The sequence below is a fragment of the Tachypleus tridentatus genome, chromosome 10, assembly GCF_004210375.1.
Source record: "Tachypleus tridentatus isolate NWPU-2018 chromosome 10, ASM421037v1, whole genome shotgun sequence".
NCBI classification, from domain to species: Eukaryota; Metazoa; Arthropoda; class Merostomata; order Xiphosura; family Limulidae; genus Tachypleus; species Tachypleus tridentatus.
This window is the reverse complement of record NC_134834.1, coordinates 7,238,373-7,382,551: the sequence shown is the minus strand read 5'-3', so window position 1 is coordinate 7,382,551 and position 144,179 is coordinate 7,238,373. Positions and strand designations below refer to the sequence as shown.

Here is a 144,179-nt window from a genome sequence, read left to right as displayed (position 1 = left end):
TAAACACACCCCGTCCCTGAACACTTTGGTCAACAGCATAAAACTCGTGCTTCGTGCTCAACACCCCTATAGCGGTAAGGGATCCAAGAATGGTGAAAAATATCACACCCAAACCTATTCGTCGCCACCTGATGGAGAAGTTAAAAATTATACCGTATAAAGACAGAAGTTAAAAATTGTACCATATAAAGACAGAAGTTAAAAATTATACCGTATACAGACAGAAGTTAAAATTATACCGTATAAAGACAGAAGTTAAAAATTGTACCATATAAAGACAGAAGTTAAAAATTATACCGTATACAGACAGAAGTTAAAATTATACCGTATAAAGACAGAAGTTAAAAATTATACCATATAAACGTAGAAGTTAAAAATTATACCATATAAAGACAGAAGGTAAAAATTATACTTCAAGGAAACAGAAGATCAGAAGTGTACTAAACGAAGACAGAAGGTAAACATTATACGACCCTGAAACATAATTTTAGAAATACAAAACGTTAGCTGGTCAAAACTTCGTGACGATTATAGGGTTGAAATGTTTTTTTTTCTTTTCTTGAAACTGTTTCACGGATGTAAATATTTCTTCTCTGTAGTTTTTTAGTGTTTCACAGTTGTTAAAAGTACGTTCTCTGTAATTCATGGAATTCTTAGGGTTTATAGCGTTAAAAACAGGTTTGCGATACCTCCAACGGACACACTTCAATTACTCTTCTGCGTTCTATATAAACCAAACATAAAATCATTTAAGAAAGTTTGAGCATTACGACTCAGCTTACTTTAACAAAGGCAGTAAGAAAAGTGGACTGATGACGTAAAACTGCATGTCATTCGCTAGGTACCAGCTCCAGCTAAGGCACTGTGAAAAACAAATAACACATAAGATATCAGAACTGTTCAATAGGCTTATCACAGAACGAGTAATTGGTTTGATAAACAAAGTCCTTGAAACTGAGCCCTACATATAAGTTCTCTCTAGAAATATATTGTGCAAAATATGGTAAAGAACACAAATTAGGCTTAGATTCAAGTTAGTTTTAGGTAAAGAACACAAATTAGGCTTAGATTCAAGTTAGATTTAGTTTCACAACTCAACAATAACTGCTAATTATCTGTCACCAAGTGCAGGAAAAATATTCATTATTCCCTTCATTAATAAACATTACTCGCCATTTCTTTCTCCCTTTTAAAGTTGTTAATGTATAGAATATTAAACCACCACGAATCTCTGCAATTCTTCCCAGTAACACCATTTTCGTAAGGCCAGAATGGTCCTGACCCTAGGTGGCGCCACAGACTTGCTTCGTAACCTATAATTATCATGTAAACAGGAGTTAACCTGAAATAATGAAATAAAACAAATTATTCGATTACAGAAAACAACTGGTCTCTTTAAGTTTAGTTGATCAGGTGAAGTTAAAGTTATTCTATGTGTCCATTTACAAAAACTTTAGAAAATAAATGAAGTCATTCTGACTATTTTAATGGCGTTTATATAACATATATAAGAGATTTATTGAGACATTACATTAGTGTGTAATAAGGCCACTTTTCTCGTTATTTAAAGTAAATGTATTGCGGTCTTACATCAGTGTGTAAACTTTATCTGATTAGCTTCAACATAGATATGGTCATATTATCGCTAGATAAAGATTTTACTAATTTAATATCAGAATACCATCCGTTATCAATTTCAAATACTCTCGTGAACAGTTTTCATTGGCTGATTGTTTCAGTTACACAACTGAGTGATTTTAGTTTTCGAGAAACAGACGAATAAATGTAATTTACTAATGCAAGCTATTTTCCTAAAATACGTGGAATATTTATTTACATATCTGAAAAAAAACAAAACACGCCAAGTCCCTTACCTCCAAAACCGGTGGACATAGAAATAGATCCATCCGTAAACGCCTCTAGGTCGTGGAGACTGCTTGAAGAAGAGATAACTCAGAAGAAGCCCACTAGGTAGAAACACGTGTGACGTAATCATTACTTTTTGCACAAAACACAAATAATCACCAAATCGAGTAAATGATTATGATAAACCTGTTAAAACAAGTGTAGTGTAATAATACCTGTTAAAACACGTGCAGTGTAATAATAACTGTTAAAACAGGTTTAGTGTAATAATAACTGTTAAAACAGGTGTAGTGTAATAATACCTGTTAAAACAAGTGTAGTGTAATAATAACTGTTAAAATGTAGTGTAGTGTAATAATAACTGTTAAAACGGGTGTAGTGTAATAATAACTTAAAACAAGTGTAGTGTAATAATTGTTAAAATAGGTGTACTGCAATAATAACTTAAAACAGGTGTAGTGTAATAATAAATGTTAAAACAGGTGTAGTGTAATAATAACTGTTAAAACAGGTGTAGTGTAATAATAACTTAAAATAGGTGTAGTGTAATAATAACTGTTAAAATGTAGTGTAATAATAACTGTTAGAACAAGTGTAGTGTAATAATAACTGTTAGAACAAGTGTAGTGTAATAATAACTGTTAAAACAAGTGTAGTGTAATAATAACTGTTAGAACAAGTGTAGTGTAATAATAACTGTTAAAACAAGTGTAGTGTAATAATAACTGTTAAAACAGGTGTAGTGTAATAATAACTGTTAAAACAGGTGTAGTGTAATAATAACTTAAAACAAATGTAGTGTAATAATAACTGTTAAAACAGGTGTAGTGTAATAATAACTGTTAGAACAAGTGTAGTGTAATAATAACTTAAAACAAATGTAGTGTAATAATAACTGTTAAAACAGGTGTAGTGTAATAATAACTGTTAAAACAGTTGTAGTGTAATAATAACTTAAAACAAATGTAGTGTAATAATAACTGTTAAAACAGGTTTAGTGTAATAATAACTGTTAAAACAGGTGTAGTGTAATAATAACTGTTAAAACAGGTGTAGTGTAATAATAACTGTTAAAACAGGTGTAGTGTAATAATAACTGTTAAAACAAGTGTAGTGTAATAATAACTGTTAAAACAAGTGTAGTGTAATAATAACTATTAGAACAAGTGTAGTGTAATAATAACTGTTAAAACAGGTGTAGTGTAATAATAACTGTTAAAACAGTTGTAGTGTAATAATAACTTAAAACAAATGTAGTGTAATAATAACTGTTAAAACAGGTGTAGTGTAATAATAACTGTTAAAACAGTTGTAGTGTAATAATAACTGTAGTGTAATAAAACAAAGTGTAATAACTGTTAAAACAGGTGTAATAACTGTTAAAACAGGTTTAGTGTAATAATAACTGTTAAAACAGGTGTAGTGTAATAATAACTTAAAAAAATGTGTAATAATAACTGTTAAAACAGGTGTAGTGTAATAATAACTGTTAAAACAGGTGTAGTGTAATAATAACTGTTAAAACAGGTGTAGTGTAATAATAACTGTTAAAACAGTTGTAGTGTAATAATAACTTAAAATAGATGTAATGTAATAATAACTGTTAAAACAGGTGTAGTGTAATAATAACTGTAAAACAGGTGCAGTGTAATAATAACTTAAAACAGGTTAAAATAGGTGTAGTGTAATAATTACTGTTAAAACAGGCTAAAATAGCTGTAGTGTAATAATTACTGCTAAACAGGCTAAAACAGGTTTAGTGAAATAATAACTGTTAAAACAGATGTAGTGTAATAATAACTGTTAAAACAAGTGTAATATAATAATAACTGTTGAAATAGGTGTAGTGTAATAATAACTTAAAATAGATGTAATGTAATAATAACTGTTGAAATAGGTGTAGTGTAATAATAACTGTAAAACAGGTGCAGTGTAATAATAACTGTTGAAATAGGTGTAGTGTAATAATAACTGTTAAAACAGTTGTAGTGTAATAATAACTTAAAATAGATGTAATGTAATAATAACTGTTGAAATAGGTGTAGTGTAATAATAACTGTAAAACAGGTGCAGTGTAATAATAACTTAAAATAGATGTAATGTAATGTAATAATAACTGTTGAAATAGGTGTAGTGTAATAATAACTGTTAAAACAGTTGTAGTGTAATAATAACTTAAAATAGATGTAATGTAATAATAACTGTTGAAATAGGTGTAGTGTAATAATAACTGTTAAAACAGTTGTAGTGTAATAATAACTTAAAATAGATGTAGTGTAATAATAACTGTTAAAACAGGTTTAGTGTAATAATAACTTAAAACAGGTGTAGTGTAATAATAACTGTTAAAACAGTTGTAGTGTAATAATAACTTAAAATAGATGTAATGTAATAATAACTGTTGAAATAGGTGTAGTGTAATAATAACTGTAAAACAGGTGCAGTGTAATAATAACTTAAAATAGATGTAATGTAATGTAATAATAACTGTTGAAATAGGTGTAGTGTAATAATAACTGTTAAAACAGTTGTAGTGTAATAATAACTTAAAATAGATGTAATGTAATAATAACTGTTGAAATAGGTGTAGTGTAATAATAACTGTTAAAACAGTTGTAGTGTAATAATAACTTAAAATAGATGTAGTGTAATAATAACTGTTAAAACAGGTTTAGTGTAATAATAACTTAAAACAGGTGTAGTGTAATAATAACTTAAAATAGATGTAATGTAATAATAACTGTTGAAATAGGTGTAGTGTAATAATAACTGTAAAACAGGTGCAGTGTAATAATAACTTAAAATAGATGTAATGTAATGTAATAATAACTGTTGAAATAGGTGTAGTGTAATAATAACTGTTAAAACAGTTGTAGTGTAATAATAACTTAAAATAGATGTAATGTAATAATAACTGTTGAAATAGGTGTAGTGTAATAATAACTGTTAAAACAGTTGTAGTGTAATAATAACTTAAAATAGATGTAGTGTAATAATAACTGTTAAAACAGGTTTAGTGTAATAATAACTTAAAACAGGTGTAGTGTAATAATAACTGTTAAAACAGTTGTAGTGTAATAATAACTTAAAATAGATGTAATGTAATAATAACTGTTGAAATAGGTGTAGTGTAATAATAACTGTAAAACAGGTGCAGTGTAATAATAACTGTTAAAACAGGTGTAGTGTAATAATAACTGTTAAAACAGTTGTAGTGTAATAATAACTTAAAATAGATGTAATGTAATAATAACTGTTGAAATAGGTGTAGTGTAATAATAACTGTAAAACAGGTGTAGTGTAATAATAACTGTAAAACAGGTGCAGTGTAATAATAACTGTTAAAACAGGCTAAAATAGCTGTAGTGTAATAATTACTGCTAAACAGGCTAAAACAGGTTTAGTGAAATAATAACTGTTAAAACAGATGTAGTGTAATAATAACTGTTAAAATAGGTATAGTGTAATAATAATAGTTAAAACAGGTGTAGTGTAATAATAATTGTCAAAACTGGTGTATCATAATAATAACTGTCAAAACTGGTGTATTATAGTAATAACTGTTAAAACAGTTTTATTAAAGTAATAACTGTCAAAACTGGTGTATTATAGTAATAACTGTCAAAACTGGTGTATTATAGTAATAACTGTTAAAACAGTTTTATTAAAGTAATAATTGTCAAAACATGTGTATTATAATAATAACTGTCACAACAGGTGTATTATAGTAATAACCTTGAAAACTGGTGTATTAAAGTAATAACTGTTAAAGCAGTTGTATTATAATAATAACTGTTAAAGCAGGTGTATTATTATAATAACTGTTAAAGCAGGTGTATTATTATAATAATTGTGAAACCAACCGTGTAAGTTGAATGGTGTAAATGTTTATCAGAACGAAATATTATATTTACTCTCTGTTTTCGTAAGGAACCCGAATCCAGAGTTGTAAGTCTGTGAACTTAACAGACATCAACAGGTGAAACGCATAACGTTTCTTGGTCTACAAACAGATTTTTAAACTAGATATATCTTGGACGAACAAAGCGAAAAAACACAGGACTTAAATAAAGAGTGCCAGTAACATGTTAAACTGGATGTTCATATACCAAATACAATACAATGTGTGGAGTACATCACAGAAGGTTTTACCTCAGAAGGAAATACGTATCTACACCAAATGATCCTTTAGATATGGCCTGAAAGGCGAAGTTATCTGCGTCTTCTAACATATCGATAACGTTATCTGGAAACGAACAAAAAAGAATTTTAAACGTGAGTGAAGGTGATATAATTTATCTTAAACAACTATATGATATCCAAAGTAATTTCTTGACAGTTAAAACAACGTCATAATTTTCTGTTTAAAATGTCTGTTTAAGTATGAACGTGTTTTTCAATGTTTTTTATTGCTTTTCTGGAAAATATTTCTTTATTTTCCCTTATAATCTTGATAAATGTTAGGCTAAAGTTGATGTTACAGTTTAAATATTTAGCAGAGCAGGATGATATCAGAGAAAACAGGAAAGCTTTCCACAAAACAATGTATAGCGTTTCTCGTTTCAGACTCACCTACTACGGTAATTGCAAAGTAGTAAGTGTGTCCGAGGATGATCCATGACATTGTTATAAACCTGATGCCATGTACACATTCCAGTTGGCCTTTGGTAGATGTAGTGTCCAAAATCTTCTGACCATTAGTATAAAGTGAGAAACAGAGGAGAAACTTCCCGATGACACCTGTGATATAAAAACCGTTATATGTGATGTTAAGGTAGCACCTACGATATAAAAACCGTTATATGTGATGTTAAGACAGCACCTGTGATATAAAAACCGTTATATGTGATGTTAAGACAGCACCTGTGATATAAAAACCGTTATATGTGATGTTAAAATAGCACCTGTGGTATAAAATGCGTTATATGTAATGTTAAGATAGCACCTACGATATAAAAACCGTTATATGTGATGTTAAGATAGCACCTACGATATAAAAACCGTTATATGTGATGTTAAGATAGCACCTACGATATAAAAACCGTTGTATGTGATGTTAAGATGGCACCTGTGATATAAAATCCGTTATATGTGATGTTAAGACAGCACCTGTGATATAAAAACCGTTATATGTGATGTTAAGACAGCACCTGTGATATAAAAACCGTTATATGTGATGTTAAGACAGCAGCTACGATATAAAATCCGTTATATGTGATGTTAAGACAGCAGCTACGATATAAAATCCGTTATATGTGATGTTAAGATAGCACCTGTGATATAAAATCCGTTATATGTGATGTTAAGATAGCACCTGTGATATAAAAACCGTTATATGTTATGTTAAGATAGTTATTCTCTATGTAATCTTTTCTCAACACAAGACATTCTTTTAATGACGTTTCCTTTCCCTGCACCAGACGTTCCTTAATTATTATGTGATTAACAAACTTTTTCTCAGCGAGATATCCTCGTTAAGGATGTTCAGGTAATTGTTCCTCTGGCACATCATAGCCAGGTGGGTTGAGACGTTCAACTTGTGTTATGAGGGTCGCGAGTTCGAATCCCGATCGCACCAATCGTCCTCACCCTTTCAGGCTTTCGGTCGTTATAATGTGTGACGATCAATCCCACTATTCGTTGGTAAAAGAGTAGTCCAAGAGTTGGCGGTGGGTGGTGATGACTAGCTGCCTTCCCTCTGCTAAATTAGGGACTGCTAGCGCAGATATCCCTTGAGTAGCTTTGCGCGAAATCCAAAATAAACAAACAAGCAATTGTTTTTCTTGATGAAGTCTCCTCTTGGTAGGTAGCGCCACCTGGAGAGTGTACTGATCAAACAAAATCATAGAGAAACCTGAGTTGAACAAATATAGTAACAAATATCTTTATTCTTTTTACAACCGTACTTTTCGCCTCAAGAGAAAACTCTGTCTGTAGGAAAACGTTCTAACTGAGTGAAATTTAAACATAAAACAGTTTTTAAATATTTCATTTTCCCAAATACCGCTATAAACATACTCTAAATTATGGGACTTCTTAAGATTAGGGAAATACAAAAACGTTTAGTTTTCTCCTCCGTCATTTCATCCTAACAAAAGTAAAAACCCAAACATACTTTTTGGTAAATGTTATCCATACGGTAGTTAGCGACACCTTAAATATATTGTGTAATAGATAGTATGATTTTCCCAAAGACAAAAGGAAAATTCCCGAAGTCAAAATATTGTATTAAAGGCAAATCACTTGAGGTTGACACATTGTTTGTTTTTAAGTACAAAGTCACTCGACAGGGCGGTAAGTGCTGTGTGAAACGCGGATATCAAATCTTGCGTTATAATACCACTATTATTTGTAGAAGACGCTGGTGACACAGAACAATCAAGAAATAAAAAACTTTATTTGTTATTCTTACAGACATACTCCCACAACGCACTTCATCAGTCTTCTAAATTAGAACTCAGAGCTTGTGTTTTCTTGTAGCAAAGACGTATCGGGCTGTGACTACCGTAGTGAATCGAACCCGGCGACGCACCTTAGTAATAACAACTCTCTTCATTTAACTTCTTATTTCAACTAGCGAAGATTTATTCTTTTATCTAAGTGATTGGTTGAAATGTCCGTGAAACTTATAAACTTTATAAAATACATAAAACAGGAGGTCATAAAACTCTTTTAGTGTGACTTCAAGACCTCGCAAAATTTTCTGGCGGTCAAAGTTGAAATTTTTTGCAAGTTACACGCTAACAAACAGTCGCAGAATATTGTCAGTTTACTAGGTTGTGTATGGTGTTATTTTTATCAGTTTACTAGGTTGTGTGTTGTGTTATATTTGTCAATTTACAAGATTATGTACTGTGTTGATTTTATCAGTTTACTAGGTTGTGTACTGTGTTGATTTTATCAGTTTACTAGGTTGTGTACTGTGTTGATTTTATCAGTTTACTAGATTATGTACTGTGTTGATTTTATCAGTTTACTAGGTTGTGTATGGTGTTATTTTTATCACTTTACTAGATTATGTACTGTGTTGATTTTATCAGTTTACTAGGTTGTGTATGGTGTTATTTTTATCAGTTTACTAGGTTATGTACTGTGTTGATTTTATCAGTTTACTAGATTATGTACTGTGTTGATTTTATCAGTTTACTAGGTTATGTATTATGTTATTTTTGTTACTTTACTAGGTTGTGTATGGTTTTACTTTTGTCAGTTAACTAGGTTCTTTATGGTGTTACTTTTGTTAGTTTACTGTTATTGTTAATGGCAGTAAACTTTTAAAAAACTTCTGTTGTTAACGACAGTAAACTTCTGAAAATGTTTTGTTCTTAAGGACAGTAAACTTCTGAAAATGTTTTGTTCTTAAGGACAGTAAACTTCTCAAACGTTTTATTTTTAGGACAGTAAACGTGTAAAAACCTGTTGTTTTTTAAGGACAGTAAACATGTAAAAACCTGTTGTTTTTTATGGACAGTAAACGTGTAAAAAACTGTTGTTTTTTATGGACAGTAAACGTGTAAAAAACTGTTCTTTATTAAGGACAGTAAACTTACTATTTTAAAGTTTAAAATTCTTAACCGAACTTTTAACCAGATAATGGGATTGATTGTTTGAAAATTCAACCAGAATTATAGTCACTAGCATCGAACCTTGGACACTCACTACGCAGGTTAACCATTAAGTTAAATCAGGTCGTATATATTGAGAAAGAGAAACGTTTCTATTCATGATATTCTGGTAAGTTACACAAAATTAACATACATGATGAAATAGATTTAGTAAATGTTTGGAAACACGTGCAGAAGAACTAAAAATGACACATGTTGACATAATCAAAAGTCCAGATATTTTATAAGTGTATTTAAAACAATTCTTTGTTGGTTTCTGATAGTACTGTAAAGTTTCATAAGAACTGTTTTAACCAACTCTAAGTTTGAGTTTCGATACTATAATCAAATAGCGATATTTTACTGTTACATTTATAACTCACCCACGGCTCCGAAATGTAGAAAGTTATTTTGCAGCGAAAGAACGCGAACTATAGTCATCGAGATAACAGTCCCTCACACTACGCGAAGTTCGAAGTTGTGTTGTTTGATTGTTGTTAAGCACAAAGCTACACAACAGGTTATCTGTGCTGTGTGTCCACCACAGGTATCGAAAGTCAAGTTTTGTTCCACAGCGTGAGGTCTACATTAGCGTGTTAAAATGAAACAAACTAGACCGATTATCCGGCAGCTGTGGACTAAATAATTCGTTGTTTTAATGTTATCTCGCAGACATTTAAACTCACTGAAGCCTAGTGAATCTCGCGAATTGTCTATAACACGTAAAGAAACTCGCGAAATTTTTATAAGACAGAGTTTTTCAACTTTATCTGATCCACCCACTCACGATTTAAAAATACGGTTTCGAAAGCCTGACAAGTTATCATTAAGAATGTGGTTTTGAAATTCTTATTAATTTACAGCTAAAATACAGTTTTGGAAATTTCAACAATTTTCTTTTGCTAGAGCTGATGTCATGTGAGTACAGAAATGTCAAAGAAAGTAAAATAAACCTTTAACTGTTACCTGTTGAGCGTTTATCTACAACTAACCCTCCATTAACGACAGTCACGTCTCTTCCTGTTTCATTCACTTTCACAGACGCTTCCTCTCTTTCCTCGGAAGTGTTTCCGGTTACGGTAGGAAGGTCAACAGCGCCACCTTTCGTTTCAGTTGTTCCAGCTTTGGTATAAATTTTTCTTTTGATCACGTCGAAAAGAGTTCCCGCCAGCAACAAAACTCCGACACCCGAGTAGATACACCTACATTTGAACAAGTACATATAATAAATCTCTTCATCTTTCATTGGTTTACAATAGTCCTAAACAGGTGGTTTCAACACAATCATAAGTGTTTACGTCAAAATCAAGTAATCTACACTAATACACGATGTCTTGAACATATGTGTTAGGAGTTATTTCATTTAAGGAAGTATTTATGAAAATCTAGAAACTGAGAAGTGTTTTGTATGAGCGCCATCTATCCACAAAATATGGCGATACGTCTTTTCTCACGTGACAAGGATTCTGTTTGTTCAGATCAAAGACGCTAATAAATGAAGAATTTTTCTTAACCTCACACGTGACTTCAAGTGATGGAATTCTAGTCCTAATATTTTGTGTTTTAGTTTTATATTTTCAGATTTTTTTTCTTAATTCATTCTTGTTGGACAGCAATCACGTATGACGAAAAAGGGAGGGGCCTATAAAAACTGACCGTAATAGGCCCTCCCCCACCTTGTCCGTAGAGTCGTTTTAGTTCTATCTGTAAATGGGACAAAACACCTCGTGTAAGAAAAGACAAGAACCCCATCACAATGCTATTATTCCAATAAAGTCAAATAACGAAATTTATAATATGAAATTAGTAGTTTAAAATGAACATTGATAAGGTCAACATAAAACAGTACTTATATGTATCAGGTCATCCCATAAGTAATGTCCGAAAATTTAATACAGAAAGTGCATCATCATTTCTGTCCTTTTAGAAGGTGTTATTGGCTAAAATGTGTAGTAGAACGTGTATAAAAATGTTCAGATAAACTAACTCAACTCCACTTTTTCAGATCATTAATCAAATACACCCTTATGAAGATGGATGTGTCTGAGGAGCACATTAGACATATAATGTTTTATGAGTTTAAAAAAGGTAATAGTGCAGTAGAAACTACACGAAACATTCAAGGTGTTTATGGTTCGGAGTCTGTCTATGAAAGAAAATGTGGAAGGTGGTTTAAAAAGTTGGAAAATGGTTCCTTCATGATCTGACAGAAGCCAACCTTAGGGAAAGAGTGGACATTTGCACTTCTCTGCACTCTAGTGAACGCAACTCACCTTTTTCGGACATGTTAAAAGTGGATATATTATAACAATGTTAAGTTCCGCAGACAATAGCTCAGTGTGGGTAAACTGGCTAAAGCACAACCCAAAATGGACCTCCACCCTAGGAAAGTCTTGTTAAGCATTTGTTAGAATATTGTTGGTGTGATCCACTTTGAGTTGCTGTCACTCAATATAACTTTTACATCAGACTTCTATTGTCAACAGTTAGAGCGTTTGAATGTTGCGCTGAAAGAAAAAATGCCTGCTTTGATCAATCATAAAGGCGTTACGTTACACCAGGATGATACACGGTCCCATACAACAAGAATCACATTTGTAAAGATTGAAGATCTAGACTGGGAAAAACTTTCACATCTTCATTATTCTGCAGACTTTGTCCCATCTTATTATCATCTATTGTGAAGTTTACAGAACTATCCTGATGGTAAACAGCTTGTAACACATGAAGATGTCAAAACTACCCTCTCTACGTTCTTTTCCTCCAAACCACAAGAATGTTACAGAAGTGACATTCAGAAGCTTGTGAATCGTTGTCAGGAAGTAATTAATAATAATATAACATTATTGATTAAATAACATTAAAAGTGTTTGAAATCATTTCTCTATTTCTAAACCTAACTTCGAGCGTGACTTAAGATATGACCCGATACATGAAAGTCCTTGTTTATCGACTTTCCAGAAGGAAGTAGAGAAATATTACGGATGACAGATTTTACGTGTATTTTAATTCTTCGATGATGTTTAAAGTAGAGATATCCAGGTGGCGTGAGTGAACTTTGCAGATGTTTTGTAAAATAAAGTGAATCAAGACATGTTTGTTTCAACTTACGTAACCTTTAACCCCGTGTTATAAACCTAAATAATCATGTCTAATTGTGGGTTTGTGAAATACTGATTGACTTTCAAACTGTTCTTTCAGACAGTTACTCAAAAGCTACTTTTAAACTCTAATTACACAACAACAGCATGTCTCGTCTTACAACAGTATCTCTAGTCTCACACAGCTTACACAACAACAGTATCTCTAGTCTTACAGTACTTACACAACAACGGTTTCTCTCGTCTTACACTACATACACAACAACAATATCTCTATTCTTACACCACTCACACAACAACAGTATCTCTAGTCTTACAATACTTACACAACAACAGTATCTCTAGTCTTACACTACTTACACAACAACGGTTTCTCTCGTCTTACACTACATACACAACAACAATATCTCTATTCTTACACCACTCACACAACAACAGTATCTCTAGTCTTACAATACTTACACAACAACAGTATCTCTAGTCTTACACTACTTACACAACAACGGTATCTCTAGTCTTACACTACTCACACAACAACGGTATCTCTAATCTTACACTACTTACACAACAACAGTATCTCTAGAGTTACACTACTTACACAACAACATTATCTCTAGTCTTACGCTACTTACACAACAACGGTATCTCTAGCCTTACACTACTTACACAACAACAGTATCTCTAGTCTTACACTACTTACACAACAACAGTATCTCTAGTCTTACACTACTCACACAACAACGGTAACTCTAGTCTTACACTACTTACACAACAACGGTATCTCCACTCTTACACAAGAACGATGTCTCTAGTCTTACACTACTTACACAACAACAGAATCTCTAGTCTTACACTACTTACACAACAACGGTATTTCTAGTCTTACACTACTTACAAACAACATTATCTCCACTCTTACACAAGAACGATGTCTCTAGTCTTACACTACTTACACAACAACAGAATCTCTAGTCTTACACTACTTACACAACAACGGTATTTCTAGTCTTACACTACTTACAAAACAACATTATCTCTATTCTTACACTACTTACACAACAACAGTATCTCTAGTCTTACATTACTTACACAACAACGGTATTTCTAGTCTTACACTACTTACACAATAACATTATCTCTAGTCTTACACTACATACACAACAACAGTATCTGTCGTTTTACAAAATAACGGTATCTCTATTCTTACACTACTTACACAACAACAGTATCTCTAGTCTTACATTACTTACACAACAACATTATTTCTAGTCCTACACTACTCACACGACAACGGTATCTCTAGTCTTACACTACTTACACAACAAAAGTATCTCTAGTCTTACACTGCTTACACAACAACAGTATCTCTCGTCTTACACAACAACAGTATCTCTAGTCTTACACTACTTACACAACTGCAGTATCTCTAGTCTTACACCACTCACACAACAAGAGTATCTCTAGTCTTACACTACTCAAACAACAACGGTTTCTCTCGTCTTACACTACTTACACAACAATGGTATGTCTAGTCTTACACAGCTTACACAACAACAGTATCTCTATACTTACACTACTTACACAACAACACTATCTCTAGTCTTACAATACTCACACAACAACAGTATCTCTAGTCTTACACTACTCACACAACAACAGTATCTCTAGTCTTACACCACTCACACAACAACAGTATCTCTAGTCTTACAATACTTACACAACAACAGTATCTCTAGTCTTACACTACTTACACAACAACGGTTTCTCTCGTCTTACACTACTTACACAACAACAGTATCTCTAGTTTTACACTACTTACACAACAAAAGTATCTCTAGTTTTACACTACTTACACAAGAACGGTATCTCTAGTCTCACACTACTTACACAACAACAGTATCTCTAGTTTTACACTACATACACAACAACACTATCTCTAGTCTTACACTAGTTACACAACAACGGTATCTCTAGTATTACACTACTTACACAACAACATTATCTCTATTCTTATACTACTCACACAACAACAGTATCTCTAGTCACACACTACTTACACAACAAGAGTATCTCTAGTTTTACACTACTTAAACAACAACCGTATTTCTATTCTTACACTACTTACACAACAACGGTATCTCTAGTCTTACACTACTTACACAACAACATTATCTCTATTCTTATACCACTTACACAACAACAGTATCTCTAGTCTTACACTACTTTCACAACAACAGTATCTTTAGTTTTACACTACTTAAACAACAACAGTATTTCTACTCTTACACTACTTACACAACAACAGTATCTCTTGTCTAACACAAGAACAGTATCTCTAGTCTTACACTACTTACAGAACAACGTTGTCTCTCGTTTCACACTACTTACAGAACAACAGTATCTCTCGTCTTACAGAACAACTGTATCTCTCGTCTTACAGAACAACTGTATCTCTCGTCTTACAGAACAACGGTATCTCTCGTCTTACACTACTTACACAACAACGGTATCTCTCGTCTCCCATGTTGCCTTTAATGGTTTACGCTTCACATCATACGGGTAAATCCCTTTAATAACGTCTTTGAGCCCAGGAACTTGACCTGGAAAAGAACAATCAACACCGTATAAGTTGGACTGTTGTCATATCAATAAGAATTGTATTGTTGTATGTTGTGGTATATTGTTATATACAAAGTCATAAGTTGGATTGTTGTCATATCAATAAGAATTGTATTGTTGTATATTGTGGTATAGGGTTATATACAATGTCATAAGTTGGATTGTTGTCATGTCAATAAGAATTGTATTGTTGTATATTGTGGTATATTGTTATATACAATGTCATAAGTTGGATTGTTGTCATATCAATAAGAATTGTATTGTTGTATATTGTGGTATATTGTTATATACAATGTCATAAGTTGGATTGTTGTCATGTCAATAATAATTGTATTGTTGTATGTTGTGGTATATTGTTATATACAAAGTCATAAGTTGGATTGTTGTAATGTCAATAAGAATTGTATTGTTGTATGTTGTGGTATATTGTTATATACAATGTCATAAGTTGGATTGTTGTCATGTCAATAAGAATTGTATTGTTGTATGTTGTGGTTTATTGTTATATACAATGTCAAAAGTTGGATTGTTGTCATATCAATAATAATTGTATTGTTGTATGTTGTGGTTTATTGTTATATACAATGTCATAAGTTGGATTGTTGTCATATCAATAATAATTGTATTGTTGTATGTTGTGGTTTATTGTTATATACAAGGTCATAAGTTGGATTGTTGTCATATCAATAAGAATTGTATTGTTGTATGTTGTGGTATATTGTTATATACAAAGTCATAAGTTGGATTGTTGTAATGTCAATAAGAATTGTATTGTTGTATGTTGTGGTATATTGTTATATACAATGTCATAAGTTGGATTGTTGTCATATCAATAAGAATTGTATTGCTGTATGTTGTGGTATATTGTTGTATGCAATGTCATAAGTTGGACTGTTATCATATCAATAAGAATTGCATTGCTGTATGTTGTGGTATATTGTTATATGCAATGCCATAAGTTGGACTGTTGTCATATCAAAAAGAATTGTATTGTCGTATGTTGTGGTATATTGTTGTATACAATGTCATAAGAAACGTATTTCAGTATATTGCAATATACTGAATAGGTTTTACATTATTGTATATTGTGTTATAAGAACTATATCTATATATTATAAAAACTAAAAAAATTGTGTTGCTTCATATAATATCATAAGAACTGTTTATCAAAGGATCTGAACTGTATTATTGGATTCATTAACACCTGTATTGTTCTAACTTGTGATAAATTACGTATATTTAATGGTGTGTGAATCCCACTCCTGAGATAGCCACTACCTAAAAACAGTTTGTAGTTATCACCAAATATGATTCTTATAATAAAACATCCAACCAGCGTGCAGAACGCTTGCATTTCACGAAAGTGAGAAAGATTTCACATGAGTGGGAAACCGCACGCGCAGCCAAACGTGCTTGATGGAACAACTGTGAGGATTTTCTTTGTTGTTATTAGGTGCAAGGCTCTATGATCAGTCATTTACACCCTCCTCAGTATAGGTATCGACAACCGGGCTCTGGAAACGAGATTTGGACTTCCTATTGATTTTGAGGTTTTAATTTTCTCAAGGTTAATATTCAGACGTTATAATTATAAGGTAGAATAGCAAGCTCAAATCGCATTGGTTGATGGGAAAAAATGCCTAAAGAAGAAATATACTACATTGTAAACAACTACTCTTCATATCAACCAAAACTGAAACCTAAGGAGTGAAATAATGCGTGCGACGAATTCGTGTTCTAAATAAAGGAATAATAAACATAAATATACTCTTCAAAAAAAGAAACGCAAAATATGAGACAAATTGTTAACAAGTTTATTCCGGGTAGTTATGTATGACATGTGTGAAACTTTACACATTCACTGCTGAACATTCAAAGTCTGCAAAGGCGAAGTCCACGCTCACTCGTTGAAGTTTAACGTCATTCAACGTCAATAACGAGTATGCCCCCCGTGAGCATCAATAACTGCTTGGCATCTCCTGCCCATGGAAGCGATGAAATGACGAATCACACCCTGTGGAATGGCTGTCCACTCAGCCTGCAAATCTGCTGCAAGCTGAGGTAGAGTCTGCGGTTGAGGTTGTCGCCGTCGCAGACGTCGGTCCAATTCGTCTCAAAGATGTTCGATGGGGTTTAAACCTGTGATCTGGAGGGCCAGGGAAGAACATTGATGTTGTGGTGTCTCAAGAAGACAGTGGTGAGTCGGGCTGTGTGAGGACGGGCGTTGTCATGTTAAAAAACGTCGTTGACGTTCACCATGATGGGTTGCACATGGGGCCTAAGAATCTCGTAGACGGTTGCGTACGGTCTGATCGGAAATCCTACGCAGCCCTGGTATGGTTGAGGCAGTAGACGTCGCAGTGATGGTCCTATCTCGAAGGTGACGTAGCCGGATGTTGCGATCTTGTGCGGGCGTGGTCACACGAGGTCTGCCAGATCGTGGACGGTCACGAGTTGATCCATGTTGGTGGTTACGATTCCATAGCCTTGTGATGGTACTTGGGTGGACATTCACAGCTCTGGCAACATCTGATCGAGATTCGCCTACTTCCAAACGACCAATGGCGTTGTTGCGTTGTGCTTCAGTCAGTCTTGGCGTAACTGTATTGCGTGTCGCTGGCTTAACACTGAGCTATGGAAACCGAGAACCCGTCACTTTTATAGGGATTTTGCACATGTTGCACTTGCAGAACATGCAGATCTCTCAAACAAATTTATTGGACACGCATGCGTTTTGGCGAAAAATCCGACGTTTTCCTCCGTTTTCAATGTGTACAACTTTTATTGTCATTATGGTCTGACAATCAGTGCCTTAACACGTGTAACATCACATACTCTGAGCTTGTAACGTTATTACATATATTTCTCTTTAAAATAACAAAAATATCCCTTTTGCGTTTCTTTTTTTGAAGAGTATATTTGTTTTTATCAAATAGAAAGTCAGTGAACATCAAATCAAACGATATAATTAACAAGCTTCGACAGCTTCACGAAACAATAACTCATATTTTCTCTAATAACAGTCTAGCTTTGAATGGGACGTTTGTTTATTTAATGAAAGTATAATAAATAATTTAACATTTCTTTATTTACTGAGTGTAATAATAAATAATTTAATGTTTATGTATTCAGTGACAGGTCCCACGTTGGGACAACGGTAAGTCTTCGGATTTACAACGCTAAAATCAAGTGTTCGATTCCCCTCAGTGATACAGCAGATATCCCGATGTGGCTTAGGTATAAGAAAACACACATATTTACTGACAGTACCAGTAAATAACCTACCCTAACCAGTAAATAACCTTACGTCAGTGGATAGTTAAAGTTTAAGATGTCTCACCTATAATTAAGTTACTCGTTGACAGAATATGTTTCAGTTCCTCTGTGGTACACGAATCTGGAGTGCAGATACCCATACTCACATATAGATACCTCTGAAAAACAATAAACAACAGATATGTAACACGTTCTCATGGAGTTCCTCCAGCATATATCCTAAATTAATTGTACCCTATATCTCTGGGTAGGAAAGTAATTTCAGAAATAGTAATTGAATTATTTAATTGTACATATGTTTGTGTAGTGAATGGACAGTTTGTAAGTTCACAAAATAACATTCTAGCTCATATTCCAACTGATTTCCTGACACCACACGGAATCATTATATTTTAGTTAGAAGTATATAATCTAGCCAGAACGCTGTTACGTCACAAAATTACAATATTTGGAGTTTATTTCACTGTGTCACAACAAGGACTTATGCATGTCTCCTGTTTATTTGGTTTCATTTTTATAAAAAACATACTAAAGTTTATAATACGTTTTTCAACAGCTACACGAAATTAATAGAAACAACACCCACTGAAGTACTGAAGAGGGTATGTAAGTGGTATATAAGTGTCACATTTTAGGAGCTATGCATACTTGACTACAACCGTGCTCTATCTGGTTGAGATTTGGGTTTTACCTATCCTTAATTTTGATCTAATGGAGCAGATAGATAATAAACCTCTGCCAATTCTGGGGCTGCTCTTATCTAATAGTAGGATTTCAGCTTTACGTTCATGGTGACCAATGGCTCCAAAGTACGAAGCGTAATTAGTTTTTCTTTTCTTTCGACAACGAAAGTAAACCATGAATCCACAGTGCGACACACCCGATCCTCCGCACTTCGACAATTTTATTCGTTGCATGACACAAAATCGCATCGATTGACACATTAGGATTTAAAGATAAATCAATAAATATTATTAAACAAAGAGCTTGAGATTAACAGAACGAATGTCTGTCGCCATTATCTTCAGTTTTATTTATAATAAAAAGACAAATCACATTTTTACGTGAGATTGTTTCAACAATTTAAAAGATAAGTATCGACATGGATCCTTATCTTGATGTAAATCCCAGAGGATCTCTTGATCCAACGTTTAGCACACGCAGATAAAGATTGGACTTTCCTTACAAAGCTGCAGAATAGGTATCGTAAATTTAATTTTAATTTTCCGCAAGGCTGCACGAGAGCTATCAGCGCTAGCCGTCCATAATTTTTCAGTGTAAGACAAGAGGGAAACTAGTCATCACCACCCACAACCAACTCTTGGACTACTCTTTTACCAAAGAATAGTGGGATTTATCGCCACGGCTAAAAAGACGAACATGTTTGGTGTGACAGGGATTCAAATCCGCGACCTTAAGATTACAAGTCGAGCTCCCCCTAACCATGCCGGGCTCGTGCCATACATCTTTGTACTGGGAACAAATCACAACAATCCTCTCCACACTGTATCGAGTTTTAAACGGTTCCCATATCTAGCATACAAAATAAAACCTGAAGTCTTCCAGGAAGTCACAGTTAGAAGTTTTAACGCTTAAATAGACATTCATAAAACAACCTTGACATTTTAAAGTTTCTACAGATGTTAAACACATTCAGTCCCAAGACTGAACACCTGGGAAACACAAGTATGGTCGTGTGAACTCCACAGCAAAACGAAAAACACGTTTTATTATAATAAAAACATAAGGACACGTGACCTTTAAAATGTACAGATTCATTTGTATGTTTATCCTTGAGTCTCAGCGGTTGTGATCCTGAAAACAGCTGTATAACCAAACAGTAAGAAGGTTTTATAAGTCAAGCTAGAGTAGGTTCTTTGTAACCTCACGTGCAGAAAAACTGGATGCTGTGTTTTCACTTTAAAATGTATAAGATAACGTGTTCATCAGAATGGAGAGCTGATTGGACACACTAATGTTTTAAAGCATTTGACTGAGATAACATGTTCATCAGAATGGAGAGCCGATTGGACTAATGTTTTAAAGTATTTGACTGAGATAACATGTTCATCAGAATGGAGAGCTGATTGGACACACTAATGTTTTAAAGTATTTGACTGAGATAACATGTTCATCATAATGGAGAGCCGATTGGACACACTAATGTTTTAAAGTATTTTACTTTTTTGTTCCCTGCAAGATTAACTCAGTCACTTGGACCAAAGTGGTTTATCTATACGACAAAGCAAATAATTTCTGTTGTTACTATAACATCCATCATACAAGGAACATTTCACTCCACACAAACCTAGAGCTAGTGTTTACTTGTTGTCTTGATACTATAACATCCATCATACAAGGGAGATTTAACTCCACACAAACCTACAGCTAATGTTTACTTGTTGTCTTGTTACTATAACATTCATCATACAAGGGAGATTTAACTCCACACAAACCCACTGCTAGTGTTTACTTTTTGTCTGGTTACTATAACATCCATAATACAAGGGAGATTTAACTCCACACAAACCTACAGCTAATGTTTACTTGTTGTCTTGTTACTATAACATCCATCATACAAGGGAGATTTAACTCCATACAAATCCACAGCTAGTGTTTACTTGTTGTCTTGTTACTGTGTCATCCATCATACAAAGGAGATTTAACTCCATACAAATCCACAGCTAGTGTTTACTTGTTGTTTTGTTATTATAACATCCATGATACTAGGGAGATTTAACTCCACACAAATCCACAGCTAATGTTTACTTGTTGTCTTGTTACTATAACATCCATCATACTAGGGAGATTTAACTCCACACAAACCTACAGCTAGTGTTTACTTGTTGTCTTGTTACTACAACATCCATCATATATTTGTAAATTGTGACACTGAATCTTGGAGATCATTGCATTTTCAAAACTATATCTTAATGTTAACTATATCATTCAAATGTCATTTTCTTATCTTAACTAATCTTTAAAATATTTCTATATTTTAACATTCTTTGGTCATTTTGTTATTTTCAACACTTATTTATTATAGTTGTTACGTCTTCAAATCATTTAAACTGTTATGTCTGGAGTCGTTTTGTACACAGATGTTTGTTCATCAGGGTGTGCTTTATTCTAAAAGCCACAACTAGAAATAGTAAACTTAATCTAGTTTTGTTACATTACGTATTTCTAGTGTATAAAATGCATAAACCTGTGTACTCTTCCACTGTTTTATAATTAATTTTTGACGCATATTTCTAAATTATGGACCGACATAACTGGATGGCTTGGGCTTTCGACTTGTAATCTGAGAGTCACGGGTTCGAATCCCCATCACACCAAATATGATTGCATTTTCAGCCGTGGAAGCATTATAATGTACGGCCAATCTCACTATTCGTTGATAAAAGAGTAACCCAAGAGTTGGCGGTGGGTGGTGATGACTAGTTGGCTTTCCACTAGTCTTACACTGCTAAATTATGGAGAGCTAGTGCAGATATCCCTTGTGTAGCTTTGAGTGAAATTCAATAACAAACAAACAGATAATAAAAAATATGTTTGAAAGTGGCGTTTATTGAAGTATTTAAGTTAACCAATTATATGAACCAAGGACAGTTTGTAAAATGGAGTATACTTCATACATCTGGATTCCATGATAAAACAATTATTTAAATTAACTATTAGAATGTGACTGTGGTTGATAATGATATGCTAATGACGTCACAATATGTTGTTAAATTACGTCACTGATTTTACGTCATGTTTTGGTAACGTAATTCAATAGTCCTGACGGCCATTACTGTTTACTGAAAATGATTTGTCAGATGTTACTGGTATATAGGAAACACTTCAAGTTGGTTTAAAAAACAATAACACTTACTCCATCATGGAGTACAATCGCCATCGCCACCATATTATACTGGCTCTTGAAACTTATAGTAGTAACGTTATCGATTTGTTGGTCAGGTATCTTGACGTTAACACATTGTCGAAATTTTCCAGGCCACACGAGAGCTCCTCTGAAAATACCGCTTTGTGGCTTCCCGAACGAGTCTATCACTGATAAGAAAGATTGTGTAATCTTAGGAAGATAATAATTAGTTATAACAATAGAGTTAGATCATCAAAAACAACTCTTTCATTTCTTTACGTTACAAATATTTATTTTGTAACAGACAGATAAAACTTTAAAACCGAGATGTTTGAACACAGTAAGAAATGAGTAAAGACACTGTAGACTTTTACAGTTGCTTCATGTTCTTACTAGCGTTGGAGCAACTCAGTTGTACTTATTTTGATTGTCATGACTTAGTGTCATCAATTGTACTCATTTTGATAGTCATGACTACCTAGTGTCGTCAATTATACTCATTTTGATAGTCATGACTACTTAGTGTCGTCAATTAAACTCATTTTGATAGTCATGACTACTTAGTGTTGTCAATTGTACTCATTTTGATAGTCATGACTACTTAGTGTCGTCAATTGTACTCGTTTTGATAGTCATGACTACTTAGTGTCGTCAATTAAACTCATTTTGATAGTCATGACTACTTAGTGTCATCAATTGTACTCATTTTGATAGTCATGACTACTTAGTGTCGTCAATTGTACTCATTTTGATAGTCATGACTACCTAGTGTCGTCAATTAAACTCATTTTGATAGTCATGACTACTTAGTGTCGTCAATTGTACTCATTTTGATAGTCATAACTACTTAGTGTCGTCAATTGTACTCATTTTGATAGTCATAACTACTTAGTGTCGTCAATTAAACTCATTTTGATAGTCATGACTACTTGGTCTCATCAATTGTACTCATTTTGATAGTCATGACTACTTAGTGTCGTCAATTGTACTCATTTTAATAGTCATGACTACTTAGTGTCATCAATTGTACTCATTTTGATAATCATGACTACTTAGTGTCGTCAATTGTACTCGTTTTAATAGTCATGACTACCTAGTGTCCTAGATCGCACTCATTCTGATAACAATGCATGCACGTTGTATCTCAGGATGGTTGGTACGGGTGTTAATACTTTCACTGATAAGCAGAGAAAAACGTTTTGACCTTTCTAGGTCATCTTCAAGTGAAACTAGTAAGGTCGAAACTGCTTTATTAGTAAGTGTTAATACCTGTACCAGCCGTCCTGAGATCTATTTTTACTTGAAACGAGTTTCTCGTCCAAAGTAACGTATGTACGTTGATTTTACTGTTGTATGTTTAAAAAATCTCGAACCACATATCTGCACTGTCAAGTTTCGACACTTTACCATGAACCAAATACTTGACTGTCAGATTCACTCTACTTAAGTTCTTATTTCACTTTCCAGCTTGAATTGTCTTTCAATACCTCTAATCTTTGTCCCGATGGCTTAGTGACAAACTGGAGGACTTATAACATCGAGTGTTGACGCCCGCAGTAAAGAAAACAGAGACCGGCCATCGTGTATCCATATGATTAACAACAATAATAAAACTTTCCATATGATTAACAACAACAATAAAACTTTCCATGTGATTAACAACAACAATAAAACTTTCCATGTGCTTAACAACAATAAGAAAACTATCCACGTGTTTAACAACAATAATAAAACTTTTCATGTGCTTAACAACAATAATAAAACTTTCCATGTGATTAACAACAACAATAAAACTTTTGTTTCATTTATTTTTATTAATTATCGACACCCCCTCCACTCAGATGACTGAAAGATGTTGTACACATTATATATGTAAGTCTGAATCCACTCAGATGAGTGAAAGATGTTGTACACATTATATATGTAAGTCTGAGTTCACTCAGATGACTGAAAGATGTTGTACACATTATATATGTAAGTCTGAGTCCACTCAGATGACTGAAAGATGTTGTCACACATTATATATGTAAGTCTGAATCCACTCAGATGAGTGAAAGATGTTGTACACATTATATATGTAAGTCTGAGTCCACTCAGATGACTGAAAGATGTTGTACACATTATATATGTAAGTCTGAGTCCACTCAGATGACTGAAAGATGTTGTACACATTATATATGTAAGTCTGAGTCCACTCAGATGACTGAAAGATGTTGTACACATTATATATGTAAGTCTAAGTCCACTCAGATGACTTAAAGATGTTGTACACATTATATATGTAAGTCTGAAAGACCTACTACGGGTGGTAATGTGGTAATGTAAAACTCGCTCTTTCATTTTTACATTCTGATTCTACCGTTAAATAGTAAAAATTATAGAATCTTCCAATCTTCTATCTCTGTTACATATTTGCAGTTTAAATAAAAGTGTTCATTGCTACAACAACGCCATCTAAGTATCTGTAAGATAAGTAGCTGGGATAATTTTTAATGTCGTCTAGCAGTTGATGCTGTAGATTTCTCAAAAATCGTTTAATAAAGGATCCGTGACAGAGTTCCTGAGTACAGGAAGAGATAAAATCACGTGATGGTGAAAATCGGTTGACAGCCTGTTCATTATGTTAAACTACATCTGCATATAACCATCCTACAAGAAACTGACTTCCCAGTGTTTCACTTGCAAGTTACCCCACTGGCAGACATAACGTCTTTGACCCTGGTACAAGGCTGAACTCAAGTTAATAATAGGAAATAATCTGATTAACAAAACATTTTCATTATAATGTTATCAGACACTTCTAGTCAACTACAATGTTATCAGACATTTATAATTATGTCACAAGTAAACTCTGAGGATTCAAGATAAGAAAATAAACTTTTGATTATCCGTTATATCTGGACTGATTGCGAAGTTAAAAGTATTTTAACAAATAATAACTCTATCTAGTATGGTTACTACAGCCCTGTATTAATAAAAACATTAACTAATATAAAGTAATGTTGGAAAACATCTCGATTGAAAAAAATATTACGGTATTACGTACTATACACAGTTTTAATCGTATTTATTAAATTTTATGTTTCGTTTCTTAAAGTTCTGTAGAGTATATAATATATATGCAAGTTAAGGATAAAAAACAACAACAGACATTTAATCAGGTATTAGGTAAGTAAGAAACGTTTTATATTTGTCGAAGTTTTGCCACTTCGGTAAAATAACTGTGTACAAGTAGCCCTGATGAAACCGACAGATATTAGAAGCTTCTAACTTATCTGGAGATTAAAGATGGTTTTGGTTTTTCACTTTGTGATCAAAAGTCTAAATCAGAATTTTCACACTGAAAAACAAGTTGAAAGTTAATATCCACGTATTATGGTAACCTATACACTCGTTACTAGTTTAATATCCAGGTATTATGGTAATCTATACACTCGTTACTAGTTTAATATCCAGGTATTATGGTAACCTATACTACACTCGTTACTAGTTTAATATCCAGGTATTATGGTAACCTATACACTCGTTACTAGTTTAATATCCAGGTATTATGGTAACCTATACACTCGTTACTAGTTTAATATCCAGGTATTATGGTAACCTATACACTCGTTACTAGTTTAATATCCAGGTATTATGGTAACCTATACACTCGTTACTAGTTTAATATCCAGGTATTATGGTAACCTATACACTCGTTACTAGTTTAATATCCAGGTATTATGGTAACCTATACACTCGTTACTAGTTTAATATCCAGGTATTATGGTAACCTATACACTCGTTACCAGTTTAATATCCAGGTATTATGGTAACCTATACACTCGTTACTAGTTTAATATCCAGGTATTATGGTAACCTATACACTCGTTACCAGTTTAATATCCAGGTATTATGGTAACCTATACACTCGTTACTAGTTTAATATCCAGGTATTATGGTAACCTATACACTCGTTACTAGTTTAATATCTAGGTATTATGGTAACCTATACACTCGTTACTAGTTTAATATCCAGGTATTATGGTAACCTATACACTCGTTACCAGTTTAATATCCAGGTATTATGGTAACCTATACACTCGTTACTAGTTTAATATCCAGGTATTATGGTAACTTATACTACACTCGTTACTAGTTTAATATCCAGGTATTATGGTAACCTATACACTCGTTACTAGTTTAATATCCAGGTATTATGGTAACCTATACACTCGTTACCAGTTTAATATCCAGGTATTATGGTAACCTATACACTCGTTACCAGTTTAATATCCAGGTATTATGGTAACCTATACACTCGTTACTAGTTTAATATCCAGGTATTATGGTAACCTATACACTCGTTACCAGTTTAATATCCAGGTATTATGGTAACCTATACTACACTCGTTACTAGTTTAATATCCAGGTATTATGGTAACCTATACACTCGTTACTAGTTTAATATGCAGGTAATGCGGTCAGATATTTATGTTGCTAACAGTTGTAATTATCCGAGTAATATGGTAAACTGTCTATCTAGTTAAAAGGTTTAATACAGGAATCTGTATTTTTAGTTAAGAGTTTTAATATTCAGATAACACGGTCAACCCGTATATCTAACTAACAGTTTTAATACCCAGTTATTGTCCTGTACGTTACACAAACCATATGTATTTAAATAACTTACTCTGTGACGGCCAATCACCAAGCTTTACTCCGACACTTGAAAATACAAATGTGATGTCTCGCTGGCAGTTACTCACAGCAGATGAGTTTCTTACATCAGGAGACAAATTTTCTGAATTTCGCTTCAGCTTAGAGAGTTGTACGACATCTATCTTGTCTCCAGTTCCACTTTCCAATAGGTTTCTATACGCAGCATTATGAATGTTTTCTACAGCGAATATGGCCCCATGAATTTCAGGAATCGAATTCATAAGTTTCTTCCATTTTGCCTGGTTTTCAGTGAGGTCTTTCAGAAAGCCTTCAAATATTTCTTTCTCCTCATCATAATTGGCATCGACTGAGTGAACCGAAACGGTTAGGTAACATAAAACTGAAACTCTTAAAAAAGCAATCCAAGCCCGAAAACCAACCATGTCTGTCATGTTCCCTCACTGAGGTCAGTGGGTAAACATAAGGTATGTATACAACACTTATAAAACTCCTACGCATTCATGCGTCTTGTCCGTCATTTAGAATGAATTTCTAAACCTCTCCTCAGTACAAAAGTCTAAAAACTATTATCTTATTAGTAAACTTATTTTTGTGTCACAATCTAGGGACATAAAAAAATTAGCGCACCCTCGTGACACCGGTAACAAAGTATTATTTGCTCTGGCTTTATACGAAGTTTGCTTGGTTAAGCCTTGTTGATGTGATAATGAAAGATAAACAGTGGTTTTATCTCACACTAAGGACACAGGTTTTGATTATTTTCTTCTGTCAGCTTCACGCGCTTCCACACCTGTTCTCGTTATATTCACACTGTAAGCACGCCCTTCCGCCCCTCCTAGAAAAAAAAAAATGTACATGTCATTTATGTACTCTGTTCGTATCTAAATGATGAACAGTAAACATTAATTTTAACAAACCTTACGTTGAAAAACCGTATGTCACCTACTTTTTAAACCTTGCAACTTCTAACAAGCAAAAGTGAGCTTTCACATGTAGAACTAATGTTAATTACAAATAATATTGTACTCATTTGTCATTAATATCACTAAACCTACTTTCAGAACATATTGTAGTCATTCAACAATAGGTTCACTAAGCTCAGAACATACTGTAGTTATTCAACAGTAGGTTCACTAAGCTCAGAACATACTGTAGTTATTCAACAATATGTTTACTAGGCTTAGAACATACTGTAGTTATTCAACAGTAGGTTCACTAAGGTCAGAACATATTGTAATTATTCAACAATAGGTTCACTAAGCTCAGAACATACTGTAGTTATTCAACAGTAGGTTCACTAAGTTCAGAACATACTGTAATTATTCAACAATAGGTTTACTAGGCTTAGAACATACTGCAATTATTCAACAGTAGGTTCACTAAGCTCAGAACATACTGTAGTTATTCAACAATAGGTTCACTAGGCTCAGAACATATTGTAGTTATTCAACAGTAGCTTCACTCAGCTCAGAACATACTGTAGTTATTCAATAGTAGGTTAATTAAGCTCAGAACATACTGTAGTTATTCAACAGTAAGTTCACGAAGCTCAGAACATAATATAGTTATTCAACACTAGATTCACTACGCTCAGAACATACTGTAGTTATTCAACAATAGGTTTACTAAGCTCAGAGCATACTGTAGCTATTCAACAACAGGTTTACTAAGCTCAGAGCATACTGTAGTTATTCAATAGTAGATTCATTAAGCTCAGAACATACTGTAGTTATTCAACAGTAGATTCACTAAGCTGAGAACATACTGTAGTTATTCAACAGTAAGTTCACTAAGCTCAGAACATACTGTAGTTATTCAACAGTAAGTTCACGAAGCTCAGAACATAATATAGTTATTCAGCACTAGATTCACTACGCTCAGAACATACTGTAGTTATTCAACAATAGGTTTACTAAGCTCAGAGCATACTGTAGCTATTCAACAACAGGTTTACTAAGCTCAGAGCGTACTGTAGCTATTCAACAGTAAGTTCACTAAGTTCAGAACATACTGTAGTTATTCAACAGTAGGTTTACTAAGCTCAGAACATAATGCAGTTATTCAACAGTAAGTTCACTAAGCTCAGAACATACTGTAGCTATTCAACAGTAAGTTCACTAAGTTCAGAACATACTGTAGTTATTCAACAGTAGGTTTACTAAGCTCAGAACATAATGCAGTTATTCAACAGTAGGGTTACTAAGTTCAGAACATAATGCAGTTATTCAACAGTAGGTTCACAAAGCTCAGAACATTCTCTAGTTATTCAACAGTAAGTTCACTAAGCTCAGAACATACTGTAGTTATTCAACACTAGATTCCCTAAGCTCAGAACATACTGTAGTTGATCAACAGTAAGTTCACTAAGCTCAGAACATATTGTAGTTATTCAACAGTAGCTTCACTCAGCTCAGAACATACTGTAGTTATTCAACAGCAGATTCAATAAGCTCAGAACATACTGTAGATATTCAACAGTAAGTTCACTAAGCTCAGAACATACTGTAGTTATTCAATAGTAGGTTAATTAAGCTCAGAACATACTGTAGTTATTCAACAGTAAGTTCACAAAGCTCAGAACATAATATAGTTATTCAACACTAGATTCACTACGCTCAGAACATACTGTAGTTATTCAACAATAGGTTTACTAAGCTCAGAGCATACTGTAGCTATTCAACAACAGGTTTACTAAGTTCAGAGCATACTGTAGTTATTCAACAGTAGATTCACTAAGCTCAGAACATACTGTAATTATTCAACAATAGGTTTACTAGGCTTAGAACATACTGTAATTATTCAACAGTAGGTTCACTAAGCTCAGAACATACTGTAGTTATTCAACAATAGGTTCACTAGGCTCAGAACATACTGTAGTTATTCAACAGTAGCTTCACTCAGCTCAGAACATACTGTAGTTATTCAATAGTAGGTTAATTAAGCTCAGAACATACTGTAGTTATTCAACAGTAAGTTCACGAAGCTCAGAACATAATATAGTTATTCAACACTAGATTCACTACGCTCAGAACATACTGTAGTTATTCAACAATAGGTTTACTAAGCTCAGAGCATACTGTAGCTATTCAACAACAGGTTTACTAAGTTCAGAGCATACTGTAGTTATTCAACAGTAGATTCACTAAGCTCAGAACATACTGTAGTTATTCAACAGTAGATTCACTAAGCTGAGAACATACTGTAGTTATTCAACAGCAGATTCAATAAGCTCAGAACATACTGTAGATATTCAACAGTAAGTTCACTAAGCTCAGAACATACTGTAGATATTCAACAGTAAGTTCACTAAGCTCAGAACATACTGTAATTATTCAACAATAGGTTTACTAGGCTTAGAACATACTGTAATTATTCAACAGTAGGTTCACTAAGCTCAGAACATACTGTAATTATTCAACAATAGGTTTACTAGGCTTAGAACATACTGTAATTATTCAACAGTAGGTTCACTAAGCTCAGAACATACTGTAGTTATTCAACAATAGGTTCACTAGGCTCAGAACATACTGTAGTTATTCAACAGTAGATTCACTAAGCTGAGAACATACTGTAGTTATTCAACAGTAAGTTCACTAAGCTCAGAGCATACTGTAGCTATTCAACAGTAAGTTCACTAAGTTCAGAACATACTGTAGTTATTCAACAGTAGGTTTACTAAGCTCAGAACATAATGCAGTTATTCAACAGTAAGTTCACTAAGCTCAGAACATACTGTAGCTATTCAACAGTAAGTTCACTAAGTTCAGAACATACTGTAGTTATTCAACAGTAGGTTTACTAAGCTCAGAACATAATGCAGTTATTCAACAGTAGGGTTACTAAGTTCAGAACATAATGCAGTTATTCAACAGTAGGTTCACAAAGCTCAGAACATTCTCTAGTTATTCAACAGTAAGTTCACTAAGCTCAGAACATACTGTAGTTATTCAACACTAGATTCACTAAGCTCAGAACTTACTGTAGTTGATCAACAGTAAGTTCACTAAGCTCAGAACATATTGTAGTTATTCAACAGTAGCTTCACTCAGCTCAGAACATACTGTAGTTATTCAACAGCAGATTCAATAAGCTCAGAACATACTGTAGATATTCAACAGTAAGTTCACTAAGCTCAGAACATACTGTAATTATTCAACAATAGGTTTACTAGGCTTAGAACATACTGTAATTATTCAACAGTAGGTTCACTAAGCTCAGAACATACTGTAGTTATTCAACAATAGGTTCACTAGGCTCAGAACATACTGTAGTTATTCAACAGTAGATTCACTAAGCTGAGAACATACTGTAGTTATTCAACAGTAAGTTCACTAAGCTCAGAACATACTGTAGTTATTCAACAGTAAGTTCACGAAGCTCAGGACATAATATAGTTATTCAGCACTAGATTCACTACGCTCAGAACATACTGTAGTTATTCAACAATAGGTTTACTAAGCTCAGAGCATACTGTAGCTATTCAACAACAGGTTTACTAAGCTCAGAGCATACTGTAGCTATTCAACAGTAAGTTCACTAAGTTCAGAACATACTGTAGTTATCCAACAGTAGGTTTACTAAGCTCAGAACATAATGCAGTTATTCAACAGTAAGTTCACTAAGCTCAGAACATACTGTAGATATTCAACAGTAAGTTCACTAAGCTCAGAACATACTGTAGATATTCAACAGTAAGTTCACTAAGCTCAGAACATACTGTAGTTATTCAACAATAGGTTCACTAGGCTCAGAACATACTGTAGTTATTCAACAGTAGCTTCACTCAGCTCAGAACATACTGTAGTTATTCAACAGCAGATTCAATAAGCTCAGAACATACTGTAGATATTCAACAGTAAGTTCACTAAGCTCAGAACATACTGTAGATATTCAACAGTAAGTTCACTAAGCTCAGAACATATTGTAGTTATTCAACAGTAGCTTCACTCAGCTCAGAACATACTGTAGTTATTCAACAGCAGATTCAATAAGCTCAGAACATACTGTAGATATTCAACAGTAAGTTCACTAAGCTCAGAACATACTGTAGATATTCAACAGTAAGTTCACTAAGCTCAGAACATACTGTAGTTATTCAACAATAGGTTCACTAGGCTCAGAACATACTGTAGTTATTCAACAGAAGGTTCACTAAGCTCAGAACATAATGCAGTTATTCAACAGTAGGTTCACAAAGCGCAGAGCATACGGTAGTTATTCAACAATAGGTTTACTAGGCTTAGAACATACTGTAGTTATTCAACAGTAGGTTCACTTACTGTAGCTTCAGAGTATTGTAGTCATACAACAATAAGATCATTTGATGTAGTTTCAGAGTAGTGTAGTCCTTTAACAATAAGATCACTTACTGTAGCTTCAGAGTATTGTAGTCATACAACAATAAGATCATTTGATGTAGTTTCAGAGTAGTGTAGTCCTTTAACAATAAGATCACTTACTGTAGCTTCAGAGTATTGTAGTCATACAACAATACGATCACCTACTGTAGCTTCTGGTATTTCTGTGACTATTATTGGTGTGTAATATCTCCTGTTCTCTCATGCATCAAGTGGAACTCTCATGTAGTCACTGAATGTTTATGGATAAGTGCCCGAAACCATTAACCACAAAACCTGTCACAGAAAAATATATTCGACTTACGTAAAAAAGTGTATTCGACAATGACATGTAAATATACTAGTGTGTAATTTTGTTGATTAACCGGATATAGAAGGAGAGAAAACGTCATTATTAGCTCGTATCTATACATTTATTAACAGTTAACTTATTACAATATGAAGTAATTTTTTCCTGTTGTTCTAAAAATGTTTCTCCATTAAAAATCAATAGAAATTGTGTGTCAAATTTTTATCTGTTTATTATTGTTTATCTCATGACATGCACGAGGTGTTTTTTGTGTATGTATCGATGTTAGTATAATCGAATGTTTTATTTCATGGTACATTCTTGTATGACTTGAGCAGATAATAGGACTTGGTATTATTTATCTTTCACATAAGTTTATTTGTTTAGTTTGGTTTGTGTTGTTCAAACAAACGATGTGATTTTAACGTGTGATATATTATATGTGTTATGGCAGAAAGTATATGCGTTGTGTTACTGTTTTTAAACCTTATGGTTATGGTCTTTAAAGGTTGTGTTAACGTCTGTACACGTTGTGTTAATATTTATAAACGTTATGATAATGCCTGTATACGTTGTGTTAATGTCTGTACACGATTTAACAAAAATTGTTTATTTAACGGTATTACGTGCACAGTGTGGTTCGAATGTTACTTTTCTGTTTATCACAACTTCTGAGGGACTATATAAAAAATGTTGTTAATAGGTCTAACTGTAATGTCTCATGAAAATTATAATTAATTATAATCAGTTTGTAATACACATTCACATCTCTAACACAGTTAAAGTTCTGACACGGAGCAGGTGTCAGTATATCTGGTACTGACATTCACATCTCTAACACAGTTAAAGTTCTGACACGGAGCAGGTGTCAGTATATCTGGTACTGACATCCACATCTCTAACACAGTTAAAGTTCTGACACGGAGCAGGTGTCAGTATATCTGGTACTGACATCCACATCTCTAACACAGTTAAAGTTCTGACACGGAGCAGGTGTCAGTATATCTGGTACTGACATTCACATCTCTAACACAGTTAAAGTTCTGACACGGAGCAGGTGTCAGTATATCTGGTACTGACATCCACATCTCTAACACAGTTAAAGTTCTGACACGGAGCAGGTGTCAGTATATCTGGTACTGACATCCACATCTCTAACACAGTTAAAGTTCTGATACGGAGCAGGTGTCAGTATATCTGGTACTGACAATGTATCATCTCCTTAAACCATTGCTATAAAACATCTCTATCGTTTCTCGTGATTTCATGTGTTCCGTTAAAGAAAAAACTGTAATAAAATAAGTACCCTAATATGTCCGTTTAAAATATCATTTTAAAACTAGTTGGTTTATATGACAGTACTAAGGTGGAAGGTAAAGAAAAATGTATCTATTGATCCAATAAAGATTTCTCAAAATAAATTTTGTAAAAAACATATTGGAAATTAATTATCATAGTCATAGGAGATGACTATGTATGTGTATAATTTTATAGCAAAGCCATATCGAGCAACCTGCTGGGTCCATCGCGGGGAATCGAACGGCTGTTTTTTACATTGTAAATATGAGAAAACTTACCACTGTTCCACCAGGGGACGAAGTATATGTTGTTGTTTTGAATTAAGCACAAAGCTACACAATGAGCTATCGGTGCTCTGCCCATCACGGGTATCGAAACTCGGTTTTTAGCGTTGGAAATCCGCAGAGCCAAAGCCTATGTCTCATATTACTATTGTCAACTTGACTATAAATCAATATTTTCCTTTTAAGGATAAAAAATATTGAATACGATTCTAAAGTGTGATAAGCTGATAATATTTATTTTTCAGTTCATACCAGTGTCTTTAAATCCATACTTAGGAATATTCCAAATAGATTATAAGTACATTTAATCTATGTTTTAAATATATTCATATTTTTATGTTTGTTTTCAAGGAAGCAGACTATTAACCAAGACATTTTTGGTTTGATTCACACTGTAAATCAAATTTCTTTATTGTGTTTTCTGTACTGTTAAATTCTGTCTCATGTGTAATGTAATTATTTATACCTCCAGAATAAAAGAAATAAAGTAAGTCCATCGTGGTCTTTAATAATTGGCCTGGCATGGCCAAGCGCGTAAGGCGTGCGACTCGTAATCGGAGGGTCGCGGGTTCGCGCCCGCGTCGCGCTAAACATGCTCGCCCTCCCAGCCGTGGGGGTGCATAATGTGACGATCAATTCCACTATTCGTTGGTAAAAGAGTAGTCCAAGAGTTGACGGTGGGTGGTGATGACTAGCTGCCTTCCCTCTAGTCTTACACTGCTAAGGCTAGCACAGATAGCCCGCGAGTAGCTTTGTGCGAAATTCCAAAACAAACAAACAAACTTTAATAATTACAAAGAAAAATCTCTAAAGCGAATGAAAATAAAACCCAAACAATTTTACGTCCGGCATGGCCAGGTGGTTAGGGCGCTCCACCCGCTATTTGAGGGTCACGCGCTCATATACTTCTTTCACTAAACACTCTTGCCCTTTCAGCCGTAGGGAGTGTTATAATGTTACGGATAATCTTATTTTTCGTTGGTACAAAGAGGAGCCTACGAGTTGGCGGTGGATGGGAATGACTACCTGCCTTCAATCTAATATTACACTGTTAAATTAGGGACAGCTAGGGCAAATAGCCACCGTGTTACTTTGCGCAAAATTCAAAAACAAACAAACAAACTCATCAATTGGACATCATGTCGCACACCTCTTGACAAGATTTAGACAAGGCCAATAAACTATTATTTTTTACGTTGCGCCATCTGCTGTTAAAAATTCTCTCCAAAAATAATTTTTCTGAGTACTTTTCTTCAACAATTAAAGTTCAAGCAGTTCATGCTTTTTTAACATTTTTATTTGTAATAACAAAAGGTTCGTACTTCTGAACTGCAAGATATTTAATATCAGAATAACGTGTATATTATCACAGTTTCTATCAATCGGAAATAAAGTCTAGTTCTTGTCGTGAATCAGATATATATCACTTCTTTTTACTAACCCTAAAAAAACAGAATTGGTGTTAAACGTCGTTAAAATAAAAGTTATATTATAATTACCTGGAATATAAAGATCGTTTTTTATAACTTCATTATCGAAATGTGTAAATCGTTTTAATGTGCACCACAAGTTCAGAAAAAAACAGTCTTGTTCTGTTAGGTCTTTCTGAAGGTAACATGGAAATCGATATTTTGGATCCAAACGTTCTAATCATTAAAAATCAGCTACTGATATAAATGTTGTTGTTCTACATTCAAATTATCTAATGTCCTCACAATGATAAACCTCATTCATTCTGACCAACTCTATTGTTGTCAGGTTTTATTCAATGAAAATCTTGTTTTTTTTATTATACCTATTGTCTTCACATAATGAGACTACATTCCTTTTGAAAAACTCTGTTGTTGTCAGGTTTTTTTCAGCTGAGGATGTTGTGTTTTGTCCTCTTTATTAAATCTATTGTCCTCATATCAATGAGGCTACACTCCTTCTGACCGCCTCTATTGTTGTCAGGTTTTATCCATTGAAGATGTTGTGTTTTGTCCTCTTTATTATATCTATTGTCCTCACATCGATGAGACCCCACTCCTTCTGACCAGCTTTATTGTTGTAAGGTTTTATCAACTGATGATGTTGTGTTTTGTCCTTTTTATATAACCTATTATTCTCACATCTGTGAAACTACATTCCTTCTGACCAATTTTATTGTTGTCACGTTTTATCCACTGAAAATGTTGTATTTTGTCCATTTTATTATACCTATTGTCCTCACATCCATGAAACTACATTCCTTCTGACCAGCTCTATTGTTGTCACGTTTTATCCACTGAAGATGTTGTGTTTTGTCCTTTTTATTATATCTATTGTCCTCACATCCATGAGACTCCACTCCTTCTGACCAGCTCTATTGTTGTAAGGTTTTATTACCTGATGATGTTGTGTCTTGTCCTTTTTATATAACCTATTATTCTCACATCGATGAAACTACATTCCTTCTGAGCAGCTCTATTGTTGTCACGTTTTATCCACTGAAGATGTTGTGTTTTGTCCTCTTTATTATATCTATTGTCCTCACATCGATGAAACTACATTCATTCTGACTAACTCTATTGTTATCAGGTTTTATCCTCTGAAAATCTTGTGTTATGTATTCTTTGTTGTATCTATTGTCTCCACCTTAATCTGTCACAATTCTTACTGACGAACTCTGTTATTTTTCAGGTGTTGCCAACTGGATTTTTTGTATTATATTTTCGTTATTTAAATTAACTGTTTATTTTTCTTTATAGTATATTGAGTGGGTTCTAATATTTTTTATGCCCATAAGCCCTACAACCGAAACTAACATAGAAAATCTATCGTTATCATTCTGAGAAGATTTTCTGCCATCTTCCAGTTCAATGTACGTTTCTCATCTGGAACTTTTCACTGTTAAACTCTCAACACTAGACTGATGGTTCTCTACAAATCTATGACTTATTACAGACAGTTTGTTCCCACAAAGCCATGACTTATTACAGACGGTTTATTGACACATCTACATGACTTATTACAGAATGATTTGCCCCTACGTAGCCATGACTTATTACAGACAGTTTGTTGCTATATTTACATGACTTATTACAGAATGATTTGCCCCTACATAGCCATGGCTTATTACAGAATGATTTGCCCCTACATAGCTATGACTTATTACAGACAGTTTGTTGCTATACTTACATGACTTATTACACATGATTTGCCCCCACATAGCCATGACTTATTACAGACAGTTTGTTGCTATATTTACATGACTTATTACAGAATGATTTGCCCCTAAATAGCCTTGACTTATTACAGACAGTTTGTTGCTATATTTACATGACTTATTACAGAATGATTTGCCCCTACATAGCCATGACGTATTACAGACAGTTTGTTGCTATACTTACATGACTTATTACACATGATTTGCCCCTACAGAGCCATGACTTATTACAGACAGTTTGTTGCTATATTTACATGACTTATTACAGAATGATTTGCCCCTACATAGCCATGACGTATTACAGACAGTTTGTTGCTATACTTACATGACTTATTACACATGATTTGCCCCTACAGAGCCATGACTTATTACAGACAGTTTGTTGCTATATTTACATGACTTATTACAGAATGATTTGCCCCTACATAGCCATGACTTATTACAGGCAGTTTGTTGCTACATTTACATGACTTATTACACATGATTTTTTCCTACAAACCATAAACCGTCGTTAAAATGTACCTGAAGTACATTAACCAGTTTAAATCTTCGACAGGAAAGGTTATCCATTTGGTTTAATACTAGCGACACCTATGTTGTCTACGTTAAACTATTAAATAAATGGAAAAATAATTTTGCTCTTGAAGCAACGTAATGAAACAAAACACGTTTTGTATTAATCGTTGAGGTGTTAATAACAACTACCACCAGAACTTTTAAACTTTGTTAAAACCCCATAAAATATCACGTTTTTAAGACGTACTTCACGTGTTTTCCATGCTCGTACGTCACTTCCTGTCCGGATAGACAGAAAGCGAGATAAATTTATTCAAAAATGTAAAACTGCTTTTCAAAATCAGCTGCCGTCGATAAATTACCCGGGAAATCGATTTGTAAGCATGTTTAATTTCCATTTGAATTTTTAATAGTTAAAAGCCATAAGAAAGCGGTTAATTATTAATAATAAGAAAAAAAACCGTTCCGTGAAGTTGATAGCGTTTTAAATAAGAAATTCTGTCACCTTCCACCGTGCTGATGTCGGGTTTATTTGATGTCTGTTGTAGTACGAACAATAACTTACACCTGGGTAGAAAGCCGTGTTATGGACAGCAGTGTTGTTACACTGTTGGTTTCTTGGATCGATGGGTTACTTTCACTCCAGGATCTGTCTCACTTTCTATGGATCCAGAGACAATGAGTTTTAGATCCATTCCTCTTTTCCTTCTCTCAGATCCTTCACTTTCAAATTGACATGAACGTCGTGTGCTGACGTAAGCAGTGGAAAAGCTACTGGTGAGTTTAGATATTCTGAGAAAGCGAGAAAACAGCCAGTTGGTTGTAACACGCTAGAGCGTGCAAGGGCAGTAGACGAGATAAATCGACCGCTAGCTATCAGTGCCACGTGAAGAATACAGCTGTACAGAATGAGAAGAAACAGGTAAAGCAGAAAACCGACAGTCTCAGATCAGAATGGGGAAAAAACACAGTACCCTGAAGAGCGAAGTAGTCGGTAGACTAGTGAAAGAAACTTACTGTAAGTTGTTTATAACTTTAGTTATTCATGTCAGTGATGACGAGAAACCCACATGAAGTAAAAGTGTATTCTCAAAATGGCTCGTATGGGTATTAAAACATATTAAGGTAAAGAACAGCGTTTCGACTTTCTTAGATCATCTTCAGGTTAACAAAGAGAGAGAGTTTGTAACAGTTTTAATACCCATAACAGCCATCTTGAGAACACGGTGTTTCATACAACAAGGAAACAAACTGTTAGATTTGTATTATCCGTTTAGCCAGACATAACATTCAAAATACAATCTGTGACGTGAAAACCTGATGAATTCTTTGGTTGGCTGCACTCTCTGCTCTGAGCTACAGTTTAACATAACTCGGGCTCCTGAGCAAAACTAGGTCAGCGAACCAATGAAATAGAATTGGGACTTTTACATCATGGTAATGTGTTTACAACCGTTTAGTTTGATTACAATGTCCAATAGTCTGATGTCGTGTCTAAAGTGCAATAATTTGATGTCATGTCAAAAGTCCAATAGTTGGATGTCATGTCTAAAGTTCAATAGTTTGAATAGTGTCTAAAGTTCAATAGTTTGAATAATGTCTAAAGTTCAATAGTTTGAATAGTGTCTAAAGTTCAATAGTTTGAATAGTGTCTCAAGTCCAATAGTTGGATGTCATGTCTAAAGTTCAATAGTTTGAATAGTGTCTAAAGTTCGATAGTTTCAATAGTGTCTCAAGTGCAATAGTTTGAATAGTGTCTAAAGTTCAGTAGTTTGAATAATGTCTCAAGTCAAATAGTTGGATGTCATGTCTATAGTTCAATAGTTTGAATAGTGTCTAAAGTCCAATAGTTTCAATAGTGTCTAAAGTTCAATAGTTTCAATAGTGTCTAAAGTTCAATAGTTCCAATAGTGTCTAAAGTTCAATAGTTTCAATAGTGTCTAAAGTTCAATAGTTTCAATAGTGTCTCAAGTCAAATAGTTGGATGTCATGTCTATAGTTCAATAGTTTGAATAGTGTCTAAAATCCAATAGTTTCAATAGTGTCTAAAGTTCAATAGTTCCAATAGTGTCTAAAGTTCAATAGTTCCAATAGTGTCTAAAGTTCAATAGTTTGAATAGTGTCTAAAGTTCAATAGTTTCAATAGTGTCTAAAGTTCAATAGTTTGAATAGTGTTTAAAGTTCAATACTTTGAGTAGTGTCTAAAGCTCAATAGTTTGAATAGTGTCTAAAGTTCAATAGTTTCAATAGTGTCTAAAGTTCAATAGTTTGAATAGTGTCTAAAGTTCAATAGTTTGAATAGTGTCTAAAGTTCAATAGTTTGAATAGTGTCTAAAGTTCAATAGTTTGATGTCGTATCTAAAGTTCAATAGTTTGATGTCGTGTCTAAAGTTCAATAGTTTGAATAGTGTCTAAAGTTCAATAGTTTGAATAGTGTCAAAAGTTCAATTGTTTGAATAGTGTCTAAAGTTCAATAGTTTGAATAGTGTCTAAAGTCCAATAGTTTGAATAGTGTCTAAAGTCCAATAGTTTGAATAGTGTCTAAAGTTCAATAGTTTGAATAGTGTTTAAAGTTCAATACTTTGAATAGTGTCTAAAGTTTAATAGTTTCAATAGTGTCTAAAGTTCAATAGTTTGAATAGTGTCTAAAGTTCAATAGTTTGATGTCGTATCTAAAGTTCAATAGTTTGATGTCGTGTCTAAAGTTCAATAGTTTGAATAGTGTCTAAAGTTCAATAGTTTGAATAGTGTCAAAAGTTCAATAGTTTGAATAGTGTCTAAAGTTCAATAGTTTGAATAGTGTCTAAAGTTCAATAGTTTGAATAGTGTCTCAACTGCAATAGTTTGAATAGTGTTTAAAGTTCAATACTTTGAATAGTGTCTAAAGTTTAATAGTTTCAATAGTGTCTAAAGTTCAATAGTTTCAATAGTGTCTAAGGTTCAATAGTTTCAATAGTGTCTAAAGTTCAATAGTTTCAATAGTATCTAAAGTGCAATAATTTGATGTCGTGTCTAAAGTTCAATAGTTTCAAGAGTGTCTAAAGTTCAATAGTTTCAATAGTGTCTAAAGTTCAATAGTTCCAATAGTGTCTAAAGTTCAATAGTTTCAATAGTGTCTAAAGTGCAATAATTTGATGTCGTGTCTAAAGTTCAATAGTTTCAAGAGTGTCTAAAGTTCAATAGTTTGAATAGTGTCTAAAGTTCAATAGTTTCAAGAGTGTCTAAAGTTCAATAGTTTGAATAGTGTCTAAAGTTTAATAGTTTGAATAGTGTCAAAAGTTCAATAGTTTGAATAGTGTCTAAAGTTCAATAGTTTGAATAGTGTCTAAAGTCCAATAGTTTGAATAGTGTCTAAAGTTCAATAGTTTGAATAGTGTTTAAAGTTCAATACTTTGAATAGTGTCTAAAGTTTAATAGTTTCAATAGTGTCTAAAGTTCAATAGTTTCAATAGTGTCTAAGGTTCAATAGTTTCAATAATGTTTAAAGTTCAATAGTTTCAATAGTATCTAAAGTGCAATAATTTGATGTCGTGTCTAAAGTTCAATAGTTTCAAGAGTGTCTAAAGTTCAATAGTTTCAATAGTGTCTAAAGTTCAATAGTTCCAATAGTGTCTAAAGTTCAATAGTTTCAAGAGTGTCTAAAGTTCAATAGTTTGAATAGTGTCTAAAGTTCAATAGTTTCAAGAGTGTCTAAAGTTTAATAGTTTCAATAGTGTCTAAAGTTCAATAGTTTGAATAGTGTTTAAAGTTCAATACTTTGAATAGTGTCAAAAGTTCAATAGTTTGAATAGTGTCTAAAGTTTAATAATTTCAATAGTGTCTAAAGTTCAATAGTTTCAATAGTGTCTAAGGTTCAATAGTTTCAATAGTGTCTAAAGTTCAATAGTTTCAATAGTGTCTAAAGTGCAATAATTTGATGTCGTGTCTAAAGTTCAATAGTTTCAAGAGTGTCTAAAGTTCAATAGTTTGAATAGTGTCTAAAGTTCATTTATTGAAAATAGTGTCTAAAGTTCAGTAGTTTGATGTCATGTACTAACTGTTTCCCAATATTTTTATTGTATATGTTAACCAAGCAACCAACTGTTATCCAACATTTTCATTGTATATGTTAACCAAGCGACCAACTGTTATCCAACATTTTCTTTGTACATGTTAACCAAACGACCAACTGTTATCCAACATTTTCATTTATATGTTAACCAAGCGACCAAATGTTATCCAACATTTCGTTCTGCATATTAACAAAGTTACTAACTGTTAGCTAAAAATGTTATTGTAGATCTTAACAAAGTGACTAAGTGTCAGCCAACATCTTTTTTCTAGATGTTAACAAAGTGACTAAGTGTTAGCCAACATCTTTATTGTAGATGTTAACAAAGTGACTAAGTGTTAGCCAACATCTTTATTGTAGATGTTAACAAAGTGACTAAGTGTTAGCCAACATCTTTATTGTAGATGTTAACAAAGTGACTAAGTGTTAGCCAACACCTTCATTGTAGATCTTAACCAAGGGACTAAGTGTTAGCCAACACCTTCATTGTAGATGTTAACAAAGTGACTAAGTGTTAGCCAACACCTTCATTGTAGATGTTAACAAAGTGACTAAGTGTTAGCCAACATCTTTATTGTAGATGTTAACAAAGTGACTAAGTGTTAGCCAATACCTTCATTGTAGATGTTAACAAAGTGACTAAGTGTTAGCCAACACCTTCATTGTAGGTCTTAACAAAGTGACTACATTATTCTATGTTCTCAGCCGTGTCGGGCATGACGCAGTGGTTATCGTACTCGGACTGCGAATTCAAGGATTCGTGGTTAACCGTCCGTTGACGGAAGAAACGCACTCCACATTTCAGGGTCGTGAATACGTTATAAGAGTGACAGTCAATCTCTCTCTTCCTTTAGGAAAGCCTGAGAATTGGTTTGTGGTGCTTTTTGTTATCTGCTTTCCTGTCAGTGTACGAGTTGAAAATTAGGAACAGCTATGAACAGCTAACTCTAGTGTAGCTTCTAACGAAAATTTTAAAATAAATAAACAATTATTTCTAAACCGCTTTTCATTATTCTTTTTATTATTTGGTTTTATAAAAACAAGAGAAAGAGTGAGAAAAAACATGAGATTTTTCTTTAGTATTTTCCTTTTTCTGTGGACTGAAAAGTACAAAGCAGCATCTCGGTTGTTCTAGTCTTACCTTGTTCTGTTAACTCAGTGAAATGTCGACTCTAACATTTACGGTCTTTGCTTGATTAATACTGTCAATATTTCATAACAAAAATAAGAGGAAAAGTGTTATATGAAGACATCTCGTTCGAGAGTAGTGACTTAGCAGCTCGTGTAGAGCTCGTGCTCACTAGCGTTTTTTGTTTTTTTTCCAACGATTTGAGTCCTGGGTTTGAACTAGTTTGACGTATTCGCAGAAAATTAAAATACAAGTTTCCTTGGAGTATCGTGCTGAAACAAGGACCAAACCGGATACAATATAAACAATTGAACGTTAGAATAAGATACAAAGTAATTAAAAGATGTAAAAAAATTAATCACGTAATTGTAGAAATTTATGAGCCAAGAAAACCTCCATTTTGTATGCAGAAAAAAATTAAGATATATTAAACACAAACTTATTTATATGTATATATAAGATTAACCCTATTTTACCTGAACTCTTTGCGCATGCTTATCCAGTGTCTTGTCTCCACAGTCCCAAATCTGTATCACTTGTTAGATAGTTTGTGTAGTTGTGGTTTCATAATTTTGCATACAACCATACTGTGACTACCTGAGCATAGCTGCTTATAATTTTAAACTAATACACCACAGGACAGGTGGATAATCAGAAGCAACCACAACAAACTTTCAAGCTACACTTTTCTAAATCAGTAGTGGAATTTGACCGTCACTCCTTTAACGCGCTCATGGCGCCAATGTGAAAAGTTCTTTCTAGTGGCACGGACCATTTTTAGCAAGTGTATGGTTAATTCACGATGAGCATTGCTACTTCAGGTTAACTCATGGTTGTGAGAATAAATATTGCTACGATAAATGTTTATGGAGCAAAAGTTTAATGAACTACAATGGCTACAATGACGAAAGAGAATCTTCCGAACCAGCCATCAGTTGTAATGAAACTAGGCATATTACTTCATATTGTAAACGTTGTAATGAAACTAGGCATATTACTTCATATTGTAAACGTTGTAATGAAACTAGGCATATTACTTCATATTGTAAACGTTGTAATGAAACTAGGCATATTACTTCATATTGTAAACGTTGTAATGAAACTAGGCATATTACTTCATATTGTAAACGTTGTAATGAAACTAGGCATATTACTTCATATTGTAAACGTTATAATGAACGAGACTTTTAATCTTATAAATCTACGACTGTTTTCTTGAGAACAAAATTGAAATCCCATCTCACCACAGATGATAGGTCTAAATATTTCCCTGAAACTGGTCACAATAGAAACTGTGGTGTTGGACAAGAATGTGGAATAATGGTCAACAGTCTGTTTGTAAGTAAGCAAAAAGCTACACACTAGACTATTTCTGCTCTGTTAAACACGGGTATTACAACCCGGTTTCTAACATTGTAAGTCCGAGGGCATTCCGCTGTGTCACTGAGGGTGTGTGTGTGTGTGTTTTTTTATAGCAAAAGCACACCAGATTATTTGCTGAGTCCATCGAGGAGAATCGAACCACTGATTTTAGCACTAAGGGGAGGGGGAAACTAAAATCATCAGAATGAAAGTAGTAGTTACAGTTAAGTCACATTAATGACTCTCTCCACCACCAGTTGGAGGTTCACATATTACACCACATTCAGTATCTCTCCACCACCAGTTGGAGGTTCACATATTACACCACATTCAGTATCTCTCCACCACCAGTTGGAGGTTCACATATTACACCACATTCAGTATCTCTCCACCACCAGGTGGAGGTTCACATATTACACAACATTCAGTATCTCTCCACCACCAGTTGGAGGTTCACATATTACACAACATTCAGTATCTCTCCACCACCAGTTGGAGGTTCACATATTACACCACATTCAGTATCTCTCCACCACCAGTTGGAGGTTCACATATTACACAACATTCAGTATCTCTCCACCACCAGTTGGAGGTTCACATATTACACCACATTCAGTATCTCTCCACCACCAGGCGGAGGTCACATCACATTCAGTATCTCTCCACCACTAGGTGGAGGTTCACATATTACACCACATTCAGTATCTCTCCACCACCAGGTGGAGGTCACATCACATTCAGTACTTGTTATAATAATCTTCAGTCAGTCAAGAGTTCTGAATTTTGTTTTATCGATGAATATACTTTAGATTTTGTTGACGTAATCCAGTTTATTAAGTGCAACAAAATCAATAACTATATCAGATCCGATTTGTACGATGTTTTTGTCATTAAACTATTTATTTAAATCGGTAAATTATTCCGGTATATTTGTTTGTTTGTTTTGAATATCGAGCAAAGCTACTCGAGGGTTAACTGCGTTAGCCGTCCCTAATTTAGCAGTGTAAGATTAGAGGGAAAGCAGCTAGTCATCACCACTCGCCGCCAACACTTGGGCTACTCTTTTAACAACGAAAAGTGGGATTGACTGTCACATTATAGCGCTCCCACTGCTGAAAGGGCGGGCATATTTGGATTCGAACCCGCGACCCTCAGATTACGAGTCCAGTGCTTTAACCACATAGCTATGCTGGTCTCTTCCTTAGTAATAGTGTAAGAAAATGAAGGGGAGTTCTTGTTGTAGAAAGAAGACAAAACAGGATGTTTGAATCATAATGGTTACAAAGTTCCTCAGGGACCATTCCTGATAAAAACAGATTAAAATTTTAAAGTTTTATAAATACTCTCAAAATGGAACAGGTAATGAGTTGAGAAGGAGGTAAACAAATCTTCAGATCTTTAGCTCGTGCATTTTTATAGGGTTCATTCATTTTGTGTCGTTAGAACATTTAACTGTAGAAAACAAACAGAAACAGGGCGAAGACTTTCGTTTACTTGTTTATGATCTACACAGACGCCTCCAACAGTAACTACACGTATTGATCAAGGTATTTTTGTTTACATCAATATTAAGATTCTGTAACTAATAAGAAAGTCCCGGTGGGACAGCTGGTCGTTATTTTGATGGGCTTTAAAAATATAAATATTTCGAAAATAAAACAAAACATATTTAACACATAGAAAATCAGTAGTTTATGGGTTAAACCTTTAATTTGTTTACATTGTACATTAACTTGCGCGTGTTCATTCTGTTTCCCAAACGTTTTTAATGTTAATATTAATCTAAACCAAACCCACTTCAAGCAGTTCGGTATCTATGCATTATAAACATGGCTGGTATTGGATTTAAAATGATTATTAAAATAAATCACATAACAACGTCTCGAGCTTCTTAGGTCATCTTCAGGTTAACTAAAAGAGATTGCAAGTGACCGTTGCCAGGCACATGTCTTAGGAACAAGAGTATAAACCGGTACGGGATTGTAGGGGGCGCTGCAGTATATGTTAGGTAATTTATGAGTGTAAGTTTTAAGGTGTTTCTTTGTATTATTTTAATTTTGGTTTTAGTTGTTGTATAAGTAAGGCTTCTTTGATTTTGCGTTTGTTTATATTTGTTTCCCTACTTTGTATCTGGGTGTTTTATATGGTTATGTTGTGTTTATTTGATTTGCAGTGTTCAAATACGTGTGAAGGCGGTTTTGTGTTCTTTGACCATTTTTCTGCTTGTTTCTCCAATATAGAGGTCGTGGCAGTTGTTGCATTGTATTTTATAAATTGTGTTGGTGTTGTTTTCTTTTTTGAATTTCGCGCTAAGCCACACGAGGGCTATCTGCGCTAGCCATCCATAATTTAGCAGTGTAAGACTAGAGGGAAGGCAGCTAATCATCACTACCCACCGCCAGCTGTTGGGCTACTCTTTTATAAACGAATAGTAGGATTGACTGTCACATTATAACGCCCCCAAAGCTGAAAGGGAGAACATGTTTGATGTAACGTAGATAGGATGTACGGTATACAGTAGTGTAAGGTTTTACAGTTCTTGTTTCTTGGAATTTATTATTAACTGTTTGTTGTTGACTGTGTTATTGACCTAGGTGTGTAAGTTTGATTTTTCGAACGGTTTTTGAACCGTTCAACCAGACACGTATGGACTCACACAAAGCAGCATTGATCAAATACATGATAACAACTAATCCGATAAAGAAGATCCGCCACAAGTAGATAAACTAATCCGATAAAGAAGATCCACCACAACTAGATAAACAAATCCAATAAAGAAGTTCCGCCCCAACTAGATAAACTAATCCGATAAAGAAGATCCACCACAACTAGATAAACTAATCCGATAAAGAAGATCCACCACAACTAGATAAACTAATCCGATAAAGAAGATCCACCACAACTAGATAAACTAATCCAATAAAGAAGATCCACCACAACTAGATAAACTAATTCAATAAAGAAGATCCACCACAACTAGATAAACTAATCCGATAAAGAATCCCACCACAACTAGATAAACTAATCCGATAAAGAAGATCCACCACAACTAGATAAACTAATCCGATAAAGAAGATCCACCACAACTAGATAAACTAATCCGATAAAGAAGATCCACCACAACTAGATAAACTAATCCGATAAAGAAGATCCACCACAACTAGATAAACTAATCCGATAAAGAAGATCCACCACAACTAGATAAACTAATCTGATAAAGAATATCCACCACAACTAGATAAACTAATCTGATAAAGAATATCCACCACAACTAGATAAACTAATCCAATAAAGAAGATCCACCACAACTAGATAAACTAATCCGATAAAGAAGATCCACCACAACTAGATAAACTAATCCGATAAAGAAGATCCACCACAACTAGATAAACTAATCCGATAAAGAAGATCCACCACAACTAGATAAACTAATCCGATAAAGAAGATCCACCACAACTAGATAAACTAATCCGATAAAGAAGATCCACCACAACTAGATAAACTAATCCAATAAAGAAGATCCACCACAACTAGATAAACTAATCCGATAAAGAAGATCCACCACAACTAGATAAACTAATCCGATAAAGAAGACCCACCACAACTAGATAAACTAATCCGATAAAGATCCACCACAACTAGATAAACTAATCCGATAAAGAAGATCCACCACAACTAGATAAACTAATCCGATAAAGAAGATCCACCACAACTAGATAAACTAATCCGATAAAGAAGATCCACCACAACTAGATAAACTAATCCGATAAAGAAGATCCACCACAACTAGATAAACTAATCCGATAAAGAAGATCCACCACAACTAGATAAACTAATCCGATAAAGAAGATCCACCACAACTAGATAAACTAATCCGATAAAGAAGATCCACCACAACTAGATAAACTAATCCGATAAAGAAGATCCACCACAACTAGATAAACTAATCCGATAAAGAAGATCCACCACAACTAGATAAACTAATCCGATAAAGAAGATCCACCACAACTAGATAAACTAATCCGATAAAGAAGATCCACCACAACTAGATAAACTAATCCGATAAAGAAGATCCACCACAACTAGATAAACTAATCCAATAAAGAAGATCCACCACAACTAGATAAACTAATCCGATAAAGAAGATCCACCACAACTAGATAAACTAATCCGATAAAGAAGATCCACCACAACTAGATAAACTAATCCGATAAAGAAGATCCACCACAACTAGATAAACTAATCCGATAAAGAAGATCCACCACAACTAGATAAACTAATCCGATAAAGAAGATCCACCACAACTAGATAAACTAATCCGATAAAGAAGATCCACCACAACTAGATAAACTAATCCGATAAAGAAGATCCACCACAACTAGATAAACTAATCCGATAAAGAAGATCCACCACAACTAGATAAACTAATCCGATAAAGAAGATCCACCACAACTAGATAAACTAATCCGATAAAGAAGATCCACCACAACTAGATAAACTAATCCGATAAAGAAGATCCACCACAACTAGATAAACTAATCCGATAAAGAAGATCCACCACAACTAGATAAACTAATCCGATAAAGAAGATCCACCACAACTAGATAAACTAATCCGATAAAGAAGATCCACCACAACTAGATAAACTAATCCGATAAAGAAGATCCACCACAACTAGATAAACTAATCCGATAAAGAACCACAACTAGATAAACTAATCCGACCCACAACTAGATAAACTAATCCGATAAAGAAGATCCACCACAACTAGATAAACTAATCCGATAAAGAAGATCCACCACAACTAGATAAACTAATCCGATAAAGAAGATCCACCACAACTAGATAAACTAATCCGATAAAGAAGATCCACCACAACTAGATAAACTAATCCGATAAAGAAGATCCACCACAACTAGATAAACTAATCCGATAAAGAATATCCACCACAACTAGATAAACTAATCCGATAAAGAAGATCCACCACAACTAGATAAACTAATCCGATAAAGAAGATCCACCACAACTAGATAAACTAATCCGATAAAGAAGATCCACCACAACTAGATAAACTAATCCGATAAAGAAGATCCACCACAACTAGATAAACTAATCCGATAAAGAAGATCCACCACAACTAGATAAACTAATCCGATAAAGAAGATCCACCACAACTAGATAAACTAATCCGATAAAGAAGATCCACCACAACTAGATAAACTAATCCGATAAAGAAGATCCACCACAACTAGATAAACTAATCCGATAAAGAAGATCCACCACAACTAGATAAACTAATCCGATAAAGAAGATCCACCACAACTAGATAAACTAATCCGATAAAGAAGATCCACCACAACTAGATAAACTAATCCGATAAAGAAGATCCACCACAACTAGATAAACTAATCCGATAAAGAAGATCCACCACAACTAGATAAACTAATCCGATAAAGAAGATCCACCACAACTAGATAAACTAATCCGATAAAGAAGATCCACCACAACTAGATAAACTAATCCGATAAAGAAGACCCACCACAACTAGATAAACTAATCCGATAAAGAAGATCCACCACAACTAGATAAACTAATCCGATAAAGAAGATCCACCACAACTAGATAAACTAATCCGATAAAGAAGATCCACCACAACTAGATAAACTAATCCGATAAAGAAGATCCACCACAACTAGATAAACTAATCCGATAAAGAAGATCCACCACAACTAGATAAACTAATCCGATAAAGAAGATCCACCACAACTAGATAAACTAATCCGATAAAGAAGATCCACCACAACTAGATAAACTAATCCGATAAAGAAGATCCACCACAACTAGATAAACTAATCCGATAAAGAAGATCCACCACAACTAGATAAACTAATCCGATAAAGAAGATCCACCACAACTAGATAAACTAATAGATAAACTAATCCCGATAAAGAAGATCCACCACAACTAGATAAACTAATCCGATAAAGAAGATCCACCACAACTAGATAAACTAATCCGATAAAGAACCACAACTAGATAAACTAATCCGATAAAGAAGATCCACCACAAAGCACCACACTAGATAAACTAATCCGATAAAGAAGATCCACCACAACTAGATAAACTAATCCGATAAAGAAGATCCACCACAACTAGATAAACTAATCCGATAAAGAAGATCCACCACAACTAGATAAACTAATCCGATAAAGAAGATCCACCACAACTAGATAAACTAATCCGATAAAGAAGATCCACCACAACTAGATAAACTAATCCGATAAAGAAGATCCACCACAACTAGATAAACTAATCCGATAAAGAAGATCCACCACAACTAGATAAACTAATCCGATAAAGAAGATCCACCACAACTAGATAAACTAATCCGATAAAGAAGATCCACCACAACTAGATAAACTAATCCGATAAAGAAGATCCACCACAACTAGATAAACTAATCCGATAAAGAAGATCCACCACAACTAGATAAACTAATCCGATAAAGAAGATCCACCACAACTAGATAAACTAATCCGATAAAGAAGATCCACCACAACTAGATAAACTAATCCGATAAAGAAGATCCACCACAACTAGATAAACTAATCCGATAAAGAAGATCCACCACAACTAGATAAACTAATCCGATAAAGAAGATCCACCACAACTAGATAAACTAATCCGATAAAGAAGATCCACCACAACTAGATAAACTAATCCGATAAAGAAGATCCACCACAACTAGATAAACTAATCCGATAAAGAAGATCCACCACAACTAGATAAACTAATCCGATAAAGAAGATCCACCACAACTAGATAAACTAATCCGATAAAGAAGATCCACCACAACTAGATAAACTAATCCGATAAAGAAGATCCACCACAACTAGATAAACTAATCCGATAAAGAAGATCCACCACAACTAGATAAACTAATCCGATAAAGAAGATCCACCACAACTAGATAAACTAATCCGATAAAGAAGATCCACCACAACTAGATAAACTAATCCGATAAAGAAGATCCACCACAACTAAAGAAGATCCACCACAACTAGATAAACTAATCCGATAAAGAAGATCCACCACAACTAGATAAACTAATCCGATAAAGATCCACCACAACTAGATAAACTAATCCGATAAAGAAGATCCACCACAACTAGATAAACTAATCCGATAAAGAAGATCCACCACAACTAGATAAACTAATCCGATAAAGAAGATCCACCACAACTAGATAAACTAATCCGATAAAGAAGTTCCACCACAACTAGATAAACTAATCCGATAAAGAAGATCCACCACAACTAGATAAACTAATCCGATAAAGAAGATCCACCACAACTAGATAAACTAATCCGATAAAGAAGATCCACCACAACTAGATAAACTAATCCGATAAAGATCCACCACAACTAGATAAACTAATCCGATAAAGAAGATCCACCACAACTAGATAAACTAATCCGATAAAGAAGATCCACCACAACTAGATAAACTAATCCGATAAAGATCCACCACAACTAGATAAACTAATCCGATAAAGAAGCTCCACCACAACTAGATAAACTAATCCGATAAAGAAGATCCACCACAACTAGATAAACTAATCCGATAAAGAAGATCCACCACAACTAGATAAACTAATCCGATAAAGAAGATCCACCACAACTAGATAAACTAATCCGATAAAGATCCACCACAACTAGATAAACTAATTCGATAAAGAAGATCCACCACAACTAGATAAACTAATCCGATAAAGAAGCTCCACCACAACTAGATAGACTAATCCGAGAAAGAAGATCCACCACAACTAGATAAACTAATCCGATAAAGAAGATCCACCACAACTAGATAAACTAATCCGATAAAGAAGACCCACCACAACTAGATAAACTAATCCGATAAAGAAGATCCACCACAACTAGATAAACTAATCCGATAAAGAAGATCCACCACAACTAGATAAACTAATCCGATAAAGAAGCTCCACCACAACTAGATAAACTAATCCAATAAAGAAGATCCACCACAACTAGATAAACTAATCCGATAAAGAAGATCCACCACAACTAGATAAACTAATCCGATAAAGAAGCTCCACCACAACTAGATAAACTAATCCGATAAAGAAGATCCACCACAACTAGATAAACTAATCCGATAAAGAAGATCCACCACAACTAGATAAACTAATGTGCCAACAACAAGACAGACAACGAACCACCAACCATCCTCATAATCAACTGTTCCAACCGACACATAAACAATGAAGAGATACATCTGCTCAACACCTAGAAATATTCCGTCCGTCGAAATGAAAGCCTGTCTGGATGACCTAGCTAGACGACTAGTGACCCATTCTACACAAACAAATACAACAAAAAGAAGACAACACTTCCATCAACAACCAACAACACAACTTTCACGGAAGAACTGAAAAAAAATCTATTTCCGCGAAATATTTCAAAACTGTATCTCAAACAACTTTTTCAAAGAATTTTCACGCTAAACCATCACGTAGTTTCACAAAAAAATAAAACTAAAGAGACGACCTCACATGAAAAAATATTAATTATATAAACAACCTTAAACAAGACAACAGCATCAAAGTTCTAAAAGCAGATAAAGGCAATGCTATAATGAATACATTCAATAAATGAACGACATCTTATCAGATACAAACAAATTTAAACTTCTAAACACAAATTCAACAAAACACAAGAAAACCAATTAAAAGAAATACTATAACAAATGGAGAAAAAACAATCTCAGAAGACATTTATTTTTACCTACGCGGAACAGACTCAAGCGCACCACAACTATACGGCATCTTAAACCTCACAAACTAGATTGTCCACTGTGACCCATAATGTCGACCAATGAATTATTTAACTACAATCTCAGTAAATGTATAGTGTGGGCATTTTCTTAATATGTAACATTAGCCGGCTCCTTTCTCAAAGACTCTTTCAACTTTAAATATATTCAACTAAACCATAAAGCCTTAATGGCCAGTTTTGATGTAATCTCCCTCTTCACAGAAGTCCCAACAACTGAAGCCTGAAAGACAGCTTTAAAACTTTATATCCAAGACCCCAACCCATTGTTACACATCTCCAGCAACCATTTAGCAACCCTTATAGAATTCACTACCACCAAAACTAAATTTATGTTCAATAACCAAAACTACCTACAAATAAATGGCCTAAGTATGGGGAATCCCGTGTCACCAGTTCTTGCCAACATTTTTATGGCACAGATTGAATCACAAGCAATCAATTCAGCCTTACACCCACCACTATACTGGTACAGGTATGTTGATGATACAATTGTTGGATTTACATCTACAGAACACTTAGTTTTTCAATCATGTTAACGTGATACACCCCAACATTAAGTTCTCCTGTGAACAGGAAAAAAATAACCAAATATCATTTCTTAACCTCAAAATTACAAAAACCGACGCACAATTCAAAACAGAAATCTACAGAAATATCACCCATACTGGATTATACATTCCTTGTCACTCAGCACATGAAACAAAACAAAAACTGAACATATTAATAAACCAAATAAACACAACCACAAAACTATGTTCACCTGATAAAACTAATGATGAAATCAACAAAATAAAACAATACTCCATCAACATTAACAAATGTCCTCAAAAAACTGTGGAAAAAATTACACACACATCTTATGATTGTCGAAACAGGAAGATTTCTTGATGTGTAATTACCGGAAGTAATCATTCCCGAGCAACTTGTAAAGTGGACAATTCTTCCTGACCAGTGAACGTATTTAATCATTAGATATTTTTTTTATAGTTTTAATTTTGTTGTCACAGTTAATGATTTATGAATGATTCTTATTAACTCGGTGGATTGTTTACTGGACAAGAGTTACGTTTTCTTCAACAGTTCGTGTGTCACTGTTTACAGCTTTCTACATAGAAGTGTCTGTATATCAGAACCAATCAATTACTTTTGCACACGTTTCAACAAACCGAGTAACGCGAGCAACTTATCACATCTACCATATTGATTCGTCTGATGGCTTTATTTATCTATCATCTATTTCTGATTGGCTAGCTCTCCACATCTAACAACCAACCTGTGACGTAAATGTTTTTGTTCACATTTGCAACTTTTATACTGACATGTTTGTTAATCCAAACTATTTTGTTTCCTGTTTCCAGTTTCCGAAAAGGAAATTCGACAGTGGTAAGTAAACAATATATCATAATATTATAGATAATAAGACGTAATAATACAACAACTAAACAATATATCATAATACTTTAATTAAACAAAATATCATATTACAATAACTTAAACGATATATCGTAATATTATATTTAAGCAAGATATCATAATACAATAACTAACAATATATAAACAAAATATGTTAACCTAGATCACATAATTCAATACGATTTTTATAAAATCGACAACATACTGAATAAGACTATTATTATATTTTCAAATTAACAACATAGATTCTTTAATACAAAAAATATCACTATATATTCGTTGAAATGAACAACATATTAAAACACTATAGTTACCATATTCATTACAATAAACTAGGTTTTATTACAGCATTCACTATACTTTTCTTGAAGTAAACAATTCACTATACTTTATAGTAATATTGTAATATTCTAGTATATTATTCACTTTAATGAAAGTATAGTTACTATAATGTAAACAATATACTAGAACATTATAGTAACTATACTTTCATTAAAGTGAATAATATACTAGAACATTATAGTAACTATACTATATATATTAGAACATAACAGTAACTTTTCTTTTCTTGAAGTAAACTATATATATTAGAAATAATGTATATTTAATTTCATTCTGGTGAAAATAATTACAAGTTTGTCTGTTTTCATTAGTATTATGAAAAACTCTTCAATTTAAAATAAAGGACAAGAACTTTAACCTCGACTGCTGTTAAAATAAAAAACGACACCTATTGTTAAAAAAGAACATAAGATAAAATACTTAAATTATCACTATAAAGTGATGAAATAATTAATCAGTTTTATAGTTCTTTGTTATTACGGAGATAGTTATTTTATTTTTCGCGTCTAATTATTCTTCCCTTTAAATAACGCTCGAAGAACGTATATGTGGCTGTCTTACACCTTAAAGTTCTTATAACAGCTAAAATATTAGGGTAAACAAATGTAAAGTCAGTTAATATCTTCTAGGATGGGATACGGTTGTATTTAAGACTTGCTCCGAAATGTTTACTTTTTATTGAATAAACCGGTTGCTAAGGGTTACTCGTAAAACTGTTGTCTTTTAGTAATCCTTGTTTTCTATCCAGCTATGCCTAGTTTTCATAGTTACTACTTTAAAAATATTGGCTTTTTGACGGATTCGACGCGTTTTTATGGATATCAAAATTGTTCAGATAAGCCTAGTTGGTATGGTTACCATAGTAACTCTTTTTCTCGTTAAATAAGACCAGTTGCTTTGGATACCAGAGTAATTCTCGTTTTCCCGTTAGATAAGCCAAGTTGCTATGGATACGAGAGTAATTCTTGTTTTCCCGTTAGGTTATGTTTCCCGTTTTCCGAGTTATGTACAATGAAGATACCATTCAATCTTTATATGTTCCCATAGTAGTTAAAGAGCAACATGAAGTTAGGACTAACGTCTGTTATAAATCAGATTTTATATTACTTAGAAACAGCCCCAAACAGTAGAAGTCCTTTTACTATGTTAACGCTGTTATATACGTTAATATTTAATCAAGTGATAAAAAACCTCAGATCCTAGCAATTAAAACTGTTTATAAAACTTCATGATTCAATGAAGATTATTTATATAAATTTTAATTGGTTGAAAGTATCAATAGGAGATTGTTACCTTAAATATTATTAACCATTTATAACTTACCAAAATATTATTTCGATCTATATAGAATTGTTTCTAACTAACAAAGTTTGAATTTATACGTTATTAATTACTGTAACTTATTAAACCGATATTTTAATTTATACAATGGATAAATAACAATAAAGAATAAATTGACACGTCTAAAGGAAAACTTTTACTCGCTTGTTTTCTGCAAAGTGTTTAACAGACGCCTTTCTTCTGGCAGTAAAGACCGTGTTACAATGGAATTAGGCTTAGAAATAAAACGTATCAGTTTATTACTTTTTATAATTTATCCAAGTGTTTCTCTTATGTAACAACATTCATTAAAGACTTTACATATTATTGACATGGCAAGGTGGTTAAGTCACTCGACTCGTAATCCAAGAGACGCGGGTTTGAATCCCCGTCACCACCTTTCAGCCGTGGGGGCGTTATAATGTGACGGTCAGTCCCACTACTCGTTGGTGAAAGAGTAATTCAACAGTTGGCGATGACTAGCGATCTTCCCTCTAGTCTTACACTGCTAAATTAGGAACGGCTAGCGAAGATAGCCCTCGTGTAGCTTTGCGCGAAATTCAAAACAAACCAAACCAAACATGAGCATGCTTGTCATAAACTAGCTTATCATAAAAGCCCCCTAGCGGTATATCTGCAGATTTACAACGCTAGAATCTGGGTTTCGATACTCGTGGTGGGCAGAGCACAGATAGCGCGAAATTCAAAACAAGCCAAGACAATTCTAACATATGAAAAGAATATTTAGACACACAAGTTATTGATTATTTATTATTACTTTATTATTGATTACTTATAATAATAGCTAGATGTGTAAACCACTGATACAAACCAATAGCTAGATGTGTAAACCACTGATAATTTATCAGAACGTAATTTGAATCGAACTGTAAGTAATCTAACGACAAGTTTGTTTTTGTATATTTATGTTTAGTGTTGAACTATTACATGAAGTACACAATTCTACCAGATGTCACGATGCACCGGTAGTCTTAAGTAAAACGTCTTTATTCCAAGAAATGAATATCGTGTTGGTCAGTATTTGACCTTAATGACTGCATCAATGGAAGATTGACCAATAAGTTATCGTAGAAATCTGTCGCAACTGAACTTCGTTCCATCTTTAGAATATTAGTTCGTGTTATAGCAAAGTCACATCGGGTCATCTACAGTGTCTACCGAGGAGTAATCGAATCCCTGATTTTATGTTTTAAATCCACAAATTTACCTCTGTCCCAGCAGAGAGCTCTACTGCTGAAGAGGGCCGTCTTTGCCTTGTCCTAATTCTGCGTTCCAGTTCATTCCAAAGATGTTCTTATGGGTTGAGGTCGGGACTCTGTACTTTTCACTGCACGGTTGAGATCTGAGCTCTGTGCTGACCACTACAAGGTTGAGGTATGGGCTCTGTACTGACCATTATGAGGCCGAGGTTCAGGCTCTGTAATAGCCACTTCAAAATTCCGATGTAATGCTCTTCAAATCACGTGTTTGTGACATGATGTGTTATCAAGTTAGTGGGTTTAAGTTCCAGTTTGTGACACGATGTTATCAAGTTGGTGGGTGTAAGTTCCAGTTTGTGACATGATGTGTTATCAAGTTAGTGGGTGTAAGTTCCAGTTTGTGACATGATATTATCAAGTTAATTGGTGTAAGTTCCAGTTTGTGACACGATGTTATCAAGTTGGTGGGTGTAAGTTCCAGTTTGTGACATGATGTGTTATCAAGTTAGTGGGTGTAAGTTCCAGTTTGTGACATGATATTATCAAGTTAATTGGTGTAAGTTCCAGTTTGTGACATGATGTTATCAAGTTGGTGGGTGTAAGTTCCAGTTTGTGATATGATGTTATCAAGTTAGTGGGTGTAAGTTCCAGTTTGTGACATGATGTGTTATCAAGTTGGTGGGTGTAAGTTCTAGTTTGTGACATGATGTTATCAAGTTAGTGGGTGTAAGATCCAGTTTGTGACATGATGTGTTATCAGTTTGTGACATGATGTTATCAAGTTGGTGGGTGTAAGTTCCAGTTTGTGACATGATGTTATCAAGTTGGTGGGCGTATCAATGATGTTATCAAGTTAGTGGGTGTAAGTTGGTGGGTGTAAGTTCCAGTTTGTGACATGATGTTATCAAGTTGGTGGGTGTAAGTTCCAGTTTGTGACATGATGTTATCAAGTTGGTGGGTGTAAGTTCCAGTTTGTGACATGATGTTATCAAGTTGTTATCAAGTTGACGTTATCAAGGTGTGTAAGTTCCAGTTGTGACATGATGTTATCAAGTTGGTGGGTGTAAGTTCCAGTTTGTGACATGATGTTTATCCAGTTTGTTCCAGTGACATGATGTGTTATCAAGTTGGTGGGTGTAAGTTCCAGTTTGTGACATGATGTTATCAAGTTGGTGGGTGTAAGTTCCAGTTTGTGACATGATGTTATCAAGTTGGTGGGTGTAAGTTCCAGTTTGTGACATGATGTTGGTGGGTGTATCAAGTTGGTGGGTGTTCCAGTTCCAGTTTGTGACATGATGTGTTATTATCAGTTTGTGAGTTTATCAAGTTGGTGGGTGTAAGTTCCAGTTTGTGACATGATGTTTCCATCAAGTTGGTGGGTGTAAGTTCCAGTTTGTGACATGATGTTATCAAGTTGGTGGGTGTAAGTTCCAGTTTGTGACATGATGTTATCAAGTTATAAGTTCCAGTTTGTGACATGATGTTATCAAGTTGTGGGTGTAAGTTCCAGTTTGTGACATGATGTTTGGGTGTAAGTTCCAGTTTGTGACATCAAGTTGGTGGGTGTAAGTTCCAGTTTGTGACATGATGTTATCAAGTTGGTGGGTGTAAGTTCCAGTTTGTGACATGATGTTATCAAGTTGGTGGGTGTAAGTTCCAGTTTGTGACATGATGTTATCAAGTTGGTGGGTGTAAGTTGTTATCAAGTTGGTGGGTGTAAGTTCCAGTTTGTGACATGATGTTATCAAGTTGGTGGGTGTAAGTTCCAGTTTGTGACATGATGTGTTATCAAGACATGATGATGTTATCAAGTTGGTGGGTGTAAGGGTGATAAGTTCCAGTTTGTGACATGATGTTATCAAGTTGGTGGGTGTAAGTTCCAGTTTGGACATGATAAGTTCCAGTTTGTGACATGATGTGTTATCAAGTTGGTGGGTGTAAGTTCCAGTTTGTGACATGATGTTTATCAAGTTGGTGGGTGTAAGTTCCAGTTTGTGACATGATGGGTGTAAGTTCCAGTTTGTTGATTATCAAGTTGGTGGTGTAAGTTCCAGTTTGTGACATAATGTTATCAAGTTGGTGGGTGTAAGTTTATCAGTTTGTAACATGACATGATGTGTTATCAAGTTGGTGGGTGTAAGTTCCAGTTTGTGACATGATGTGTTATCAAGTTGGTGGGTGTAAGTTCCAGTTTGTGACATGATGTGTTATCAAGTTAGTGGGTGTAAGTTCCAGTTTGTGACATGATGTTATCAAGTTAGTGGGTGTAAGTTCCAGTTTGTAAACATGATGTGTTATCAAGTTAGTGGGTGTAAGTTCCAGTTTGGGACATGATGTTATCAAGTTGGTGGGTGTAAGTTCCAGTTTGTGATATGATGTGTTATCATGTTAGTGGGTGCAAGTTCCAGTTTGTGATATGATGTTATCAAGTTAGTGGGTGTAAGTTCCAGTTTGTGACATGATGTGTTATCAAGTTGGTGGGTGTAAGTTCTAGTTTGTGACATGATGTTATCAAGTTAGTGGTGTAAGTTCCAGTTTGTGACATGATGTTATCAAGTTAATTGGTGTAAGTTCCAGTTTGTGACATGATGTTATCAAGTTGGTGGGTGTAAGTTCCAGTTTGTGACATGATGTTATCAAGTTGGTGGGTGTAAGTTCCAGTTTGTGACATGATGTTATCAAGTTGGTGGGTGTAAGTTCCAGTTTGTGACATGATGTGTTATCAAGTTGGTGGGTGTAAGTTCCAGTTTGTGACATGATGTTATCAAGTTAGTGGGTGTAAGTTCCAGTTTGTGACATGATGTTATCAAGTTGGTGGGTGTAAGTTCCAGTTTGTGACATGATGTTATCAAGTTGGTGGGTGTAAGTTCCAGTTTGTGACATGATGTTATCAAGTTAATTGGTGTAAGTTCCAGTTTGTGACATGATGTGTTATCAAGTTAGTGGGTGTAAGTTCCAGTTTGTGACATGATGTTATTAAGTTAATTGGTGTAAGTTCCAGTTTGTGACATGATGTTATCAAGTTAATTGGTGTAACTTCCAGTTTGTGACATGATGTTATCAAGTTGGTGGGTGTAAGTTCCAGTTTGTGACATGATGTTATCAAGTTGGTGGGTGTAAGTTCCAGTTTGTGACATGATGTTATCAAGTTAGTGGGTGTAAGTTCCAGTTTGTGACATGATGTGTTATCAAGTTAGTGGGTGTAAGTTCCAGTTTGTGATATGATGTTATCAAGTTGGTGGGTGTAAGTTCCAGTTTGTGACATGATGTTATCAAGTTAATTGGTGTAAGTTCAAGTTTGTGACATGATGTGCTATCAAGTTGGTGGGTGTAAGTTCCAGTTTGTGACATGATGTTATCAAGTTAATTGGTGTAAGTTCAAGTTTGTGACATGATGTGTTATCAAGTTGGTGGGTGTAAGTTCCAATAACAAAAACGTGAAATGAAACAGGACACAGAGAATTGTTCAGAACATAAACGTAAGACACATCCATGCACCATGCACCATGACCAGTGAACACCACGAGAAACATCTCCAGATCATGATACCCCACTTTCAAAGTGTTGGGACAACACCTTCAGGTAATAAAAGTCATCCAGGTATCCATCATACCCAAACACGTCCATCAGAGCGGAAAAGCCTGTAGCATGACTCATCTCTCTACAGGACTGATGTCCAGTGATCCACGGTCCAGTTTCGGTGTGTCTTGCCTCATGCCAATCGATGGTTTTTGTTTCCAACGGCTTGTGGTTGCATCTCTTCCGTGAAAATTCGTGTTATGCAGTTTTTGACGTGTCGTGGAAACACCTATAGGACAGTCTGTGGCTTCTCGCGTTTCCAACACAGATTCACTAGGGTCTGATGAGATGACGTAACCAGCTTTCTCCAGATACATCGGCTCCTGTCAGTCAGCATTTTACCTCTATCTGGTCGTTTCTTAGGGTCGTTGTCACCTGTGAACTTCCGTTCCTTCAGCAATTATTGACCTGAAAATGTTTGATTCCCATAGTGGCATCCGACTATCTTTCACCTCTTTCATTATACTCATCGGTCAACGTACAAGTTCACAATGACTGTTCATTGTACTCATCGGTCAACGTACAAGTTCACAATGACTGTTCATTGTACTCATCGGTCAACGTACAAGTTCACAATGACTGCTGAAAAAAAATAAATTGTGGCAGCAATTTCGGTTTAAAATTATTTGACCCCAAGCCGAATCTTAGAGGAAAATATAACCGAAGGCGATCACAATTTTCTTTCACTTCGCCCCGCTCGCGATTTCAATGTCCAGGTAAATCTGGACATCTGGGTAAATCGCTGATCGTAGTTATAGGTCAAACTGTTTCATTATTTCATCATAACAATTTTCTATGATCAGGGATGTGTCACGACTTCTGGTATGATATTGTATACTGGAGTTAATGAGAGATGTGTCACGTCTTCTGGTAGGATATTGTATACTGGAGTTAATCAGAGATGTGTCACGTCTTCTGGTAAGATATTGTATACTGGAATTAATCAGAGATGTGTCACGTCTTCTGGTAGGATATTGTATACTGGAGTTAATCAGAGATGTGTCACGTCTTCTGGTATGATATTCTATACTGGAGTTAATCAGAGATGTGTCACGTCTTCTGGTATGATATTCTATACTGGAGTTAATCAGAGATGTGTCACGTCTTCTGGTAGGATATTGTATACTGGAGTTAATCAGAGATGTGTCACGTCTTCTGGTATAATATTCTATACTGGAGTTAATCAGAGATGTGTCACGTCTTCTGGTAGGATATTGTATACTGGAATTAATCAGAGATGTGTCACTTCTTCTGGTATAAAAATGTATACTGGAGTTAATCAGAGATGTGTCACGTCTTCTGGTAGGATATTGTATACTGGAATTAATCAGAGATGTGTCACTTCTTCTGGTATAAAAATGTATACTGGAGTTAATCAGAGATGTGTCACGTCTTCTGGTATGATATTCTATACTGGAGTTAATCAGAGATGTGTCACTTCTTCTGGTATAAAAATGTATACTGGAGTTAATCAGAGATGTGTCACGTCTTCTGGTATGATATTCTATAGTGGAGTTAATCAGAGATGTGCCACGTCTTCTGGTAGGATATTGTATACTGGAATTAATCAGAGATGTGTTACTTCTTCTGGTATAAAAATGTATACTGGAGTTAATCAGAGATGTGTCTCGTCTTCTGGTATGATATTGTATACTGGAGTTAATCAGAGATGTGTTACTTCTTCTGGTATAAAAATGTATACTGGAGTTAATCAGAGATGTGTCACTTCTTCTGGTATAAAAATGTATACTGGAGGTAATCAGAGATGTGTCACGTCTTCTGGTATGATATTCTATACTGGAGTTAATCACAGATGTGTCACGTCTTCTGGTAGGATTGTGTATATTGGAGTTGATTGGAGATGTGTCACGTGACGTTTTGTAGGATAGTGTATATTGGAGCTAATCAGAAGTGTGTCACATGACGTTTGGTAGGATAGTGTATATTGGAGCTAATCAGAAGTGTGTCACATGACGTTTGGTAGGATAGTGTATGTTGGAGCTAATCAGAAGTGTGTCACATGACGTTTGGTAGGATAGTGTATATTCGAGCTAATCAGAAGTGTGTCACATGACGTTTGGTAGGATAGTGTATATTGAAGCTAATCAGAAGTGTGTCACATGACGTTTGGTAGGATAGTGTATATTGGAGCTAATCAGAAGTGTGTCACATGACGTTTGGTAGGATAGTGTATATTGGAACTAATCAGAAGTGTGTCACGTGACGTTTGGTAGGAGAGTGTATATTGGAGCTAATCAGAAGTGTGTCACGTGACGTTTGGTAGGATAGTGTATATTGGAGCTAATCAGAAGTGTGTCACGTGACGTTTGGTAGGAGAGTGTATATTGGAGCTAATCAGAAATGTGTCACATGACGTTTGGTAGAATAGTGTATATTGGAGCTAATCAGAAGTGTGTCACGTGACGTTTGGTAGGATAGTGTATATTGGAGCTAATCAGAAGTGTGTCACGTGACGTTTGGTAGGATAGTGTATATTGGAGCTAATCAGAAGTGTGTCACGTGACGTTTGGTAGGATAGTGTATATTGGAGTCATTTCTTTTCAGTGTTTCCTTATTTCATGTGATTAAAGATTTCTTTCATACAGGCACAAGGGGTTTTTGAAAGACTGTCCGGACGGACTGTTGACTGAACAGGTAAAGTACGTTATGTGTAGTAATAAACATGGATTATACAAATATTCAGTTAAACACAATAACTAACTATTTTTTGTATTATTTTATACAAACTATGTTCTTTTTATCGTTCTTACATTTTGTGTAAATCGTTTACAAGTACAGCTTTTATCTACACGTTGTATTTACTTTGAATAACAAAATTATCACTTGGTGTACAAATACCTGTTATTCTATATTCTAGAGTTATCTGTTGATCTATAAACAGTTCTGTTTCATATTTCAAAATTACTTGTTTAGCTTTAAACAGTTCTACTTTATGTTCCAGAGTTATCTGTTGATCTATGAACAGTTTTAATTCATGTTCCAGAGTTATCTGTTGATCTATGAACAGTTTTACTTTATGTTCCAGAGTTATCTGTTGATCTGTGAACAGTTTTACTTTATGTTCCAGAGTTATCTGTTGATCTATGAACAGTGTTACTTTATGTTCCAGAGTTATGTGTTGATTTATAAACAGTTTTATTTCATTGTTCCTTCTTGTCCAGGGTTAATCTGAGCTCTGTTGATACGGTTAAGTTACTATATTTCAGTTTTTCATATATTACTAATATTTTGTTTTCTCTTGAGTTCCTTACTTATAATTGTTGCCTTTCAGGGTTTTTTACGGATATATAAACAGTTCTTCCCTCAAGGAGACCCATCCAAGTTTGCTTCTTTAGTCTTCAGAGTCTTCGATGAGAACAAGGTACCTAAGTTTCACTCACTCAAAACAAACATTAGCAGCGAGGGTTAAACCGAGTGATCAGTTTCATCGTTAAATTAATTTACATGGGAATGTTGAAAATGTACGTCACCACTTCATATTTATAACAAAGAACAAACAATTTAGCAGCAGACAAGATGACAAGCTTCACGATTCTCTAAATTAAAACTTTAACACTACACGTCTGGTTCTGTAAGCCTAGATAGTAGAAAATAAAACATGATGTAAGATTAATATAAATAAATATTGTGTTTTAATTTCCTATCCTCAGTGTGGCACAAATGGCCTAAATAAGATTATCAAAAAATAATCTATTTTACGAATTTAATTAAATTAAAACCATAAGAGGTAAATTCAAGCAATTTACCCTCATATAGTATTTCAGTAACTGCTTCTCTGACGCACCACAAGTGACCTAGCGAACTCTGGTGTCTGTAAACCTATTATTATTACTTTTATTCTCACTGAGAAATAATTATTAGTAATTTGCTACATTTTGTAATAAATATTGCCGTACGAATTTTCATGATAAATTAATAATTTGCATATTTTTTTTTATTACCAATACGATAAATTCGCTGTCAATACATTACTAAAACGATTCAAGTACAATATAATATAACTTATAATTAACCCAGGAGTTCCAAGCTTGTACTTCAATAATATTAATTACTTAGTATTCAATTAATTATAATTAATGATATTAATTCAGTATTGTGTTTTCATACTCATTGACCTGATTAATAGTAAGTATATCTGGGTTAAAAGAATTACTTATGTTCTACTACATGTAATTATATTTAAATTAAACGAAATAAGTTATATTAAAATTATTTATTATATCTCAATTAATAATACAAATTATTATAATCTCGGTTCATCTCGTTCAACTTAGAAACAACAATAATTCATTTTATTACCTAAAAAACACTCCTGGTGGACCACAACTCTGAGAACTTATAGTGTGACAAAAATTGGAATTTGTTACAAAGAAAAATTAACCCATTTTGTAGTTTAGCAACAAACTTGAAAATGTTTTAACCTTAAGTTTTCTCATTGTTACAGTAACAGGTTTCATCTGTATAAAAACATGTCAACATCTTCTGATTGTTACAGTAACAGGTTTCATCTGTATAAAAACATGTCCACATCTTCTGATTGTTACAGTAACAGGTTTCATCTGTATAAAAACATGTCAACATCTTCTTGTTGTAATAGTAACAGGTATCATCTGTATAAAAACATGTCAACATCTTCTCATTGTTATAGTAACAGGTATCATCTGTATAAAAACATGTCAACATCTTCTGATTGTTATAGTAACAGGTATCATCTGTATAAAAACATGTCAACATCTTCTCATTGTTATAGTAACAGGTATCATCTGTATAAAAACATGTCAACATCTTCTCATTGTTATAGTAACAGGTATCATCTGTATACAAACATGTCAACATCTTGTTGTTATAGTAACAGGTTTCATCTGTATAAAAACATGTCAACATCTTCTCATTGTTATAGTAACAGGTTTCATCTGTATAAAAACATGTCAACATCTTCTCATTGTTACAGTAACAGACTTCATCTGTATAAAAACATGTCAACATCTTCTCATTGTTATAGTAACAGGTATTATCTGTATAAAAACATGTCAACATCTTCTGATTGTTATAGTAACAGGTTTCATCTGTATAAAAACATGTCAACATCTTCTGATTGTTATAGTAACAGGTATCATCTGTATAAAAACATGTCAACATCTTCTCATTGTTACAGTAACAGGCTTCATCTGTATAAAAACATGTCAACATCTTCTCATTGTTATAGTAACAGGTATTATCTGTATAAAAACATGTCAACATCTTCTGATTGTTATAGTAACAGGTTTCATCTGTATAAAAACATGTCAACATCTTCTGATTGTTATAGTAACAGGTATCATCTGTATAAAAACATGTCAACATCTTCTCATTGTTATAGTAACAGGTATCATCTGTATAAAAACATGTCAACATCTTCTCATTGTTATAGTAACAGGTTTCATCTGTATAAAAACATGTCAACATCTTCTGATTGTTATAGTAACAGGTTTCATCTGTATAAAAACATGTCAACATCTTCTCATTGTTAGAGTAACAGGTTTCATCTGTATAAAAACATGTCAACATCTTCTGATTGTCATAGTAACAGGTTTCATCTGTATAAAAACATGTCAACATCTTTTCATTGTTATAGTAACAGGCTTCATCTGTATAAAAACATGTCAACATCTTCTGATTGTTATAGTAACAGGTTTCATCTGTATAAAAACATGTCAACATCTTCTGATTGTTATAGTAACAGGTTTCATCTGTATAAAAACATGTCAACATCTTCTCATTGTTACAGTAACAGGTTTCATCTGTATAAAAACATGTCAACATCTTCTCATTGTTATAGTAACAGGTTTCATCTGTATAAAAACATGTCAACATCTTCTGATTGTTATAGTAACAGGTTTCATCTGTATAAAAACATGTCAACATCTTCTGATTGTTATAGTAACAGGTTTCATCTGTATAAAAACATGTCAACATCTTCTGATTGTTATAGTAACAGGTTTCATCTGTATAAAAACATGTCAACATCTTGTTGTTATAGTAACAGGTTTCATCTGTATAAAAACATGTCAACATCTTCTGATTGTTATAGTAACAGGTTTCATCTGTATAAGAACATGTCAACATCTTCTCATTGTTATACTAACTGTTTTCTTGCTACTGAAGATACGTCAACATGTTCTTACTGTTGATATTTCAAGAAATATTTTTGTTTCAGGATGGCACCATAGAATTTGAAGAATTCATCAGAGCGTTATCGGTAACATCTCGAGGCAATCTCGAAGAAAAGCTAGTTTGTAAGTTATTAGTCATGTATACTTTGTAAGTTATCAGTCCTATATGTTTTGTAAGTTATCAGTCCTGTATGTTTTGTAAGTTATCAGTCATGTATGTTTTGTAAGTTATCAGTCCTGTATGTTTTGTAAGTTATCAGTCCTGTATGTTTTGTAAGTTATCAGTCATGTATGTTTTGTAAGTTGATCAGTCATGTATGTTTTGTAAGTTATCAGTCCTGTATGTTTTGTAAGTTATCAGTCCTGTATGTTTTGTAAGTTATCAGTCCTATATGTTTTGTAAGTTGTCAGTCCTATATGTTTTGTAAGTTATCAGTCCTGTATGTTTTGTAGGTTCTCAGTCATGTATGTTTTGCAAGTTGTCAGTCATGTATGTTTTGTAAGTTATCAGTCCTGTATGTTTTGTAGGTTCTCAGTCATGTATACTTTGTAAGTTGTCAGTCCTATATGTTTTGTAAGTTGTCAGTCATGTATGTTTTGTAAGTTATCAGTCCCATATGTTTTGTAAGTTATCAGTCCAGTCATGTATGTTTTGTAAGTTATCAGTCCTGTATGTTTTGTAGGTTCTCAGTCATGTATACTTTGTAAGTTGTCAGTCCTATATGTTTTGTAAGTTGTCAGTCATGTATGTTTTGTAAGTTATCAGTCCTATATGTTTTGTAAGTTATCAGTCCTGTATGTTTTGTAAGTTATCAGTCCTGTATGTTTTGTAAGTTATCAGTCATGTATGTTTTGTAAGTTGTCAGTCCTGTATGTTTTGTAAGTTATCAGTCCTGTATGTTTTGTAGGTTCTCAGTCATGTATACTTTGTAAGTTGTCAGTCCTATATGTTTTGTAAGTTGTCAGTCATGTATGTTTTGTAAGTTATCAGTTCTATATGTTTTGTAAGTTATCAGTCCTGTATGTTTTGTAAGTTATCAGTCCTGTATGTTTTGTAGGTTCTCAGTCATGTATACTTTGTAAGTTGTCAGTCCTATATGTTTTGTAAGTTGTCAGTCATGTATGTTTTGTAAGTTATCAGTCCTATATGTTTTGTAAGTTATCAGTCCTGTATGTTTTGTAAGTTGTCAGTCATGTATGTTTTATAGGGCTTTCAGTCTCTCTTTCACTTCTTTAAATGTCATCTACCAACATATCATTACAACTTTCACCTGAATACATTTCTGTGGCAGAACTTGTAGACAGAAAACAGTAGTATTTGTTTCATCAGAAGTCTCACAAATGGTATTTCCACTCACGTTCATAAGACCATCTGGATCTCCTCGAAGTGACATGGTGCACAGAATCCTCAATACAGTCATGTGGAACACAATAAGTCGATTGTTCTTGAAACTTGATGTCTTCCGTCGTGGATAGTTTGGCGTCCCTGTAAATTCGGTACCAGAGAACTGTCAGACTGGATGGACATCATTCCCTGATGGAGTACTACAACAACACCTTTCACACTTGAGTTCTTGGATGATTTGCGTCGTTTCTTCGATAACACAGACAGTATCGTCAGACATTGTATCTTCATTTTTTTTCGTTCCTGTAATTTACTCTGACCTATTGTCGGCACTTCTTTTAAGATCTGCGGTTGTCATTACGGTTAACTAGGTCGTGGCTAAAGTTAAATAAATAAACTTTATCAATAAGCCACAAGAACCACACATCAATGTTTCAACGTTTTAAATTTACAGCTATCGAATCACGTGACCACGTGACACTTTTCGTTGATCTGAAACACAAAGTTTTCATTTACCTTTGTCAGTACAGTATTTTGATTTTGAAACACTGTTCTATTAATTACGATACCTTATGACCTTTTCAAACTCGCACCTGCACTTCCGGACACAGCAAACAGCAACAAATGATGAAAATAACCAAGAAAAACTATCATTGGTTATCATCAGGAATGTCAGCCAGAATGAACCTGAAACTGAAGAAAACGTCACGCTCACAATGCATCCTGATTGGCTCAATTACAACCGTCAGTTGGGTGGGCGGAGAGTAAACGACTCTCTTGTCCAGACTGGTAAATGACTCGTGCGTTTTTGCACAATTAATTTACAGCTGGTATTTTTATTTCTTTGGTTATACGACTCTTGCTTTCTGCACAATATATTATATCGATTTGACGAACAATATTTAATAAGTCCTTCTATGATGCTTTTGTATTAACAATTTCTAACCGACCCACGAGTGATTTTCGACCCCCGGAAATGTCTCATCAACCCATGGAGGTCAATATCGACCACTTTGGAGACCCTTGGTCAAAACCACATTTTACCACATACACACTTTGCACTTAAAATTCATTTTCTTATTTTCCAATATTAACGTTACTTATCAATACCAGATCAGTACACTTACTCACCGAACGTCAATATATGTTTTATGGCATTCATCCACTTTTTGTCCAATCAGGTTTTGGTAAAATGTTAGCTAATAAACAATCGATCCGGAATAATTTAAAAGACTGAGTTCCGTAAAACCCTTAGAACTTGACCAATGGAAGCACTGTTAATAAAAACAAACACTTTAAAATCCAAAACATGTTTTTTTCAACACTTATGTAACAGTTATAACGTATTTCTGGCAGGAGAAAGTTATAATATAGATTATGTTTTAAAGTATACAATTCAGTGGAACAGCAAGGAGTTGGAAAGTGAGGGGTTTGGCTAAGCATGTAGATTTTATGATGAGATATTGAAAGTATAATAAGTTAAGCGCAGCTTCTGTGCTGCCAAAGACAGTTAAATCTAGGTGGAGATGTGGCCTCACAGAAAGTTAATATATTAATATCATTTACAATCGCTATAAAAATCAAATATGTAAATACAGTCATGGGAAAAAGTTAGGACTCCCTATGAAAGCCTGTGTATTTTTGTAACATTTTTGGACATATAGATATTTAATCTCAATTTTAACAATACTGAGAGATTATAGAATTACATTTACAGAAGATCTTGAAAAGCCTTTTCTCCAGTTTTAATTGTTTAGTTATATTCCTATAATCTCTCAGTATTGTTAAAATTAAGATTAATTATCTATATATCCAAAAATGTTACAAAAATAAACAGGCTTTCATAGGGTGTCCTAACTTTTTCACATGACTGTACATCAGGCTCAGATGCCTCTGGATTTGGCAATAAATAATACAATTGGTGGGTTGCTTCTTCCCAGTTATAATACAGTCAATCAAAATGCACTATAATACTGAGTGTGTGTATAGGGTCTTTGTCTGGACGAGCCCAAAAGAAATTTTTGTTTTAAAAATTCGGGATGGCTTTTCACAAGCAGGCATTCTGTGCGAAATTCTGAAACAAGTTAGACAGTGAGTAATTTGACTCTTTAAACTTTAACATTTATTCTTATCGTAATTTTCAAGAAAAAAATTCTAATTTCTGTTGACTTAAAGAAACATAAGAAAAATTAAAACATAGAATAAGTTTAAATCCGAAGTAATCTCCTTAGATTGCAATGAAATAGATGTATTACTGAATTCTAGTATATTGTTATTTTCGTATGCATATATTTTGACATCAGTCAGGGAATCGAACATATTATCAAATAACAAAATTAAAAGATGCTTTGGTGTTTGGGCGAATTGTTTGTTTGTTAAGTCGCTGTAATTTTTTTCAAAACCGTTTTATAGAAATACGTAACAATCTGTCTGTTTGTCTGTTTTCTTTTCCACTTACTCAGTGTTTTATGTCTAGAAGTTAACGCAAAATAATTTGCCCAAACACCGAAATAACAACGACCGAATTCTAAGACGAAGCGTAATAAATGTACTTGTCAGTGATGACGAGAAAACCCACTTGTAAAGAAAAACATATGTGTAAAAACGGCTCGTTTGGGTCGATAAAAATGTTCATCCAGAGGAGTGAACCTTCTTCAGTCATCGTCAGGTTCACAAAGAAAGAAAGAGGTAACTGACCAATAGGTGACCACATGTTTGAAGGGGGTTGTGTAACTGAGTGTAGGAATGTAGAGGGCGTGCTTAGATGTTTGATTATATTTATTAATATAGGTATAAAGGTGTTCCTTTGTATTGGTTTATCTTGGGCTTGAGTTGTTGTATAAGTAAGGCTTCTTTAATTTTGCGTTTGTTTATGTTTGTTTCTTTATTTAGTATTTGAGTGTTTTCTATGGTTATGTTGTGTTTATTTGATTTGCAGTGTTCGCAAACGTGTGAAGGTGACTTATTGTGTTCTTTGAATCTGGTTTCCATTTTTCTACTTGTTTCTCCAATATAGAAGTCGTGGCAGTTATCACATTGTATTTTATAAATAATGTTGGTGTGGTGTTTGTCAGTATAGTTTTTACATAGTATAGACCTCAGTTTTGTGCCTGGTTTTTGAATAAATTTAGTATTAACTGGAATGTCATATTTTGTTACTAGTATTTGCCAAATGTTGGTTATTTTTCTCCTGATGTCGGGAATATATGGTATACAGGAGTATATGGTTTTATGAATGTACTTCTAAATTTCAAGCTATTAATTTGATTTTTTCTTCTCCGCTAGGGGCCTTCAAACTGTATGACGTCGACAACGATGGTTTTATAACAAGAGAGGAAATGTATAGCATAGTTGACGCCATCTATCAAATGTTGGTAAGGGCTAACTGTTTATGTTAAATATCATAATACCATATATAGTTAGTAACGTATAGAAACAGCTCGTGGGGGTAGTATTTTACAATTGAGCACATTTACAACCACAGTGATATTTTGACTTTTTTAGTTCATCACCAGAATTTGAAAGATATTTTAAAGAGTTGCCACTAGATTAATGTTAACTTAAGATCGTCGTCTGCTGCGCAATATCTAAACCAGTTGTAGTAAACCTGAACCGGTTATTATATATCTCCTAATATAGCAGTAGGAGTGAACCTGAACTGACTTTATATCTGTGCATGTATAGCAACAGAAGTAAACCTGGACTGATTACTTGAGTTTCTGTGTCTATGTTCTATAACTGGTGAAATAGAATTACCCACGATTGTAACAGTTATTGTACATAGCTTCAAGTATAGTACAATTTTATGAAGATTCCCGAGGTCGCCCTGCACGTAAAATACGAGGTCTGTTCAAAAAATACGCGGACTGTTTGAATTGCGCGGCTCCTGTTGGTTCCAGGGGAATCCGCTTGGTGTCGCTAGGTTCGCACAGATCAGCTGATTACGACGCCATTTCCCGATTGCAGATATCTTCATTTGTGTATTAGCTACGCGGTTTTAAGTGAAGTGCGATTTTTTTCGTTTGGCGGATTTCACAATGAATGACCTGAAGGAGCAACGACTTGCTGTGAAATTTTGTGTTAAACTTGGAAAATATGCGACTGAAACTTTGCTATGCTTAACACGGCTTACGGTGATGTTGCTATGAAGCATACGGCATGTTTCAAGTGGCATGAACGTTTTAAGGATGATCGATAGTCCATTGAAGATGATGAGCGTCCTGGACGTCCTTCCACGTCAACTGACGACCCACACGTCGACAAAATCAACACCATGGTGCGAGCAAATCGACGTTTGACTGTCAGGGAGCTTGCTGAAGAGTGTGGGATATCAGTTGGATCTTGTTACGAGATTTTGACCGAAAAAGTGAAGATGCACCGCGTTGCTGCGAAATTCAGCCCTCAGAACTCGTGAGTTTTTGGCTAAACACTCGATCACTGTTCTTCCCCACCCACCCCCTACTCACCTGACCTTGCTCCTTGCAATTTTTTCTTGTTCCCCAAACTCAAAAGACCCTTGAAAGGAAGAAGATTTGAGACGATTCCCGAGATTAAGGCAAATGCGACGAAGGAGCTGGAGGACATTACAAAAGAAGCGTACCAGGACTGTTTCAACAAGTGGAAACACCATTGGGATAAGTGTGTGCGTTGGGGAGGAGAGTACTTTGAAGGGGACCCAGACCTGTAACTTCTAAATAGAGTACATTTTGTTTTATGACGTCAGTCCGCGTATTTTTTTTAACAGCCCTTGTAGCACGTTTTTACCTTTAGTCACAACATTGTCAATTATTGTGTTCGAGACACTGAGGTTCAAACATCACGTTGTATTTTCGTCGTCAGGGTTCGCAGGCAAAAGAAGATGAAAGCGAATCTCCCAGACGACGGGTGGATCGAATCTTTGAACAGCTTGACAAGGTAATGAAAACAATACACAGAAATAGTCGTTTTATTGTTAACAGTTCCAATAGTTTCTTTAAATTTGAACTGAGAAACAATTATTACGAATTCGTGTTCATTGGTGAGGGTTTAAAATGCTATTGATATTTTTTTCTTCGCAAATTAAGATTTTACTTAACCACAAACTTTTAAGCTATTTGAATGTTCAAGATATTAGGCTTAACGAATTTGCAAGATAGTAACTTAACAGCACCTATTATTTGGTAAAAAAGTTTGTTGAAAGAGTATTTATTCATGGTTGGCATAAAATAATTTGTAGTCTAAAACTTTTTCATATTATTTTCGTGTCTTGTTTGTTATTATTTAATAGAACAACGACAACAGACTTACAATAGAAGAATTCAAGGAAGGCTCCCGCCAAGATCCCAAGATAGTTCAAGCTCTCTCTTTATATGCTCCTTAATCCAAAAGCGACCTCTTATGGATCTTTTTCATTAACTTCTTGTACTTTGTATATGAAACACTCAAATAATCTTTAACTACACACTATGTGTTTAATTTTTCATCAATAATCTTTCAGTCATTTTTGGTTCACAAGTGCATGTTTTTTTTATTTCTCAGATCTTGAATTTAAAGAAAAACGTGACTATCTCACGTTAAATACTATGTACAATTATCTGTTTCGAAATTTTAGCAAGACAATGATGGCCTTTCCATACACTCTAGTTGTTTTATTTGTATAGTTTACTTGAAAATTTACATGTTCTGTGATTGAATGCGTAAGAGGTTAGTTACATTTCTGGACAACAGGGGACCAAGAAGAATCCAGGAACGGAAATTAACAGAAATTCCAGACATGGACAGGAAGCTTACACATGCTTGCGTTAAACTTTTCATGTGCGCGAACGTTTTATTATTTAGAATAAAATAAAACATTTAATCTGATTAAAGTTTAGAGTTTATGTGTACTGAAAATTCCTTGTATGTTTAGTGTGTTTCGTAATGTAAAAAAAAAAATCAAAGCTTGTTACAAAAACATTACTTTTACATTGTACTGTAGCAGCCTCTATGTGGCACTCTCTCCTTGAATGATTGAAAATGGCATTGAGTTTCAATTAGATCCCTGTAGATGACAGGATAGTTTCAGAAAAATTCACAATATCTGCTTATTTGTGATTACAATAAAACAGAGAAGAAACAAAAATAGCTGTGACAAAAATAATTTTAAAGTGATATTTATCACTCAAAATATATTTTAAATAGCATTTATTACCAAGAACGACCTCTTTTTAGTACAGAAAATCTTAGAAATTATCAAAGTTCAAAAAGTTTGGCATTTTTTACAAACTATAACTGATAAGATTGTGTAGAAAACTGATTTTAATATGATTAGCTTTTGCTTTAATTTTATCTTATAAAATACCTCAGTATACATTTTTTATTCTTAATAATTTTATTTCAATTTAATTCGTTTATCATTCATTACTTATAAACTACATTCCCAAAAATATGATGGTTAAAATAATTTTCTTCGGGTGGTTTCTTGTATAATGAAATCTAAATTTAAGTTGCCATAGCCACTTGCACTTCATGTGAGAGCAAACATAGGATTTTTTTATTATTCTTTTACCAGTTTAGTTTATTGAAAATGAATTTCAATAAATCTTCTTCGATAAGATATAGGGTTTCTATAACAACAAAGCTAACCCTAACTTCTAAACTGGATCTTGAACTTAACATCTTGAAGACCTTCCCTCCTTTTTTATTTTACAAACAACTTGGGTCGTAGACCAGCCCAGAGATAAATCTTTAGATTTCAAAAATGACGAGCTGGTTTCGAATCAATTCTGTGGATGCATTATATGAGTAACAGTGAATCCCTTAGCATTAATGACGAGTGATAAAGGTGTTACTGACTAGCTGTCTTCCCTGTAGTCAGTATATCCAAATTAGGGACAACAGTAGATAACCTTGATAGGCTTATCTTAAATATAAACTACTGCGTTATGTGTATCGTTTTTAAGTGTTCTATCAATTTGAATTTTTTTAAAGTTTGTTCCATAATACTCTCACCTCTCAAAAAACAATTACTTTAAAAATGCTCAAACTATCTAGTTTAATTAGATAGTAGTTAAAACTAATTCAAAATAATTAAATGATATATATTTTTACAAATAATTCTTTTTTAATCACAAACCGCTTCGAAATTACGACGTTTCATTACCTTTCCTTCATTTTTGAAAGTTTTTTCTATTTTTAAAGAGTTTTATAGAATAGAAAATGTCAGAATTGTTGCAATAAGTTACCTAACAGCTACATAAATAAGAGATTTAGTGTTTAGTTTATAATTCTGTAATTCAGAGTTTTGTCCCTATAGTTTGTTTGCAGTTCAAAAGAAAAATTATGCAATAAAAATCAAAATCTTTCCACTTTTATTATAACGTATTTTGTGTGGTTTGTTTATTTTTGAATTTCACGGCAAAGCTATTCTAGGGCTATCTGCGCTATCCGTCCCTAATTTAGCAGTGTAAGACTAAAGGGAAGGCAGCTAGTGATCACCACCCACCGCCAACCCTTGGGCTACTCTTTTACCAAAGGCTAAAAAGGCGAACATGTTTTGTGTAACGGGGATGTGAACCCACGATCCTCAGATTACGAGTCGCACGCCTTAACCCACCTGGCCTATTTTGTGTGGAGCCAAGGTTACAGATAAAATTAATTTCTGTGTGAGGTATTAGAAAGAGTATTCGATCATTTGTCCGTTATTCCTTCTTCTCCCGTCTTTTGTGAATATATTTAACTAATGTTGCCTCAGCAACAAAATTCACAAACGTCAGAACATGCATTATTTGTTCATAAAGGACTTTCCTAAGTCAAATAGTTTAATCTGTATCATAAAAACTCCTCTCATTTAATTTATTATAAGTTACTTCTGTACGTTAAGTAATTGATTTAACGTCATAAAGTACTTTAATAAATTAAGTTGTTAATTTTCAACATCAAAGACGTTCTGCTACGTGAATAGAAACCACCACATGTACATTACATTTTTAAAATTTTATTAGCTGAAATGTAATTGTAAGAAGAGTAATTATTCCCTCACGAGTCATGAGATCTGACTTTCACAGCAAATATCGTGTACGAAAAAATCACATCACACTTATGAAGCATCTGACAGGGAGGACGGTTGGTTGGTTAAACAGCGAAACGTTAGTAAAGTATCCTAGTTATTTAATGAAACTCACAGAATGAAATATAACTTACTTTCAGTTTATGTTGGCTCGGCCAGCTGGTTATGGCACTCCCCTCGTAATGTGAGGGTCGCGGGTTCTAATCCCCATCACACCAAACATTTCTGCTCTTTCAGCCGTGGAACGTTACAACGTTACGGTCAATCTCACTATTTGTTGGTTGAAGAATAGCCCAAGGTGATTCTGGCTAGCTGCCTTCCCTCTAGTCTTACACTGCTAAATTAGGGACGGCTAGCGCTAATAGCCCTCGTGTAGTTTTGCGTGAATTTCCAAAACAAGCCAAGTCAGTTAATGTTAGAACTTAATTCCACTAAATCTTATTGAATATTGTGAGTCAAAGATAATCGTATTTTATTTTGAATCAAAATTGAAATTGCGTCTGCAAATCAAAAACTCAAAATCTCTCTGCTTTTCATGAATATTGTTGCACAGATTTTTGTCGGTTTTTTTTGTGATTTTTGACGGAACAAAAGTGTTTACACATTTTTTAATCAGAAATACCTTAGGTGTGAAGTCAAGGTGTGGCCAAAAAGGATTAAACAAAACTTGAACTAAACTTGTAGCTACACTTATAGCACTGACAATAATTTTAGAACAAATTTTCATTCATTGATTTGCTAGATTACATATTTTGTTCTACCCATCACCATGAACAGAAAACACGTCCTAGCTAACTAGTTAATATTTATCATGGGTTTTTATCAATACGCACCAACAAACCACAAGACATAAGAAAGTGAAACTCGATAGCAACCATATTAGCTTTAGGATCGCAACCCTATCATTCAGAACAGACCTATACTTTAAAGAACCAACCAAGTTCTTTAAAGTATATTATGACTGTTTTTTTCTTTCTAGAACAGTATTAATAACTTATTTTATAGTAACACCATGGAAGTTAGAATTACAGTTTCTTGTCATCACCTATTTGCCCTCGGCACAACCGTATCAAGCATCATTATTTATACTAATTGTTTAATGTAATATTACGTGACGTAAACATTTTTTAATTAAAGGAATTTCATAAAATTTATTATATTTGTGCTGAAACGTTAGCAACAAATACAAAATAACCTTCCACCTCTATGATTATGTTGAAAATTTGAGCTAAAAACTGATAATCTAGTTTGCTTGGCCTAACCAACATTTATGTATTTGCACGTCTCTTTCACAATATTGTTTTGCTACTCTGAGTCATTTTTAGGTGAAGCTGGAGTTGAAATGTTGGACCAGTAGTTTAAGTAATTTTTAGCGTGTGTGCAAAAATTGTCATTGTAAACTATTTTTGTCGAATAAATTTGCATATAAAGTAAGAATAAAATCATAGTTTGGACTGCCATAATCGATATACAGAAAGTAGAAAACCGCTAAACTATCACGTCTGTCAATAACACAAAATGTGTCCCGCGCCACACTACGGTGAGTTTTGACGTCTGTTTCAAGAAATATAAAAATAAATAGCTGACAACTTCAACAAGTGTAAAAACGTTACGTCATACGTTTGATTGTGTAATTTTTTTGTTATTAGATCTTTTGAAAATATTTACACTTCAGTGTATAATATTATTATGACTGTAATGTATTTCTTATAATATGGGCCGTAAAAGTGTATCTTTCTGAAAATAACTACCAGTCCATACATTTCATCTCATTTATAGTACTTGTACGATGGCTTTTAACACCAACTCAGTGATGTCGAGAAAACCCACTTGTTGAGAATATATATGCAAAAACGTCTCGTTTGGGTTGAAAAATATTTTACATAGAAAAGCGAACAACGTTTGGACCTTCTTCGGTCATCGTTGTTCGCTCTTCTATGTAAAATATTTTCTCAACCCAAACGAGCCGTTTTTGCATATATACAACACCAACTCAGTTCACCATTTATCATTGGGAAGTAACAGAACGTTATGACGTTCTTCCTACGTAACATCAAGTAACCAATGAATAATCGATTTACCATATTTATCGTTAATTATCCAGACTTTCAATTCCTGCTAAAACAAACTTGAAACAACAGTTCGACATGTTGCCAACGTTCTGCTTCTCAGAAAAGCGCTGTACTTCAGATGAATATATTTAAACCTAAACAAAACACTGTACTTTAGAAAAATGTAATTAAACCTAAAATAAATACTGTACTTTAGATGAATATAACTAAACCTAAACAAAACACTGTACTTTAGATAAATGTAATTAAACCTAAAATAAGTGCTGTACTTTAGATTAATATAACTAAACCTAAACAAAACACCTTACTTTAAATTAAAATAATTAAGCCTAAACAAAACACTATACTTTAGATGAATATAATTAAACCTAAACAAAACACTGTACTTTAGAAAAATGTAATTAAACCTAAAATAAATACTGTACTTTAAATGAATATAACTAAACCTAAACAAAACACTGTACTTTAGATGAATATAATTAAACCTAAATAAAACACTGTACTTTAGATAAATGTAATTAAACCTAAACAAAACACCGTACTTCAGATGAATCTAATTAAACCTAAACAAAACACTGTACTTTAGATGAATCTAATTAAACCTAAACAATTTTGACTGTTGATGGAGACGATTCTCCTGTAACAGTATGTGTGAAAAAAATCACTGAATATAATGGTTATATATGTGCAGATAATGGCTGATTCTTCTCCACCACCCAACAGGTAAACATAAACAGAAAAAAAGGATTATGTTTATGCAAGTTTGTGACTTTTAATTTTTGTTGAACAAACAGTGAAATGTATATTGTATTTGCTGGTAAAAACTAAATGGTAATTTACCCTTATCTGGAAGTTATCATATAATTCTAGTCAAGTTGTCGTTTGCCATACTTTATGAAGACATTAAACATTTTTATATTTCCAGTTTTATTAGATATAAATATGTTTCTGGTTTTGTTTATCAAGGTACTAGGCCTTGTATTTGTCTTTTATTCTTATTTTGATCTTTAAATACAACCACAGGTTCATTTGATAAAAGAATAGTACAATATAGCCAGCGCAAATTATATTTTAATGTCCAGTTTTGTAAGCAACGAAAAGAGATACACTAGATGACCAAAAATATGTGGACATCCGACCATCACACCCCTATGTGCTTGTTGAACATGCCATTTCAAAACCATATGTATTAATAAGGAATTGGTCAACCTCTTTCCTACTATAACAGCCTCCACTCCACAGGTTAGACTTTTCACTGGATTTTGGAACATGGCTGTGGGGATTAGCTCTTATTCAGTCACAAGAGCATTAGTGAGGTCGGGCATTGAAGTCGGGTGAGAAGGCCTGGCTCGCAGTCGGCGTTCCAATTCATTCCAAAGGTGTTCGATCGGGTTGAGGTCAGGGCTCTATGCAGCTCAATCAAATTTCTCCACACCAACCTCGGCAAGCTATGTCTCTATGAACTTCGCATTGTGCACGGGACATTGTCATGCTGAAACAAAAAGGGCCTTCCCCAAACTGTTACCACGAAGTTGGAAGCACACAATTCTCTAGAATGTTATTGTATGCTGTAGCATTAAGAGTTACTTTCACTGGAGCTAAAGAGCCCAAACCATAAGAAACAGCCCAAGCCTCTCAGTATGTTATGTTAGTCCACATATTCTCCATATTCTTTTTACATTTTCATTAATTTATCCATCATTTTATATTGTGCACAGATACATTTATTAATTGCAGAATATGGACAGTTAAATTTGTGACAACCTCAACAAATAATTTTAAAGTTTTAATTATTTTATCATTAAATATAGAAAGTTTATGTTAGTAGTAAATTCAAGCTTGCTTTTCAATTGGATAAAGGGCGAAAATATTGCATAGTTACATTCCGACTAACTGAAGAAGTCGTATACACAACAGACCGTCAAAACATTTTAGTAAAGAACCCATGTCACTATTAAACAAAAAAAATGTGGTGGCGCTCGTTTAGTTACAGGCTGAGTTGTTTTTTCTCGAAAAAGAAGCCATATATCACATTAGAATACAGAATATAATTTTGTAAATCTCTATTTAATATTTATTTTCATTTACTTTATAATATTACAAATCATGACAACTCATTACAGTCTAGAATTAATATAATCCAAATAATTCAATCGCTATATTTCTCTATTCATAAAACAAACCAAGTGCGATAGAGGACGCCACATTATTCGAATTATTATAAGTTGTAATCTGTCGTTGTATATTGCGCATGCGTTATATTAAGGCAAGATATTAACTTATGTGAAACGAAAGAGTCGAAACCTTTGACACTGACAGTTGTTAGCAAATTGAATTTTAATGTAGGATATTTTTTTAAAAGTGAATTAACCCAGTTTCCTATAGAAATGTCCGGAAATGAAGGACTAGAACATCTTATTCCTCTAGTTAATAAACTTCAAGATGCATTTACCCAACTAGGAGTTAGTCTTTCCTTAGATTTGCCGCAAATTGCTGTAGTAGGAGGCCAGAGTGCCGGGAAAAGTAGCGTTCTTGAAAATTTTGTTGGCAGGTGGGTAAGCCTTCTGTGTTAACCAGAAATAGTTTATTTATATCATATTTTATAGCTGTATATATTGTGCATATGTTCATTTTTGACACAATTACAAATTATTATTTTTAATTTAATATTAATAATAAATTTTGCGCTCAATATCTATTCTACTTGTTGGAACAGTTTGTACATCAAATTTATATCGATCGTTCACATTGAGAATGAGAGGGTATTGAAGCCTTCTGTGTACTTGAAATATTAAAGTTAAGAGTACGAAAATCCTGACTTAAGAGTTGAGATTAAAATTTCATATAGTTTTTTATTTATTGCGAGTAAAAAAATTACTGTATTCTGCATTTTTCATGTAAGCATAAAACCAGTTATTAAATTCTGAACTTTAATAAGAGTTTATGAAAGTGGATGAAGTGATCAAGTTATGTTTGTGTCCAAAGTTAATTATAATTTACATTAATATGTATAGACATTTTATGTTTAGTAGTTTAATAATGATGAAGTAAAACCTAACCTTTTATAATTGAATGTACTCATATTGTGACTACTTTCTATCAGCCAAACATTAAATAGTTTCTCTAGTGATGAAATGGTAAGGCACAGCCCTAATGTTAGCTTATGTGTGCAGTGACTATATTTCTTGCATGTCTGGAGATTTTTAGTTGAAATGTACATTTCTATGTGAAAATATTGCATTCATATATGGATTATTTCTTTGTGAAACATTTGAATTTTCACAGTGATTTTGACTGGACTGCTTTAGTGGTTAGTGTGCTGGTCTCTGAATCGACACTTCATGTGGTTGTGCACAGATTGCACTCCTCGCTTTGGTACTATGTGCATTATAAGAGTCAAATCCCACTACTTTGTTAAAATAGCCAAAGTGTGGATACTGTTTTACTGGCTGGCTGTTTTCTCTTAAGTTTGCTGTTTAAAAGTAGGGATAGCTATTGTTGGTAGATCTGGTGTAGCTTTGCCAATATCCAAACAAGCTGTTTCCTTTAACTGTAATCTGTTTGATATAATAATATTTAATGCTGTAAACATACATGATGATGCTAGTTGAATCCACTTTACTTTCTCATGGTCAATAAAATAATTAAATACTTTATTCAAGGAACAGTTAAAATATGAAATAGGTATACTTGAAAATATTTACGAAGTCTAAAAGAGGACTTAGTCATTCTGTCAATCTGGGACTGAAAAGGTGACTTCTATAGCCTCATTGTAAGCATATATACAGACTGGAATAAAGGTTTGTGTTTTGAAGATCTGTAACTTGTGGATCATATAGATTACTAAGGTTGCAGTGTTATCTAATGAAACACTGATGTATTATTCATATATAATATTAGTTTTTCACAAACTGTTATGTGATGTAGATATATCTATTTCATGAAATGTTCTTGTACCACAAACTATATGAATATTTGATTTTGATCATAACTCTGGATTATCCTAGAAAGGTATTTGTTATTTTTTAATAAACGTATCTTTATAATTGGTATGGAAGCTCAGGTGACAAAGTTTGGAAGTCTTCTCTTTCTCCACCAGGTGGTGTTTTGATAAAATTGTTTTATTTAATATCTTGTGCAGTTTGTGTTTCTTTTTTTCTCTTAAAACTTTTATATTTGGAAATTGTTTAATGGCACAAAGCTGTAACAGTAAAATTATTGTCGTAGTACATTTTGTTTAGTTATAACTTAACTATCTTTACTCTAAGTTACATCTATTCATAAACTGTCCTAAAAGATGAAACAGTTTTATTATGAAAGAGTCAACATGTTGTCATCCTAATGTAATGAGGTCCAAGAGAGGTCTGTATTGTTTTATAGTTAACATGTTGTCATCCTAATGTACATGAGATCCAAGAGAGGTCTGTATTGTTTTATAGTCAACGTGTTGTCATGCTAATGTACCTGAGATCCAAAAGAGGTCTGTATTGGTTTATAGTCAACATGTTGTCATCCTAATGTACATGAGGTCCAAGAGAGGTCTGTATTGTTTTATAGTCAACATGTTGTCATCCTAATGTACGTGAGGTCCAAGAGAGGTCTGTATTGTTTTATAGTCAATATGTTGTCATCCTAATGTACATGAGTTCCAAGAGAGGGCTGTATTGTTTTATAGTCAACATGTTGTCATCCTAATGTACGTGAGGTCCAAGAGAGGTCTGTATTGTTTTATAGTCAACATGTTGTCATCCTAATGTACATGAGATCCAAGAGAGGTCTGTATTGTTTTAGTCAACATGTTGTCATCCTAATGTACGTGAGGTCCAAGAGAGGTCTGTATTGTTTTATAGTCAACATGTTGTCATCCTAATGTACATGAGATCCAAGAGAGGTCTGTATTGTTTTAGTCAACATGTTGTCATCCTAATGTACGTGAGGTCCAAGAGAGGTCTGTATTGTTTTAGTCAACATGTTGTCATCCTAATGTACGTGAGGTCCAAGAGAGGTCTGTATTGTTTTATAGTCAACATGTTGTCATCCTAATGTACGTGAGGTCCAAGAGAGGTCTGTATTGTTTTATAGTCAACATGTTGTCATCCTAATGTACGTGAGGTCCAAGAGAGGTCTGTATTGTTTTATAGTCAACATGTTGTCATCTTAATGTACATGAGATCCAAGAGAGGTCTGTATTGTTTTAGTCAACATGTTGTCATCCTAATGTACATGAGATCCAAGAGAGGTCTGTATTGTTTTATAGTCAACATTTTGTCATTCGTAATGTACATGAGATCCAAGTGAGGGCTGTATTGTTTTATAGTCAACATGTTGTCATCCTAATGTACGTGAGGCCCAAGAGAGGTCTGTGTTGTTTTATAATCAACATGTTGTCATCCTAATGTACATGAGATCCAAGTGAGGGCTGTAGAGATCTTGATATCTAATATTATTACCAACTTAATATTCTGTTTATTAAATTTATTTCTGAAACTCTTTTTTTACAATATTACATCAGTGTTGTTTTACTAACTATAATTTTTTTTCAGAGATTTTTTACCACGTGGATCTGGGATTGTCACCAGAAGACCTCTCGTTTTACAACTAGTTAATGCAAATGTTGGTTAGTGTTGTTTCTCAATCTTTTCTCTAGATTTTCCAATGCTAAGTTGATATTAATAACATTTTGCAGTATTGAATATTTTGTTGTGTTACTAATTTTAGAGTTTTAGCAGATTTAAAAGTAGAAGGGTGTCTAGTGGTCCTGACCCAGATGAAGAAGATCATTACCACTGCTTTGGGATTTTAAAATTCAACAGGAATTGAACTGGTATTTTAAGAACTTTTGAATCAAAGAAAGATGTCATGGAATTTCTCAACCACACAACTTTTACTGTATCCAATGCTGAGGCATTTTTCCCATTTCCAGGACACCTCGGGCCAACTGGTTGAGAAGTTATGTATCTTAGTTTCATGAGTAGCCATGGTTATGGTATAAATGGAGAAAGTTGTTGTTAGATATTTTGTACATGTTTTTATCATAGTATAATATCAGTATTCAGCCTGTTAGAAAAACATTTTTAAATTGATCAGAAATGTGATTGCCTACAAAATTCAGTATGTTGTTAGTGGTATTACTAGGCTTGAGTGAAAAAGATAATTTTTGTAGCTGTTATTATTGACAAAGCTTTTTTATTTATTCCCACATTATTAGAAAATTGTTAGAACATTAAAGCAATTAGTAATAACAGAACAGTCAAAATTCACTTTTCACAACCAGTGATGGAATGTGGATCTGTGTTAAGACTGTGATAGTGGTATAGCTACATACCACTGAGCTTCTGTTAAGTATTTGGATGTGGTCATTATATAATGTGATATTCTAATTAGTGTGTGTTTTGTGGTCCTTGGTGAATATATGCATATTTGTATGGAATATAGAGTAATTAGTGATAAACATGTACACGTATGTATATTTATAGAATATGGAGAATTTTTGCACTGCAAAGGAAGGAAGTTTACAGACTTTGAATCAATCAGAAAAGAGATCGAAGATGAAACTGATCGAGTCACGGGAGCTAATAAAGGAATTTCTTCTGTTCCCATCAACTTGAGAGTTTTCTCACCCTATGGTGAGCATAACCAGTCTTGAAATCAATGTGTGAAATTGTACTCGGGTAATATTCCCTTTACAAGTGTTATAGTTTTTTCAGTGTAATATATCATGTAACACAATTTACTTTTCTTTAATATTACAAGCAGGTACATCTTTCATCTAAGACTAACCAGCATTTCAATATAAAATACCTGAAGGAGTTGTATTTATTCGTGACCAAAATCTTGAAATTTGATAGTAACCACAGTTTCAGTAGATGTGTGGTCCAGACATGGTTAGCCTGTGTAACTGTTGGTCTGTGTTTTACATCTCGTTACTGAGAAAGTCAGTCTATCTTACTTGTGATATTATTTTGTTATTTGATTTGTGTAGGATAAATCGTGTATCATCTCTTTATTACCAGCATTCCAGTATCATCTTTTTGTTATTAACATCTCAGATCTCTGTGTTTAATCTGTTTTTTTTCTTCTACCAAATCCAATTTCTTTCAAGTGTCAGAAAGTTTTGAATCTTCTATATAAAAGAGTAAATCATGATTCTCCAGTATTTAACTCATCTTTTGGTTGTACCAAAGAACTTGGGATATTTCATAACAACTTAAAATATTCCTCAGTCAAGATTTGTGAATGACTATAGTGAATATCTTGGACACTACCATGTCTTGATTAACCTTTCTTCTTGAAATTTTAGTTGTTTTTTTTTTTTCAATCAGGTAATGTTTTGAGTTCAGTTACAACCATTTTTGTTTATCCCCCCCCTGTATGTTTGTATAGTAGAAATATCCGAAGAAGTAGATATGTCAGCTCCAACCAGGATGTAGATCATGTGTTGCATCCCTGTTTTGATGTTCTCGGTTCTTCATTGCTATGCAAGTTGTTGGTTTGTTTTTGATCCGTTTTGATCTTCTCAGTTCTTTATTGCTATGTAAGTTGTTTGTTTATTTTTTATTGCTATTTAATTCTCCTTAAGTGCTCACTAATTGGACTGGTTCTGTGGATCACTGGCCTTTCTTTATGGATGAAGAGTTGCTATAGGGCCTGGAGTATGTTCACCAATGTTTAACCTGTCTGCTTTCATTGTTTATATTGAAGTGAGAAGAGGGCCCCTGCTAAAAATAACTTTGCTTCTGTGTGTTTTTAGGCCCAGTATTTCTGTATGGCTAGTATATTAATATTTTCCTTCAAATCTGGTTCTTTGATTTTGTTTTAATTTTCTGGGTTCTCAGCTGAATATTTCTTATTTTTTATTATTTACTTCCTGTTCCATAACTTCTAACTTTACAGAAAAATCATATCATTCCCAACAGGCCCCACCTTGTTTTAAATGTGGGTATTAGAGTTAAGAACACTTGGTTTGAAATTTATGCCTTTACAATTAGAATTAATTTCGAATTGGCACTTGCTTACCTTTGAAAGACCTTTTTACCTACTTCCTGACAACTCCTGGAACTTTCAATAAAGTGTGAATAATAAGAGTAGAGCAGAGCTTGTGTTTCCTTGACACGTGCAGTAGGTTGTGTAGAAAGTGAGAAACAGAGAATTATGAGCAACAAATATGTGAAAGAGATATTAATAATTTTTGAGTCACATGTTTTGTTGACAACATGAATGCAAATTTAAATTGGAAAAAAACTTTATTTTACAAATAAATGCATGTCTAACATTCATTTTGGTTGTGTAAATTTTATATAAAAACAAGGTCTAAGTGATGTTAACTCTGGAACACAGTCAGGTTTTTTGTATTATTCTAAGTGATGTTAACTCCAGAACACAGTCAGGTTTTCAGTATCATTCTAAGTGATGTTAACTCTGAAACACAGTCAGGTTTTCTGTATTATTCTAAGTGATGTTAACTCTGAAACACAGTCAGGTTTTCTGTATTATTCCAAGTGATGTTAACTCTGAAACACAGTCAGGTTTTTTGTATTATTCCAAGTGATGTTAACTCTGAAACACAGTCAGGTTTTTTGTATTATTCCAAGTGATGTTAACTCTGAAACACAGTCAGGTTTTTTGTATTATTCCAAGTGATGTTAACTCTGAAACACAGTCAGGTTTTCTGTATTATTCCAAGTGATGTTAACTCTGAAACACAGTCAGGTTTTCTGTATTATTCCAAGTGATGTTAACTCTGAAACACAGTCAGGTTTTCTGTATTATTCCAAGTGATGTTAACTCTGAAACACAGTCAGGTTTTTTGTATTATTCCAAGTGATGTTAACTCTGAAACACAGTCAGGTTTTTTGTATTATTCCAAGTGATGTTAACTCTGAAACACAGTCAGGTTTTTTGTATTATTCCAAGTGATGTTAACTCTGAAACACAGTCAGGTTTTTTGTATTATTCCAAGTGATGTTAACTCTGAAACACAGTCAGGTTTTTTATTATTCCAAGTGATGTTAACTCTGAAACACAGTCAGGTTTTTTGTATTATTCCAAGTGATGTTAACTCTGAAACACAGTCAGGTTTTTTGTATTATTCCAAGTGATGTTAACTCTGAAACACAGTCAGGTTTTTTGTATTATTCCAAGTGATGTTAACTCTGAAACACAGTCAGGTTTTTTGTATTATTCCAAGTGATGTTAACTCTGAAACACAGTCAGGTTTTCAGTATCATTCCAAGTGATGTTAACTCTGAAACACAGTCAGGTTTTCAGTATCATTCCAAGTGATGTTAACTCTGAAACACAGTCAGGTTTTCAGTATCATTCTAAGTGATGTTAACTCTGTAAACTTTGTTTCTTTCACTGTCATTTCTTCATCTACACAAATATCAGCCAGTGCTTTATTCTGGTGTGTATTAAGTGTATTATAGTATAAGTTATCTCATTCAATGTCATATTAACTAACCTGTATAATCTCCAAAAACACAAGTGTCATTCTCATTAGTTTTTTGAAGACTACAGCAGATTAGCAGTCAAATGTGTAGGTATAAACTGGTTATAAATAATAGCTAGTAATTTAAAATAACTAATTATAAATTACACTTGGCTACTAATTCTGATGAGTTACTATCCAGCCATCATGACCTTTGTTTCAATTTTGAAGACTTACTGAATCCTAATTCTGGAAGCAACAAGAGTATTTATGAGAAATACTTTCAGCAGTGAGTGATCCACTTTATCCACTTTTATCCCATCCTTCTCTTCTAGTTTTGAACTTAACTCTCGTTGACTTGCCGGGGATGACAAGAGTACCAGTGGGCGACCAACCTGCAGACATTGAAAACCAAATTCGAGAAATGATTCTCACCTTCATTCGCAAGGAAAACTGTCTCATCCTTGCTGTCACTGCTGCCAACCAAGATGTTGCTACATCTGATGCTCTGAAGCTCGCCAAAGAAGTAGATCCACAAGGTACGACAGAAACAAGTTCTTCCATTACATTAATTAATTAAGTTTATTTTTATATGATGTTTTTATCTTCCAGGTTGTCGTTGAATATATTGTACATACCACTTGGTGAATTATCACTAAGTTTTTGATTTTATAAGCCTTAGGGTGTTTGACTTGCTATCTGTGAATCATAGGTTTGAATCCTTTCACTGAAGATGACTACTGTTTTAGCCATTGGAATGTTGTAATATGATCAACAATCCCACTGTTAGTGAAGAGTTGGTAGGAGACTTCTCTCCTTTTGTAGCTTTCAGCATGTTTCTGATAAAAAAAAAAAATTAATGTTTGTGAATTTTTTAGTATAATTTATAACACTTGTGGCCCTATAGAGGGAAAATCATATAGTTTGAACAAAGTAAAATTAATTTAAACTTTCTAACTTTGAATACAATATTTGGATTTAGTCTGAAGCTGTTTCTCAACGTTAGTTGTCGTGATTTCCTGTATATCTCAGTTTCTAGAAGCTATAAGCTACTGATTAAACAATGTTTAAGGTGTTTTATCAGTTTTAAACTTTGTAATCTGATATGGCATCCAGTTTATCAGAAACTTGTAAGGATTGGAACAAAATGATAAAAGCTAAGCTTGGTGATGTGTTGTACAAAAAGATGTTGTGATAACCTCTGACACAATTACAGGCCTGTTTATTTTGGATAACTTGCTATACAGTTCTATGTTTCATTTGAATTGTGGTGTTGCACAATGATTGGAGAGAGACGAGGGAGTTTAGTTATTTGCTGCTGTTTGTTTGGCCTAAAGAAGATATTTGAAGTGTATTAAACGTATACAATCAGTTTAACACTTGTTGTACTTCATCAAATGAAGTCTTCTGGTGAACAATCAAAGTTGGCTTCCTTATTTTTCTTTAGAAAAAAAAGCATTTTTAATGTGTTAATTATCATAAACACGTTGAAACTGTGAATACATACATCATATATGTAAATGTAAGGTTAGAGTACATTATACCTTCACTGAGTATTATTTAAAAATGTACATTAATTAAAGTGGAATAGTATCAAGATATTGTTTTCAATCCAAGGATTTTATCCCAGTTGTAAGGACAATAAAAACCCTTAGGTTTCAACGATCAAAAAACTACAAATTATAAAAACCCATAATGAAAGTGAGAGTTTCTTATAAGACACACTTTGTATTATTAACTTATTCAAAACTAATATTTCTTTTAATTAGACCAGTTACTTGTGTTTGATGTGGAATATTGTACTAAATCATAAACGTTTAAGAAGTAACATCTCATGTCGATGAAGCAGGCATGCTAACAAACCACAGGAAACGTTTAACCTTGTATCTGGTGTTCACATTAAGCCATTGTGTTCGTACCTTACCTTGTATCTGGTGTTTGCATTAAGCCATTGTGTTCGTACCTTACCTTGTATCTGGTGTTCGCATTAAGCCATTGTGTTCGTACCTTACCTTGTATCTGGTGTTCGCATTAAGCCATTGTGTTCGTACCTTACCTTGTATCTGGTGTTCGTGATTAAGCCATTGTGTTCGCATCTTACCTTGTATCTGGTGTTCGCATTAAGCCATTGTGTTCGTACCTTACCTTGTATCTGGTGTTCACACTAAGCCATTGTGTTCTGCATCTTACCTTGTATCTGGTGTTCTCATTAAGCCATTGTGTTCTGCACTTACCTTGTATCTGGTGTTCAAGACTAAGCCATTGTGTTCGTGACCTTACCTTGTATCTGGTGTTCGCACTAAGCCATTGTGTTCGTACCTTACCTTGTATCTGGTGTTCGCACTAAGCCGTTGTGTTCGTGCCTTACCTTGTATCTGGTGTTCGCACTGCTGCCGTTGTGTTCTGCACCTTACCTTGTATCTGGTGTTCGCACTAAGCCGCTTGTGTTCTGCCTTACCTTGTATCTGGTGTTCAAGACTGTCGCTTGTGTTCGTGCCTTACCTTGTATCTGGTGTTCAGACTAAGCCGTTGTGTTTGTACCTTACCTTGTATCTGGTGTTCGCACTAAGCCGTTGTGTTCGTGCCTTACCTTGTATCTGGTGTTCGCACTAAGCCGTTGTGTTCGTGACCTTACCTTGTATCTGGTGTTCGCACTAAGCCGTTGTGTTCTGCACCTTACCTTGTATCTGGTGTTCGCACTAAGCCGTTGTGTTCGTGACCTTACCTTGTATCTGGTGTTCGCACTAAGCTGTTGTGTTCGTGCCTTACCTTGTATCTGGTGTTCGTGACTAAGCCGCTTGTGTTCGTGTCCTTACCTTGTATCTGGTGTTCTGACTAAGCCGCTGTGTTCGTGGCCTTACCTTGTATCTGGTGTTCGCACTAAGCCGCAGTGTTCGTGTTGCTCTTACCTTGTATCTGGTGTTCAAGACTAAGTCACAGTGTTCGTGGCCTTACCTTTGTATCTGGTGTTCAAGACTAAGTCGCTGTGTTCGCGCCTTACCTTGTATCTGGTGTTCCAGACTAAGTCAGCTTGTGTTCTGCCTTACCTTGTATCTGGTGTTCGCACTAAGCCATTGTGTTAGTACCTTACCTTGTATCTGGTGTTCGCACTAAGCCGTTGTGTTCGTACCTTACATTGTATCTGGTGTTTGCACTAAGCCCTTGTGTTTGTACCTTACCTTGTATCTGGTGTTCGCACTAAGCCATTGTGTTCGTACCTTACCTTGTATCTGGTGTTCGCACTAAGCCATTGTGTTCGTACCTTACCTTGTATCTGGTGTTCGCATTAAGCCATTGTGTTCGTACCTTACCTTGTATCTAGTGTTCGCACTAAGCCATTGTGTTCGTATCTTATAATTTTCTTTTTGAATTCAATAACTTCCTGTGTTTTAAGTAACTTTAGCTTGTGTTGTTTGTGTCTCACATGTATGATATTTTTTATGGATTTTAGAAACTTTAATATATATGGTTTATACTAATTTTATCATTATGATTTACTCTCTGTTTATTTTGTAATAACTGTGTAGAATGTTTTCTTACTTCAAAGGAATGCTAACTATAGGGTGATCACAAAATTAGACTTGATGGATGAAGGAACTGATGCTAGTAACATCCTGGAAAACAGGACATATCCGCCAGAGAGGTAAATATTCCATACTTGTCAGTTGAATAGTAGGTTTACATGGTTTGAAACGTTGTCAAAAAGCCACTGTAGTTTAAGTGCATCTAAAGCAACTGTTAAGATCTATTCTCTAAATGTAACTCGTTGAATAGGAGGCAAACGTTTTGTATTGTAAACAAATGTAAGATTTTAAGTTGACAGTGAACAAGATTTGAAGTTTCTTTGCAGGTTATGTTGGTGTTGTGAACAGAAGTCAGAAAGATATTGAAGGAAGAAAAGATATTAAAGCAGCACTTGAGGGAGAGCGAATGTTTCTGTTGAGTCATCCTAGTTACAGGTGAGTGTGTGTTTATAGTAGATATATAAACAAGCTCTACTATGTTGAGGGAGAGCAAATGTTTCTGTTGAGTCATCCTAGTTACAGGTAAGTGTGTGTTTATAGTGGATCTATAAACAAGATCTACTGTATTGAGGGAGAGCGAATGTTTCTGTTGAGTCATCCTAGTTACAGGTGAGTGTGTGTTTATAGTAGATCTATAAACAAGATCTACTATATTGAGGGAGAGCGAATGTTTCTGTTGAGTCATCCTAGTTACAGGTGAGTGTGTGTTTATAGTATATCTATAAACAAGATCTACTATATTGAGGGAGAGTGAATGTTTCTGTTGAGTCATCCTAGTTACAGGTGAGTGTGTGTTTATAGTATATCTATAAACAAGTTGTGATGTTTTAATTTCAGTAAAAGGCTTGTGTATGTTTATCCAAATATTAAACCTTTGCAGGATGATGAGATCTGTGTTTGAATATCCAGGAATTTACAAGTATATATGGAGGTTAGGTTTTAAGTTCTGTGAAGTTAATAGCAAATACATAAACCATAAGTGAAATGTAATAGTATAAATAGTGTAATTTAAAAATACTGCTTTTATGTATGAGGACATATTAAGTGTCCCGGTGCTTTCGTGCATAGGGATGTGTGAAATGTTACCTTGTGAGCAGCTCAAAACATTGCTTATCACCTTATTCAAGTTATTGTGTAGTTCCTTCTTCACATTACGGTATTAATTTCTTTCTACTCGTGATGTTCCTGTTAAGAAAACTGAATTCACTGGCTAGAGATGTAAGAATACTTGAATGAATGGATAACCAGAGTTTGTAGTGATACTGTTATATTCCAAACTACATCATACTGAAGTGTTAGCGCACGTATTGTTCAACCCCTGCTTATGTCTGGGGTATTTAAACAGAATTTGATGACTTGTACCAAAACAAACAGAGAGAAATAAATTCTGGTATTTTCTCAGTGTTAGTGTAAATGTTATTGTTGGACTATTGTTAAATATGTTGTTGTAAAATTTTATTTTCTATCATTGCAAATTTCTGTTATACTTAATCCTACATTTTGTTTATTACAAATGCTTAACTGATGACTTAATAGTATTGATTATTAATCTATACAAGTTTACTTTAAACAAAGTGGCCCACAGATGGCTGGTGTTCCAGTCTACGGTTTAGGGTAAACCATATTCAGCACTTTAGGGCCATGGGTGCATTATAAGAGTGACAGTGAGCAAGAATTGGTAGTGAGTGTTGTTCACTTACTACCTTTTCTCTAATCTATTGGTTCAACCTCAACTACTGCAAGTTTTGTCATAACTTTGCTCAAGAGTTTAAATCTGTATAATTTATTATTAGTATCTATAAACAATAAATTTTTAGGCTTAATTGAGGTAAAATAATTATAGAACTTTTGTGTTACTTCAAGCAACTGTTTTCCTTTTCAATATTTCTTAGTCATTCAGAATTGTGTAAAAAAAACAACAACTAAACTCTGCTATTTCTAGGCACATGGCTGACAAAATGGGCACTCCATACTTACAGAGAATACTTAACCAACAGCTAACAAATCACATCAAAGATACACTCCCAGCATTGAGAGAGAAGCTGCAACATCAGTTATTATCAATGGAAAAAGAAGTTGAAGATTACAAGCAGTTCACTGACGCACCCTTCTCAGAAACCAAAGCTATGATGCAGTAAGACTTAGTGATTTCATGATCTTTTGGTTTACTACAACTGTGAATTGTTGAAGTAAAAATTACAGTTGCCAATCTACTCAAACTTGTTTGTTTTCTGTGTTTTCAGCTTCTGTAAATTCATGAAGACCTATGATTTTCAAATGTAAATTATATTATCTTTATGCTGGGCATAATTTGTAGTCTTGTTAATAGGCTTAACTCACACACGTAATTTTTAATAAAAACTGTTTGTTTAGGAAGTTTAAAAGGTTTTATATTTCCATAGAAGACAAATCTTGCCTCTTGTATCTTCAGCTGGGCTGTTTTAGTAGACACTCATAATCTGGAAACTACATCAGTAATACTTGGACACTAACTATTAAAGTAAGGATAATTGAGATACAGTAGCTTCAGATGGTGTGTATGCCAAGTCAGGGTTTACATTAAGTGATGGAATACTTGTGTTGTACTTGACAAGAAATTCTTTTGTTTTTAGCCATTTGTTTAAACTAATTATACACATTATTTTATTTGTATTTGGCTGTTTTTCATTTGTATTTTAAGAAAAAGTAAAAAACATTCCTGTCTTTTTAATTTCTTCAAATGAAAATACATGACACCATTTGAAAGTAATTGGTTGTTTCTGCCACAAAAGCTTTTATCTTTAACATAAGAAATCCACTTTTTGGTCTAATTGGTAAGACACAGCTATTTACAGGTAACAGATTTGTTCTAAAGCCTTATTCGTATGTCTTCTTTAAGACCTAGTTTATTATAGAACCCTTCAGTGAGTTATTATTTTACACTGGTTCTCTTCACTCCCTTAAGAATGATCCAACAGCTTCAGACAGACTTTGAACAGAACATTGAGGGTTCAGGGTCTGCGGCAATAAACACCAACGAACTTTCTGGTGGTGCTCGGATCAATCGACTCTTTCACGAACGTTTTCCTTTTGAAATTGTGAAGGTCAGTGATAAAGAATCTAATAACATCCAGTTCATTTGTAGAGTTTTCCATAAGTGTTTATTGTTTTGTGTTAATGAAGCTAAAACCTTTAGTCATTAATACACAAAGTCTGGTTCTAATCAGGTAGGTCAGTACTTTTATAAGCACAAACTTGTGTTTTGACAGCTTATGAAGCTGTCTTAACGTACTTTTACCTAAACACCTGACTTAAGAACCTTAAGATACCATAGAAGTATGAACAACCTTAAGGTACCGTAGAAGTATGAACAACCTTAAGGTACCGTAGAAGTATGAAAGTTTCTTTATCTGAATGATTGATTTTGATTTTTTTTCATCAGATGGAGTTTGATGAGAAAGAACTCAGAAGAGAAATTGCATTTGCAATAAGAAATATTCATGGTATCAGGTGAGTTAAGTGGAACCAGGTATTTGTTACCAACTTGTATCAAAAAGAGTGAAATCTGAATATGCTTAGTTTCCATGACCTTACGTAAACATGATAATATTATGGTTTGAATTTTTATCAAAATGTTATAATGTAAACTGTAATGAAAGTGTAACTTGTTTCATGGTAAACTATGTGTCTGGCAGCAAAGTTTAATTTTTATAATTTGTTTATCTTGTTCATTGTAATAAGTCTAATTGTTTTTGGACATGTTAAACACAGCGTACTGTTTAATCGTTTTTAGTTTGAAATTTCTAGATTTAATCTGCACTTGTTGCTATGAAGATGTCATGTCTTGAATCGCAACACTGATATTTAATGATTGTGGGTTAATGTCTTTTTGTTATAACAGTTTGATCTGGCTATACTTTTGCCATGTCCAGTTTAATTTTGATATATCAGTTACAGATATACAAGCTTCTTTCTGATTTGTAGTAACCGATATCCTCTCCAGATTAACATCAAATATCACGTTATTCAGCCGAGCAATTGTATTAGGAAACTGGTGCAGCATATTGTGGATTGTGATTCCAATATCAAACCATTAGATATATGTTGAAATGTGAACAGTTTGGAAGCACTGGTGTACAGAAAGGTTGTTTGTTAGGCCATCAGAAAAATGTACAAAAAATATATATTTCTTTTATAATTGAAAAGTTCACCTGGAGAAATGAAACCCAAAAACCTCACACTCTAATCTTTCAAATATGTATAGACCCATCTTTTAAATTTCATTTTTTTCACTTTAAATTGGAATCATCACTGTATTCTAGAACTTTGTGTATGTGAACATTCAGTTAGATCCAATGCACCATGCAGCTCATAAAAAGTTAATTTCTGTGTAATGTGAATTCATACAGGCTGTATTCGTATAGACTAGAGAGCTGATGAGTTAATAGCTGCATAGTATAGTTTATCATATTTCAGACCTTGTAAAGTCTAGATTCAAATTGTAGTAATTAAGCTTTGTAATAGTGTATTTGTACAGGTTATTTATATATATAATGAGAATACATCCTATGATGTTTTAGGGTTGGGCTTTTCACTCCAGATATGGCTTTTGAAGCGACTGTAAAGAGACAGATAGCAAGGCTGAAGGAACCGTCTTTAAAGTGTGTGGACCTAGTTGTCAATGAACTGGGAAATGTTCTTAGAAAGTGCACAGAAGAGGTAAGTTTGGAAAAATGTAAGTTTTGTTGTATTACTTATCTGTTATTAATTATATTAAGTAACAACAAAATAAACCATGGTACTACACAATTTGATGTTGGAACATGGACTGATATATTTATATCCTTAGCTACATTTTGACAAATTGTAGGGAACGTGGACTGATATATTTATATCCTTAGCTACATTTTGACAAATTGTAGGGAACGTGGATAGATATATTTATATCCCTAGCTACATTTTTGTGAATTGTAGGGAACGTGGATAGATATATTTATATCCCGAGCTACATTTTGGTGAATTGTAGGGAACGTGGATAGATATATCCCGAGCTACATTTTGGTGATTTGTAGGGAACGTGGATAGATATATTTATATCCCGAGCTGCATTTTGGTGAATTGTAGGGAACGTGGATAGATATATATATATATCCCGAGCTACATTTTGGTGAATAGTAGGGAACGTGGATAGATAGATATATATATATCCCGAGCTACATTTTGGTGAATTGTAGGGAACGTGGATAGATATATATATATCCCGAGCTACATTTTGGTGAATTGTAGGGAACGTGGATAGATATATTTATATCCCGAGCTACATTTTGGTGAATTGTAGGGAACGTGGATAGATATATCCCGAGCTACATTTTGGTGAATTGTAGGGAACGTGGATAGATATATCCCTAGCTACATTTTGGTGAATTGTAGGGAACGTGGATAGATATATCCCGAGCTACATTTTGGTGAATTGTAGGGAACGTGGATAGATATATCCCGAGCTACATTTTGGTGAATTGTAGGGAACGTGGATAGATATATCCCGAGCTACATTTTGGTGAATTGTAGGGAACGTGGATAGATATATCCCGAGCTACATTTTGGTGAATTGTAGGGAACGTGGATAGATATATCCCGAGCTACATTTTGGTGAATTGTAGGGAACGTGGATAGATATATCCCAGCTACATTTTGGTGAATTGTAGGAACGGGATAGATATATCCCGAGCTACATTTTGGTGAATTGTAGGAACGGGATAGATATATCCCGAGCTACATTTTGGTGAATTGTAGGAACGTGGATAGATATATCCCAGCTACATTTTGGTGAATTGTAGGAACGCGGATAGATATATCCCAGCTACATTTTGGTGAATTGTAGGAACGTGGATAGATATATCCCGAGCTACATTTTGGTGAATTGTAGGGAACGTGGATAGATATATCCCGAGCTACATTTTGGGTGAATTGTAGGGAACGTGGATAGATATATCCCTCGCTACATTTTGGTGAATTGTAGGGAACGTGGATAGATATATCCCTAGCTACATTTTGGGTGAATTGTAGGGAACGTGGATAGATATATCCCTCGCTACATTTTGGTGAATTGTAGGGAGCGTGGATAGATATATTTATATCCTTAGCTACATTTTGACGAATTGTAGGGAACGTGGATAGATATATTTATATCCCTAGCTACATTTTGACGAATTGTAGGGAACGTGGATAGATATATTTATATCCCTAGCTACATTTTGACGAATTGTAGGGAGCGTGGATAGATATATTTATATCCTTAGCTACATTTTGACGAATTGTAGGGAACGTGGATAGATATATTTATATCCCTAGCTACATTTTGACGAATTGTAGGGAACGGGATAGATATATTTATATCCCTAGCTACATTTTGACTAATTGTAGGAACGGGATAGATATATTTATATCCCTAGCTACATTTTGACGAATTGTAGGGAACGTGGATAGATATATTTATATCCCTAGCTACATTTTGACGAATTGTAGGGAACGTGGATAGATATATTTATATCCCTAGCTACATTTTGACGAATTGTAGGGAACGTGGATAGATATATTTATATCCCTAGCTACATTTTTGTGAATTGTAGGGAGCGTGGATAGATATATTTATACCCCAGCTATATTTTGATGAATTAGAATAATTTCATGTGTAATATTGTAGAACATCTGATAACCTACACCATCAAGTGTCAAATTGGTTTTGTAGTAAATTTCATCACAAGTTAGTAGCTGTAAATATGGATTCTAGTAAGCATTATTACAGAGTTGTAGCTGGAAGCATGGATTGTAGCTAACATTATCGCGTGGTACTAGGTGGAAGCATGGATTGTAGCTAACATTATCGTGTGGTACTAGGTGGAAGCATGGATTGTAGCTAACATCATGTGGTACTAGGTGGAAGCATGGATTGTAGCTAAAATTATCGCGTGGTACTAGGTGGAAGCATGGATTGTAGCTAACATCGCGTGGTACTAGGTGGAAGCATGGATTGTAGCTAACATTATCGCGTGGTACTAGGTGGAAGCATGGATTGTAGTAATCTTTATTACAGATTAGCAGCTGTAAACATATACTGGTAACGGATCATGAAGGCTTCATACAAATACGATACTAGAATATTGTCTTAGTAAGCAAACAATAATGTATAAAACTTTGTAATTTTATAAAATATATAAAAGTGTTGTATCTAACTGAATACAAGTATTTAACTATGTTATTTTGAGGCCATGCCAGTTTCTCTTGTACTTTTATATAGCTTATAGTTGCACTAGTTTTGATTTAAAGTAGTTCTCAGTAAAATATAATAAACTCTGGATTCTGTGTGGGTGGGGGAATAAGTCCCCTTTTCATCACTCTACTGTTTGAGCAAGTTTATCTAAATTATTATACTCTCGTTTTGCTGATGGTCTGTTGGGGATATGAATATTATTGGCTTTTTTGTCTACTGAAATGTTGTCGTATTTTAGAATAAACAAGGAAATTCTCTGGAAGGAAGGTCCACAACTAAACTTTTTAACTTGTACAGAATGTGGTAAGTGATCGTACTTGTTAAGATCTTGTGTTATTTTTTTTTACAAAATGTTATACTGGTTAAAGATGTGATTCTATTCTAGTCCTGATTTTCCCAGTGATCACATAATATTCCATTTTTAGTTTCTTCCTTTTGTTATTGTGCATGTTGTTTATTACAGCAGTTGTAACAACCACAGGTGGTTCTTACTAACAACTGAACTAACTACATCTTGTAATCTGGTACAAATTAATAAAAAAAATTCATACTTTGATAGAATTGACTTTTCAAGCTGTTTCTTTATTTAGATGAGTCGTTTCCCAAGGTTACGTGACGAAACTGAGAGGATTATTAACACTCATATCCGAGAGAGAGAGCAGAAGACGAAGGAACAGTTGATATTGTTAGTTGATGTTGAACTGGCATACATGAACACAAACCACGAGGACTTCATTGGATTTACAAAGTAAGGAAGTGGAATATTTGTATCTGGTTTTACAAGTTAAAATATGAACCAACATCACTATGACAGGTTAAAATAATTTTGAATTAATTCAGTGTCTCAGATATAATGTTTCCAGTTTATAAGTTCAATCATATATACTAATTTTGTTGACTCTCTTTCTATGTATTTTATTAATCAACCATTTGGCTTTTAATATGATTGAACCATTGTTGTTACGTCTACTCGTGCACAAGTAATACTTCTGTATTGTTGTACTTATCATATTGATATGTTATTTGAATACTAAGTTTAGGTGATTGTTTGATCTTGTGATGTGTTACTACAAGAAAGAGGAACAAGCAGGATGAGTGAAAGATAAGGTCTATTGGACGTACTTATCTCGTAGTATCCTTCACAGTGATCCACTGTTACTGGGTGTTTACTTCCTTTTGATAGTACTATCTGTATCCTTCACAGTGATCCACCGTTACTGGGTGTTTACTTCCTTTTGATAGTACTTATCTCGTAGTATCCTTCACAGTGATCCACTGTTACTGGGTGTTTACTTCCTTTTGATAGTACTTATCTCGTAGTATCCTTCACAGTGATCCACTGTTACTGGGTGTTTACTTCCTTTTGATAGTACTTATCTCGTAGTATCCTTCACAGTGATCCACTGTTACTGGGTGTTTACTTCCTTTTGATAGTTCTATCTGTATCCTTCACAGTGATCCACTGTTACTGGGTGTTTACTTCCTTTTGATAGTACTATCTGTATCCTTCACAGTGATCCACTGTTACTGGGTGTTTACTTCCTTTTGATAGTTCTATCTGTATCCTTCACAGTGATCCACTGTTACTGGGTGTTTACTTCCTTTGATAGTACTATCTGTATCCTTCACAGTGATCCACTGTTACTGGGTGTTTACTTCCTTTTGATAGTACTATCTGTATCCTTCACAGTGATCCACCGTTACTGGGTGTTTACTTCCTTTTGATAGTACTATCTGTATCCTTCACAGTGATCCACTGTTACTGGGTGTTTACTTCCTTTTGATAGTACTATCTGTATCCTTCACAGTGATCCACCGTTACTGGGTGTTTACTTCCTTTGATAGTACTATCTGTATCCTTCACAGTGATCCACTGTTACTGGGTGTTTACTTCCTTTGATAGTTCTATCTGTATCCTTCACAGTGATCCACTGTTACTGGGTGTTTACTTCCTTTGATAGTACTATCTGTATCCTTCACAGTGATCCACTGTTACTGGGTGTTTATTTCCTTTTGATAGTACTATCTGTATCCTTCACAGTGATCCACCGTTACTGGGTGTTTACATCCTTTTGATAGTACTATCTGTATCCTTCACAGTGATCCACTGTTACTGGGTGTTTACTTCCTTTTGATAGTACTATCTGTATCCTTCACAGTGATCCACTGTTACTGGGTGTTTACTTCCTTTTGATAGTACTATCTGTATCCTTCACAGTGATCCACTGTTACTGGGTGTTTACTTCCTTTGATAGTACTATCTGTATCCTTCACAGTGATCCACTGTTACTGGGTGTTTACTTCCTTTTGATAGTACTATCTGTATCCTTCACAGTGATCCACTGTTACTGGGTGTTTACTTCCTTTGATAGTACTATCTGTATCCTTCACAGTGATCCACCGCTACTGGGTGTTTACTTCCTTTTGATAGTACTATCTGTATCCTTCACAGTGATCCACCGTTACTGGGTGTTTACTTCCTTTTGATAGTACTATCTGTATCCTTCACAGTGATCCACCGTTACTGGGTGTTTACTTCCTTTGATAGTACTATCTGTATCCTTCACAGTGATCCACCGTTACTGGGTGTTTACTTCCTTTTGATAGTACTATCTGTATCCTTCACAGTGATCCACTGTTACTGGGTGTTTACTTCCTTTTGATAGTACTATCTGTATCCTTCACAGTGATCCACTGTTACTGGGTGTTTACTTCCTTTGATAGTACTATCTGTATCCTTCACAGTGATCCACTGTTACTGGGTGTTTACTTCCTTTTGATAGTTCTATCTGTATCCTTCACAGTGATCCACTGTTACTGGGTGTTTACTTCCTTTTGATAGTACTTATCTTGTAGTATCCTTCACAGTGATCCACTGTTACTGGGTGTTTACTTCCTTTTGATAGTACTATCTGTATGTGTCACTTTAATCCACTGTTACTGGGTGTTTACTTCCTTTTGATAGTACTATCTGTATCCTTCACAGTGATCCACTGTTACTGGGTGTTTACTTCCTTTGATAGTACTATCTGTATCCTTCACAGTGATCCACTGTTACTGGGTGTTTACTTCCTTTGATAGTACTATCTGTATCCTTCACAGTGATCCACTGTTACTGGGTGTTTACTTCCTTTGATAGTACTATCTGTATCCTTCACAGTGATCCACTGTTACTGGGTGTTTACTTCCTTTGATAGTACTATCTGTATCCTTCACAGTGATCCACTGTTACTGGGTGTTTACTTCCTTTGATAGTACTATCTGTATCCTTCACAGTGATCCACTGTTACTGGGTGTTTACTTCCTTTTGATAGTACTATCTGTATCCTTCACAGTGATCCACTGTTACTGGGTGTTTACTTCCTTTTGATAGTACTATCTGTATCCTTCACAGTGATCCACCGTTACTGGGTGTTTACTTCCTTTGATAGTACTATCTGTATCCTTCACAGTGATCCACTGTTACTGGGTGTTTACTTCCTTTGATAGTACTATCTGTATCCTTCACAGTGATCCACCGTTACTGGGTGTTTACTTCCTTTTGATAGTACTATCTGTATCCTTCACAGTGATCCACCGTTACTGGGTGTTTACTTCCTTTTGATAGTACTATCTGTATCCTTCACAGTGATCCACTGTTACTGGGTGTTTACTTCCTTTGATAGTACTATCTGTATCCTTCACAGTGATCCACTGTTACTGGGTGTTTACTTCCTTTGATAGTACTATCTGTATCCTTCACAGTGATCCACCGTTACTGGGTGTTTACTTCCTTTTGATAGTACTATCTGTATCCTTCACAGTGATCCACCGTTACTGGGTGTTTACTTCCTTTTGATAGTACTATCTGTATCCTTCACAGTGATCCACCGTTACTGGGTGTTTACTTCCTTTGATAGTACTATCTGTATCCTTCACAGTGATCCACTGTTACTGGGTGTTTACTTCCTTTTGATAGTACTATCTGTATCCTTCACAGTGATCCACTGTTACTGGGTGTTTACTTCCTTTGATAGTACTATCTGTATCCTTCACAGTGATCCACTGTTACTGGGTGTTTACTTCCTTTGATAGTACTATCTGTATCCTTCACAGTGATCCACTGTTACTGGGTGTTTACTTCCTTTTGATAGTACTATCTGTATCCTTCACAGTGATCCACTGTTACTGGGTGTTTACTTCCTTTTGATAGTACTTATCTCGTAGTATCCTTCACAGTGATCCACTGTTACTGGGTGTTTACTTCCTTTGATAGTACTTATCTCGTAGTATCCTTCACAGTGATCCACTGTTACTGGGTGTTTACTTCCTTTGATAGTACTTATCTCGTAGTATCCTTCACAGTGATCCACTGTTACTGGGTGTTTACTTCCTTTGATAGTACTTATCTCGTAGTATCCTTCACAGTGATCCACCGTTACTGGGTGTTTACTTCCTTTGATAGTACTTATCTCGTAGTATCCTTCACAGTGATCCACCGTTACTGGGTGTTTACTTCCTTTGATAGTACTATCTCGTAGTATCCTTCACAGTGATCCACCGTTACTGGGTGTTTACTTCCTTTGATAGTACTTATCTCGTAGTATCCTTCACAGTGATCCACCGTTACTGGGTGTTTACTTCCTTTTGATAGTACTTATCTCGTAGTATCCTTCACAGTGATCCACCGTTACTGGGTGTTTACTTCCTTTGATAGTACTTATCTCGTAGTATCCTTCACAGTGATCCACCGTTACTGGGTGTTTACTTCCTTTGATAGTACTTATCTCGTAGTATCCTTCACAGTGATCCACCGTTACTGGGTGTTTACTTCCTTTGATAGTACTTATCTCTAGTATCCTTCACAGTGATCCACTGTTACTGGGTGTTTACTTCCTTTGATAGTACTATCTGTATCCTTCACAGTGATCCACTGTTACTGGGTGTTTACTTCCTTTGATAGTACTATCTGTATCCTTCACAGTGATCCACTGTTACTGGGTGTTTACTTCCTTTGATAGTACTATCTGTATCCTTCACAGTGATCCACCGCTACTGGGTGTTTACTTCCTTTTGATAGTACTATCTGTATCCTTCACAGTGATCCACCGTTACTGGGTGTTTACTTCCTTTGATAGTACTATCTGTATCCTTCAGTGATCCACTGTTACTGGGTGTTTACTTCCTTTGATAGTACTTATCTCGTAGTATCCTTCACAGTGATCCACTGTTACTGGGTGTTTACTTCCTTTTGATAGTACTATCTGTATCCTTCACAGTGATCCACTGTTACTGGGTGTTTACTTCCTTTGATAGTACTATCTGTATCCTTCACAGTGATCCACCGTTACTGGGTGTTTACTTCCTTTGATAGTACTTATCTCGTAGTATCCTTCACAGTGATCCACTGTTACTGGGTGTTTACTTCCTTTGATAGTACTTATCTCAGTAGTATCCTTCACAGTGATCCACTGTTACTGGGTGTTTACTTCCTTTTGATAGTACTTATCTCAGTATCCTTCACAGTGATCCACTGTTACTGGGTGTTTACTTCCTTTTGATAGTACTTATCTCGTAGTATCCTTCACAGTGATCCACTGTTACTGGGTGTTTACTTCCTTTTGATAGTACTTATCTCGTAGTATCCTTCACAGTGATCCACTGTTACTGGGTGTTTACTTCCTTTGATAGTACTTATCTCGTAGTATCCTTCACAGTGATCCACCGTTACTGGGTGTTTACTTCCTTTGATAGTACTTATCTCGTAGTATCCTTCACAGTGATCCACTGTTACTGGGTGTTTACTTCCTTTTGATAGTACTATCTGTATCCTTCACAGTGATCCACCGTTACTGGGTGTTTACTTCCTTTTGTTAGTACTATCTGTATCCTTCACAGTGATCCACCGTTACTGGGTGTTTACTTCCTTTTGATAGTACTATCTGTATCCTTCACAGTGATCCACTGTTACTGGGTGTTTACTTCCTTTGATAGTACTTATCTCGTAGTATCCTTCACAGTGATCCACTGTTACTGGGTGTTTACTTCCTTTTGATAGTACTATCTGTATCCTTCACAGTGATCCACTGTTACTGGGTGTTTACTTCCTTTGATAGTACTATCTGTATCCTTCACAGTGATCCACCGCTACTGGTGTTTACTTCCTTTGATAGTACTTATCTCGTAGTATCCTTCACAGTGATCCACCGTTACTGGGTGTTTACTTCCTTTGATAGTACTTATCTCGTAGTATCCTTCACAGTGATCCACTGTTACTGGGTGTTTACTTCCTTTGATAGTACTTATCTCAGTAGTATCCTTCACAGTGATCCACTGTTACTGGGTGTTTACTTCCTTTTGATAGTACTATCTCGTAGTATCCTTCACAGTGATCCACTGTTACTGGGTGTTTACTTCCTTTTGATAGTACTTATCTCAGTATCCTTCACAGTGATCCACTGTTACTGGGTGTTTACTTCCTTTTGATAGTACTTATCTCTAGTATCCTTCACAGTGATCCACTGTTACTGGGTGTTTACTTCCTTTTGATAGTACTTATCTCGTAGTATCCTTCACAGTGATCCACCGTTACTGGGTGTTTACTTCCTTTTGATAGTACTTATCTCGTAGTATCCTTCACAGTGATCCACCGTTACTGGGTGTTTACTTCCTTTTGATAGTACTATCTGTATCCTTCACAGTGATCCACTGTTACTGGGTGTTTACTTCCTTTTGATAGTACTTATCTCGTAGTATCCTTCACAGTGATCCACTGTTACTGGGTGTTTACTTCCTTTTGATAGTACTATCTGTATCCTTCACAGTGATCCACTGTTACTGGGTGTTTACTTCCTTTGATAGTACTATCTGTATCCTTCACAGTGATCCACTGTTACTGGGTGTTTACTTCCTTTGATAGTACTATCTGTATCCTTCACAGTGATCCACTGTTACTGGGTGTTTACTTCCTTTTGATAGTACTATCTGTATCCTTCACAGTGATCCACTGTTACTGGGTGTTTACTTCCTTTTGATAGTACTATCTGTATCCTTCACAGTGATCCACCGTTACTGGGTGTTTACTTCCTTTTGATAGTACTATCTGTATCCTTCACAGTGATCCACCGTTACTGGGTGTTTACTTCCTTTTGATAGTACTATCTGTATCCTTCAGTGATCCACTGTTACTGGGTGTTTACTTCCTTTTGATAGTACTTATCTCGTAGTATCCTTCACAGTGATCCACTGTTACTGGGTGTTTACTTCCTTTTGATAGTACTATCTGTATCCTTCACAGTGATCCACTGTTACTGGGTGTTTACTTTCTTTTGATAGTACTATCTGTATCCTTCACAGTGATCCACCGTTACTGGGTGTTTACTTCCTTTTGATAGTACTTATCTCGTAGTATCCTTCACAGTGATCCACTGTTACTGGGTGTTTACTTCCTTTTGATAGTACTTATCTCGTAGTATCCTTCACAGTGATCCACTGTTACTGGGTGTTTACTTCCTTTTGATAGTACTTATCTCAGAGTATCCTTCACAGTGATCCACTGTTACTGGGTGTTTACTTCCTTTGATAGTACTTATCTCAGAGTATCCTTCACAGTGATCCACTGTTACTGGGTGTTTACTTCCTTTTGATAGTACTTATCTCGTAGTATCCTTCACAGTGATCCACTGTTACTGGGTGTTTACTTCCTTTTGATAGTACTTATCTCGTAGTATCCTTCACAGTGATCCACTGTTACTGGGTGTTTACTTCCTTTTGATAGTACTTATCTCGTAGTATCCTTCACAGTGATCCACCGTTACTGGGTGTTTACTTCCTTTTGATAGTACTTATCTCGTAGTATCCTTCACAGTGATCCACCGTTACTGGGTGTTTACTTCCTTTTGATAGTACTTATCTCTGTAGTATCCTTCACAGTGATCCACCGTTACTGGGTGTTTACTTCCTTTGATAGTACTTATCTCAGTAGTATCTTTCACAGTGATCCACTGTTACTGGGTGTTTACTTCCTTTTGATAGTACTATCTGTATCCTTCACAGTGATCCACCGTTACTGGTGTTTACTTCCTTTTGATAGTACTATCTGTATCCTTCACAGTGATCCACTGTTACTGGGTGTTTACTTCCTTTTGATAGTACTATCTGTATCCTTCACAGTGATCCACCGTTACTGGGTGTTTACTTCCTTTTGATAGTACTATCTGTATCCTTCACAGTAATCCACTGTTACTGGGTGTTTACTTCCTTTTGATAGTACTATCTGTATCCTTCACAGTGATCCACTGTTACTGGGTGTTTACTTCCTTTGATAGTACTATCTGTATCCTTCACAGTGATCCACTGTTACTGGGTGTTTACTTCCTTTTGATAGTACTATCTGTATGTGTCACTTTAATCCACTGTTACTGGGTGTTTACTTCCTTTTGATAGTACAACGTATTATCTGTATGTGTCACTTTAATCCACTGTTACTGGGTGTTTACTTCCTTTTGATAGTACTATCTGTATGTGTCACTTTAATCCACTGTCACTGGGTGTTTACTTCCTTTTGATAATACAACGTTTTATCTGTATGTGTCACTTTAATCCACTGTTACTGGGTGTTTACTTCCTTTTGATAGTACTATCTGTATGTGTCACTTTAATCCACTGTTACTGGGTGTTTACTTCCTTTTGATAGTTTTTATCTGTATGTGTCACTTTAATCCACTGTTACTGGGTGTTTACTTCCTTGTGATAGTACAATGTTTTAGTTGTTTGTATCACTAATCTTCTGTGTGTGTTACTTTAATTCACTGTTACTGGGTGTTTACTTCCTTTTGATAGTACTATCTGTATGTGTCACTTTAATCCACTGTCACTGGGTGTTTACTTCCTTTTGATAGTACAACGTTTTATCTGTATGTGTCACTTTAATCCACTGTTATTGGGTGTTTACTTCCTTTTGATAGTTTTAATCTGTATGTGTCACTTTAATCCACTGTTACTGGGTGTTTACTTCCTTTTGATAGTTTTTATCTGTATGTGTCACTTTAATCCACTGTTACTGGACGTTTACTTCCTTTTGATAGTTTTATCTGTATGTGTCACTTTAATTCACTGTTACTGGGCGTTTACTTCCTTTTGATAGTACGTTTTATCTGTATGTGTCACTTTAATCCACTGTTACTGGGTGTTTACTTCCTTTTGATAGTTTTTATCTGTATGTGTCACTTTAATCCACTGTTACTGGGCGTTTACTTCCTTTTGATATTTTTTATCTGTATGTGTCACTTTAATTCACTGTTACTGGGCGTTTACTTCCTTTTGATAGTTTTTATCTGTATGTCACTTTAATTCACTGTTACTGGGCGTTTACTTCCTTTTGATAGTTTTTTCTGTGTGTGTTACTTTAATTCACTGTTACTGGGTGTTTACTTCCTTTTGATAGTACAATGTTTTAGTTGTTTGTATCACTAATCTTCTGTGTGTGTTACTTTAATTCACTGTTACTGGGTGTTTACTTCCTTTTGATAGTACAATGTTTTAGTTGTTTGTATCACTTTAATCCACTGTTATTGGGTGTTTACTTCCTTTTGATAGTACAATGTTTTAGTTGTTTGTATCACTAATCTTGTGTGTGTTACTTTAATCTTATCTCCTGTATAAGGTCTAACATTTCATAGTTTTCATCTTGAATAAAGTTTTGTTTTAACTACAGATATTTCATGATTTTATTATGAGTATTAATCATGAAAACAGTCTATTGATTGTTGTCATAATTATATACTTTGTTTTTTCTGATTGATAACTAATGTTTTATTAACTACTTAAAATCTGTAAAGTTATTTGAACTTGTCGGGAATACTTATGTAACTTCTAGCACAGATAACTCTCGTGTAGCTTTGTGCAAAATTCAAAACAAACAATATAACTTTTCTATAAATTTTGATATAATTTCAAGAACCTAAATAAAATCAGTTTTTATTATAGACAAGCAACAGTTTTTATAAAACTTTGAAAAATTGTACTTTTGTGTTTATTACTTTAATTTGTTCCAAAGTATCTTATTTTATTTCACTGTTGTTGTTTTTATTTATAATAGTTTGTTTAGGCTGCTTATATTAAAATAGTATAATTTAAGAAACCTAGTAACCAAAACAGTTTCAGAAACATCTCTATCTTTACCTCTCTAATCTTCTAGCTAGTTCTTGGGTTTTTGTGATATGAAGTGTTTTGTTGTTGTTTGTTTTCACAGTGAATGGTCACGTTCTAAATAAGTTTGTTTCATTAGAACTAAACAGTTTTCAAAATGTTTTATCAAAGCATAAATAATTCTAGCCTGTTCAACCTACACTGAACCAAAGGTTTATTCCTGAGCTCTGTTTATTTGTTTGTTTTTAATAAATTAGTCTTTGGCTGTTGATTATCAGTGCCTTCATCTTGTCAGCTGTAACATTTATTACATTACTTAAACTGTGGGATTAATTTATATCAAGCCTCAAGAAATCTAGGTGCCAGTCCATGAACTCTGGAACCAGGTGTGTCTGACCTTACGTCAGTGCTGTGTGTACCAGAAAATGGTGGCTACACAAGTGCTTTGATTATCTGCAGTTCGTTTCTTTTCTCCATAGTTTCTGAAGGTCGTGTCTTCACAATTCTAGACAGTAATTTTACTTTTTGTGGAAATTGATTTTGGTTTCAGAAGTTCAAGTGTTGCACGATTTCTTGGATTTTCATGTGCAGGATATGTTGTGAGTTCCAATCTTGACTCATGCTTATTTCTTGGATTTTCGTGTGCAGGATATGTTGTGAGTTCCAATCTTGACTCATGCTTATTTCTTGGATTTTCGTGTGCAGGATATGGTGTGAGTTCCAATCTTGAGTCAGCCTGATTTCTTGGATTTTCGTGTGCAGGATATGGTGCGAGTTCCAATCTTGAGTCAGCCTGATTTCTTGGATTTTCGTGTGCAGGATATGGTGTGAGTTCCAATCTTGAGTCAGCCTGATTTCTTGGATTTTCGTGTGCAGGATATGGTGTGAGTTCCAATCTTGAGTCAGCCTGATTTCTTGGATTTTCGTGTGCAGGATATGGTGTGAGTTACACACCATTATCTTTACAAATAGTTGGTATCTTTAGTCCAACTTAAGAAAGACTTCTTTTTTTGTAATAATTTTCAAATATACAGTGGAGTCCCATTAAGCCGCGGACCAGTAAACCGCGAAATCGCTTAAGCCTCTGTAGCAAGTCTTGTGAGCGAGGATTATCGCGGCTCACCACTAATCTAAGAACGTGTAAAAACGCGGCTTACAAATTTAATTCTGGCTTTATAACTTCAAGGGGATATTTAAAAAGGATTTGCTTTAATTTGGGAAATAAATAAAATATATTACAATAGAAATCGACTGTTAATCTACCTTATCTGCTCTCTATGTCAGCTTTATGGAGGCCGCCATTGTTACCGAATCACACCTCTCCATACATTAAAGTTAATCCGCAGTAAATCCGTGAGGAAAGTGATCAATAATTAAATTATTATTTTTAATTTGATAATCCGATATAATGATCACGCAATGGCCCGGATGAGGCTACTCGGCGGAGCTGTTGGCGACTTTGGCTTTTCAGTCACAAAGGTTTAAGCCATGGTTAAGCAGGTTGATCCCTCAAAAACGGAGGCTTAACGCGCTCCACTGTAGTTTTCTGTTAATTTTTTATTTGTTCTCTATAGGCACTGACAGGGTGTGAATGCACTTACGTGTCTTTATTAGAAAAAGTGCCAACATTTAGGAGCTAGTTATGTGTGTGTTATGATTTAAATTCAACTGAAATGTGAATAGCAAATCAAAAGAGGAAAAAATAGAATAGAAGAAAAAGTGGATCTGGACTCTTGTAACTTGAGAAATTCAAAAAAACCAAGAGTGGCTGACAAACAGCACACGTTTATCTACTTTCTCAGCAAACGTTCACGATATGAACAACTACATTATAATATTAGGTGAACTGCCTCTGAACCCATCTGCATATAAACACGGACACTGATTGGCTGAAATTAGAGGAGACAGAATGATGTAAAACTATTGACACATTTTGGAACCACAGAGCTGCACATCTGAAAAATATGAAGTGCTGAATCCACCATTAAGATCCCAGAAACAAAATAATTTAGGTCTCAAAGAATGTGCAAGTAGTTCCAGACTTTCAATTGCAGTCTGGAATTGTTCTGGATTCAAGTTTAATTTAGCACAAATAAAATGGGAGAAAACACTGGATGCCGTGAAACATATTTAGGTACCATAATGACCTGGCACCCAGGATCTGTTGAATCCTGATATTTATAGAATATACTCATTGGAGGGTGGTTACCTGTTTTATTTCTTCAACTTGGTAGACAAAGACTTTTTTGTCTGTCAGTTTATTTGCTGTCTCTCATGTTCTTAGAACTATTTTGAGTGATGTTTTTGTTTTGACCAGCATGTTAAGTTTTAACTGTCAGATTTGTTGAAGATCAGTTTATATTTGCCTGTTTCTTCCAGGGCAGACTTGTACCCAGGAGGGTGAGTCGGTAGTTGGTAATCTCTAATTCTTTTGTTACCTGGTTCTGTTCTACCCTTGTGAACCAAAAGCTTTTCTGACATGAATATAAAATGGTTGTCTGCCATAATTCACTTCCTTCTTATTGATTCCCTGTTTAATCTGTGGTAGTATAGATATAACGTTGTTGTAAACAGCTTTTATATTTCTGTCTCCTGAACTCTGAGAAACAGTGGTAAGCATATTTATTTTGACAACGTAAGCACTAGAACGTTTTATAATTGCTGCCTAAGAATCGTTTCTCAAAACTGTTAGTACACTAGAAATTGTCTGGAAAGTACAAACTACCAATTCACTAGAACCTCTTTCCTGAATTTAAGTTTTAACTTTCATGTCTTCATGAACTAAAGAAAACTTGTGAATGAACCATTAAAATGTTCAGAAGAAGTTTCAAGTACAAAAACAGAACAGTTAATTATAGGTACCATGGTTAATGTAATTTGTGTACAAATTGACTGGAAGTAAAACCTAAATATGAGTATGTATTGTTTCTATGGGCTAGAAATGTGTGTGTGTGTGTAGATAGATGTTAGACACAAATCTTAAATATTTTAAATATAATGTGTGTGTAGATAGATGTTAGACACAAATCTTAAATATTTTAAATATAATGTGTGTGTGTGTAGATAGATGTCAGACACAAATCTTACATATTTTAAATATAATGTGTGTGTAGATAGATGTTAGACACAAATCTTAAATATTTTAAATATAATGTGTGTGTAGATAGATGTTAGACACAAATCTTAAATATTTTAAATATAATGTGTGTGTAGATAGATGTTAGACACAAATCTTACATATTTTAAATATAATGTGTGTGTAGATAGATGTTAGACACAAATCTTAAATATTTTAAATATAATGTGTGTGTAGATAGATGTTAGACACAAATCTTACATATTTTAAATATAATGTGTGTGTAGATAGATGTTAGACACAAATCTTAAATATTTTAAATATAATGTGTGTGTAGATAGATGTTAGACACAAATCTTAAATATTTTAAATATAATGTGTGTGTGTAGATAGATGTTAGACACAAATCTTAAATATTTTAAATATAATGTGTGTGTGTAGATAGATGTTAGACACAAATCTTAAATATTTTAAATATAATGTGTGTGTGTGTGTAGATAGATGTTAGACACAAATCTTAAATATTTTTAAATATAATGTGTGTGTGTGTAGATAGATGTTAGACACAAATCTTAAATATTTTAAATATAATGTGTGTGTGTGTGTAGATAGATGTTAGACACAAATCTTAAATATTTTAAATATAATGTGTGTGTGTGTGTAGATAGATGTCAGACACAAATCTTAAATATTTTAAATATAATGTGTGTGTGTGTGTAGATAGATGTCAGACACAAATCTTAAATATTTTAAATATAATGTGTGTGTGTAGATAGATGTCAGACACAAATCTTAAATATCTTTAAATATAATGTGTGTGTGTGTAGATAGATGTCAGACACAAATCTTAAATATTTTAAATATAATGTGTGTGTGTGGTAGATAGATGTCAGACACAAATCTTAAATATTTTAAATATAATGTGTGTGTGTGTAGATAGATGTTAGACACAAATCTTAAATATTTTAAATATAATGTGTGTGTGTGTGTAGATAGATGTCAGACACAAATCTTAAATATTTTAAATATAATGTGTGTGTGTGTAGATAGATGTCAGACACAAATCTTAAATATTTTAAATATGTGTGTGTGTGTAGATAGATGTCAGACACAAATCTTAAATATTTTAAATATAATGTGTGTGTGTGTGTAGATAGATGTCAGACACAAATCTTAAATATTTTAAATATAATGTGTGTGTGTGTGTAGATAGATGTCAGACACAAATCTTAAATATTTTAAATATAATGTGTGTGTGTGTAGATAGATGTCAGACACAAATCTTAAATATTTTTCCACTTTGTAACAAGAAATGTAAAAATTATCTACTTTATGAAAGTGTAACAAAGTATTGTAATAAATATTAGGTTGAGGAATAATTCGTGAGCGTTTTTAAATAATTCATTCAAGCATTACATGCAAGACTATACAATACTTCAATGCATGAACACATTACACCCAAAACATTTATTATGATACTTTATTTCATGTAATACCTAGGTATATAGTATGCATTGTTTTAAACGAAATTGCAAGAAATTATCTACCAAATGACATGAAATATTTTGCGAAAGCGTTTCATTTATGAATATATTTTGTTAACTTGAAAAAACGCTCACGAATTATTCCTCAACCCAATAAAAATGGAATTTTAGTTAACCTTTACAATTAACAAATGTAGTTTAGTATGATATTCATAATTACAAAAGGTGGTTCCAGATTTTTTGAGTTGTCAAAGTTGGTAAGTAGAGAAACGTGTAATAAATGTCATGTTTTTATCATACATACGGAATGTAAGTTTGTCTAAAGATTGTATCATAATGCAGGTTAGTTACAGTGTACTGTTTTATTTACAATAAACATCTTACTGTTTATTATTTACCAAATTTTTAACATTGATTTGGTGGACAATTATGAAATTTTACCCTGATACTTGTGCTCAATGAAACAGTTTTTGTTTCTGTATTATTTTTAACATTATAAATTAAATTCTAATCTTCTATTGTTGGGTCTTAACTTCAGATTGGTTGTAGTTTTCATGACAATGTTTTGTTGTGTAGATTTCGACATTACTTATTATTCTTTATATATGACATGAATTCCTTCCCTTAGCGCTCAACAAAAGGCAGAAAATACAGCTGGTAAACGAACCATTGGAAATCAGGTATGTGGGTTATGGATGGTCCTTGTGAAGTTAGGAGATAACTTGAGTAGGGTTAGCAAAAGCTTTATGAACTATGTTTTGATAAGAAGTTTTGTCATTGGTTAATGAAGTTTTTAGGTATAATAATAATAATTTATTTATTTAAGCTATCTTCAAATTATATTTTCTATAAAAAGTCAGCTCTTCATCATAAAATATGAATACCACACTTGTATATTTCATATCTTGCTGTGTTAAAATCAGGTATATTACATACTATACTTATATTTCTTACCTTTATCTTTCCAGGATTAGAAATTCCATAGTGATTAGTGTACCAGACTGTTAATTAGAAATTACATGGCTCTCATCCTATTGTTACATGTTCTTGTTCTTCACTCGGGGTTCAAGGGTTTGTAACAAGAGTGAGCAAGCTAGCACACTCAGCCCTTGTACCTTCATGCATGTATTTGAAATCAACAAACCACAATAAAGATGTTTGTTAATCAGAAAGATGGGACAGCTGACATCCTTATAACCTTTAATATTCCCTGATCTAGATGTTTGTGAATCAGATAGGTGGGACAGCTGACATCCTTGTAACCTTTAATATTCCCTGATCTGGATGTTTATGAATTAGATAGGTGGGACAGCTGACATCCTTATAACCTTTAATATTCCCTGACCTGGATGTTTGTGAATCAGATAGGTGGGACAGCTGACATCCTTATAACCTTTAATATTCCCTGACCTGGATGTTTGTGAATCAGATAGGTGGTACAGCTGACATCCTTGTAACCTCTAATATTCCCTGACCTGGATGTTTGTGAATCAGATAGGTGGTACAGCTGACATCCTTGTAACCTTTAATATTCCCTGACCTGGATGTTTGTGAATCAGATAGGTGGTACAGCTGACATCCTTGTAACCTTTAATATTCCCTGACCTGGATGGTTGTGAATCAGATAGGTGGTACAGCTGACATCCTTGTAACCTTTAATATTCCCTGACCTGGATGTTTGTGAATCAGATAGGTGGTACAGCTGACATCCTTGTAACCTTTAATATTCCCTGACCTGGATGTTTGTGAATCAGATAGGTGGTACAGCTGACATCCTTGTAACCTTTAATATTCCCTGATCTGGATGTTTGTGAATCAGATAGGTGGGACAGCTGACATCCTTATAACCTTTAATATTCCCTGACCTGGATGTTTGTGAATCAGATAGGTGGTACAGCTGACATCCTTGTAACCTTTAATATTCCCTGACCTGGATGTTTGTGAATCAGATAGGTGGTACAGCTGACATCCTTGTAACCTTTAATATTCCCTGACCTGGATGGTTGTGAATCAGATAGGTGGTACAGCTGACATCCTTGTAACCTTTAATATTCCCTGACCTGGATGTTTGTGAATCAGATAGGTGGGACAGCTGACATCCTTGTAACCTTTAATATTCCCTGACCTGGATGTTTGTGAATCAGATAGGTGGGACAGCTGACATCCTTGTAACCTTTAATATTCCCTGACCTGGATGTTTGTGAATTAGATAGGTGGGACAGCTGACATCCTTGTAACCTTTAATATTCCCTGATCTGGATGTTTGTAAATCAGATAGGTGGTACAGCTGACATCCTTGTAACCTTTAATATTCCCTGACCTGGATGGTTGTGAATCAGATAGGTGGTACAGCTGACATCCTTGTAACCTTTAATATTCCCTGACCTGGATGGTTGTGAATCAGATAGGTGGTACAGCTGACATCCTTGTAACCTTTAATATTCCCTGACCTGGATGGTTGTGAATCAGATAGGTGGTACAGCTGACATCCTTGTAACCTTTAATATTCCCTGACCTGGATGGTTGTGAATCAGACAGGTGGTACAGCTGACATCCTTGTAACCTTTAATATTCCCTGACCTGGATGTTTGTGAATCAGATAGGTGGTACAGCTGACATCCTTGTAACCTTTAATATTCCCTGACCTGGATGTTTGTGAATCAGATAGGTGGTACAGCTGACATCTGTGTAACCTTTAATATTCCCTGACCTGGATGTTTGTGAATCAGATAGGTGGTACAGCTGACATCCTTGTAACCTTTAATATTCCCTGATCTGGATGTTTGTGAATCAGATAGGTGGGACAGCTGACATCCTTATAACCTTTAATATTCCCTGACCTGGATGTTTGTGAATCAGATAGGTGGTACAGCTGACATCCTTGTAACCTTTAATATTCCCTGACCTGGATGTTTGTGAATCAGATAGGTGGTACAGCTGACATCCTTGTAACCTTTAATATTCCCTGACCTGGATGTTTGTGAATCAGATAGGTGGTACAGCTGACATCCTTGTAACCTTTAATATTCCCTGACCTGGATGTTTGTGAATCAGATAGGTGGTACAGCTGACATCTGTGTAACCTTTAATATTCCCTGACCTGGATGTTTGTGAATCAGATAGGTGGGACAGCTGACATCCTTGTAACCTTTAATATTCCCTGACCTGGATGTTTGTGAATCAGATAGGTGGGACAGCTGACATCCTTGTAACCTTTACTATTCCCTGACCTGGATGTTTGTGAATCAGATAGGTGGTACAGCTGACATCCTTGTAACCTTTAATATTCCCTGATCTGGATGTTTGTAAATCAGATAGGTGGTACAGCTGACATCCTTGTAACCTTTAATATTCCCTGATCTGGATGTTTGTAAATCAGATAGGTGGTACAGCTGACATCCTTGTAACCTTTAATATTCCCTGACCTGGATGTTTGTGAATCAGATAGGTGGTACAGCTGACATCCTTGTAACCTTTAATATTCCCTGACCTGGATGGTTGTGAATCAGATAGGAGGTACAGCTGACATCCTTGTAACCTTTAATATTCCCTGACCTGGATGTTTGTAAATCAGATAGGTGGTACAGCTGACATTCTTGTAACCTTTAATATTACCTGACCTGGATGTTTGTGAATCAGATAGGTGGGACAGCTGACATCCTTGTAACCTTTAATATTACCTGACCTGGATGTTTGTGAATCAGATAGGTGGGCCTCTAGTATTCCCTGATCTGGATGTTTTACTGTTACATCATAGACAATGAAAACTAGTTTATGCTGGTAAAACAACTTGCATTCTTTTTGAATCACTGGCTCAGTTTGATAAGCTTGATTTTGATGAATTTGAAAGTTTTTATTTCTTTTATGAACAAAATAAAGGTATAGTTTTATAAACAGTAAATTTTATTTTAAAAGTTATAATCTACATGCTGAAATCTAGGAAGCATTACAAAGCAGTACACTTAAACTTTATAATAAAATAGAAACAAGTAAACTACACGTGATTTCTTACCTCAAGTTAACTTCTTGTGTCCATTTCCAACTCTAAATCATTTCTTTTGACTTTTGCCAGACCAACAATCTGGAGAATGGTAAAAGTCAAGTTGTTGACTTAACTTTTGAAGTCAGCTGTTTTGTTAGCTATAGAATAAGGTATATTGTTGGTAGTGATTTCTTGATATATTATAATTTTATATATATTAAAAATAATAAGGTTAGTGACTAATGTTTGAAGAAAGTTAAATTTTTACTGAGTGATATAAAGAAGTTACTTGCTTACTGCTGTTTCTATTAATGTGTCTTCTGTATTATAGGTGTTATTTTATGTTAAGGTAATATTTCTTATACACAAGAATACTTAAAACTAAGTTTAAGTTTTACTGAGTGTTTTCTTCATGAATACAAGTAGCAGTTTCATTTTATGGAAGTGGTAAATGTAACTTATTTATTTCAACTTGCAGGTGATTCGGAGAGGTTGGATGTGTATTCATAATTTGGGTATCATGAAAGGTGGTTCTCGGGACTACTGGTTTGTTTTAACATCAGAATCCCTTTCTTGGTACAAAGATGAAGAAGTGAGTATTTGGATGTTTGTTTTAACATCTGGATTTCTTTCACAGTATAAAAATGAAGTGAGTATTTGGATGTTTGTTTTAACGTTTGAATCCCTTTCACGGTATAAAGATGAAGTGAGTATTTGGATGTTTGTTTTAACGTCTGAATTCCTTTCACGGTATAAAGATGAAGTGAGTATTTAGATGTTTGTTTTAACGTCTGAATCCCTTTCACGGTATAAAGATGAAGTGAGTATTTGGATGTTTGTTTTAACGTGTGAATCCCTTTCACGGTATAAAGATGAAGTGAGTATTTGGATGTTTGTTTTAACGTGTGAATCCCTTTCACGGTATAAAGATGAAGTAAGTATGTGGATGTTTGTTTTAACGTCTGAATCCCTTTCACGGTATAAAGATGAAGTAAGTATGTGGATGTTTGTTTTAATGTGCGAATCCCTTTCACGGTATAAAGATGAAGTAAGTATGTGGATGTTTGTTTTAATGTGTGAATCCCTTTCACGGTATAAAGATGAAGTAAGTATGTGGATGTTTGTTTTAATGTGTGAATCCCTTTCACGGTATAAAGATGAAGTGAGTATGTGGATGTTTGTTTTAACGTGTAAATCCCTTTCACGGTATAAAGATGAAGTAAGCATTTGGATGTTTGTTTTAACGTCTGAATCCCTTTCACGGTATAAAGATGAAGTAAGCATTTGGATGTTTGTTTTAACGTCTGAATCCCTTTCACGGTATAAAGATGAAGTAAGCATTTGATGTTTGTTTTAACGTCTGAATCCCTTTCACGGTATAAAGATGAAGTAAGCATTTGGATGTTTGTTTTAACGTCTGAATCCCTTTCACGGTATAAAGATGAAGTAAGCATTTGGATGTTTGTTTTAACGTCTGAATCCCTTTCACGGTATAAAGATGAAGTAAGCATTTGGATGTTTGTTTTAACGTCTGAATCCCTTTCACGGTATAAAGATGAAGTGAGTATTTGGATGTTTGTTTTAACGTGTGAATCCCTTTCACCGTATAAAGATGAAGTGAGTATGTGGATGTTTGTTTTAACGTGTGAATCCCTTTCACGGTATAAAGATGAAGTAAGTATTTGAATGTTTGTTTTAACGTGTGAATCCCTTTCACGGTATAAAGATGAAGTAAGTATTTGAATGTTTGTTTTAACGTGTGAATCCCTTTCACGGTATAAAGATGAAGTGAGTATTTGGATGTTTGTTTTAACGTGTGAATCCCTTTCACGGTATAAAGATGAAGTGAGTATTTGGATGTTTGTTTTAACGTCTGAATCCCTTTGACGGTATAAAGATGAAGTGAGTATTTGGATGTTTGTTTTAACGTGTGAATCCCTTTCACGGTATAAAGATGAAGAAAGTTTTCAGTTGTATGGTAAGAGTATTGAACTTAAAAATTATAGTTTGAGATATCAAAATATTTTTATTATACTCCACTGGTTAGTTTTACATTTAAATTTTCTGGAATATAATATCACATTGTTGCTATTTGACCCAATCAACAAATGTTAACATATTAAAGTAATAAGGTTAAGAATTGTTTAGATCCACTGGACAATTACAAGGTTAAAGTGTCGCAGTGAAACTGTGACTTAGAATTTATGACCATTGACCTATCAACTGAAAAGAAAGATTTGAGAGCTTTAGTGTTTCTTCAGGTGTCAACTGAGAACTAAAGATAGGAACCAAATCTTCTCGTGTTTTGTTACATCAATATTGATTCATTTCTTTATGATCATTCAAGTATCATGAGGAACTTAAATTTTCATTTGAAATGAAATTAGAACAAGTGGTGGTGGTGTTTAGAGGAAGAAGCTAGAAAGTGTGTAACTTAGAGATGTGTATTTCTATTAAGAAAATATAGAAACCTCTTCCTGACATTCGACCCTTCATTGCTGACAGGTTTAATTTCGTGTTTAAATTTAAGTATTGAAGTTATAAAAGTTTGAGAATATAATGACCTTTTGACCTTGTTTATAGTATTTGAACTGGAGTTTTTGAACATGTTTCTGTGTAACAGGAGAGGGATAAAAAATATATGCTCCAGTTGGATGGCTTAAAAATCAAAGACATTGATCCAGGTTTTATGTGCCGTCGTCATACCTATGCTCTCTTTAATCCGGATCAGAGGTAATGAATTTGTTGTATATTTTGTTGCTTTGGAACTTTTCTGATCCAGACAAAATGTAGTATTACAGGTAAACATCGATATAAAACGCATCGATAAAGCACGATAATCAGTTGGGTGCAATGGGGTCTTAGGCCCCAAATTTTTTGGGGTTTCTACTTTTAGAATATCAGCCCCCATCAAAGTAATGAATTCGATAAATTTCTTTAGAATTCTGCTTTTTACATTTAATTTCAGTCTTAAAATTGAGTTTAATAAATAAAAAAAAAATGCTATATCATTGGTGTAAGTGGTTTTGTTTGTTTTTCTTTATTTCACTACAAAACGCGTAAATTTTGCATTATCGCTCACCCCGAGGGTCAAAAAAATATATAATCAAATCGGTATAAGGCGCAATCAGATACAACGCGGTCGAATTTTTTGGACCCCAACTAGCGCCTTATATCGATGTTTGACTGTATTTATAATGGACCTACTTCATTCCTCTTAAAGTTTTCATCTGATACAATTAGATGGTGTTACTACTTTAAATCCTACTCACTTTATTTATTCACGTTGTGATGACATATCATAAAATATTAGCTAGCTTTTAATGCTTTTGCTAAGTACTTGACTATATGTTGTGACCACAATGAATAGTTTGTTGCTCTACACATTTGTATACATAGGTTTGTCTAAAACCTTGTTTATGAAAGTATCGAGAAACTTAGAATTTTATTTTTGTCAGAGTAGAAATGTGTACAAAGACTACAAGCAGCTTGAGCTGTCTTGTGAGGGTCAAGAAGAAGTGGATAGCTGGAAAGCGTCTTTCCTTAGAGCAGGCGTATATCCTGATCGGTCATCGGGAACAACGAACGGTGATGCGGAATCTGAGAGCACAGGCCAATCGATGGACCCCCAGTTGGAACGACAGGTTGAAACAATCAGAAACTTAGTGGACTCTTATATGAAAATAGTAACGAAGACATTCCGAGATCTGGTTCCAAAGATCATCATGCACTTAACAATAAACAATGTTAGTGTTCATAGTTTTTATTTTATAAAATAACCACCTGAGATCTGGTGATGAAGATCATAATACAGTTAACAATGTTAGTGTTCATAGTTTTTATTTTATAAAATAACCATCTGAGATCTGATTAAAAAGATCATAATACAGTTAACAATATTGGTGTTCATAGTTTTTATTTTATAAAATAACCACCTGAGATCTGGTGACAAAGATCATAATACAGTTAACAATGTTAGTGTTCATAGTTTTTATTTTATAAAATAACCACATGAGATCTGATTAAAAAGATCATAATACAGTTAACAATATTGGTGTTCATAGTTTTTATTTTATAAAATAACCACCAGAGATCTGGTGACAAAGATCATAATACAGTTAACAATGTTAGTGTTCATAGTTTTATTTTATAAAATAACCACCTGAGATCTGGTGACAAAGATCATAATACAGTTAACAATATTGGTGTTCATAGTTTTTATTTTATAAAATAACCACCTGAGATCTGGTGATGAAGATCATAATACAGTTAATAATATTAGTGTTCATAGTTTTTATTTTATAAAATAACCACATGAGATCTGGTGATGAAGATCGTAATACAGCTAACAATATTAGTGTTCATAGTTTTTATTTTATAAAATAACCACATGAGATCTGATTACAAAGATCATAATACAGTTAACAATATTAGTGTTCATAGTTTTTATTTTATAAAATAACCACATGAGATCTGATTACAAAGATCATAATACAGTTAACAATATTAGTGTTCATAGTTTTTATTTTATAAAATAACCACCTGAGATCTGGTGACAAAGATCATAATACAGTTAACAATATTGGTGTTCATAGTTTTTATTTTATAAAATAACCACCTGAGATCTGGTGATGAAGATCATAATACAGTTAACAATATTAGTGTTCATAGTTTTTATTTTATAAAATAACCACATGAGATCTGGTGATGAAGATCGTAATGCAGCTAACAATATTAGTGTTTATAGTTTTTATTTTATAAAATAACCACATGAGATCTGGTGATGAAGATCGTAATACAGCTAACAATATTGGTGTTCATAGTTTTTATTGTATAAAATAACCACCCGAGATCTGGTGATGAAGACCATAATACAGTTAACAATATTGGTGTTCATAGTTTTTATTGTATAAAATAACCACCGAGATCTGGTGATGAAGATCATAATACAGTTAACAATATTGGTGTTCATAGTTTTTATTGTATAAAATAACCACCTGAGATCTGATTACAAAGATCATAATACAGTTAACAATATTGGTGTTCATAGTTTTTATTTTATAAAATAACCACCTGAGATCTGATTACAAAGATCATAATACAGTTAACAATATTGGTGTTCATAGTTTTTATTTTATAAAATAACCACCTGAGATCTGGTGACAAAGATCATAATACAGTTAACAATATTGGTGTTCATAGTTTTTATTTTATAAAATAACCACATGAGATCTGATTACTAAGATCATAATACAGTTAACAATATTGGTGTTTATAGTTTTTATTTTATAAAATAACCACATGAGATCTGATGACAAAGATCATAATACAGTTAACAATGTTGGTGTTCATAGTTTTTATTTTATAAAATAACCACATGAGATCTGATTACAAAGATCATAATACAGTTAACAATATTGGTGTTCATAGATTTTATTTTATAAAATATTTTAACAGATCTTTGGTTTATTTGTTCCAAATTGTTACTAAGGTCATAATGATGTCATTACTCGTATTTTATGCCACTTAAAACAAAATAGTGACCCAATAACGGAAATGTATCAAAGCATTTTGATTATAATTATATGCTATATGCAGTATTTGCTCAGATTTGTTGGTCGTCAGTTGGACACGGTAAATACACGAACATTGAAATTCTGATTTTATTCATTCACAGACAAAAGATTTCATATATGGAGATCTCCTGCCAAGTTTGTATGCTTCAAGTGACCAGGTGAGAACTTCTCCTCATCATGTAAGATTTCTTCTGGATCTTCATCTCTGTTTTCCCACAGTGTGAAAGATAATTCAGTCTGTAAAAGTCTATTAGATAAAGTATAGATACAAATGGTTCCTTGTGTGATATTAGTAAATTAAGTCTGCTTTACTTACACTGGCAGGTGGGTCAAATGCTCCTTCCAAATTAAACTTTCTATCCACTGTCTGTAATTGCTAGAGCAGAGATCACCAATCGGGATATTTAAAAACGCACTGCGAGCAAATATGTTCCAGTGTGCTTGGGTTAACCATCATGAGATTAAAGTTGAAACATTGTTACCTGTATGATGTGTTTAATACTTGTATAAGCCATCTCTGCTCTCGGTTTATTTCAAGTGGTTTTATCTACAACATTGTTTAAAGCAAATTAGATAATTTTTCCCACACACTGGAAGAAGGCTACTTATAATCCTTGTGTTTACTGTGTCAAAAATAATTACAGACGACATTGATGGAGGAATCCCAAGAAGAAGCTATCAAACGGGAGGAGGTGCTCCGAATGTATCATGCTTGTAAAGATGCTCTGAAGATAATTGGAGATGTTTCTATGACAACAACTTATCAACCTGTCCCACCTCCAGTGAAAGATGACTGGCTAAAAGCCACTACACCAGACTCGCCTCGGTGAGTGTGAACCTGTACAAATAGTTTATTAAAAGACCACCAGGACTTTGGCCTTTCTTAGCCTAACACGTACTGTTCACTTGTATTTTACATATGTTTATTGTTCTCTACAGACCATCTTCACCTGGGCCAAGACGAAATCCCTCCATCAGAATTCCTCCCCTACCACCTGTGGCTTCCCGCCCCATACCTATAGTACCATCTCGCCCTGAAGCTATGACCAACAGAGCCCCACCAGCAGCTCCTCCAAGACCAGTGTCCTCAGGAAACCTAACTCCACCATTGGTTCCTTCGTAAGTGTTTGGGTTTATTTGATTTTAATATTGGGTCAGTAAAGTTTAAAACTTCTAAACATAACAAATTCTCAAGACACAGTTACTTCTTTATAATAACACAGATGTTCCATTGTTTTCCTTCTCTACTAATGCCCAAGTCAGTTTTAACTGTCCAAAGATTATGGAAGCTCTGTTGGGTTGAAACACAGTAATCTGCTTCTTTCATCCTTGGCCTATTGGTAATTTGTTTGTGGTTGTTACTAAAGATATTTTTTTTTATTTAGACAGTTGGATATACAGAGGTAAGAAGTTGTAGGCATTCCATCAGTAAATGATAAAATATAAAGTTAAGTACTCGAGGGTGGAAGGAAAACTGTCGGATTAGTTTTATGTTTATTAACCTGGAAATATAGTTTAAACAAAACTCTAAAAAGTGGATGGGTCTTCATTATCTTCTGGTTATGTGCTGTTTATAGAAGTTTTAAAAAATCAAATTAAATGTTGTGATCACTAAAATCCATTTAAACTGTTGTGGTTAAGAACTGTGTCCAAACATGGAAGTACAAGGTCACGGACGAATGCTTTGATTGGTGTTTTGAGCAGATCAGCGACATAGGCTTTTTCTAGCACAATACATTTTTTCTGTGTCTTCCACTACTCTTATTGAATGTTAAGTTCAAGTTTCTTGTATGTTTTAACATATAAAAGCAAGGTCTTAGTGCGAGTGTTTGTTCTCTAACTTTTTCCACGATAGTATTAAACTAACAACCCTCAAACAGCTTAGCATCTTTTGATAACTCTAGTGTTTATAACCATGTCTGTGTTTATGTATTTCCCGTCTTTGTTGTTACCTGCTTTAGGCGAGGGTCTGCAGGAGCCCTTCCTTCCGTACCACCACGAAACACGCAGGCAGGGCCAGAGCCTGTTTTTGATGCCTTTGGCATGCCTCTACACAAATAACATTGTCAGACAGGGGCAGATTCACTGAGTAGGTTAAGAAGTTGTAGATTGGTGATTGAGTTAATGACTTGTGTCAACTTGCATCACTATATTTAGGACCTTATAATGTCTTGTTAATAAAGCATGTATGTTGTATAATAGCTACAAATGGTGTTCCATTTATTATATGTAGTTGTTTTCATTGTAGAAACAATCCTGTTGTTGTTAATGTTTAGGATTCAATGTTTAATACGTGTTTCCCTGTGAGAAACATAGAAATATGTTTTTAAAATCTTCTTCCAGATTATTAACTAGTTCTCTGTATTTTTGAATTAGTACTAGTTCAATGAAGCATAAGTCAGACATCAACAATTGTAGATGTGCCATAAACTAATATGACATTTTGTTTCACAAAGTCGTTGTTTGTATTTCATTTCTGGTGAATTTATTTTATTATAACTGTTTGTGAAAATAGCTCAGTTTTTCATCTCTTGGCTTTCTACATCTCTCCACTTTGACGTGTCGAGACCTGACAGAGTTTACTATGTAATCTTATCTCTCCACTTTGACGTGTCGAGATCTGACAGAGTTTACTATGTAATCTTATCTCTCCACTTTGACGTGTCGAGACCTGACAGAGTTTACTATGTAATCTTATCTCTCCACTTTGACGTGTCGAGACCTGACAGAGTTTACTATGTAATCTTATCTCTCCACTTTGACGTGTCGAGACCTGACAGAGTTTACTATGTAATCTTATCTCTTCACTTTGACATGTTGAGACCTGACAGTTTACCATGTAATCTTATCTCTCCACTTTGTGACATGTTTAGACCTGACAGTTTACCATGTAATCTTATCTCTCCACTTTGTGACATGTTTAGACCTGACAGTTTACCATGTAATCTTATCTCTCCACTTTGTGACATGTTTAGATCTGACAGAGTTTACTATGTAATCTTATCTCTTCAGTTTGTGACGTGTTCAGACCTGACAGTTTACTATGTAATCTTATCTCTCCACTTTGTGACGTGTTGAGACCTGACAGTTTACTATGTAATCTTATCTCTTCAGTTTGTGACGTGTTCAGACCTGACAGTTTACTATGTAATCTTATCTCTCCACTTTGTGACGTGTTGAGACCTGACAGTTTACTATGTAATCTTATCTCTTCAGTTTGTGACGTGTTCAGACCTGACAGTTTACTATGTAATCTTATCTCTCCACTTTGTGACGTGTTGAGACCTGACAGTTTACTATGTAATCTTATCTCTCCACTTTGTGACATGTTCAGACCTGACAGTTTACTATGTAATCTTATCTCTTCAGTTTGTGAAGTGTTGAGACCTGACAGTTTACTATGTAATCTTATCTCTTCAGTTTGTGACGTGTTGAGACCTGACAGTTTACTATGTAATCTTATCTCTTCAGTTTGTGACGTGTTGAGACCTGACAGTTTACTATGTAATCTTATCTCTTCAGTTTGTGACGTGTTGAGACCTGACAGAGTTTACCATGTAATCTTATCTCTTCAGTTTGTGACGTGTTCAGACCTGACAGAGTTTACCATGTAATCTTATCTCTTCAGTTTGTGACGTGTTCAGACCTGACAGAGTTTACCATGTAATCTTATCTCTTCAGTTTGTGACGTGTTCAGACCTGACAGAGTTTACCATGTAATCTTATCTCTCCACTTTGTGACATGTTCAGACCTGACAGTTTACTATGTAATCTTATCTCTTCAGTTTGTGACGTGTTGAGACCTGACAGTTTACTATGTAATCTTATCTCTTCAGTTTGTGACGTGTTGAGACCTGACAGTTTACTATGTAATCTTATCTCTTCAGTTTGTGACGTGTTGAGACCTGACAGTTTACTATGTAATCTTATCTCTCCACTTTGTGACGTGTTGAGACCTGACAGTTTACTATGTAATCTTATCTCTCCACTTTGTGACATGTTCAGACCTGACAGTTTACTATGTAATCTTATCTCTTCAGTTTGTGACGTGTTGAGACCTGACAGTTTACTATGTAATCTTATCTCTTCAGTTTGTGACGTGTTCAGACCTGACAGTTTACTATGTAATCTTATCTCTTCAGTTTGTGACGTGTTCAGACCTGACAGTTTACTATGTAATTTTATCTCTTCAGTTTGTGACGTGTTGAGACCTGACAGTTTACTATGTAATCTTATCTCTTCAGTTTGTGACGTGTTGAGACCTGACAGTTTACTATGTAATCTTATCTCTTCAGTTTGTGACGTGTTGAGACCTGACAGAGTTTACCATGTAATCTTATCTCTTCAGTTTGTGACGTGTTGAGACCTGACAGTTTACTATGTAATCTTATCTCTTCAGTTTGTGACGTGTTGAGACCTGACAGTTTACTATGTAATCTTATCTCTTCAGTTTGTGACGTGTTGAGACCTGACAGTTTACTATGTAATCTTATCTCTTCAGTTTGTGACGTGTTGAGACCTGACAGAGTTTACCATGTAATCTTATCTCTTCAGTTTGTGACGTGTTCAGACCTGACAGAGTTTACCATGTAATCTTATCTCTTCAGTTTGTGACGTGTTCAGACCTGACAGAGTTTACCATGTAATCTTATCTCTTCAGTTTGTGTCGTGTTCAGAACTGGCAGAGTTTACTATGTAATCTTGTAACCCAACTTATAATAACGGTAATTCTTCTAGGTCAGTCTCAGAATGTATTGTTTTAACATATTTCATGTTAATTGAACAATTTTAGTACTGAATGTGTGTTTTCTTTCAGAAAGTTAGCTTTCTTAACTTACATTCCTATTTTATTGTTGAGAAAAAATAACTTTTTTTTATCCTGACTTAAAAAGAAGTTCTAAGGTCTTATTAATTATATTTATTATATTGTTGTAATGATATTAAATTCACGTATAAAGGTCACTATTTAGTTCTGCAGCACTTTTGTTCTGTGAAAGTGGTTGTCACGTGTAATCTGTATTAACTGTTTATAAATTATTATAATATGACTAAATGTTTCTGTTGAATGAGGGTGGTGTCCAGTCGGAACGAATAGAAGTACTCTATGTGATAGAATGTCGAACTTTTCTTGGTAGGTTATTGTTGGTGATTGTTTATTGTTCACCCAGAATATTTACTGATCTTGTGAGATGCCACTGAATATATTGAACCATTAACTTCATCAGGATGTATTATTAAGCTGGATGTAATCAGGATATTAAAAACAAAACTTTTAGTTTTGAATTTTGTTGTATGTTATTCCCCAACAATTTTCAGTTTGTTTGTATAAATGATGATTTCGTAATTGGTGCACTGTTTGTGCACACTAAGTTGTAAGCTTAGATCAACTAGATGTTCACGAGTGGAGTGGGACTTGCCTGTGCACACTAGTAAGTTGTAAGCTTAGATCAACTAGATGTTCATGAGTGGAGTGGGACTTGCCTGTGCACACTAGTAAGTTGTAATCTTAGATCAAGTAGGTGTTCACGATGGAGTGGGACTTGCCTGTGCACACTATTAAGTTGTAAGCTTATATCATATAGGTGTCCACAAGTGTAGTGGGACTTGCCTGTGCACACAAGTTGTAAGCTTAGATCATGTAGGTGTCCACAAGTGTAGTGGGACTTGCCTGTGCACACTAGTAAGTTGTAAGCTTAGATCAAGTAGGTGTCCACAAGTGTAGTGGGACTTGCCTGTGCACACTAGTAAGTTTTAAGCTTAGATCAAGTAGGTGTCCACAAGTGTAGTGGGACTTGCCTGTGCACACTAGTAAGTTGTAAGCTTATATCATATAGGTGTCCACAAGTGTAGTGGGACTTGCCTGTGCACACAAGTTGTGTTTAGATCATGTAGGTGTCCACAAGTGTAGTGGGACTTGCCTGTGCACACTAGTAAGTTGTAAGCTTAGATCAAGTAGGTGTCCACAAGTGTAGTGGGACTTGCCTGTGCACACCAGTAAGTTTTAAGCTTAGATCAAGTAGGTGTCCACAAGTGTAGTGGGACTTGCCTGTGCACACTAGTAAGTTGTAAGCTTATATCATATAGGTGTCCACAAGTGTAGTGGGACTTGCCTGTGCACACAAGTTGTAAGCTTAGATCATGTAGGTGTCCACAAGTGTAGTGGGACTTGCCTGTGCACACTAGTAAGTTGTAAGCTTAGATCAAGTAGGTGTCCACAAGTGTAGTGGGACTTGCCTGTGCACACTAGTAAGTTTTAAGCTTAGATCAAGTAGGTGTCCACAAGTGTAGTGGGACTTGCCTGTGCACACTAGTAAGTTGTAAGCTTAGATCAAGTAGGTGTCCAAGAGTAGTGTTACTTTCTTTCTGGCATGCCCAACTTTACTATGCTTGCATGTTTGTTTCAGTTATTAAAACTTGGTTATTTGTTACATTCTGTTATGTTTTGTAGGAGATCCAATTCTTCTGTTACTCCACGTATTCCCGACAGGCCTCAAATTCCAGCCAGGCCTTATTAGATCACTGCTGATAAATTAAAGTGAACTGACCAAGACTGTATTATCAGTGATCCAGCTATTTATGTTCCTAGGTTCAAACGTTATTGTTGGTTTTGTTTTTAAAAATCATTTTAATTTTTCCTGAGTGAAACATTGACAGCCATACTGGGAGTGACTGTGATGGTAATTGTATGTTTTTTTTTCCTATGGAAAGAAAGTATTTTTTTCAATGTGTATATATAAGAAATTGATTATGTATATTTATAACTTATGATGACTTATGAAAAGAGGGTAGAAACCATGGAATATATTGGCTGTTACCTTTAGTAAAATATCTTTATTGTGCTGATGTTGTTAAAGTTGTTAGCTTAACAGTTTCATTGATGCAAGTAAGGCAAAGTTTATTTCTAATAGGAGCTTTCTCAGTAACACTCTACATTTTATATGTTACTCTAGGGTGTAGTAGTTTGACATTTTAAAGAACTGTTCAACTGACTTTGGTAAAACATGTAGTCAATGACCGTGGACACACCAGTGGTTTAGTAAAAACATAACATTTCACAAACCAGATTCTGTCTCTGCATACAAATTGATACAATGTGTGTACTGTGAACAGGTGTGTCGCATCCGTATAATGATTTGATACAATGTGTGTACTGTGAACAGGTGTGTCACATCCGTATATTGATTTGATACAATGTGTGTACTGTGAACAGGCGTGTCGCATCCGTATATTGATTTGATACAATGTGTGTACTGTGAACAGGCGTGTCGCATCCGTATATTGATTTCATACAATGTGTGTACTGTGAACAGGCGTGTCGCATCCGTATATTGATTTCATACAATGTGTGTACTGTGAACAGGTGTGTCACATCCGTATATTGATTTGATACAATGTGTGTACTGTGAACAGGCGTGTCACATCCGTATATTGATTTGATATAATGTGTGTACTGTGAACAGGTGTGTCACATCCGTATATTGATTTGAACACGACTAAAGGAACTCTTAACATTTCATTTGATATAGCCACTTCTCAGTCAAAGCTCAGTGTCGATCTGGACAATCATCCAATTACTACAGACATTGACTTTAGACTTAATTAGAACTGCGAAGAAGCCATTCAAACTGTAGTGAACAGTAGATATACACACTTGGTATCGTCTCGTTTCTTGCAGTCAAACTGTAGAGAGTGAACAGTAGATATACACATGAAATACGTGTTTTAATCATGGATATACAATATGCACTTTACAAAACTTGAACTCTGTCAAATGAAATGATTCGTAAAGATGAGTCGAGTTTCCAGTTATAAAGATTTGATCTGATAGCAACACTTTTACTGTAAATCTTTTAAATGTTTTGTTCTTAATGGTTGTCTAGCGTATTATTATAAGGTATTCAACACTGTCACAGTGTGAGTGTTAATTATGGTTGGGATGTGAATTGCTGCACATTACAGTGATAACACTGTGTAACACAACACTATGTAACACAAATTTTGTTCCTGGATAGTATGTGTTATTTGCTTATGTTTTAGAAGTACATAAAATGGCCATTATTCCCTTTAAACTTTGCTTTTGTGACCTGGATAATAAAATTTAGAAATTAACCTATTTTCAATGTAAAAACGGACAAATTTGCACATTTTCATTTACATAAGGTCTGAATAAAACAACATATGAATCAAGATTTACATGTATTTATACTAAAGTTATACAAACATGTTTAGAAGTGAATAGTTTTTCTAGATTTGTGACTGTAATGTAAATCACTTTCACATATCAGCCCCCAAATATAGTCTCCTATCATGTTTTGGTTATATGCTCCCAGGTCACAAAAGCAAAGTTTGAAGAGAAAAATTGGTCTTTTCTATTTACTTTAGGCATAAGCAACTGGGAACTAACACTTTCTGTCCAGGAACAGTAAAACTTTTGTTACTTAGTGTTACTTGTTTTGTAAAATTTAATCTACATGTACATGAAAGTTTGGTTTAGGTTGTACATAAAATGTAAATGAAATATTTTTAGCACTCAGAAGGCATGAACTGGATTAGTACTCCAGTGTGTGTTTATTCAGCATGAACTGGATTAGTACTCCAGTGTGTGTTTATTCAGCATGAACTGGATTAGTACTCCAGTGTGTGTTTATTTTTTACATAATTCAGTGTAGGAATTGTAGATACTGTTGGGTATCTTTAGAAAAGTGTTTATTGTGTAACATCAAATGTTTGTGTAATAAACTATCCTCAGTCATAGTTCTGCTGTGGACATCAAGAGGTTTAAATGTATTTAATCATAACTGAATCTTATTAATAAATTATGGTTATCAAAATTATGTTGTTTTTTTATACAAGAACAATGTTCAAGATTATAACTGTTTAAAAATAGATTTAGTATACAAACAGGATATATTTGACCACTTGCATTAATTACCCACATGTCTTTTATCTGCTATGACAGTAAGTCACCAACCTGGACTATTAAAGTAATGTGATAAATTAGGTGCACACACTCTTGCACAAAACAAGAAAAAATAAATAAAAGAAAAGTTTCTGTTGGAGACACCAGCACCATGAAGTATTGAACCAGAGTTATCGGTTATTTCTGTTTGGAGAAGATAACATCAGATTTAGGAGTTTTTTCTGTTGGAGGAACTAGAACCAATGATTGTTGAACCACAATTGGCATCAGTTTCTGTTGAAGAAACTAGATCCAATGATTGTTGAACCACAATTAACATCAGTTTCTGTTGGAGGAACTAGAATCAATGATTGTTGAACCACAATTGGCATCAGTTTCTGTTGGAGGAACTAGATCCAATGATTGTTGAACCACAATTGGCATCAGTTTCTGTTGGAGGAACTAGATCCAATGATTGTTGAACCACAATTGGCATCAGTTTCTGTTGGAGGAACTAGATCCAATGATTGTTGAACCACAATTGGCATCAGTTTCTGTTGGAGGAACTAGATCCAATGATTGTTGAACCACAATTGGCATCACTTTCTGTTGGAGGAACTAGATCCAATGATTGTTGAACCACAATTAGCATCAGTTTCTGTTGGAGGAACTAGATCCAATTATTATTGAAGGAAAATTGGCAGTGGTTTCTTTGTGGAAGCTATCAGCTAACTAGTTACATGTGACATAGTTAATTGTTTTGTAAGAGTTTTGGTTTAGTTGTTACAAGGCACATATTGAGTACCATGTGCATTTATCTCTTTCAACACTTCTCAGATACACATCCCTATAGTTCATTACTTTTACCAGCTGGAGTGTAAGAAATATTCTTAACTGTGAACATTCAGGATACTAACAGAGTATAGCTGTATCACATCTAAAATACACTGGAGAATAGTCAGGTTTTGTAGCCTGGAATATACTGGATACTGTTCACGTTTTTGATATCTGAAACAGACCAGGGTACTCTGGAGACGAGTGGCATGTTATTTCCTTAACTAGACTCTTAAAGAAAATAAGAGTACAATTCCACACGGAAACAATCGTAATGTTAGCTTCCAAAAACATGTTTGTGATCTGGTGGGTTTTTTTTTACCTCACGACCTCTGGTGGTGGTGGTAAGTAAAAGTAAGTCGTATGCAACACAAAAGTGGCCTTAAAATGTGTTAAGGTTGGGTCTATTAAACAACTAGTACAGATAACATGTTGAACTCAATACCTTATGTTTTAAATACAGAAACATTATACGAACCACTAAATTAACAAATATTTACATTATGTAATTTTAAAGATTAATTTTAAACCAATGAAATTACCTGCTGTTCATAAGCAATAGATCAATAGAAAATAAGATGACAGGAACACATTGTTCATGTTCTGAATTCACTGGAACTCAAGTTCAACACACACATTTTCAGTATTTGCTATGACATCCTGAAAGTAACACTAGGCTTAGCAGCAGGCATTAATAATGGTTACCAAAAGAAGCGGCTGTTTTTCTTGGTTTTGGAAGAATCCGTCATTATCTAAATAATACATCAAGAATTACACATGTTGATGGTTTGCTAGCGTCAGATGGGGGTTGCTGTGTCAATCTGTTAAGTTTACAAACCTTAACGGAGTGGTTGAAATGGCCACAACTGTAACAACAATGATATGGATGTGTCTTCTGATGTTAACAGTGGAATACCAACCATTCTAGAATGTGGCACAACAGCATTAAGGTACTGTTTCACTGCGACAACATGTCACGTTGTACAGTGAAGGAAATAAGTTACTGTGAAAAGCAAATTTTGATCACCATAGTTAGGAACAGACATTTCTTATCTTCTGGATATAATTTTCAAGATAATTGACAGTTTCCATATTTCACAAACATTGATATTTGTATATCAAAAGGCTTAGGAAATTACAGTAGGATATAAATAATAGAAACAAGGAATCAAATAACATGAAAAATAAGTGGACAAGTTTTCCACAGAGTTGGAAGAAATAAAATTATGTCGCCAATAAGAGAATATTAACACATTGTTTTATATTCACTAGAACACACTTTTGAAATCACAAACTTGTATAAATAAGTATTGTCGAATGGATATATATATGAAAAGTATGGTACGTGAGAAAAGTTAGGTTATGGAGCTCGTGAGATTGAAAAAGACCCAACTTCAAAATTACTATTGTAGTAATCTCTGGATTGAAATTCTGAAAACCAATTGCATTACAACTTTTATTGGAGTTATTGTAATGTTGCATTATAACTTTTATTAGAGTTATCGTGTAATGTGGAAAATGTGTGTTAACAAATCAAGAAATTAAACCAATTCTTATACAAACAGTGTGTCAAAAATGTTAGTTTTATTATACACCTATATTCAAATCGTTATCCGATACTGTAAAATTGAGTTCAAAGAAAACTGGAAGTGTATACTCGTATCGTGGGTCATCTTGGGTCCAACAAGACCCTAACACAAATGTATCCTTGTAGCAGGCTATGCATTATATATCTAATGAGCAGCTAATGTACAACAATTACAAAATAGTAATTTTCACAGAGAGCATTAGTTGTGAAATGACTGTTTATTTTGAATTTAACGCAAAGCTACACAAGGGCTATCTGTGCTAGCCGTTCTTAATATTGCAGTGTAAGACTAAAGGGAAGGTAGCTAGTCATCACCACCTACTGTTAACTCTTAGGCCTCACGACTGAAAGGACGAGTATATTCGGTGTGACAGGGATTCGAACCCGCGACCCTCAGATTACGAGTCGAACGCCTTAACCCACCTGGCCATGCCGGGCCCCAACCAAATGATGAGTTACCTTTCGTTTCAGTGATGTCGAGAAAACCCACTTGAAGAGAAATATATATGCAAAAACGGCTCGATGACCAAAGAAGGTCGGAACGTTGTTCGCTCTTCTATGTAAAATATTTTCTCAACCCAAACGAGCCGTTTTTGCATGTATACCTTTCGTTTCGTTTCTATTGGTGCTTCGGACTTTCAGTAATTTTTACCCCGTCTGCGAAGCTTTATTTTCAGGCCTTGGCCTTTTCTATACTTTGTTATCATTTTTTTCAGGTCTTGGCCTTTCTTTTCTTTACTTCTGTGACTTGAAATCCACTCCATAATTCAACCTTATGAGGTTTGTTTTTCTGTAGAATAGTCGTGAGTCTGACCTGTACTTGTCAGTCTCATTAGATTTCTCACCGCACGTCCTTAAATAATTTCTCTAGTGTTGATGCTCTATAGGTTCTGGAAACCACACCTAGCACTAGATATGGCTATTTATTAACTTATTGTAGTCCATCAAAAGCCTAGTGTGTTCTCTCACTATTTACAGACTGATATAGTTCGCTCATGAAGCGCTAAAACAGCAAACCGCCATGATGAAGGGTTCGCGTGAGTGGCTCAATCATTTACGTTAATTGCTGGTAGATGGCAGCAGTTTGCAAGTGAGAAAATGTTCGAGTTTCGTTTTAAACACCTTCCCAAAACGTGTTATTTGCTAGAGTAATATATGTATGTATACACATGCCTTCATGATGGACATTGTAAAGTTTAGTTCGAGAACCCAACAGTTTCAAGAAAGAAACCAAGTGACAAAGTGAACGTTAGGGTTGTTATACAGACTAATATTCAGACGAACAGTGAAAATGAACAACGAGAATAAATCGTGTTTCTTGTAGCTTTCTAGTGGTCTATCTTGATACTGAAGACTTAGAAAACCGAATACTAATGAAACAGGTATAGGTGAGTGTCCCCCTAGGAGTCCACTACAACTGTTGTTTGTGTATTTATCAACTGATTCATCTTCAAGCTAAAGGCTCAGAAGACATACGAAGAATTTTGGAACAGGAAAAGGTGTTCCCCTCGCCAAGCTTACGCGTGGTGAGGACAGGATAACTTTTGTTAATAGTTTTAAAACTGTCCTGCACTAGGTGTCCATGTTTAAACATATCTGAAGTTTTGATCCATTTTAAACTTGTAGCAGCTTTTGATAAAACAGTATCAACTGTCCTGTATCCAGAGTTATTTCTTATATTTTTAAATAAATAAGGAAGCTATACACAGAGAGATACAACATATAACGATATTGTAGAGGGTTAGATACCCTGGAGATGGGTATACAGGCCCCAAATCTCAAACAGATAACAAAGGTACTTATAGAGGGCGTTGTTTTGACCTCTTATATACTTATATGTTGAGCATCAAACGCATTTACAAAACCAACATATATATAAATGTTAGAGGTATCCCCCACTCTTCAACATTTCTATGATGCATTTCTCTCACAACATAAGTGGTATTCAAGTAAACAGCCTTACATGTCAAACGTTGTGGAATTATTGCCTGATTAAACCTTTTGTCTTCTCGTGGAACAACAATAAGTAGATATAAAACACATGAGTCCATGGAACATATGGAACTACATACAAAAACACATGATTCCATGAAACGTATAGAACTGTAAACACAAACACATGATTCCATGAAACGTATAGAACTGTAAACACAAACACATGATTCCATGAAACGTATAGAACTGTAAACACAAACACATGATTCCATGGAACGTATAGAACTGTAAACACAAACACATGATTCCATGGAACGTATAGAACTGTAAACACAAACACATGATTCCATGGAACATATAGAACTGTAAACACAAACACATGATTCCATGGAACGTATAGAACTGTAAACACAAACACATGATTCCATGGAACATATAGAACTGTAAACACAAACACATGATTCCATGGAACATATAGAACTGTAAACACAAACACATGATTCCATGGAACATATAGAACTGTAAACACAAACACATGATTCCATGGAACATATAGAACTGTAAACACAAACACATGATTCCATGGAACATATAGAACTGTAAACACAAACACATGATTCCATGGAACATATAGAACTGTAAACACAAACACATGATTCCATGGAACATATAGCACTGTAAACACAAACACATGATTCCATGGAACATATAGAACTGTAAACACAAACACATGATTCCGTGGAACATATAGAAATGTACACACAAACACATGATTCCGTGGAACATATAGAACTGTAAACACAAACACATGATTCCGTGGAACATATAGAAATGTACACACAAACACATGATTCCGTGGAACATATAGAACTGTAAACACAAAAACATGATTCCGTGGAACATATAGAACTGTAAACACAAACACATGGTTCCTTGGAACATATAGAACTGTAAACACAAACGCATGATTCCATGGAACATATAGAACTGTAAACATAAACACATGATTCCATGGAACTTATAGAACTGTAAACATAAACACATGATTCCGTGGAACATATAGAAATGTAAACACAAACACATGATTCCGTGGAACATATAGAACTGTAAACACAAAAACATGATTCCGTGGAACATATAGAACTGTAAACACAAACACGTGGTTCCTTGGAACATATAGAACTGTAAACACAAACGCATGATTCCATGGAACATATAGAACTGTAAACACAAACACATGATTCCATGGAACATATAGAACTGTAAACACAAACACATGATTCCATGGAACATATAGAACTGTAAACACAAACACATGGTTCCTTGGAACATATAGAACTGTAAACACAAACACATGATTCCATGGAACATATAGAACTGTAAACACAAACACATGGTTCCTTGGAACATATAGAACTGTAAACACAAACGCATGATTCCATGGAACATATAGAACTGTAAACACAAACGCATGATTCCATGGAACATATAGAACTGTAAACACAAACGCATGATTCCATGGAACATGTAGAACTGTAAACATAAACGCATGATTCCATGGAACATGTAGAACTGTAAACACAAACACATGATTCCATGGAACATGTAGAACTGTAAACACAAACGCATGATTCCATGGAACATATAGAACTGTAAACACAAACGCATGATTCCATGGAACATGTAGAACTGTAAACATAAACGCATGATTCCGTGGAACATATAGAACTGTAAACACAAACACATGATTCCATGGAACATGTAGAACTGTAAACATAAACACATGATTCCATGGAACATGTAGAACTGTAAACATAAACACATGATTCCATGGAACTTATAGAACTGTAAACATAAACACATGATTCCATGGAACATATAGAAATGTAAACACAAACGCATGATTCCATGGAACATATAGAACTGTAAACATAAACGCATGATTCCATGGAACATATAGAACTGTAAACACAAACGCATGATTCCATGGAACATATAGAACTGTAAACACAAACGCATGATTCCATGGAACATGTAGAACTGTAAACACAAACACATGATTCCATGGAACATATAGAACTGTAAACACAAACACATGATTCCGTGGAACATATAGAACTGTAAACACAAACACATGATTCCATGGAACATGTAGAACTGTAAACATAAACACATGATTCCATGGAACATGTAGAACTGTAAACACAAACGCATGATTCCATGGAACATGTAGAACTGTAAACACAAACGCATGATTCCGTGGAACATATAGAACTGTAAACATAAACGCATGATTCCGTGGAACATATAGAACTGTAAACACAAACACATGATTCCATGGAACATGTAGAACTGTAAACATAAACACATGATTCCATGGAACATGTAGAACTGTAAACATAAACACATGATTCCATGGAACTTATAGAACTGTAAACATAAACACATGATTCCATGGAACATATAGAAATGTAAACACAAACACATGATTCCATGGAACATATAGAACTGTAAACATAAACGCATGATTCCATGGAACATATAGAACTGTAAACACAAACACATGATTCCATGGAACATGTAGAACTGTAAACATAAACACATGATTCCATGGAACATGTAGAACTGTAAACATAAACTCATGATTCCATGGAACTTATAGAACTGTAAACATAAACACATGATTCCATGGAACATATAGAAATGTAAACACAAACGCATGATTCCATGGAACATATAGAACTGTAAACATAAACGCATGATTCCATGGAACATATAGAACTGTAAACACAAACACATGATTCCATGGAACATATAGAACTGTAAACACAAACGCATGATTCCATGGAACATATAGAACTGTAAACACAAACGCATGATTCCATGGAACATGTAGAACTGTAAACACAAACGCATGATTCCATGGAACATATAGAACTGTAAACACAAACACATGATTCCGTGGAACATATAGAACTGTAAACACAAACACATGATTCCTTGGAACATGTAGAACTGTAAACATAAACACATGATTCCATGGAACATGTAGAACTGTAAACACAAACGCATGATTCCATGGAACATGTAGAACTGTAAAGACAAACGCATGATTCCGTGGAACATATAGAACTGTAAACATAAACGCATGATTCCGTGGAACATATAGAACTGTAAACACAAACACATGATTCCCTGGAACATGTAGAACTGTAAACATAAACACATGATTCCATGGAACATGTAGAACTGTAAACACAAACACATGATTCCATGGAACTTATAGAACTGTAAACATAAACACATGATTCCATGGAACATATAGAAATGTAAACACAAACACATGATTCCATGGAACATATAGAACTGTAAACATAAACGCATGATTCCATGGAACATATAGAACTGTAAACACAAACGCATGATTCCATGGAACATGTAGAACTGTAAACACAAACGCATGATTCCATGGAACATATAGAACTGTAAACACAAACACATGATTCCGTGGAACATATAGAACTGTAAACACAAACACATGATTCCGTGGAACATATAGAACTGTAAACACAAACACATGATTCCATGGAACATGTAGAACTGTAAACATAAACGCATGATTCCATGGAACATATAGAACTGTAAACACAAACGCATGATTCCATGGAACATGTAGAACTGTAAACACAAACGCATGATTCCATGGAACATATAGAACTGTAAGCATAAACCCATGATTCCGTGGAACATATAGAACTGTAAACACAAACACATGATTCCATGGAACATGTAGAACTGTAAACATAAACACATGATTCCATGGAACATGTAGAACTGTAAACATAAACACATGATTCCATGGAACATGTAGAACTGTAAACACAAACACATGATTCCATGGAACTTCTAGAACTGTAAACACAAACACATGATTCCATGGAACATATAGAACTGTAAACACAAACACATGATTCCATGGAACATATAGAACTGTAAACATAAACACATGATTCCATGGAACATATAGAACTGTAAACATAAACACATGATTCCATGGAACTTATAGAACTGTAAACACAAACACATGATTCCATGGAACTTATAGAACTGTAAACACAAACACATGATTCCATGGAACATATAGAACTGTAAACATAAACACATGATTCCATGGAACATATAGAACTGTAAACATAAACACATGATTCCATGGAACTTCTAGAACTGTAAACACAAACACATGATTCCATGGAACTTCTAGAACTGTAAACACAAACACATGATTCCATGGAACATATAGATTTATATACAGAAACCCATCATTACCTTCCCTCGGTTTCAGAAGAACATTTGCACTTCAAAATTCTCTTTTCTAGACCATACAACACCACAGTTACACAAGCTAGTATAAAAACCAACATTCCCACGTGGATAAATCTGTCTATTGAAGAACACAGGAAGATGACACAAGAAATTGGAACAATGTAAGGCGCATGCGCACACCTCTTCCAGCTTGCATCTGGGCTCCAGCTGTCTGATTACTATGAGCACGTGACTGATGTATGATCTACTTTTGTGTTTGTCTCTTCACATAAATGTTACACATCATCCGCCCAAGAGATCAAGCCTATATGAGAAGCTCGAACGATGCCAGTGCGCCCCCCCCCACCTCCAAACATTCTTAATATCCCTCTATGACATCACGGCATCTTTTGATATATGGTAAATAAGATTACCTTTCGTTTGAGGCTTTTCCTACCCATGTTGTCACAATACAGACTATAATGTTTTCTATACAAATTCTTGTTACAATGTTGGTCCATTGTCACAATACAGACTAGAATGTTTTCTATACAAATTCTGGTTACAATGTTGATCACTTGTCACAATACAGACTAGAATGTTTTCCAGACAGCCACTAGTTACAATGTTGATCCATTGTCACAATACAGACTAGAATGTTTTCTATACAAATTCTGGTTACAGTGTTGGTCACTTGTCACAATACAGACTAGAATGTTTTCTATACAAATTCTGGTTACAGCGTTGGTCACTTGTCACAATACAGACTATAATGTTTTCTATACAGCCACTGGTTACAATGTTGGTCACTTGTCACAATATAAACTAGAATGTTTTCTATACAGCCACTGGTTACAATGTTGGTCCATTGTCACAATACAGACTAGAATGTTTTCTATACAGCCACTGGTTACAATGTTGGTCCATTGTCACAATACAGACTGGAATGTTTTCTATACAGCCACTGGTTACAATGTTGGTCCATTGTCACAATACAGACTAGAATGTTTTCTATACAGCCACTGGTTACAATGTTGGTCCATTGTCACAATATAGACTAGAATGTTTTCTATACAGCCACTGGTTACAATGTTGGTTCATTGTCACAATACAGACTAGAATGTTTTCTATACAGCCACTGGTTACAATGTTGGTCCATTGTCACAATACAGACTATAATGTTTTCTATACAAATTCTGGTTACAGTGTTGGTCACTTGTCACAATACAGACTATAATGTTTTCTATACAAATTCTGGTTACAATGTTGGTCACTTGTCACAATACAGACTATAATGTTTTCTATACAAATTCTTGTTACAGTGTTGGTCACTTGTCACAATACAGACTATAATGTTTTCTATACAGCCACTGGTTACAATGTTGGTCATTTACCATAATACAGACTATAATGTTTTCTATACAAATTCTGGTTACAATGTTGGTCACTTGTCACAATACAGACTAGAATGTTTTCTATACAAATTCTGGTTACAGCGTTGGTCACTTGTCACAATACAGACTATAATGTTTTCTATACAGCCACTGGTTACAATGTTGGTCACTTGTCACAATATAAACTAGAATGTTTTCTATACAGCCACTGGTTACAATGTTGGTCCATTGTCACAATACAGACTATAATGTTTTCTATACAGCCACTGGTTACAATGTTGGTCCATTGTCACAATACAGACTGGAATGTTTTCTATACAGCCACTGGTTACAATGTTGGTCCATTGTCACAATACAGACTAGAATGTTTTCTATACAGCCACTGGTTACAATGTTGGTCCATTGTCACAATACAGACTAGAATGTTTTCTATACAGCCACTGGTTACAATGTTGGTCCATTGTCACAATACAGACTATAATGTTTTCTATACAAATTCTGGTTACAATGTTGGTCACTTGTCACAATACAGACTATAACGTTTTCTATTCAAATTCTGGTTACAATGTTAGTCCATTGTCACAATACAGACTAAAACGTTTTCTATTCAAATTCTGGTTACAATGTTGGTCCATTGTCACAATACAGACTAAAACGTTTTCTATTCAAATTCTGGTTACAGTGTTGGTCCATTGTCACAATACAGACTATAATGTTTTCTATACAGCCACTGGTTACAATGTTGGTCACTTGTTACAATACAGACTATAATGTTTTCTATACAAATTCTGGTTACAGTGTTGGTCACTTGTCACAATACAGACTATAATGTTTTCCATACAAATTCTGGTTACAATGTTGGTCACTTGTCACAGTACAGACTATAATGTTTTCTATACAAATTCTGGTTACAGTGTTGGTCACTTGTCACAGTACAGACTATAATGTTTGCTATACAAATTCTGGTTACAGTGTTGGTCACTTGTCACAATACAGACTATAATGTTTTCTATACAAATTCTGGTTACAATGTTGGTCACTTGTCACAATACAGACTATAATGTTTTCTATACAAATTCTTGTTACAGTGTTGGTCACTTGTCACAATACAGACTATAATGTTTTCTATACAGCCACTGGTTACAATGTTGGTCATTTACCATAATACAGACTATAATGTTTTCTATACAAATTCTGGTTACAATGTTGGTCACTTGTCACAATACAGACTATAATGTTTTCTATACAAATTCTGGTTACAGTGTTAATGTTTCATTGTTTATTTTCTTATAGATTACCCATTTTTATGACTTTAAACAGGTAAACTAAGCTGTTCTATTTCTATGTCCTTAAAAAGACAAACACTTTAAGTCGCTTCTGTTTTTTCACAAATAGACAAGATTCCACGCCCTTAACAACTGATATTAGAATGGGCAAACAGTTTGCGTGCCCTTCTCGATGAAATATAATTGGTGAAAGGGGTCACCTGTGAGACTAAGAAACAAATTAAATTTGTTGTAGACATTTTGGAGTGTTTGGAATTATTCCGATAGAGGGCACTCCAATTTTTTTGTTAAATATGATGGAAGCTGTCTTCAGTTGTTATCAATGTGTTAAAATAATGAAATCGTCAGGTGTGTAGAACCCCTATGCTCCAAGCTGGGGGTTACTGTGTCAAACTCATGTTTTAGCACTGGGCAACTTTCTGTCTGAACGCTAGCGTATCGGACTAGATCACGGGTTCGAAACTTGTTACTAAAATCCATTCTTCACATTTGCAGCTGTAATTGCATCAATATCGTTTTTCGCGCAGGCCTTAAAACCGCTTTTGTTTTTCAATTTCGCGCAAAGCTACACGAGGGCTATCTGCGCTAACCGTCACTAATTTTGTAGTATAAGACTAGGGAGAATGTAGCTAGTCATCACTACCCATTACAAACTCTTGGACTCTTTGGGATTGCCCGTA

At 34.4% G+C, this 144,179-nt stretch overlaps 3 protein-coding genes across 7 annotated transcripts in view; 2 read left to right on the top strand and 1 right to left on the bottom strand.

Annotated features, from left to right (window-relative positions):
• LOC143228703 (nose resistant to fluoxetine protein 6-like) overlaps nucleotides 1-27,745 on the bottom strand; it is a 35,309-nt gene extending 7,564 nt beyond the window's left edge. The window contains exons 1-11 of one of the 3 annotated variants that reach the window (XM_076459981.1): nucleotides 27,007-27,745; nucleotides 22,344-22,522; nucleotides 18,531-18,624; nucleotides 15,069-15,171; nucleotides 10,437-10,672; nucleotides 6,439-6,606; nucleotides 6,019-6,112; nucleotides 1,875-1,967; nucleotides 1,174-1,342; nucleotides 783-862; nucleotides 1-128 (exon numbers count right to left, since the gene is read on the bottom strand). The exon at nucleotides 1-128 is cut by the window's left edge and continues 25 nt beyond it. In XM_076459981.1, coding sequence (XP_076316096.1) covers nucleotides 1-128; nucleotides 783-862; nucleotides 1,174-1,342; nucleotides 1,875-1,967; nucleotides 6,019-6,112; nucleotides 6,439-6,606; nucleotides 10,437-10,672; nucleotides 15,069-15,171; nucleotides 18,531-18,624; nucleotides 22,344-22,522; nucleotides 27,007-27,427 — 1,765 coding nt within the window. In that variant the 5' untranslated portion in view covers nucleotides 27,428-27,745. The remainder of the gene's footprint in view (nucleotides 129-782; nucleotides 863-1,173; nucleotides 1,343-1,874; nucleotides 1,968-6,018; nucleotides 6,113-6,438; nucleotides 6,607-10,436; nucleotides 10,673-15,068; nucleotides 15,172-18,530; nucleotides 18,625-22,343; nucleotides 22,523-27,006) is intronic. The other 2 variants (XM_076459982.1, XM_076459983.1) reach the window with 2 other exon arrangements.
• Nucleotides 27,746-38,744: 10,999 nt separating this feature from the next.
• On the top strand, nucleotides 38,745-74,563 carry LOC143228702 (frequenin-1-like). 3 transcript variants are annotated; one of them, XM_076459978.1, is made up of 8 exons: nucleotides 38,745-38,946; nucleotides 54,684-54,708; nucleotides 63,806-63,854; nucleotides 64,492-64,581; nucleotides 67,417-67,495; nucleotides 72,003-72,091; nucleotides 73,557-73,631; nucleotides 73,984-74,563. In XM_076459978.1, the coding sequence occupies exons 1-8, from the start codon at nucleotides 38,883-38,885 to the stop codon at nucleotides 74,074-74,076; spliced, it is 564 nt and encodes a 187-aa protein (XP_076316093.1). In that variant the 5' UTR covers nucleotides 38,745-38,882; the 3' UTR covers nucleotides 74,077-74,563. The 3 variants fall into 3 exon arrangements, with proteins under 3 accessions (XP_076316093.1, XP_076316095.1, XP_076316094.1); XM_076459980.1 differs by lacking the exon at nucleotides 64,492-64,581; XM_076459979.1 differs by lacking the exon at nucleotides 73,557-73,631 and having other exon boundaries at nucleotides 73,984-74,211.
• Nucleotides 74,564-81,068: 6,505 nt separating this feature from the next.
• On the top strand, nucleotides 81,069-132,092 carry LOC143228701 (dynamin-like). The gene is made up of 20 exons (XM_076459977.1): nucleotides 81,069-81,366; nucleotides 84,359-84,432; nucleotides 85,292-85,441; nucleotides 88,578-88,796; nucleotides 88,919-88,925; nucleotides 91,805-91,876; nucleotides 92,082-92,201; nucleotides 93,709-93,900; nucleotides 94,711-94,849; nucleotides 95,188-95,255; nucleotides 96,326-96,464; nucleotides 99,606-99,763; nucleotides 114,332-114,383; nucleotides 118,164-118,277; nucleotides 120,309-120,418; nucleotides 121,149-121,431; nucleotides 123,363-123,419; nucleotides 123,906-124,087; nucleotides 124,201-124,380; nucleotides 129,710-132,092. The coding sequence occupies exons 1-20, from the start codon at nucleotides 81,203-81,205 to the stop codon at nucleotides 129,774-129,776; spliced, it is 2,547 nt and encodes an 848-aa protein (XP_076316092.1). The 5' UTR covers nucleotides 81,069-81,202; the 3' UTR covers nucleotides 129,777-132,092.
• Nucleotides 132,093-144,179: the final 12,087 nt, after the last annotated feature.

Bases quoted from the DNA above. Each gene is read 5' to 3' on its own strand.
- LOC143228701 (XM_076459977.1), top strand. From the start codon at position 81,203: ATGTCCGGAAATGAAGGACTAGAACATCTTATTCCTCTAGTTAATAAA. The intron at 92,202-93,708 runs GTGAGTGTGTGT...TGCTATTTCTAG, and splicing joins TTGAGTCATCCTAGTTACAG to GCACATGGCTGACAAAATGG. The intron at 121,432-123,362 runs GTTAGTGTTCAT...ATTCATTCACAG, and splicing joins TGCACTTAACAATAAACAAT to ACAAAAGATTTCATATATGG.
- LOC143228702 (XM_076459978.1), top strand. From the start codon at position 38,883: ATGGGGAAAAAACACAGTACCCTGAAGAGCGAAGTAGTCGGTAGACTA. The intron at 67,496-72,002 runs GTAAGTTATTAG...CTTCTCCGCTAG, and splicing joins TCTCGAAGAAAAGCTAGTTT to GGGCCTTCAAACTGTATGAC. The intron at 72,092-73,556 runs GTAAGGGCTAAC...TTTCGTCGTCAG, and splicing joins ACGCCATCTATCAAATGTTG to GGTTCGCAGGCAAAAGAAGA.